General features: G+C 44.0%; 1 protein-coding gene across 1 annotated transcript; it reads right to left on the reverse strand.

Moving 5' to 3' along the window:
* Positions 1-12104: 12104 nt before the first annotated feature.
* On the reverse strand, positions 12105-110627 carry NUB1 (negative regulator of ubiquitin like proteins 1). Its single transcript, XM_040352751.1, has 15 exons — positions 110502-110627; positions 105981-106097; positions 97668-97835; positions 83900-83958; positions 79822-79892; positions 70281-70475; positions 66821-66909; positions 61366-61472; positions 50536-50722; positions 43837-43944; positions 43256-43408; positions 38105-38251; positions 24116-24205; positions 17436-17619; positions 12105-13689 (listed from the first exon to the last, which is right to left on the reverse strand). The coding sequence occupies exons 2-15, from the start codon at positions 106095-106097 to the stop codon at positions 13526-13528; spliced, it is 1839 nt and encodes a 612-aa protein (XP_040208685.1). The 5' UTR covers positions 110502-110627; the 3' UTR covers positions 12105-13525.
* Between the last annotated feature and the right edge of the window lie 9176 nt (positions 110628-119803).

Raw genomic sequence — 119803 nt, forward strand, 5'->3', positions numbered from 1 at the left:
CCGTTTTTCCCGATGGAAAAAATGTCAGCCTGGAACACGGTCCCATACCCCCCCCCCGCAGTTTGACGGGAAAACTGCGATGGAGCATACACACAACCGGTTTTCCCGGCCAAAAGCTGTCATGGCAGTTTTCCCCGTCGTGTGTACGAGGCATCACTTAGAAGACAGCTATAGGGTATTGACAAAAGTATGTAGGTAGGTAGTATAGGTGTGGTGCAGTCTCAACTTTGGTTTCCGCATTTAGGACATTCCTAAAAAGCCTTTTTGTTATGTTTTGGGAACGGTTAGAATCAGTTGGTTTTTTTTTTGCTCTGTTCCATCGGAAGGTTTTATTCTATTTCCCATTCTAGAGACACCATAGGAATGAGACATTCTCTGTATAGTGATTAGAAATCCATTTCCTAAATAGCTATCAAAAGGTGTCTCCATTTTGGAGATTTCTCCCAACCTCCCATTCTTTTCACAAGCATTGCGTTTTCAATTTTCTATCCCGTCTGACCCAAAGACAATGGTCACCAGGACAAAATAGGGACAAATCTCCCCAGCAGGGACACAAACTGTAACACGTGCCTCACCCCCATCCTACTCTATCAAAAAATAGTTCGGTCTCTTAGCATACTTTTCAATTTTTCCTAACTGTTCAATAGGTTATTCTTCTAAACTAAAAACATGAAGCAGATGATACTCAGTTATAGGGATGAGCTTCGTATTCAAGTTGAACTCATGTTCGACTCGAACATCGTATGTTCGATCGTTCGTCGAAATACGAACAAAACGGGTCGTTCGTGCCAAATTCGAGTTACGTTTCACAGACCATAATTCACTGCAGCATCGCTGGCTGATGATTGGCCAAGCATGCACTATGACCCGCATGCTTGGCCAATCACAGCTTGCAAAAAATGGAGAGCCATAATTGGCCAAAGCCAGGTTTAGTACACGCCCCACACTATAAAAGGCCGTCTGCAGGTCGGCCTTGTGTAGTGTGTTGCGGTGGTTAAGAGAGGACAGAGTGTAATTTTTTTGCAGGTAGATAGAGCAGGCAGGCTAGTCAGTTAATGTTACAGTATGTAGAGGATATATATACATCCCAGGTGTTGTAAACCTTCTGTGTGCAGCAACTCCCCCCTCAGCCCCCCAATACTTATTTGAGCCCCATCTTGATCCAGCACAAGAGCCTCAGCTGTCCAGAACTCTCCCTTCCGATTGGCTAAGTTGCAGAAGTGGGCACCATTGGCCCATGCTGCCGTCAGTGAGCCAATGAGAAGCTTCTTGTTGTGGGGGCACTCATCAGGAGGGAGGAGCCTGAAGCACCGGCACAAAAAAACACTGCACAAAGTAGGTAACATTTGACATCAGCTCAGCGTGAAGGGTGGTAACCCTGTGCAGTCTCTGCTCTTGCAGTGTAATCACTGCATGAGCAGAGATGGGATTTGACCAGCCTGCTGCCAGCTCACATCCTGTACAACAGGTCACACCTGGCAGGAAGCTGTGGCAGTTTTCTACATGGAAAAATGCTGTATTGCCTCTGTTAATCTGGTGCATAGGTATATCTGCTCTGTTAATATGGTCCCATGACAGTTCTGAGGCCTCGTACACACGGTCGAGGAACTCGACGTGCCAAACACATCGAGTTCCTCGGCCAGTTCAGCCCTGAAGCCGCCGAGGAGCTCGGCGGGCCGAGAGCTCCCATAGAACAACAAGGAAATAGAGAACATGTTCTCTATTTCCTCGCCGAGGTCCTCGTCGGCTTCCTCGGCCGAAAGTGTACACACGGCCGGGTTTCTCGGCAGAATTCAGCCAGAAACTCGGTCGGAAGCTGAATTCTGCGGAGGAAACTGGTCGTGTGTACGGGGCCTCACAGTTTTCTCCACCATTAGAATGGTGCAGAAAACTTAGTCCCTCCCTTATGTGTAATCAAATGAGTTACATAAAATGTGTTGGACCAGTAAATCTAAAGTAAAAAAAAAAAAAATTGCAATTGTGCATTTTGCAACCTTTGGTATTAATGCTGCAGACTCTTATGCCCTCTTGGGTGTAAAGCAATTATTAGAATACTGAGACTAGTCTGAAATGCTACACAACACACAGTCATGTTTATGCTCCTGCTGAACCTCTGTCCAGTGCTGGAATGTCTCCTCACCAAGACCAGTCTCCTTCACCGAGACTCACGACTCCATCCCCTTCATCTGGGCTTGGAAACATAAAACAGTTAGTGTATGTAGTCACATCCAGAGCTTTTTTTCTCAGAAAATAGGTGCAGGAACTCAACCACGACCCGTTCAGATGTCACAAACAGTAGAAGGGTCTTAAAGGAGCATTAAATACCAGAATTGCATTACATACAGAGTGCAGAGTTCAGGGGGTTACACACAGAGTGCAGAGCTGTCACTTGTAAACACAGAAACCAGACTTCTGTGTTTACAAGTGATTGTGGTGAGCAGACACCAAAGGGTCTGAGCCAGAGGTGGTGGAACTGAGTTCCCCCAAGTTCCCCCTGAAAAAAAGCCCTGGTCACATCAATTAGCATTGGGATGTTATTGTAAAGAATATGCTCAGCATCTGACAGCAGCTGGATCAATAAGTCCACATACATTGGGGGTTATTTACTAAAGGCAAATCCTCTTTGCACTACAAGTGCAAAGTTCACTTGGAAGTGCAGTCGCTGTAGATCCGAGGGAAACCATGCAAGGAAAATAAAAAACAGCATTTTAGCTTGCACAAGATTGGATAAAATCAGCAGAGCTTCCCCTCATTTCAGATCTACGCCTCAGATGTAAAGCGACTGCACGTCCAAGTGTACTTTCAGTGCAATTTCAAGTGCACTTTGCACTTGTAGTGCAAAGTGGGTTTGCCTTTCGTAAATAACCCCCATTGTATCTCTGTTTCACCTACTGTGTTTCCCCAAAAATAAGCCCGGGTCTTATATTAATTTTGGTCACAAAAAAAACACACTAGGGCTTATTTTCAGTGTAGGGCTTTACTTATTTACGGTCCGTCTGGTTGTTGCTTTTAAAAAAAAAAAATCCTGTTTCTTTAAAGCATGTCAGACAACACAGAGTTTGTGCGGTGTCATCTATCCCTCTCAATTTTCCTCTGAAAATCTAAAAATTCTGTGGCCTTTGTCTTCCCCTCACCCCCTGCACCCCCCCCCCCCCCCCAGAACATTGTCAGGTCAGGAGTCTGTTTTTTACATCATTCTGAATTGATTGTAAAGTAATCAGTTCTATTACAGTTCAGTCAGTCCCGTTTTATACTGTATAAAAGTATCTTTACCGTGCACTACGGTAAAGAGGGAGAGGGCACAGACCTCACCGGGAGGAGAGGAGGAAAAAGAAGAGCCACGATTGCGGCTGATGTCTGTGCACTGAAGACAGATGGGCCGCCGCTAGGTGGGAGGAGTGGAGGAAAGAGAACAGCTGAGATATCGGCTGACGTCAGCCCGCTCCATGCACAGAGGAGGAAGGGGCACATACATCATATGGGAGGAGAGAAGAGGACCTCCGGCGGGTCAGCGGTGGGTGTAAACATGTTTTTTTTTTAAATACAGCTGCAAACGGAGACACTGGCCAATATTTACAAAAGCATTACAGGGTTTTTAATGAGATTTACTAGGGCTTATATTGCAGCCAACCCTGATAATCCAGATAGGTCTTATTTTCGGGGTAGGGCTTACTTTCGGGGAAACACGGTACTTAAGTCCGATTCACACTGGTGGGACATACGCTTTGACTTTTGGGGCATGAGGTGTACAAATCAGTGGTTCCCTATGAGAGCCATTTAACTGTTCCGACACAAGTCAGTCTAACTTTTGAAAAGGTTCCTGCACTACTTTCCTCCGACTTTGTACTGTTTTCAGCCCATTCATTATCACTGAAGTCGGATCCTCGTTCTAACCATCCAATATGGTGATTACAGCAGCAGTAAAAGGAATTTATGTCACACTGGGATTGTTTTGATTGGTCAAACGACAAGTTGGACTATCACAAAATCGTATCCTGTTCATTCAAGTCAGACTTGTCCTTTGAATCGATGTAGCAGGGCAAAGTAGGATGACAGTCACGTCATACCAGTGTCAACCCGGCCTTAAGCCCTGACGGTGTGGAGTTGTGGCCACAAAGTTGGCTTTGTAAACAATCAACCATGGAAATATATAGTTGTTTTGACTTGAATATTATGGTGTGGTGCTACAGTTCTAAATTCACATGTTTGTTTCATGACGCATTTCTTTCTACAAAGAAAAGAAACTGCTCATCTTACAATAAAGTTCAAAATCTGCTTTCTAAAAGTATCTGTGCAATGACTTAGCATCTCAATAAACATTAAAATGTTAATTAAGAAATAAACATGACAAGACAATGGAATATAATTGTTTATTCAGCAATTTGATGTTAACATCAGCCTTCATAAAATACAGTCTTTTCATGCATTGTTAATGGAGGACAACAGACAAAAGTATCTACCAATGCAACTACCTTTCACTGAAAACTTGCCGGTTTCTGATTTCCAAGTAAAATATTTACCTCTTAAAGTGATAGTAAAGTCCTTTTTCTTACGTTGTACCTACAGTCAAGCCTATAATAAGGTTTACCTGTAGGTACAGCGAAAACCTCCTGAACTTGCAGTGTTTAGGAGATTGTCACACTGAATGCAGCCAATGATGTCACTGCCGCATGCGCTCTAAAGAGTCGGCATACAGTGCACCCGCGCGAGTGACGTCATTGCGGCTCCAGCCATGCATACAGCTGCAGCCCGCGAACCCGGATGGAAGACCAGGGGTAGATGGAATCAGTGACAGTACGCCACTGGAGGGTAGTATGCGAGGCAAACTAGAACTATGCCATTGCCTTGTAGGGGATTTTTTTGTAATGCTGTGGTTTACTACCACTTTAATACCTTGGTAAGTATAAAACACAAATCTAAATTCAAGAATGTTTTTGAGAAAAGATATGGAACAGACAGACTTGTGTAATTATTTCAATTTGTAAAGTGTTAAAAGATGTTTTAGATTTAAAAAAAAAAAAAATAATTAAATTATTTGTAACAGCAATTCATCACAACACTTGTGCAGGTATTTGTCTAAAACGAGAAAAAAGTACATTAGCAAAACTTTTTTCATGCATAAGGCACTTAAAAGTGTACCTTTCACCCCAAACACTGTTCAGGCAACCAGTTCACCACAAACGAATAACATCCTAGTGTGATGAATCTGATAAAACCCTGAAGTCACAGTAATGTTTCTAATTCCTAGTCAATGGATAGGCAGTCACAAATTAAAATGGCTGACTGCATTGTGTATGGATAACAAGTACATTTTAAGGGCTTATTCACATAAGCACTCAGTCCTAGGGAGCATCCAGAGTCCTTTTGTTTTACGTTCCCTTCCACCATCGAGCTGCATGGGGGTAGCCTATAGAAAGAGAATGAGTACACATTGGCTGTACAGACTCCCCACACAGCCTAGTTCGACAGGTACGTCTCCAAATGGGTCCGTACACCTATCAAATTGGCTGTGCAAGGGAGTCCATAAAGCGGATGTCTACCCATTCAATTTTTATAGACTCCCTGCTTGCAGCTCATTGGTGAAAAAAAAAAACAATACATACAGCTCTGGTTGATGCAAAGGGCTGTGTGCTGATGTAAACGTGCCCACATCTGTTATATCAGGCCAAAACAAATATTTTAGGTGGACACCAAAGGTTGGACTTTCCCTCTTTCTTCTGGAACGTAAAGAAATGACAAGATAGAGGAAGCAGTAGGCCGAATTAATAAACCTATGTTTACCTAAAGCTGAAACATCAGAGACGGTAGGTTGAAGGTCATACTAGGAGTCCTGGAACTGTGTGGAAAAGAAGGAGCACGTTTCTTGGTGTTCTTGATGGGCTCGTTGTATGCAGCTGTCATTTGAACACAGCAGAATGCTCTAGCTAATGTATAGGAGGTACACATCTGTACATTTTTGGATCACCAATACAAAGTGAGAATCTGTGTCTAACAGATACAGCTGCCCACCCACCCGAACAGTATCGTACCTTTAATATGCGTGGTTCATCGTATTCCAAGGTTTCACTGAATGCAGTTGTGCTCTATAAAAGGCCCATACACATGATCAGACTTTAACAGTCAGACGGACGTGTTTTTTAGGACAATCCGACCGTCTGTATGCTCCATCGGACAATTGTTGGTTTTCAAAACGGACAAATGTTCGCTGTGCATGCTCTGAAACTTTGACAACAAATGTCCGATGGAGGATAATCCGATTGTGTGTACACAAGTCCATTGGACTACAGTGCAACGTAGAAACACGCATGCTCCGAACCAATGCTAAACATCAGACAACAATAGCAGAAGTTGCCCAAAGCAGGCGGGAAAAGAGTTGAAAACCACGGGATTTGGTGAACGTTAGCTGAAAAAGTTCTGCCGTGTGTATGCATACCAAGTTCACGGCCAAACGCCCCTCTGGACAAAAATCCACGGAAAAGTCACCTTGTACCATGGTAGTACACAGGCAGCATTTAGTATTTGTCCTTGTTATTGTCCTTAAAAGGAATATTTGCACCACTTCTAAAGCAGACTTTTTTTTGGAATGGCTAGAGGCCATATAGTTTCACAGCCTTTATATAAACTGTTTATAGCTAGAGAATATCGGTGATTACAACTGAACAGGAGAGCAAGACTTTCTTGTACACAAGACAACATCCGTGCTCAAGACAATTAATTGCAAAAGATGATCCAGCTGCACACGGACACCTTCCTCTGTCATGTTCTGCTCATACAGGGCTAAGACTTATGCTGGCCATACACTCCACGAAAAATCGGCCGAACAAACTTTCAAAAAACGAACGATAGTGCCATCATGCAATGACCGATAAATTGTTCAGTGGACATAAATAAATAAAAAATTGGTTCGTTTTTTTACATATACCTAGTGCAGAAAGTTCGGACGGGAAACACATTAACCTTCCAATTTATCGTTCGTTCGGCAGAAAATTTCCAAACCTGTCCTTCCTTTTTTCGGTTCAAAAACGTCCCAACGATCATCGATTTTGTGCCCATTAACTGTACGAAAAATGAACGAACTGTCTGAACGACCGATTTTCGCCCGATTTTTCGTATAGTGTATGGCCAGCATAAGTAACAATGCTCCTTAGGGGATGTAATGCTTTAAAAGGAGAAGCCAGTTTGGAGTTGGATCATCTAATGTAATAAAAAGTCATGATTAAGAATTCCGGGTGTGGTCCGAAATGTTTTCTTTTGTTTTAAATGTGTTTTCATTAAGTAAATACATGGATACAAACATGGGTCCATTGACTTTATGAAAGAAGTATAGGATCAACCAACAAGATCGACAAATAATAATATCACATAGAAATCATTGTTTGTTTTTTGTCTGCGAGCCGCCCCGCTGCCCACCGCACCCCGTATGGGGTCAAGCTGTGCCATGGGCAGCCAGGCCTTTCAGCCTTAACCACTGAACTGCTTAAAAGGAAAAACAAGTGAAACTCAAGGAAAACTTTAATAACCTGCTAGGTCAACTTTTCCTAGGTCGTGGTTGACCAAAGTAGTGCGGCCTGTCAATAGAAGATTGACCCAGTGGAAACTCAGAACCAATACAGCAAAATTTGCTCTTTTATTACCAAGACTGGTTGGCTGGTTTGTTGAAAGCCATGCGTTGTACAACCATGGTGAAAGTCTACTGACTGAGCAGAATTGGGCACAAGAAAATTGTTTGGACAAGTTAAATCTGAACATTGATATGCTGTATTCAAAAAATGGGCAGTTGAGGCAATATTCTCTATGAATAAAGAATGCAATAAAAATAGACTTAAATATAGAATTCATACAGATCATGTGAATATTGTAAAATGCATGTATGAGCAGAACACTCAAACTAGTTAAAAATATAATAATAAAAAAAAAAAAAACACAACTTGATTGAATAAAAAGGGTCAGTCTACCCAAAACATGTTTCTAAAAATGACAAGGGATCCAATGTTTTATTTTGGGGTAGGGACTTGGGAAGAAAGGGTCTCTGCAATAAAGCTTCCAGCACTGACCACTTGCAATGTCAGTTATGGAGGGACCTCATGCTCGCTCCTGGATTTTCATTTATATGACATCACACAGAATAAAATAGGAAAAACATGAGCCTTTGAAGTGGGTAAGAGCCGAGGTGGAAAGTGGGAAAACTACTGGAATACTTGAATGACAAACAGGTTGATAATCCATTTCTCCAAAATCCACCCATAACAAAATAATTCCCTTGACTGACCCCATATAGTAAATGCCCTTTCATATTTCTGAAAAATAGATACAATGTAACTTTTACGGCATTTCCTGTTCATGAGCCAAAATCAATATTTCTGACATTACCCACCTCTCTGCCATTTTATCTGGATGCAAAGTCCACTCACAGTGTGCAGGCATACAAGCTGGCTTCCACCCAGAAAAGTGCATAAGAAAAAAAATCAGCCAATAAAAGTACTGTACAGTTATGGGAAGCAGGTCCAGAAAAAGTCATCACCTTACTCCGAGACTTCTGAAGACCTGGCATCCAAGTCACGGCACTCAGGGTCTCATGTGAAGTCTACTTTACCATACTCCCCGGTATGCAACACTAAAACCATTTTGGGATGCGAGGAGGAAGAAAAAGGATCCTCTCTCTCAGGATATCTCACCTCCTGCTTCTAAATAGACTGCAAGAGACAGGTTCCCTTTAATAGTTATTATAAATGGTATTATAAACCAAAACAAGCGTTTGCTGGATTTTTGAGTAGATAAGTAACAGACTAGCAAGCCAAAAAAAATATATAATAAACCAACACACACTGCAACCCCACTGAACAAAAAATTTGCTTTGATTTTTCCTAGATCGGAGGATGTGCTTTTCAAATGATATGATCAGATTAAATTGAGAACACGCGTCCACCTATGTTCTGAAAGTTTAAAGTGGTATTAAACCCAAAACCAAAAATGTAATATATTGCAGCTTACCAATCTTTAGATGCAGTGGCTGCATTAGTTTTTTTTTTTTTTAAGCGTTGCCTCCCGTTTTCACCTGGTGATCTGGCCAGCAACACACCCCCTGTATTAGAGTGCCTACACTTTGTTTAAAATGTTTGGAGACCACTGACCCAAAGGGCCAGTTTACTGTCCTGGTGTCATTGGGAATAAACAGTGCCCCATCATCGGTATTAGGAGGGAGTAATGGTGCCCAATTGTTGGCATCAGCAGGAGATATATTGTTCCACCATTGGAGTCAGTAGGAGGAATAATGCCCAATCATTGGTGTCAGTGGGAGGAATAGTGTCCCACTGCTGCTGATGGTGGGGGGGAATAATACCCCAAGGGCCGGATAAAAGCAAAAAAGGGGCCTTGGGTCACAGCTTTGAGACCGTTGCTTTGGATGAAAGAGCACAGGAGGTACCTTTGGACAGCAACATTGTCAGTCTGGGGGGAGGAGAGTGTTAGATGTACTAGCAGATTGAGGGTACATTCACATCACTTGCGGTGGGACTAGGTTGGGCAGCTATTTTTTTCGTAGTCAAACTGCATGACAAGGCAAAATGCCTTGTCTCCTTTCTGGCTCCATTTACACCACTGCATTGCGATGGTGTGTGCTAAAAAATAAAGTACCGGTACTGTGCAATACAATTTTCAGCACAGCGCAAGGCAATTCACGGCCTTGCACTGCACGACGGCCAACTGAACTTTATGATTTGTCTGCGTGAAATTTCAATAAAGTTTGTTTAAAGAAAAAAGTGAACAGTTTGATGCGCTGATCTGGCTGGGCCGCACCACGTACACCAGGCAGTGTGTGGTAATGCAGCAGCTGGTGTGAATATATATATATATATACACACATTATATATATATATATATACATACATACACACACACACACACACACACACACACACACACACACATATACACATACATACATACATACACACACGATTTAAGCCAAACTCAAGCTTACACTTTTTAAACAGTTACAACAAACCGTTTTGTTTTCTTTTGGGATAGTTTTTACATATATAAATAAAAGCTAATCATTGCAAGCCCCCGTTAGTGGTAAATAGTTTGTCTCAACCCTCTAAATCAGGGGTGGCAAACACAAGGCCCACGGGTCGAATCCGGCCCGCCAGACCTTGCCATGTGGCCCGCGCAACGGGCCGTCCGTTGCCACTAGTCGTGCAACGGATCGTGACCTATCCGTGATCCGCGGAGCACACCGCTGCCTCGGCCTTAGGAAAGGCTTCGGCCTAGCTCCGGAGCGGTCGGCCATTTTGGTACACCCGGCTCCTATGATGGAGGTTCCGGAGATCCAATCCTGGGACGTGCAACGTCCATCATAGGCGCCGCAGACTCCAGAAGGCGGAAATTACAAGCCTCCACTGTAAAGAAAGATCCCGGTGCGTTAGGGAGAAGAATATGACAACACACCGGCTCGTGCGAGCTTGAGGAAAGAAAGGCTAGGACAGCCGCACTCCAAAAAAAATCCTGGTTTATTAAAAATTGGTCACAAAACAACATGCCACGGCCAAAAAACAGAAAAAGCTGACGTTTCGCACTATAACTCAGTGCTTATTCATAGCTCAGGTAGGTGAAGTCATTGTGTATGTCAGGTAGGTGAAGTCATTGTGTATGTCAGGTAGGTGAAGTCATTGTGTATGTCAGGTAGGTCCATGTATGTCAGGTAGCCCATCCCATCCCACCCCACCATACCCCATTCCATCCTACCCCACCCCCATCCCATCCCATCCCATACCAACCCATCCCGTCCCCATCCCATCCTACGGCACCCCCCCCCCACCCCACCCCATCCCATTCCAGGGTGGATGGGAGAATGGAAGGAGAGTGGAGGTTGCAGAGGTCAGATATTGCACACTGTCCATAGCATACTCCTGTATCCTGCATTTCGTACGCAGCAAACTCCTGAACCCTGCGCTCCATAAAACCAGTAATAAACAAATGCAGTGACAATTATTTATGATAATAAATAGTGGACACGTAGTCTTACAGATACAACCGGCCCTTTGAGGGCAACCATACTGCTAATGCGCCCCCCGATGAATTTGAGTTTGCCAACCCTGCTCTAAATGCTACCTCTGGTCTGTTAAAAAATAACAGACTTCGCAGCTAGATCACCAAGCGAAAATAAAGGAAGGAAAACCCTAAAAAAGAAAAAAAAAAAAAAACACAGCCATCACATCTAAGAATTGGTAAGCTGAAATACTGTATAATAAATGTCATCCATGTGTCAGTGCCGATACTTTGAGACAGAAGACCCTGAGCAGGCCAGGCAGCAGAAAGTAGAAAAAGAGTCCTTATTAAACTTTGGATAAGACATTAAAAAGGATCTATTGTAAATGTTGCTAATACTACAGTCAAAGCTAAGAAGTCATTGGTCGTTAAGGTGCTGAATAGCCACAATGGCTAGGGTCAGGTCAGAGTACAAAGTCCCAATGGGAAGGCACCAGAGGGTGTGCACTCCCCTCGATGCAAAATCCTATTTTTTAAGCTCATTCTCGAAACAGGTGTGCTGTTTTCTGACAAATGCACTCATGCTACAGCAATAAAACATTGTCCTTCTCTTGGCTTTAACTAGTGCAGAATACGTCACTGGAAGAAGAAGCTGTACCATCCAAAATGAATTCAAACATTTTCCAGACATCTGACATTTTAATTGCTGGTGTAAAATTTTAAAAATATGCATCCTGAGCATATGAACATACAGCGAATTAATACATTTTTTTTGCATTATTAATAAATAATAACAAAACTTACAAAAAATATATATTATCCCACAAGTAGCATTGCTGTTTCACAAAGTTGCTCTTAACATTTGTTTTTCTCTATATAATGTTGTGCTGTAAAAAAACAAAAATGCTCAGCATTACCTGTACCAGTATTTAAATCAAAGTAACTGGGAAATTAGGTGTGGACTTGATAGGCACCCCAAAAATTCAAAACAAAAAGCAGAGCTCCACCCAAAAGAGAAAGTTCCACTTTAAGCGCTTCTCCTCTGCCACCTTTGTGATTTTTTTTGTGGGGGGGGGGGGGGGGGGGGGGGGGGGGTTACCAAGTTTTGACAGATACCCGCTCCCACTTCGCCTAGGCAATGTCCTCCTCCTTCCCTGCAGTCTTCTGGGACATGTCACAGGGTCCCAGAAGACTGTCAGGCCATTCAGTAGGCACAGCGCTGCTGGCACATGCGCAGTACACACCCGGCTATGAAGCCGCAAGCTGTCACTGCCAGGTGCCCACAGTGGAAATGCCAGCGCCAGGGAGGAGAGGGAGACCAATGACGGTTTGGGTGACCACATCGCTGGATCCTGGGACAGGTGAGTGTGTTTATTAAAGCTCAGCGGCTACACTTTTTGCAGCTGCTGACTTTTAATAAACACAAGCACAACTCAAGCTTCACTTTAGGTAAAAATACCAAAGACATAGATATTAAAAACAGCCAATGTTCTGTCTTTAAAGACTAAATGGGGAAAGGAATTCCCTGTGTACATCACAAACCAATGCTCTTTGTAACGCATGCCAATGATGATAAATAGGTAGGGTGTTACACCATCCTTGTCCTCTACATGTTTCATGGCTTCCCGCTTCTTCAGGAGGAAATGAAAAGAACACTTTGGATCTAGATATAAATACAAAGAATAAAAAAAACACATCAAAACATCGAGTCCATAGTTACATAATGAATGTGGAACTTACTAAAACTCTAACAATCACAGGGATGGTGTCACGGGTGTATCGCTATTCCCAGGGCGAGCGTTGGAGCACATAGAGGGAGGATATTCCTACAATTAACCAAATAGACAAACGCTACTGGTAAGTTACTAGTGTCATGTGATTGTTACATATGGTTTAATAAGTTCCACATACAATGTGCAATTATGGACTCGATGTTATGATTATGTGTTTTGTAATTCCATGTATTTATATAAAGATCTGATGTGTTCTTGCCTTCATTTCCTCCTGAAGAAGGGGGGAAGCCGCAAAACATGTAGAGACCAAGGATGGTGGAACGCCCCAGTTTTATCATTGCCATTCGTTACAAAGAACATTTGTTCGATGTACACAGGTAGTTCCTCACTCCATTTAGTCTTTGAAGACAGAACATTGGATGTTTTTAATATTTATACTCAATAAGGTTATTGTATTTTAAGTTGGTTGTGATCCTTACGGTGCCTATAAAATCCACACTTAATTCTCCTATTACGGGATGTGGTGTCCCACATGTTGTTCACTTGGGCCTCTAGGTCACCACCTGGTAGACTGGTAGAGACCCATATGTTTAAAAAATAATAATAATCTTTTGAGTATTTAAATCAAACTCATTTGTATAAAGTGCTAAAAAGACAATAAAGACCATCTATGAAAGCAGAAGTGTCAATACTGTCCACTATAACCAATCAGGTTCCATCTGTCATGTTTCTAGCACAAGTCAGAGACCAAAAGGAACATCTGAATTGATTGCTATTAATGTACTGCAGTTGAGTAAAGTCTCAAACTACAGCTTTTCTAAGTAGGAAAGATACTCAACAAGAATGAGCTCTTCTTCCTCTAATGTTAAGTCCAGATAGTCCTCTTCATGTTCAGGGATATCATCCAGAATCTCCTTCACAGGGTCGATGTCCGGCTCAACAGTGTTGGTGTTACTTGATGAGCTTGTTCCTAAAACGAGATCACAGAAAAAGGAGACATTATTTCCTGATGTAGCGTTTGATGGCTGGCTAACAAACTCTGTTGAAGCCCTCCCAAAAAGTAATTTCCCCCCCAATAGGAATGCAATATTAACTGTCAAGAGCCCCCACACCCCGGGCGGATGAGCCACCACACCCCGGGCGGATGAGCCCCCACACCCCGGGCGGATGAGCCCCCACACCCCGGGCGGATGAGCCCCCACACCCCGGGCGGATGAGCCTACCTGTCCTCAGTCCAGTGGCCTTGAAAAATCTAAAACGCATACAAGAAAGCCAACAAATCCAGAGACCATCTAAAATGAATAGCTTTCCAATTCTTTGTACACAGATAGTTTTTTTTGGTCCTTCTGGGCCCCCCGAAAGCAGGTCCTGCTAGCCTACTGTCAGGAATTGCATTGTGCTAGAAACAAGTCCCCTCAGACAATAACTAAAATCTTTTTTTTTTGTAGAAAATTTAGCAGGATGAATGGATGTCCAACACACACTCTGCCAGTAAATGACATCCATTACTGCCACAATCTGTATCATTGCATGTTTCCCCATGCTAAAGGTATGTCAATCTGCATCATCCTTTATATATATATAAATATATAAATAACATACACAAAAAAAAAAAAAAAGAAAAAAAAAAAAAAAAACACAGCAGGGTTTATATCAAAGCTGTAAAAACAGTACCAAATTACATTTTCATGGGACCTTAAAAGGGGAACTAAACGTCTGAGCACCACAACTTGTAATCCCTTTATTTTGTAAAAAGTCAAGTAAAATACAAATATTATCCAGATACATGTACTGTAATTAAAGCAGAGTTCCGCCGAAACAAAAAATTATTAAAAGTCAGCAGCTACAAATACTGCAGCTGCTGACTTTAAATATATGGACACCTACCTGTCCTAGGCGCCCATGATGTCGGCACCCAAAGCCGATCTGTCCCTCCGCTCTCGGGTAGAGGTGCCGCCATCTTCAGTAAGTGAAGCCTTGAGGCTTCACTTCCTAGTTTCCTAATGCGCGTGTCGCGCTGCGCGAGCCCACTGATCCCTGCTGTCTTCTGGAACCTGTGTGTCTCCAATAAGTCAGCAGGGGGGGGATTGGGGGACAGAGGAGGCATGGCATAGGTCCCCTTTTAAAGGACACTTCCGCGGCGACCTATGCCCGGAAGTGGGAGCAAATACATGGATTACACAGGTATCTGCTCCCTTCTCCCACCTGAAAGGTGCCAAATGTGACACCAGAGGGGGGAGGATTCCAAAAAGCGGAAGTTCAATTTTTGGGTGGAACTCCACTTTAAGGCGCCAATACAAATGAAATTCTAGTATAAAAATGGCCAACAATGACCGCTGCTGAAAATTTTATTTAATTCATTTTCTTGTCAAATTTGTTTATTAAAGGAGTTCTCTAAGCTAAAACTTTTAACCCCCGCTGTGCCCGGGCTGTAAAACTATACAAAATAAACTTTCACTTACCTGCCTACGATCCCCCGTTGTTCCGATATCGCCGTCCCGTTCTCCGGTCCCGGTCTGTTCCACTTCCTGCGGGTCGGTGACTCATAGTGCGCTCAGCCTATCAGCGGCCGCAGCAATGTCCCGTCGCGGCCGCTGATAGGCTGAGCGCACTGTGAGTCACCGACCCGCAGGAAGTGGAAGAGACCGGGACCGGAGAACGGGACGGCGATATCGGAACAACGGGGGATCGTAGGCAGGTAAGTGAAAGTTTATTTTGTATAGTTTTACAGCCCGGGCACAGTGGGGGTTAAAAGTTTTAGCTTAGAGAACTCCTTTAAAAAGTTTAACAATTCCCAAAGATAGGTTCAAAAGCAGTGCTAGAAAGTAACATTCCAAGGTATAACAAACAACTATTGCTCCACAACTTAACTGAAAGTAGCATATTTTGCATAGTCTGTTTTAGGATTAGTGGTGTAGATAATATTTTATAGTTTTGGCCAATAGAGGCTGGAATCTAAAATGAATAAAATATATAATAAAGAATCTATCTGCTCTTAGCTCAGGCATGCAGGTAGGAGGGTGCGCTTAGCTCAGAAAGCCCCTCCTCCCTATGAAATAAATAAAATGCACAGGAAGACTCCTGGGATGTATGACATTTTGGTCTAGGGTAGAAACCAGGAAGCAACTGTTCAAAAAAGTTTAACACAATTAAATATACCGTATATACTAGAGTATAAGCCGACTTTTTCAGCACATTTTTTTATGCTGAAAAAGCCCACCTCGTCTTATACTCGAGTGAGGGTCTCCCGCTGTCAGTCTTATCTGTTCCGCGCCATCCTCCTCCTCATCCGTGATAGACAGAACACTGATAACAATGCTGGGAAACTGAATCAGTGTTACAACTATCATGGACGGGGAGGAGGCGGGGCTTTGTTACAGTGGATGGCGTGGTACAGTTAAGACTGGCACAGCGGATCAAAAGGTACATGAGGCTGCAGATGGGCACAGTGAGGCTGCAGATGGACATTGTTGACCCTCTTTTCCACTTATAGAATCTGTTGCATGTCCCATCTTAGGCTTATACTCGAGTCAATACGTTTTCCCAGTATTTTGTGGTAAAATTAGGTGCCTCGGCTTATATTCGGGTCGGCTTATACTCGAGTATAGGTAATATACTTTCCAATCTATGTGCCAAGACTGGCAGCATAAGGATTACAAATAGTTGAGAGAGTTTAGTTCCGCTTTTAAAAAAAAAAAAAATGGCAAAAAATTTGAATCCTATTAGGCATCAAATTAGACGTAGAATTACAGCAAGGTTAAAGTGGAAAGTATAAACTAAGGGGCAGATCCACAAAGAGTACGCCGGCGTATCTAGTGATACGCCGGCGTACTTTCAAATTTCCCGCGTCGTATCTTTGTTTTGAATCCTCAAAACAAGATACAACGGCATCTGGGTTAGATCCGACAGGCGTACGTCTTCGGATCTTAGATGCAATTCTTCGGCGTCCGCTGGGTGGCGTTCCCGTTGTTTTCCGCGTCGAGTATGCAAATTAGCTATTTCCGACGATCCACGAACGTACGAGCGGCCGTCGCATTTCCTTACGTCGTTTTTTTTCGGCGTATAGTTAAAGCTGCTATTTGGTGGCGTACTCAATGTCAAGTATGGCCGACGTTCCCGCGTATCATTTTAAATATTCTACGTCGTTTGCGTAAGTCGTCGTGAATGGGGCTGGACGCAATTTACGTGCACGTTGAATACACTGACGTCCATGCGACGTCATTTAGCGCAATGCACGGCGGGAAATTTAGGGACGGCGCATGCGCAGTTCGTTCGGCGCGGGGACGCGCTTCATTTAAATGAAACACGCCCCCTACTCGCCACATTTGAATTAGGCGCCCTTACGCCGCGAGAGATAGACTACGGCGCCGTAACTTTGGGCGCAAATTCGTTGTGGATTCGAACCAAATGTAAAAAGTTACGGCGGCGTAGCGCATCTCAGATACGCTGCGCCGGGGCAGATCTTTGTGGATCTGCCCCTATATATACAAAAATATAAAATGTGAGGGGAGTAATTTTTTGTTAGCGCAGACGAGACATACCAGGTCTATTCTGCATTAAAGGATTCTTACACTTCCTTGCAAACTGTGTACACTGTACACACTGGGATGCGTATGCACAGGAGTTCTGTCATACCGGCCTGGCCAATTAACATGGCTGAAGATCCAGAACCCAGAAAAAAGGGGTTAAATCTAACTAAGGAACAGAATGCGATACCTGCAGTCTCCGAGGACGAGGAGCTAGGCTCGGGTGCGGATGAAGAGTTTTCCAGCTCTTGCAGGAGGTGAGGAGGGAGAACTCCTTGGTGGTCAGCCAACATCTGAGCGGCCAGTTCAATGTTACCTTGGAATAGCTGGAGAGCTGCCTTAGCTGCCTCAGGAGTGAAACCAATATACACCAGCTAGACAGAAAAAGACAAGCAAACACATGAGGACATAAAACACTCATTGTACGTCTTCCAACAGTCAGCCGAATTCAGAGAGCCGTGTAATACAATGCATGAGTCCGCAGACAAAACTATTACACGTAATAATGGCTCCTTTGTCATTTATTAAATAACATTTGATTTCAATAAGACTCAAACTTCTTAAATAACAAACATAAAACATGGCCCACCAGATGTGCGTTCACTGAAACGCTGGTTACCTTCGCCCACAAAAATTTGATTGAAGAAAGTTTAATAACTAAATGTCAGTAAGGGATTTATTTTATCTGATGCACATAAAACTGGAAAGACTTTGCATAACAGTCAGTATTTCTCAAATGCTCAATTCCTGTCATTAATCTAAACTACGTCAGTGAAAAGTGAAAGTGAAATAAATAACTAAACCAAATTTAACCACTTGACCTCCGGAAGGTTTTACCCCCTGACTCATGACCAAAGCATTTTTTTGCTATTCAACACTGCTACTTTAACTGGCAATTGCTTGGTCATGCAACACTACCTAAATGAAATGTATATTATTTCTTTCAAGTCATACTTACCTGCTCTGTGCTGTGCAAAAACACTGAGCAGCCTCGATCCTCCTCTTCTCGGGTCCCCCACCAGCGCTTCTGGTCCCTTCCTCCTGCCAAGTGCCCCCAGAGTAAGCAGCTTGCTGTGGGATCGCCTGAGCTGCAGCTCTTCGTGTCCATTCAGACACAGAGCTGCAGCTCTGGGGGAGTCCCTGGAGAGCCGAGGCTCTCGTGTACTGCACATGTGCAGAAAGTTTTTTTTAACCCTTATGCATTCTATGAATGAGCCTTTGGAAACACTTTAATCACCACTGTTTTTTTTTTTTTTTATATAGCAAAAAAGTTCTTATGCCGCGTTCATTTTTCGGCATGAAAAAAATAAAATAAAAAAAATACGTTTTTCGGCATGTAGAAAAAACAAAGTTTTTCCAACTTCATCATTAAAACGACGTTGCCCACACACCATTGTTTTAAAAAAATGCTCTAGCAAAGCGTGGTGACAGACAACACGTACGACGGCACTATAAAGGGGAAGTTCCATGCGGATGACGCCACCCTTTCGGCTGCTTTAGCTGATCCCATGTTAGTAAAAGATGATTCGCGCTTTTCTGTCTGTTACAGCGTGATGAATGTGCTTACGGTAGTTTTACCAGAACGAGCGCTCCCGTCTCATAACTTGCTTCTGAGCATGCGCAGGTTTTTAACGTTGTTTTAGCCCACACACGATCATTTTTTACAACCCGAAAAACGACATTGTTTAAAACGTTGTTAAAAAATGCAGCATGTTCAAAAAAAAAAAAAAAAATTGTCGTTTTTCAGAACCCGAAAAATTATGTGAAGCCCACACACGATCATTTTAAATGACATTTTTTAAAAACAATGTTTTTTTCATGCCGAAAAATGATCGTGTGTACGCGGCATTAGTTTCTGTTGTATAATTATGCAAACAAATGATCTTTCTTCATAAATTTAGGTAAAAATGTAGTCCGCTACATTTCTTTGGTAAAAATACTGTATTATTTAATGTATATTATTTAGTCTGTGTGAAAGTTATTGTGTCTACAAACTATGAGAGATATATATAGATCAATCCTGATGTACTTACTGCCCATCTAATTTCTAAAATATCTAAAATCCCAGGACAGTACAAATATCCCCCAAAGGACTAATTTTTTAAAAAAATTGACAGTCCAAGATATTAAGTAAGAGGCATAGGAAGTTTTTTGAAGTTGTAATTTTTTGTCAAAATTTTTCGGAAAATTAAGAAATTCTATTTTTTTTTTCCTTCATACATGGTTACCAGTGCTGTACAGCATCATCATATGACTGGTGTGATCAGGGATACTGACTGGTGACCGTGCATAAAAAATAAAACCTTTTTTTCCAACATTCCTAAACTTTACGTTTTGAAAACTGTATTCAGAGCAGTTCAGTGGTGTTATTATAGCGATACTGTATTACTCTTGGGAGGGGGGACGGGGATGCTTAGGGAATTCCTTTTTTTTTTACACTGCGATTGCTTTAGTGATGATCACTAACATCAATTGTTTGAACTGTCAGGAATGGATTTCAATCTTGACCCATTATTATTGTGATGCTATGATTGGCCCACAGCTATCACATGGTACAGGTGTGCTGTGAATGGCCCAGATACCATGTTATTACAGAGTGAGCACATAGTATTTGGGCTGCTCATTGCGGCCCGATACCAAGCGCCGCAATCCTAAGGGGGCGCACCAGTTCTCGTGAGAACCGCAATATAGTGGTACATTGTGGTGTGTGGGGAAGCCACTGGCCAGCAGTGAGATTGGGCAGGCACCCCTAAGTGAATTATATGTTGTCATGAATCTGCGGGGCCAGTGTTTACTGAAAAGCTTTAGAATAGGACGGCATGCAGCCATTCGGGCTCTGGGACTTTTCCAGACTAATGAATTTTAGTGCCCCAATAAATTCCTCTGAAGTTATTGGGGTTTCTAGGTCAGAGGCAATTTCTAAAGGGGGGGGGGGGGTATCGGCATCCTGGATGCTTTAATACATTGTTGAACCACTAAATGTTTGGTACCTGGAAAGGAGGGAGCTTGTTTGCCTAAATTATAAAAGGCCAAGTAATACACCTTAAACGCCCAGGCAATTGCAGGTGAAGTTCTAGCCAAAACATCACTCTTTTAAATCGGTGCAATGTAGTTCCTCGATCATCTGAGAGCGTTCGTCAGCATTCTACCTGGCCTGCTGCCAAACTCTTAAAGGCTTTTTCACAGTGGGCAAGTTTTGCTTTATCAATAGGGAGGGAATTCAGCTTCCTACCTACGTTTTGTGGGGGGCTTCCACTTGTAGGGTCAAGGATTTCTTTTTCCAGAGCCACGGATTTCAGAAAGGAGAGAGTATCTGAGAAGTAATGTGTTTCTTTCTGTGTGACCCCGATTACGCATTTATGCAGTTGTCACCGATGAAAAGGGGAGAGGTCTTCCATATCAAATAAGAATGCTGTATTGTAGAAGAACGCCAGAATAACCTTGTTGGTCAGGTCACGCAGAGGTGTTTCATTTAATTTCCAGTGCCACTTGTGGGGGTGAGGAGTCACCAAGTCCAAAAGTAGGCTGGAAGTGTGGTCAGATCAAAGTAAAAGATCTGATCATTGCCAAAGAAAGCAAGTAAAGGGTACTCTGCAAAATTAAGATATAAATGATTCTAGTGTACGTCCTGTGATTAGCAGAATAGAAAGTATAATCTTTGTTGTGGGTATTGAGAGTTCTCCAGCTGTCAACTAAATGGCGGTCATGGGAAAAAGTTTTTGGCTTTCTGCAGTTTCGAATATGGTAAGAGGTGCCCTTTGACATTTCCAACTAGGGGTCCAGAGCCAAAATGAGTCTCTCCCATCAGAGAGAAACCCTCTTTGTATTGGTTTATCAAGGACAGCCATGCTTCCAGCAAGGAGTCCTTATCTTAATTTGGCAAGTATCTACTTACTAGGGTGACCTTTTCTCAAATGGGAGTATCACAAAGAGGAGACGACCTTCCCTGTTCCCAATAACCCGCAACTCTTTTCACTGTACATGTTTTGCGAGGAGAATCGAGACTTCCTTAGACTTGGCATCTGCAGATTCAGCATCATTTACTGTAGGAAATCCGAAGTCCGAGTTTTGGGACCTTGTTCACTCTAAAGTGTGTCTCTTGAAGGACCATCCCTGCCTGGATTCAGTGAATCTCTATCCTAAAGCTACCTATATACAAGGTCTAGATTTCCTCTGCTTCAGCTTGTGGCAGAGAAAATGTGTAGATTCCCCATTCAAACCATGTGGATAGATAAACTTCCACTGCCATCTATTTTTTTTTTAGGTGCTGGTTGATGCCGGAATGCCCGAATAGTGATTGCACCCAACAGGATATAGTTCCTGTTTGAGTCGTCTATAGCCAGCATTAACCTATCCACAGCACTACATGATCGTCACTGACTCTGAAGAGAGTATCAGTTCCCAGTGATTGTAAAGTGCAACCAACAGGGCGCAGTGCATAAAAACAATAGCATGTAAAGAACGTATTCATGGATATGAGCACACAAAACAAAAAGATTTACATCAGTGCAGAAACTGGAAGGAAAATATTAACCTGATCTATTGATAATAAATTCTAGCTTCATCCTCTCTCACTTTCTCCTCATTCCACGAGCCACAGCCAAGCAAATCTTTATTGCCTCCTTATGTGTATTGACCATGTCATATTTATCAGCAATCTCCAAACCAGTGACAGCCTGCAAACTCAGCATATCCGAAGGCTACACCACCTCCCCGATGTGCAAAAGGATGCCTGGCTGGGGAAGATTAATATCCCAACTTGGAAGATCCAGGTGGTTGCTCAGTAACCTTAAAAGTGTCTCAAGTGATAGCTTGGATTGGGACTGTTCATTTACTGCCAAAAAATATTAAAGATTATCTTCTTCAGCAAATAGTAAAAAGAAGGCTTTAAACAACCCTGTGTGAAGAGAAATATGCTGCGGGACTGAAAGTGAATACCGTATTTATCGGCGGAGAACACGCACAGGGGTATAAAACGCACCCCAACATTAAGAGGGAAGTTTCAGGAAAAAAAACTTTCCACAGCCCCCTGAGTATAACACGCAGGCACAGTTTACCCTCTATTTTCAGGGTAAAAAAGTGAGTGTTATACGCCAATAAATACAGTAATTACCATGTATGCATTTATTATTTACTTGCTCCACTCCCCCCCACCAATGCTAAATTTCTAAACACAATCCAATCCTACATTTCTAAAAAAAAAAATATATATCCTCCCTTGCCATTGGGCCGGTGCCACAGTGCAAAGTTTAACCACTCATGGACTGCCGGCCGTCGTTTTACGTCGGCTGTTTGAAGAGGAAAACCGTTGTTATGGTAGAAGCTAGCTACCATAACCCTGGTATCCTCTTCTCCAGCGGGCGGTCCTCTACAAGATAAAAGTGGTCTCTCGGGTAAATATGCTGCAAAATCACTTTTATCAGCGGCAGGAGAGAGGCCCCCCCCCCCCTCCTCCCGCAGCTCTCCGGTCCTCTGTTGCTGTGTATGGAGACGAGTGGAGCGAAGATGGCCCCCACCCGTCTCCATATAACTGCAGGGCGGAAGTGACGTCAAAATGTCACTTCCGTCTTAAAAGAGATTTTTTTTTTTTTTTTTAGAATGACATTTTTTTTTTTTATTGCATTTTAGTTAAAATAGGAGATCTGAGGTCTTTTTGACCCCAGATCTCATATTTAAGAGGACCTGTCATGCTTTTTTTTTTTATTACAAGGGATTTTTACATTCCTTGTAATGGGAATAAAAGTGACCCCCCGAAAAAAAAAAAATCTAAATAAGTAAAATGAAGTAAAATAAAGAATTAAAAAAAAAAAAAAAAAATTAAAGCGCCCCATCCCGAAAAGATAGCGCACACATGAGCAGCGCCCGCATATGAAAATGGTGTCCAAACCACACGTGAGGTATCGCTGCGATCGTTGGAGCGAGAGCAAAAATTCTAGCCCTAGACCTCCTCTGTAACTCAAAACATGCAACATGTAGAATTTTTTAAACGTCGCCTATGGAGATTAAGGGTAAAAGTTTGTCGCCATTCCACGAGCGGACGCAACTTTAAAAAAATGTGACATGTTGGGTATCAATTTACTCGGCGTAACATTATCTTTTCACAATATAAAAAACAATTGGGGCTAACTTTACTGTTGTCTTATTATAAAAAAAAGTGATTATTCCCCGCCCCCCCAAAAAAGTATGCTTTTAAGACCGCTGCGCAAATACGGTGTGACAAAAAGTATTGCAAAGACTACCATTTTATTCTTTAGGGTATTAGAAAAAAAATATGTTTTGGGGGTTCCAAGTAGTTTTCTAGCAAAAAGTTTTCAACTTTTAAACACCAAATCTCAGAAAGAGGCCCGGGGCTTACACTCTTTAAAGGCCCAGGGCACTGGAAAAGCAGCTTTACTTACCAGATTCCCCACTACCCTGGCAAACGGCACACCCCTATCTCTATGCTCTGGCAGTGGACACTCATGTTTAGTGCAGGGCTACAGGTTTGCACCAATCCTGATGAGGTCAGGGGCATCAGAGTGCTAGAGAGGCTGCAGTGTCAAGGAGCGGAGAAGCAGGCAAGAGAAATTTATTTTCCATGTCCACTAGATGTAAAAAAGCATTTAGTCCTCGCAGTGCTGAGCAGCCCCACAGCAAGGGAGTATGTTAGTTTCCCCACAGTTCATGCTGACCCTTTGCAAACCTGGTGCAAGATGTTTAGAAAGAGTCATTAACAGTTAGTAAGATTTGGTAACTTTTACCACCCGGCAAATGTCTTTCAGAATAATTTTAAAAGCTTCCTGCGACTTTATAATGCATAGACACAGAGGTAAAACATGTGTAAAAAAAATGCAAATAATCCATTTTATTTACAAAGCCAATACTTCTTACCTGATCGATAATCTGCTGAGGAACATTATACGAGTCGCTGCCAGCTGGATTGCCTTGTGGTATTAAACGCTCTGGATTATCTAGGAGTATCTATTGGGATAAAATTGGTAAACTTCATATGTACAGTTTAGCTTCAATCAGCCCACAAACCTTATGAAGTAAGGTCTTCTAATCATAAATAATGCCTGCTAACTATATGTACAACTTCACATTAACTTTGCTTCTATATTTATTTTACATTTTTTTTTTTTCTAAGGTCACTCATTTGTGCATGCAATAATCACCTCTTCGCTGTTATTATTTTCCACCACTAGATGTTGCTCCCACTTTCTGAGAATTAGAAAGCATTATGTAAAGAGGAAAGGATTGCCGTTACTCCCGACCAACCCAGCTGAATAAATAAGGAGTGGCCTCAGTCTCCATGTGTGTGGTATGGTGGAGAAACGTAGGCTGAGGCTGCACCTTCTCTTTTATTCAACTGGGCTAGTTGAGTAGCAGCAATCTTTCCTCTTTACATTTACTAGCCCCCTTTATTGATATCAGGACAAGTCTGCACCCTATGTTCTGGGACACGGGTAAATGTTTTCACCTCTACTTTGAGTGGTGTAAGAAGCAATATAACAATATAATACAAGTGATCTCCTGATGAAGTCACGTGACTTGTGATGGAAGATGGTGATGACATCATTCTGAAACACCTGAAGTGAGTGGGCTGCTATCTTTCTATTTTTTTTTGAGCCTCGGGTAAAAAAATAAAAATAATCTTAAGGGGATGAGGATGGAAATAGATCGAGATCCCTGGAGGTGCTGAATGAGAGACCATTCAAGACAATACCAACCCTGGTTAAAGGGGAAAGCGCATTTTGACCTTGGGTCATATACAGAAGGTGTGAGTATCCAAGTCGGTGGTGGGGATTTCACAGTATATGGTGTCTTATGGGCATGATTGTATGTGTATATGAAGAGATATATATAGATATATAGATATATATATATATATAATATGCGCTAAAAATTAAGTTAAGTAGTGAAACCGTGTACAGCAAGGAGTGCAATACTAGTCCAGATTGTGCTTCACATATATGTGTAATGTCCTATCTGGACTGGTATTACACTCCTTGCTGTACACGGTTTCACTACTTAAGTTAAATTTTAGCGCATATTATTCATATATATTCTTCACTTTTTAGGTTTGATTCACCTTTATTATATGCAGCAAATTGTTAGTTATTTTTGTGGGGTCCTATATTTTAACTATTTAGTAGCGCTTTAGTACTATTTTTTCCTTTTATATGAAGATATAGCCTTTTATTAAAGTCATTAGAAAACAAGTAAACAACAAAGAGACACAAGTATTTTTGCACTCATTATATTTAGCAAAGGGCTCATGCTATCCGATTTATTATTAAGGGATTTTTTGTTCTTATAGCAGAAAGTTTCGGTTTTGAATAGAACATGAGTGGCCAATAGAGTGGGTGCTGTTTGGCACTGTTAACGTATTACTATAACAGGTCACATTTGAAGGCACCGGGTCACTAAAATAAGCAAAATGTTCTGAATCACTGAAGACTGCCCAGCACCAGAAAAGAGGTGATGAAAGGAGAGACCCTGCACTGCAATACTATGCAGAAAACATCAGAAATGAAGGCAAGCATATTAAAAATAAATAAAAAAATAAAATACACACTGGAGGGAGGAGATCTAAAATTGGGCTTGACATTTAAAATACTTCTCAAAAGGCAAATACACGCCATAGGCCATCATCTGAGTGTTAATACAGTATATGACACACATATAGTGTAGGTAGGTCAGATTAGACTACCTATTATGCTTTGGCCAGTTTTATGTACCCCTTACCTGCCTGACGATTTTTGAACCATCACTATGCTGAGTAACAGAGGACTAAAGGCAGTGCAGTCTTTATTTTTAATATACATGTATAAGAAATTAAATTGATGTAAATAATGCTTACGCATGTAAAAATGCATTAAAAAACCTTGCTTCTATGTATGGTCGGTATATTCTTACTGTACGTACTTGGAGGCATCCATATTTGCCAATTACCCCCTTTACACCTTCAATCTGTATTATTAAAGTTCCTCAGCACAGTACCCTGTGGTAAGTATATAAGGCTAAAATAGTTTGGTGAATAGTCCGATATCTCAAAGGCAACAAGGACCAGTTATGTGCGCATGAAAATGGTTATCCAGAGACGTGGCTGTGGGCAGTCGAACGTAGTTAGTGTGAGAGGTAAGGTCACAGTGCAAGGGAGCAACAAGTGAAAATCAAGTTTTGGTATAAATTGGGGAAAACGGCGACATTTTGTGCCGCACAAGCTGACAAAACGAACAGAAAGCAAAAACTGAGCCGTTTACGGACAGTTTCCAGAAGCTTTATGAACGTTTCCCAAAGTGTGTTGTGAGGGATGGCAATTATTTTGAAGGCCAATAAAAGGCAACTTCCTTTTTCTTGTGTTTTGTTTTCTGACACCATTCAGCAACATTTTTAGACACACCTCATATGTTACATTAGGATACTAGCAATCTGCTGCAGATCAAAATGTTTTAAACTTTTTTTTTTTTTATTATAAGCTTTTAATTGTAAACTGCAGCACAGTCACTTAGTGGTTAGCACTTCTGCCTTGCAGCACTGGGGCCCCTCGATCAAAGTCTTGGTTAGGACACTACAGTATCTGCATTGGGTCTGCCTGCTCTCCCTGTGCTTGTGTGGATTTCCTCCACATACTAGGATTTCCTCCCACACTCCAAAGACATGCTAGAAGGGTAATATGTCATACTAGGGTCAATTTTAGAAAATAGCAAATTACCCTACTAGCATGTCTACTCATGTCATACTAGGGTAAAAGAGCAAGAGTAGACATGCTAGTAGGGTAATTTGCACTTTTCTAAAATTGACCCTAGTATGACATGAGTAGTGCACCCAGGACGGGCCATCAGCAGAAAAATGGTGCCTTGAGTCCCCAGGAAGAAAAGTGCTGTAGAAATAAAAAAAATATATACCAAATGACAGCTTTAGAATTCCAATAAAAACAACAAAAACAAAACAAACAAAAAAACGGTATTGTAAAATGATTTAGGCAAGCGAAATAATTATACCAATGCTTGGCATCTAGACCTCTGGTCATAGAAGCTTTAATCAAAACAATCAGAGCAGATGGAACAATGATCTAAGCTAGAAAAAAAAAATAATCATTTAGCCACTAGTTCCAAGTCCACCTTTTGTTAAAAAAAAATAATAAAAAAAAAGTAATAAATGCACCCATATTTGCAGAAAAAAAATCTGCATTAATTTCTGTGGGCAAATAAAGTCTACAAAGCAAATCAGCAGATCACAGGTTCAATATGCACAGGCTCCTGCAGACTCTTCCTTTGGCTCCTTGTCTTTGCACTTATGCCACGTACAGATGATCGGACATTCCGACAACAAAACCCTGGGTTTTTTCCGATGGATGTTGGCTCAAACTTGTCTTGCATACACACAGTCACACAAATGTTGTCGGAAATTCCGTACGCCAAGAACGCGGTGACGTACAAGACGTATGACGACACTATTAACCACTTCCAGACCTGCGCACGACGATGTACGTCCTATTTTTAAAGACCGATATCTCGGTAACGGCAGCAGCTGCTGCCACAATCGAGGTATCAATCTTTAGTGTGCGCGGTCTGGAATCCGATAATGGCGGTCTCCGCGGCGGATTCACCGCGAGATCGCCGTTATCGGTGGCGGGAGAGGGTCCCCCCCCCTCCCGCCGCTCTCCGCCGCTTACCGGAGCCGTCGGTAGCGGCGGAGGCGATCGGGTGCTGTCGGCTGGTGAGCGGGGACGAGACTGAAGGAAAAATCTCCTTCGCCCGTCCCCATAGCTCGGCTGGGCGGAAGTGACGTCAAAACGTCAGTCCCGCCCAGCCTCTTAAAGAGACAAAATTTTTTTTTGGTCATTTGAAAAAATTTAAGCCCAAATATGAGATCTGAGGTCTTTTTGACCCCAGATCTCATATTTAAGAGGACCTGTCATGCTTTTTTCTATTACAAGGGATGTTTACATTCCTTGTAATAGGAATAAAAGTGATCAAATTATTATTATTACTTTCAGTGTAAAAAATAATAAAATAAAGAAAAATAAAGAAAACAAAAAGAGTAGCGCCCGCATATGAAAACGGTGTTCAAATCACACAAGTGAGGTATCGCCGCGATCGTTAGAGCGAGAGCAATAATTATAGCCCTAGAGCTACTCTGTAGCTCAAAAAATGCAATCTCTAGAATTTTTTAAACATCGCCTATCGAGATTTTTAAGGGTAAAAGTTTGACGCCATGCCACGAGCGGGCGCAATTTTTAAGCGTGACATGTTGGGCATAATTTTACTCGGCGTAACATTATCTTTCACAATATATAAAAAAATTGGGCCAAATTTATTGTTGTCTTATTTTTTAATTAAAAAAAGTGATTTTTTTTCCAAAAAAAGTGCGCTTGTAAGACCGCTGCGCAAATACGGTGTGACAAAAAGTATTGGAATGACCACTATTTTATTCTCTAGGGTGTTAGAAAAAAAAATATATAATGTTTTGGGGTTTTAAGTAATTTTCTAGCAGAAAAAACTGTTTTAGTCTTGCAAACACCGAATCTGAAAAACACCTAAGGTCTGGAAGTGGTTAAAGGGAAGTTTAATACCAGTCATGTCAGTAGAAGTTTGGTGAGAGACGATTCGCGCTTTTCAGCCTTGTGCTTTTCAGTCCATTACAGCGTGATGAATGTGCCATCTCCATTACGAACGCTAGTTTCACCAGACCGAGCGCTTCCGTCTCATACATGATTCAGAGCATGCGTGGAATTTTGTGCGTAGGAATTGTCCACACACGATCGGAATTTACGAGAACGGATTTTGTTGTCTGAAAATTTGAGAACCAGCTCACAAATTATTGTTGTCGGAAATTCCGACAGAAAATGTCCGATGGAGCCTACACACGGAATTTGCGACAACATACTCCCATCGAACATTTGTTGTCGGAAATTCCGAGCATGCGAATGCGGCATTAGAGAGTTAGAGGAAGTGTCAATGGACTACGAGTGCAGTGATCACCACTGTTGGGTTGCATTGACAACAAGTCAGACTGCCGCAGTGGGGGATGGGACTTGTTCTTCATTCATTCATAGATCCCCCCTCCGCAGGTGAGCAAAATGAAAAAATGGCAGCGGCCACCAGAAAGACAAACCCATGCAGGTGGGAGGGGTCCACTGGCAACCATGCTATACTCTAATTATGGATGTAACATGGTCTAAAAAAGGTGGTGTTAGCCTTTAACCCAGAAGGTTTCACCCCCCTTAATGACCAGGCCATTTTTTCCGATACGGCACTGCGTTACTTAAACTGACAATTACGCTGTTGTGCAGCACTGTACCCAAATAAAATTGATGTCAATTTCTTCCCCAATCTTGGTGGGATTTAATCACCTTTGCGGTCTGACAATTTTGTGAATTAAAAAAAAAAAAAAACGAAAACGCATCCATTAAAAAAATTGGAAAAAAAAAAAAAAAAAAAAAAAGCAAAATTTCTTCATCAATTTAGGCCAATATGTAAAAAATCCCAAGAAGCGTATTTTGATTGGTTTGAGCAAAAGCTAGCGACTACAAACTATGGGATATTTTTATGGCATTTTTATAAAAAAAAATAAAAATAAAAATGTTTTACTAGTAATGGTGGCGATCAGCAATTTTTAGCGGGACTGCGACACTGCGGCAGGCAAAACGCACACCTGACATTTTTGGAAACCAGTGACATTACAGCGATCAGTGATAAAAAATATGCACGGTTAAAGATCTATGACACTGGCAGTAAAGGGTTAACATCAGGGGCGAGCAAAGGGTTAAGCGTGTCCCTAGGGGGTGCTTGCTAACTGTGTGGGGGATTGTCTGACTGGGTAAAGACAAATATCTGTGTTCCTGCTTTGCTGAAACGCAAGATCTCCATCTTTTTCTTTGTCATTATGGATATCTTCCTTGTTTACAAAGGCAGACCGGTGTTCAGACACTCAGGGGAACAATCGCGGGCGGGCGGCCAGCAGACAACGGGTCCGCCGGACCCGCCGATTGGCTCCCCCTCTGTCAAATCGGCATGGGCACGTGCCTCCAGTGTCTATTGCACGAAATGATGTACAAGTATGTCGTTTTGCGCAATAGAGCCGACCGGCCTGTGGTAGGCCATTGGCAAGTAGTAAATGAGGTACTATATGGGAAATCTATAAATATCACTCTCTCTCTCTCTATATCTATATAAACAACATTAAGAATGTAAAATATAAAATGGTCATTGAAACCACTGTCAGATGACTGTCAACAGAAAACAGAGTTTTTCTTTAAAGCGGAGCTCCACCCTAAAGTGGAACTCCCGCTGATAGGAACCCTCCCCCCTCCGGTGTCACATTTGACACCTTTCAGGGGGGTGCAGATACCTGTCTAAAGACAGGTATTTGCACCCACTTCCGGCCACACAGTCTCGGGCAGACTGCAGGCATGACGTCACCTCCCGTCCCCCGTTGTGTTCTGGGAACACTCTGGCTCCCGCTGTGTACTGGGAGCCAATCGGAAGGCGTAGCGTGACTCACGCATGTGCCGTAGGGAACCGGGCAGTGAAGCCGAAGCGCTCCACTTCCTGGTTCCCTCACTGAGGATGGCGGGGAGGGGGCAGCAGAGTGACGAGCGAACACTCGTCCTCTGCTGCGGACGGCGCTGGACTCCAGGACAGGTAAGTGTCCTAATATTAAAAGTCAGCAGCTGCAGTATTTGTAGCTGCTGACTTTTAATATTTTTTTTCAGCGCACATCCGCTTTAAGATGAGATAAGTCCACTTTGCACAGGTTTAATCTGTGTCAACATTCCTACAGTATAACCATATGAAACCCCCGCACCTTATCTTCACATCACACACAAGTCAGTTGGCTCTATGGAAACATATACTGTATGTACACATTCCACGTAGGATTGACGGATATCAAGTCCTATGATTTCTAGAACAGATTGCAATCCGCTGGCTGCAGAGGTTACAAGTCACTTCCAGCAAGCATCAAATTCTTCCATAATTCCCTTCCTACCTTTGTCAGGAAACATCAGTGTTTACCCAAGATCATATCATAGAACTAAATCATGGTTAGCATAAGCAATACACTTCACATTTCCTATACATTATTATTTTTCCACTTGATATATAGAACCTGTGTGTAAACGGTAAGTATTTCATGTTAAGATAGCTATACAAATCAGTAATGTATATACTGCCTGGATATGGCTGCGGAGGACCAAGAGAAATCATTTTCCTCCCAGGCCTCTGAAGGGGGCTTTACAAATGGGAAGGGAACACTAGAAAGAGAAGGGGAAACGGGCAGAACAGTGGTTAGCAATTCTGCCTTGTGGCACTGGGGTACTTGGTTTGAATCCCAGACAGGACACAATTTGCATGGAGTTTGCAGGTTTCCCCCTTTGTTTGCATGGGTTTCCTCTGGGTACTCCAGTTTCTTTCAACACTCTTAAAAACAAGCAGATAGTTCCTTGGCCGTAGCATATGTCTGCATGTAATTAGATTGTAAGTTCCGTGGGGACAGGGACTAATGAAATTGTACAGTATGGAAAACACTACATACTAAAGCCTCGTACACATGGTGAGATTATCGGACGACTGATCGTCTGGATGTTATTGCATATTAGTCTGCATTTTGAAAATGGATCGCTTACTCCAGGTTCCGAAAATTCTCACATGAAGAATTGATGTGGAAATGGAAGTGATGTATTGTATTTTTGGACTAAAACTGTACTGATTAAAACGAAAATCATATGAATCGGGCATTGTATGAAAAAAATAAAAATAAAATAAAATTGTGCTTGTCCCATCGGATAATTTTGCACAACCTGTCCTGATCAGCTCCTGAAAGCTGTGTACCAACGATCACATTATCGTACAATCGTGTCAAAAGCGTTTTTTAAATGTGTGTATTCGGCTTAAAAGGGGTTGTAAACCTTGCACGGTCCGGCACCCCCCCCCCCCCCCCGTTTTACTTAACTGAGCCCTGAATTTCTGTGGGTACGATCCCGCCGTCCTTCCCTCCAGAGTCCCGGCTTTGATTGGATATATTGAAATTAGCGCAGCCATTGGCTCCCGCCGCTGTCAATCAAATCCAATGACGCGGGCACTGGGGCCGAGTCATACACTCAGCATCAATGGACGCCGAGTGTGACTTGGGAGCACGCCCGCAAGGTAACCCCCTTGGGAGAGAGCTTCTCAGAGGGGGTTATCTAATGTGGGGAGAAGCCGCGTGAGTCGCCATGGGACCCCAGAACAGCTGGGTCGGGGCCACTCTGTGCAAAACGAGATGCACAGTGGAGGCAAGTATGACATGTTTGTTACTTTAAAAAAAAAAAAATAAACACAAACCTTTAGTGTCGCTTTAAACTGGAGCTCCACCCAAAATTGGAAGTTGTGCTTTAAAGGACTCCTCACCCCTAGTTTTGAGAGGTACCCAGCCTCCCACTTGCACTCAGGCCACCTAGGGGACTCAAGCATAAGTTCCCCTCTCCCCTCACTGCAATCTTCTGGAACATGTCACAGGTCCCAGAAGATTGCCATTGAGGAGGCACAGCATGACTCAGCTGTGGAGCCACAAGCTGTCACATCCGGGTGCCCAGAATTGTGATGCCAGCGCAGAGAGAGGAGGGAGAACTGAGGGCTCAGGCAGCCGCATCGCTGATCATGGGACAGGCGAGTAAGTGCTTATTAAAAGTCAGCAACTTCACTTTTTGTAGTTGCTGACTTTTAATGAAACCCAAACACAATTGGAACTCCGGTTTAAGTTGTTGGTACCAAATAAATGCATGTAAAAAAATTATAAAAAGTTATGCTTTTAATTGTTAGATCTGTGCAAAAAATAATAGCTGGTGTCGGTCCGTTTGCTATGGATAACAGACACTTTTTTTTTTTTTAATATAAAGAAAACTTTTCTTGAAATTGTCCTTCCAATGTCCCCTCCATCCAAAATACCCAAATACTTACCCTAGGCCCCACTGCCAAGCTCTTTACTACATTATCTCTGCCCAGCGCCACACAGCCATTGCAGCACACATTCCTGGCCAAATCCAGATCCTACGGCACATGCAAATTGCTCGTCCTATTTATTCCTATGAGTGGAGTAGTATTCCTTTGGATAGTTGGGAGTTGCTATGAATAGGGACCATCCATGGGAATCAATATGCACAGCAGCCGATAAATATAGCTTATTGGTAGGTCAATATATTATATTGATCACCATGTTGGAACATTTTTTATAATGTTTATACATCATTGGTTATAGGATTATATATTGATGTTGCACAGCACTTTAAGTTATTTGTACAAAGGGAAGTTTACAATCCAGCCCAGCTGTCAGCACTCGGTACTACCCACCAGGAAAAACAAACTGGCTTGTAACACTGCGGTGGACTACCAAGAAATAGAGGCCATTCTATTGATTTATCATATTGGAAACAGATGGAAGCCTCACTAAATACAGCCTGGGAGAGGAGAGGCAGAAGAGTTATGACAGATAACTGCTCATACATTAAAGGATTAAAAGGAAAGGTCATCACTCTGAGACAGAAACAGAAGGGAGAATAGGGTGTGTATGCCGAATCAGACCTCTCACCAGGGTCAGGGATTCTTCTTCAATTCTAAATATTTTCTTACACAAATATACTGAGCAGAAAAGTAATATTTATTAATCATGTTACTAAAAGCGTATCTAAACCCAAGTAAAAAAATTTGGTAGTACTTGCAGGGTGACAGCCGTACTGAGCAATATTGCCACCCTAGGTAAGGGACTGTTCGGGCTACATAACACCTTCCTCCCTTCTCCATACCAACAGGGAGAGGCGTTTTGTAGTTCACAGAGATAGCAAGGAACAACAGTCCAGAGGAAGAGAGTACAAAAATGTATAAGCCCACAAGAAACTCAGGAGAGGGAGAGAGAGAGAAACACACACACAAATTATCTCTCTCTCTCTCTCTCTCTCTCTATCTACACACATACATACACACACACACACACACATACATATATACACACACACACACACACATACATACAGCCCTCAAAATTTACACTCGCCTGCTCGCATTTTGCGAGTAAATTTTGAGGGCTGGCAAGTGTGGGCTGCTTGGGAGCAGGGGGGGCGAGCAAGGAGGAGAGCCGCGTCGCCACTGATGTTGCCGCCACCGTCTGGTTGTTCAAGGCGCGGGGAACATTACAGCTTTAAATTCAATAGCTGTGTTCCCCGCCGCGGGCGTTATCAACAGCCCCTCCCCCTTGTCCAGGCACTTAGATAGACAGATCGCCCATCCCAGGATTGGACGGGTGATCGGTCTATCAAAGTTTCCCGAACAAAGGGGAGGGGCTGTATATTACGCTTGCGGCGGGGAACACAGCTATTGAATTGAAAGCTGTTCCCCCGTGCTTTGAAGAACCAGGCGGCGGCGGCTCCAGCTCCTCTCTCTTACCCAGCATAGGCTGTAATATAGGGACATCTGGCTGCAATGTGGGGACATTTTGCTGCACTGGGGACACGTGGCTGCATTGGTAGACATGGGCAGGATGCATTTTTGGGCACGGATAAAGTTGTTGTTAATATTTATTTTTATAACTAAATTCTGCATAAAATATTTAAGTGTCATTTCATGAGATAATTTATGAGGGCGTGTCTAGGGGGAGGGGTAGGGGGCGGGACATGTTTATGAATGACACTTATTGTTTATGAATTATTTACTTTTTATATCTATACATTTTTAATTTTCTATATTAAATATGGTGTAATTTGTGACACCTAGGAGAAAAAGCAGATATCTGCACCTCCGGTGTCTCATTCTGCCTAGCATAAATTACGTGCCGTCTGACATCTCCGTTCCCAGTCCATGCTTGTTACAGGGAAATGCGTCAGTTTGGAGAGGATCTCGTGACGTCACCATGTACCAGCTGGCAGCCTGATAGCGAGTAAGCTGTGTACCGCTTTGTATTTCTTTGTTGTGCCGAGGAAGATTTGTAGAAATAAAATACCATAATTTACCGCACTATCAAGTCCTTTTTTGTTTTTTAAAAGGCTGAACATCACTGGATGGATAGCGAGCCGAATTTTTTTGGGGAAAAATTAAAAAGTTGATCAAAAGGTTATATCATTGAACCGTCCTGGTGGTCACAAATGGAGAAAAACCTCAGATTCCTTTGGAAGTGGACCTGGGTGATTATCACAGCCGGTTGTGGATATCAGACAAGTTTGATCCCTATAACCCGGGGTCCATCGTGCCGGGTAAGGGGCCATCTGGTCTTTTTGCTTATTTTTTTAGTTTTGGACATCTTTGTCGGGACTCTATATCATATATTTCATATCGTGTGGATATTGTTTATTGTATTGAGGTGTTTATTTGGGATCACATGTGGGAATGAAATAGATATGCCTCCCATAGTGTAAATCGTTTAAAGTATCAATGGCTTATTAAATGTCAAATGAATGCTTACATCAATGAAAGATAAAAAGCACAGTAAAATAAAAACTATGGCATTTGATCGCTTCTCATGTCTGCTATTCGGGCCACGCCCTGTGCGTTACGTCACGTGACTTACATTACACATATAACTTTTTCTGTCTTAACCTTTGATCCAAGGCATGAGGAAATGATTTGTGTCTGTATTCAAAACATTCATGTTTGCAACAGAGAAATTGTTATAAATGGTAAAAAGAATGAAGCAGTAATCTGTATTCCTGGCTTATCAGATCTCTCTGCTCATTTCGTTCTACTAAAGTAACATTTTGGAAACTGCTTAATGTACTTGGCACTCTGGTGCTGATAAAAAAAAAAATATATATTTTTGTTCTATTAGAAATGTGGAAAGCCAATATTGTATGGAAGGACAACTCACAAAAATGTTGATGCTAGATGGGCGTCCTTTGCATTTGATTTAAAGTGACTGTCACATGTAAAATAAAAGAGCGGGTACCTGTCAAAACTGGGTACCTGCTTCCCCCTGAAAAAAAATGACCTGCCAAATTGCAGAGGAGGGACGACAAAGTGAAACTTCCGCTTTTTGGGTGAAGCTCCACTTTAACAATACAAATACAATGTAAGCACCTTGAGGTAACTCTGTTAGGTGTCAAAATATTTTTTGTGAAATTGATGAACCACTAGTATAGGTAATAAAACATTTTTTTTTAAATGTCAGCCTTTGGAATTACCTGGATTTCTGCATACAAGTCTTGTAAATGAAGTCTGATCCTATACTAATTAAGGCAGTCTGAGCCAACCATAAACTAGCAGAATTCACCATGAGAACATGCAGAAAACCATTGCATTCCATTTTAGCACACAGAACTGCTGCGGTTTCTCATAAAATTGTTCCACAAACTAAAGTGGAGAATGCATGGTTAATGGTTTGATTTAATAACAATGTCTGAACAATTAGTGAACATTTCTAACATCATAAAATTGTTAGGTTCATCCCAATGGTGGCTCTAAACAGAAAGTACCATAATTAAAATCAACATGTGAGTCTATGAATGGAGGAGTCGAACTGTGCATACAACTGTATATTTTGTACATTTAACCCAGCATCATAAGCATTTCACAGGTAAGCTACCTAGAAAAGGGAGTGTTCACATGGATCTTTAACCGCTTCAATACTGGGCACTGGGCACTTCTGCCCCCATCCTTCCCAGGACAATTTTCAGCTTTCAGCGCTGTCGCACTTTTGAAGACAATTGCGCGGTCATGCTACGCTGTACCCAAATTAAATTGTTATCATTTTGTTCAACAGAGCTTTCTTTTGGTGGTATTTATTCACGACTCCGTTTTTTATTTTTTGTGATACAAGCGTAAAAATATAGAAAATTTTGAAACAAAACAATATTTTCTACTTTATATTTTAAAAGAAATCCAATAAAATCTAATTTTGGCAGAAATGTAAGCCAAAATGTATTCTGCTACATGCCTTTGGTAAAAAATAAAAAAAAATCCCGTTAAGTGTATAATAATTGGTTCGTGTGATCACGGACATATGTGTAGATGATCATTGGGACATATGTGGAGGACAGGTGTTTTTACTGTGTGGGGACACTGGGCTGGTGATCAGTATGTAAAGAAAGAAAGAAAGAAAAAAAAAAAAAAAAAAAACACAACAACAGCTCATACTCACTGATCACTGGCCGGCTGCAGCGATCCGCTCTCCTCACCGACAACTTCTGTGCGAGGAGAGCCGATCGCCAGGCAACCGGCTCCCTATTTACATGACAGCTGCGATTGGACACAGCAGTCATGTGATTAGGAGGGCCAATCACAGAGCCCTCCTGCTGATCGGAGATGCAATGTGTCCGGGTGACACAAGCGTACCGGGATCACGGCGCTGCGCGGGAAACGCGCATGATCCCCCTCTTTCTGAGGGACATTCCTGAACGTCCATTCAGAAGGAGGAAGCTCCTACTCGGTCGTATATGTGCAGTGGCCGGGTGGGAGGTGGTTAAGGACCATGGCGTACATGCTGGAAAAAAAAAAAAAAACAACACCTCTCCCAAAAAATTATTGATACTTAAAAACAAAAAACACACACACACACACACACACACACACACACACACTATATTACCCAAAGGCCTCATTTACACTTACTGTCAGGGGACAGTAAACATGGCGCATTACAATCTATACCCTCTGTCAAATTCAGAGAGTAGTAATGCCAGCGATCAAGACCCATTCAAGGAAATGGCTAGGCTCACGGTTGTATATCCATAAAAGAAAGAAAATCTTAAAAAAAAAAAAAAAAAAAAGAAGGAGGCATTTAGTACATGACAATATCACTTTCTGTATTCCCTGTCAGCCATTCCTGTACCACGCTCTGAAAAACAATCTACCGTGTATTGTTTTCGAATACCATCTTGTTTATTTGATCACAGGGAGAACGAAAATGTACCTGGACTGCCCGGTCAATGTTCCCACTGGCCTGACTTAAGGCCTCTGCAGCAGCAGACTCTGAATACCCCATCCCACGCAGAGTATTGATCTTGTCCAGTCTTTTTCTTCTCTTCTCTTTCTCTTCTTTTCTAATCTTTGCCTTTTCCTGAAAATTTTATAAAACATTTTGTTTATATTATCAGCCCAACAAGAAAGAAAGTAGGGAGATTCCAACCAAAATCTTAATCACAAGATAGCTTTCTGCTTTTGCACAACATTTGTACACAGAGGACTTCACTTCTATTGAAAAATAATGTTCACATTCATACAGACCTAAGATTTTTAGATTTCAGTATTTGATAAGAATCTCATTCAATTAATTGAGAGACTGTCAATCTGCCATACTGCAAAACATGAAACGTAATTGCAGAGCTGAAGACGTTCTACTATAACTCTAGTCCCCTCTAAAACAGTGCTATCTATTGCTACATCTAAGAGCCAGTTAGTGGGGAAAATATTAATTTGATCTCCTGCAGATTTTGTAAGTTTGCCAACTTAAAAAGAAATTAATAGTCTACAGTTGTAATCATAGGCATATTTTAAATGACAGAGATAGAATATTAACCAAAAATCCAGAGAGAAAAAAAAACACACGATACAAATGTTATAAATGGAGTGTCAGATCAGTGAGTAATACAAGTATTTCATCCCCTACCAACCAACAATAATTCTGTCTCCCACAGACTGGCTACGGTACAGCATGTACGTGTTTATGTGGTACACAGATTAGTCCTGTCAATTTAAGAAGGTGCTCCTAACAACAACTCTTTATGCGTATAAAAGACACCCATCTACAGAATCTTTCTTCCACTCAAACCTCACGATCATGGGCAAGACCAAAAAGCGGTCAAAGGCCTTTAGGGACAAGATTGTGGACCTGCGACAAGGCTGGAATGGGTAACAAGACCATCAGCAAGAGGCTTGGTGAGAAGAAGACAACTGTTGGAGCGATTATTCGCAAATGCACACTTAGGGCTCTTTCACATGGACTGTTCAGGTCCGCCTGCCAGTTTTTTAGGCGGACCTGAACGGGCGCTCCATGCTTCTCTATGGCGCCACGGATGTCAGCAGTGACATGCCAGCTGACATCCGACCCGCCAAAGTTTGACCGGAGGAAAACCCTATTTTCCATCCGTTAGGCGGATCGGACGACAACGGACTCTACCAGGGGTTGACAATATCCGGGTGCCAGGTTGCATTGGCGACAAGAAATTGTGACCTGGCGCTCGCCAGTTATTGAGGCCGCGGCCTCAATTACCGGCCGCGGCAGGGGGCGCACCGAGGCAAAGGATACTGTGTCTCCGTGCGCCCCCGCCACACGATCATGGCGGGTCCGCGATGGCCGGTAATTGAGGCTGCGGCTTTGCGGCCTTGTGAAGTCCCAAGCTCTTCGAAAGCTTCTGTGAGCTGGCGCCATCTGGTGGTGGCCGTTGGCATTACATTACATTGGCATTGCAGCAATTATAATGCGTGTCATTTTTCACTGCCATCTCCTTCCCTCTAATTTGAACCCCCAAACATTATATATATTTTTTATTCTAACACCCTAGAGAATAAAATGGCGATCGTTGCAATACTTTGTCACACCGTATTTGCGCAGCAGTCTTACAAGCGCACTTTTTTGGGAAAAAAAATACACTTTTTTTAATAAAAAAATAAGACAATAGTAAAGTTATCCCAATTTTTTTTATAGTGTGATAGATAATGTTACGCCGAGTAAATTGATACCCAACATGTCACGCTTCAAAATTGCGTCCGCTCGTGGAATGCCGACAAACTTTCACCCTGTAAAATCTCCATAGGCGACGTTTAAAAAAATCTACAGGTTGCATGTTTTGAGTTACAGAGGAGGTCTAGGGCTCGAATTATCGCTCTCGCTCTAACGATCACGGCGATAACTCACGTGTGGTTTGAGTACTGTTTACATATGCGGGCGCTGCTCATGTATGTGTTCGTTTCTGTGCGCAAGCTCGTCAGGGCGGGGCGCATTTTCTGGCTCCTAACTCTTTTAGCTGGCTCCTAGATTCCAAGCAAATTTGTCAAACCCTGGACTCTACGGTCCGTCGTCATCCGATCCCCATAGGGGAGAGCGGCGCTCTGACAGGTCGGTCCCTGCAGTGTGCAGAGACAGACCTGTCATCTGCCAGCTCAGCGGGGGATTGACGGAGCGATCCCCGCTGAGCAAAGCCCGGACACGGACCGTGTGAAAGAGGCCTTATTGAGATCCTGTAAACATCGGTGGAGTGACAACTCTGTCCAGGCTCTAAACAGGATATGTTCATAAGACCTTTTTATTCTACAAGTCAATAAGATAAGGTGAGAGTGTACGCAATAAGAGGTGGTAGTGGTGTTTTGCCAAGTGGGAGCTTTTAAAAGACTTTCATGGGACACTTGTTTTTTGACATTTGTCAACACACATACTTTTCATGTCTTCATCTGTTTATGGCACATGTGGTATGGATAATCACAAGAAGGTGGTGAATATTTTAAATGCTACAAACATATGCTAGTGTTTTCAAAGAACAGGTTTCTAATTTGAACACTGAGGCAGTCAAATTTACCCCTTACATGTCCTGCTTAGTAGTGCAGCATAATGATTGTGTTTTACAGCGCTTATCATTTGTAAGAATACAGTCACAACTAGGAGCGCACCATTTCACTGAAAACTATATACACCAGGGGTAGACAACATTAGCACTCCAGCTGTAGTGAAGCTACAAATCCCCAAATGGCATTGCAAGACTGACAGCCACAGGCATGACACCTAGAGGAAGAGGCATGAAGAGATTTGTAGTCTCAGCACAGGTGCAGTGCCGAAGTTGCAGACACCTACCATATATAGTCTAACCTGTAATCAAATGTCTCACTGCACTGATTTAGCAAGGTTGTTAACTGCACAATTCAGAACACGAATACTAGGAGAGACTTTAAAGTGGTTGTAAAGACTCAAGGTATTTTTTACCTTCATGCATTGTATGAGCGAAGGTAAAAAACCTTCTCTGTGCAGCTCCCCCTCAGCCCCACTAATACTTCCCTGAGCCCCATCTCAATCCAGCGATGTGCACAAGACCAGTGTCTCTCCCAGGTCTCATCCTCATTGGTTGAGGCCATTGGCTCTTGATAATCACAGGCAGTAAGACATTGAGGAGAGATCGGAGGCAGGGCAAACCCAGGCTCCCCGTGTGAATGGACACACAGAGCAGTGGTTCGGGAGAGAGCCTGCTTGGGTTCCCCCATAGCAAGCAGCTTGCTATGGGGTCACTCGGCAGGAGGAAGGGGCCAGGAGTGCTGGTTGAGACCCAAAGAGAGAAGGATCAGGGTAATAATAATCTGTGCAAATCCACTGCAGAGAGCAGGTAAGTATATAACATGTTTGTTATTTAAAAAAAATATATATCTGCCTTGAATGTCACTCACTCTGTGCTTGAAATCAAAAATGCATGTCAAAGTTTTAAAACCCTGTCAAGTGTTGACCTTTATTGTACAACAGATTCCCTATAAGATGCCAAATAATGTTTCACCTCACAATTGTTCTATTATAATATATATATATTATATCTCCATCCAATGTAGGACAATAAAAAGGTCCAATATTTAATTTGTTTGGTTACTGGTAAGTTGAGTCACATGGAGATTTTGTATATCTCTCCAGTGGTGAAATATTCCAACACCGATACCAAGCATCCTCAGATGTCACACTCCATTGGGGGATACCACCATTTGGCTCAGAAAGGCCATAGACATAATAAGGCCAAATAATGGGGTCCCATTCACGAATAGGATTTAATAAATAAATAAATGGGAAGTTCAAGTGACAGTTTTGCTGGAGCCTTATAAGTGGAGAAGGGGGATGTAGACTACAATATAACAACTTCTGATAAATCGTCACTGGATACTCTGCCAAGATGCTAGGAAAGTGATTCAGACCATCGTCATCCTTCTAAAAACTGAAACATAATTTTTCAGTGATGTCCAGAGACCAGACACGAGGAAATACCTCTGATGAGTGAATCATACATTAATAAAATGGGTTACTTTCAGTGACCACTGATGGGATGAAGGAAACTAATCCACAGTTTCATCTTTCTCAGTCTTGAAATGCATTTCTAGGCAATTTTCTTTCAAGTTTTGGATGTTGTGGAAGGGTGAGGACCCCTAGCAAGTTTTTATTGCAGTATGGTTCCCATCAGGGAGATTCAACACTGTGCTTGTCCCAATACAGTTACTGAAATCGAATGTTAGGGGGGAATTCATCCCCCCCCATTTTCTCTAGAACAAAAGGTAAGAAGAAATGACACCTTTGCTGGGGACAACTAATGGGGGGATTTCCCCTCACTTTGGGAGATCTAATCTAACTTCTGTTCCATTCCTGAAGCTAAGAGAAATGTTCCCAATGGTACACCAACAGCAAAAATAATAATCTTTCCAATCAGAAGGTTATGAATGCACTTATGTCCAAGTTGTATTGAAGTGTATCTGTAATTGTGCACTTCGTTTTTTTTCCCTGGAGCTTTATACGTATTTTAGGATTAGAGAGGTTGTAAAAGGTACATTTTTTTTTCCTAAATAGCTTCCTTTACCTTAGTGCAGTCCTCCCTCACTTACCTCATCCTTCCATTTTGCTTTTAAATGTCCTTATTTCTTCAGAGAAATCCTCACTTCCTGTTCTTCTGTCTGTAACTACACACAGTAATGCAAGGCTTTCTCCTTGGTGTGGACTGTTGTGCTCGCCCCCTCCCTTGCACTACAGGAGAGTCAGGACGCTCTCTATGTTGCAGATAGAGAAAGGAGCTGTGTGTTAGTGGGTGTCCTGACTCTCCTGTAGTCCAAGGGAGGGGGCGAGCACGACACTCCACACCAGGGAGAAAGCCTTGCATTACTGTGTGGAGTTACAGACAGAAGAACAGGAAGTGAGGATTTCTCAGAAGAAATAAGGACATTTAAAAGCAAAATGGAAGGATGAGGTAAGTGAAGGAGGACTGCACTAAGGTAAAGGAAGCCATTTAGGAAAAATAAATTGTACCTTTACAACCCCTTTAACTATATATCCAGTGTATTCACCTTCTGCCAGCCTCTATTTAGCAATAACTAAACATGATCTTTGTTATACCTCTCGTTTAGATGAAATATGGTTGGCAGCATGTTCCACATTCCCGTAACATGCTCGCAGTGCCAAGCGTGCCTCCTGAGCTGAGCATCCCAATTGCATTAAGGTATCTACTTTTGCTGGGTCGATGGAGAGCTCATTATACAATCGGCTAGCCTAAAAAAAAAATAAAAAAAAAAAAAAAAAGATTAATTTTTCACACAGGGAAAGAACTTTGTCAATGACCATCATAAGCTTGCAATTGAAGGAGCACTACATTACATGGCTTACTTTAATAAATAACGTGTAATGTACAGCTTCCAAATAAACAACTAATCAGCAATCAAAATCAAATAGCTTGACTTCTGTAAGTTATTAAAAACCCGATGTTTGTCCAGGTCTGGTTTAGGGATTTTGACCTTTCTCAATATAAATATAAAAAATCCAAACATTTAAAAGCAGAATGGGATTGGGCACATAGGCATTTGTTTGCAAACACAAATCAGTGTGAATGCAAAAGCAGCCTAAATGCAGAAGAAACTCGGAAGCGTCTCAAATGCAATACTGACCCCCATTGTAAAAGAAATACACTTTCATTATCGTACCTCTGAAAATTTTTGTGATGCTTCATTGGCTCTTCCATTGTGGTAATTTACTATTCCTTGCAGAAGATTAAGTCTTAGAAATAAAACTCTTTCTCTCCCGTAACTGCCCTGTAACAAAGAACACACTTGGTAACAACAAACGATAACACAAACAATGAGCGTGCAAAAAATAATGAAAAAATGTTTAGTCAAAAGGTTATTTTAAAAGAGAAGTATGAGCTTTTTTTGTCATACTTCTCGTCTGTGACCCAGAGTCAGCCAGCACCGCGCTAAAGTCTGCTGTTGGCTGACATCAAAGTGACAGTCCCAACAAGAACATTGGGATCCTCCCAGATACCTGATCGGAAGCTGGCTCTTCCTCTCAGCACACTGTTGAGAGCCTGAGCCATTTTTTAAATCACATGCATCTCCTTTAAAAAGGACTTTTAAAAGTAAAGCTTTTCTATTCTATTCGATTTTATAGGGAACATCTGGATGTCAATTGTGCCAAAAAAATAAATAAAAATCTTCCGTCTTGAGTGTAAAAAAGCAATGCGCATCCTTTTACCTTGAGCATCATAGAATGAATATCAGGGTAAAATTGTCCATACAGCTTTATTGGTTCACAAAAAACACCCACTTCCAGGTTTTGAGGTCAAACAACCTCCCCCTTCAACAAGACTTGAGATGGAGTAAGGAATAACTGAACCCAAGGAGAAACCTTTTGGATTACTTTGTAGAAGTAAACTCTTCTCCATGGGTGCCTTTGTTCTTGCCAGTGATTAACGTGTCAGCATTACTGGCAATAAATAAGCTTCACAAATTTTATGAGAGATTTGGTAATGCCACCAATGTGCTGCTCAGCATTGTCCTTGCTGGAGGGGAAGCTGTACCTGAGGACACGCAGTGCCAGGATCTCCCTGCTTCATTCTGTGGATCTGTACTTTTCCCCACCACCCCGCTACTTCTTCATAATTACCCCACCAGTCATCAGATGAGCAGCTCTACTATAAAGAAGCAAAGCCCTGCCTTTAGCAAGACACAGTGTGGAACAAAGCATGGCAAGTCAGGAATGGGAAAAGATTAGTGCAGGGAGACCACAGGCAATTCAGATTACTGGTCCTTTGCCCTCGGCTTGATGTTAAGCACTCCTTCCGCAGTACTGGTCCACACAAGTACGCCTTGCACAAAAAAATTCTACAAGTTGAATACAATTTCATAACTTCTTTTCCATCCATTGATCCTACATGTTTTAGGAAGCTAGTCAGTTGAGCAGACGAGCTAAGGTTCAACTTGCTGCAGCAAATGTTTTAATCGCACCTCAAATTTAATAAAAAAGCTTTTAATGTTCCTAAACTGAATCAAATTATCTAAAACTGTTATAGAGGCCTCAATAACCGCCCACTACCTGTGACATAGAAACTGACAAAACGTGTGGCTGAAAGGAATCCAAAACCGAAGGGAAAAAGGTGCTACTACCCCCAAAATCCCCATATGAATATGGTGGAGATTCCAGACACCAGTGCCGACTCCTGTTCTATTGCCTTCCTTTGGGTGAAATCTCTGGTGTTCCTGCCAGGCGCTCTGCGTTCTATTAAACACTGACCACACTAAGCATAGAAAACACCTGTGGTTAGTTCTCTAGCTGGGAACTCTGTGTACTCTCCACTAAAGGGATCAGACTTGTCCTGACACGCCCCCGCCTCTGCACAGCTATTCACTGAAAGTTCAGAGTGCTGGCTGCTTCTCCCAACCCCCCTCGTTGTTGATCCCAATAGGATCCAGTGGACTGAATTTAAATCTCAAACAATTCTATCAGCTTTCCCAGCTATCTTATGTAAACTACAAAAGTAACTACTCCCCATGTAATAAGACTTCCTGTCCCACTTGGCGGCCCCTCCCTCTAGGCGATCTCCTGGGACATGTCCCAGGAGATCGCCTGTCCATTCCGGGAGCGCAGCAGGACTCGCACATGTGTAGTGCGTGCCCAGCCGTGAAGCCGAAAGCAGTCACGGCCAGGTGCCCAGAATGTGAATGGAGGCGCAACGCTTCGTGTGGTCGCATCGCTGGACCATGGAACAGGTAAGTGTCCGTTTTATTAAAAGTCAGCAGCTATACTTTTTGTATCTGCTGACTTTTAATAATCATTAAAAGGCTGGAACTCCGCTTTAACACTACACATAAATGAGCCATAACATTAAGATCACTGACAGGTAAAGTAAACACCGATTGTTACAATGGCAACTGAAAGTCAGTGGGATCTATTAGGCAGCAAGTAAACATGTTCCGATGTTGAGGTGCTGAAAGCAGAAAAAATAAATAAAAAAATGGCACTGAAGTTTGTTGTGTAAGGGACTGCAGAGACCAGTCAGGGGTGCCCATGCTGACCCGTGTCCACAGCCAAAAGCACTTACAATGGACTACAGAGCATTGGAAGAAGGTGGCCTGATCTGATGAATTACGTTTTCTTTTACATCATGTGGAATGGCCCGGGATATGTGTGTTTGCTTACCGAGTAAGAGATGGCACCAGGATGCAGATTGGGAAGAAGGCAAGCCGGGGGAGGCATTGTGATTGCTTTGGGCAATGTTCTGCTGGGAAATCTTAGGTAATGCAATTCCTGTGCACGTTACTGGACACCCCTTCATGGAAACGGTATTCCCTGATGGCAGTGGCCTCTTTCAGTTAGGATAATCATCTTGTCCAACACTGCTAAAATGGTTCAAGAATCGTTTGAGAAACACAAGAAGTTCAAGGTGTTCTCCAGCTATCAATCCATCGAGCATCTATGGGGTGTGATGGAAAAACAATTCCAATCCATGGAGCCTTGCAAATCACAGGACTTAAAAGGATCCGCTACTGGTGGTCTGGTGCCAGAAACCACAGCATACCTTCAGACTCAGGTCAGGGCTGTGTTGGTGGCAAAAGGGGCAGTTTGGGCAGCAAAGGGGGACCTACTCAATATTAGGTGGATTATCAGAATTTTATGCCTTGTTTCCACTGAACGGAACGGTTCGGGGTCAGTAAGTTTGGAACAGTTTAGAATGGACCGTCTATTCTCGTGAGTGTTTCCACTGCAAATCATAACGTCGGGGACCATACAGGATTTAGGAAAAATGCCTAGCGCGTCCACCAATCAGTGAGATGTATTGTAGGTCCGCCCTAATGGAAACCGTTCCATTTCTATGGCCCCACATCAGAAGCAGGGACTAGAATGGTCCGGTATCGGTTCGCTTTTATGGCACGCTTTCAGAAATGGAAACACCCAAAATAGCGAACCGAGATCCGCTCAGTGGAAACGAGGCATTAGAGTTGATTGGTGTATATATTTGGCAGTCTTTAGTTAGCAGGATGTTTTTTGATCAGAACATTGCAAACTATATGAACAAACTGTCAACAATAAGGAAATATGATGTCTCACATCATGCTCGTAAAGCAAGACGTACAAAATGTGTTTGGGCCAAACTTATTTTCTCTGCATTAAGCTGGCTCTCCCCAATTTATTTTTAGTGAACATGTATTAATAAATAAGTTTGGCCATGTCTGAGTGAGAGAATTTAATATATATATATATATATGTCACATCAGTATTACAGCACATAGGGAAATACCCCCTTAATGGTTCCTTTCTTACCCAAACTCGGTTTTAAAATTCTTATCGTTCTCAGTTTTAAAAAAACATGTCCAAGGAGAACATTTCCCGGAAGAGTCTGCCCCTTACATATTCAAATGATTTCCAAATGTGGAAGAAAAAGTTTGAATATTAAAGCTGAACATTTAAAGGGACAAACCCAACCAAAAACGTAACTAATAAGTAGAACCTAAACCAACGTTCAGTGTGTAATAAATATAAAATATAACATAATATATCACACACACACTCAACTGGATCAATCACTGTATTTGGTATAAATAATATTTCTACATTGCAAATAATTTACTAGGAGGTGTAGTAGAGCAATAGAAAAACCTACAGATCCAACAGTCATATGTGTAAACTAAAATCAGACAGCCCTCCCAAATACTCAGCGCTTGTGAAAACAGATAGTGCTTATAATAATAAAACTAGAAGATGAAATAATATAGCCAAACAGAGCGAGAAAAAAAACGTGCAGATCTACAATGCACCTCCCTGGATTTACCCCCAGCGGTGATTTGTGTCATTATACAACGCTCATTATCCAGCGTTGTCTGGTGAGAGTTTCACCTGACTATTGCACGAGTGGTGGTTATAAGGATATTACTGGATCTGCTCCGCAGGATCTTACATGCATGCTGCTGATTCAGAGTGATTGAATCATTAATTGAAAGGAGTGTATTCAAAATATTAGCAGTGTGGAGGTTCAATTAATGAGTCGTTCAGTCTGTGAAAAAACAGGTGGCCCTTATTTAAAGTGGTTGAAAACCCAACCACACAACTTTCACCTACAGGTAAGCCTAGATTAAGGCTTACCTGTAGGTGTCAAGAAATATCTCCCTAAATTTAACGGTTTAGGAAAATTAACAATAATGACAGGCACCGATGTCGTATGCGCGATCGCAGGCGCACTGAAAGTGACTGTAAGAATGGCATAACTTGGGTTAATGCTGTATTCCTGCACATGCGCGGGGGGGGGGGGGGGGGGGATCTGCCGGTCCCGCGGACATGCGCGGGAGTGACGTCATCAGCCAATCACAGCGAAAACAGGAAGAATGTGCAAGGGGACATGGCGGCAGCGGCGAACGAGGAGAACTATGGGGGCTTTGATTTCAGGTAAGTGGCACATAATGAGTTAGTATGCTATACATACTAGCTCATTATGCCTTTCTCTTGCAGGATTAGGTTTATCCCCCTTTTTTTGGGGGGGGGGGTTACTTCCTCTTTGAGGAGGGAGGCAGAAAATGTTGTACATGCTGGGTATAGTGCATGTCTCTCTGAAAATCTGTAAAATGGGTAGTTCCAGATGTTGTTCAGAGGAACAGCGTACTTTGATAAAATATATATATATATATATATATATATATATATATATATATATATATATATATATATATATATATATATATATATATATATATATATATATATATATATATATATATTTGATTGGAGAGGGGAAAACACAAAGAAGTGCACAAACTGATAGACTGCTCAGCTAAGATAATCTCAAATGTTTTAAAAATGGCAACCAAAACCAGAAAGAAGTGGAAGAAAATGAAAAAACTACCATTCGAATAGATCGAAGAATAGCCAAAATGGCAAAGACTCATCCAATGATCAGCTCCAGGGTGATCAAAGAAGGTCTAAAGTTTTTTTCTTAATACAGCACCAGCATACAGGTATGTATGATGATGTGTATCCCATTACCTGCAGGCAGTTTCTTGTAAAAATCTTATCTTCTGCACCTTATTCACAGCCAGCAAATACTGCTCTAAATGGCTGTCTTCCGATGTGGTGAAAGGTAACCGCTACTGAGTAAAGTTGCACAGCCCACTCACCCATACCCTTCTGCCCTTTCCCCCCCATTCATATTGCATTGCGTTCCGAGAATGAGCGGAGGGGATCCTGCCATTCAACTGCTCCTCCTTCATTCACTGAATGCAATGTATTGTGGGAGTGTTGTGAGTTTTTTGAATGGTGGAGAAAGGGGTGGGCAAGTGGTGCAACTTTTCTCAGTAGCAGCTGCTGCTGTTAACCTTTCCAGCACTGGAAAACAGCCATTCAGTTCAGTATCCAGCAGCTGTATAAATCATGTTTAGCAGAGGTAGCCACCTGCAGGATGAACATCATTACTCATACCTAATGTGTTTGATGCTGTGTCCTCCACAACCCGCAACAAAAAAATACTAAACTTCAGCTTTTAAGCTCAAATTAAGTTTAAACAAAAAAGTAGAAACATTAAACAGTAGCATTGAAATAAATTAAAGGATCACGAAAGGAAAACATTTTTTTTGCTGAAATGACTGTTTACAGGGTATGGAGACATAATAGTTAACTGATTCCTTTTAAAAACAATTAAAAATAGATAAAAATCAATCATATAATGTGCCTCTTAGATGCAAAAACGAAACTGAAACTAGTTTAGTCTTTGCATGTTATTTTATGCCTCTGTGCTGGACAGTGCCATAGAGAGTCATGGCTAGGAAAACTAAACTCTCCCATGACTTTTTTCATACGGAGCCAGACAACCAGGAAGTGTCCAGAACAGAGTAGTATTACAGCAACATCAGAGCAAAAACGAGCAATGAGGACATGAAACCAGGACTGCAGTAAGGTAAAGGGAGCTAATTATCTAAAAAAAAAAAAAAAAAAATTCCTTTAGTGACCCTTTAAGAGTTTTACTGTCTATAGGCTTTTAATTGCTCCCTAGCAAAAGCAACAGTCCCAGGAATAGGCCTAAGACTTCGGAGAAGGCTCTTCACTCTGTGAGAGCAGCAGACTCCACACACCCCCTTTCAATCTGCAAAGTTCACGCTATTAGCTGTCTGCAGAGCTCTTGCTTTTGCTGGAAGGACCTGGGATCATATACATCAATTCAGTAAGAGTGATTAGAGACATGCATGTTGGTGGAGTGGCTATAAAAAGGGTCATGCACCCAAGTGACGTAGTGTTGAGCGGGGTTGTCTGCTGATGTAAACCTTTGGATTAGAACTACAACTGAAAGCATAACACAGAGATGTAATAATGAAGAATGAAACTAAGAATACAAGAGCCTCACTAAATTCTAAGAGAAAACATACTTTTATGTTGACAAGCCGTTCATGATTCTCTCCATAGCATTTATTGAAGCACCTCTGGGACATATTTAGTTTTGAGTCTGCGTCATCCAAGCAGTCTAACTGACCCAGGCGAAAGTAACACCACACAATGTCAAGCTGCAGCACAGCATAATTATCCACGGAGTCCAACAGATCTGTCCCACATTCACTGAAATAAAATAAAAAAATACAGTAAGTACAGGAAAAAAACTTCATGTACAGTGGATAGAAAAAGTATACACACCCCTGTTAAAATGTCAGGTTTCTGTCATGTAAAAAATTAAAAAAATATTAGACAAAGATAAATCATTTCAGAACTTTTTCCACCTTTAATGTGACCTATAAACTGTACAACTCAATTAAAAAACAAACTGAAATATTTTAGGGTGGGGGATAAAAAAACTAAAAATAATGCGGTTGCATAAGTGTGCACACACTCTTATAACAAAATACATTTCAAGGCATTAAATATACCATGGAACACAGTGAACACAGTCATCACCAAGTGAAGAAAATATGGTACAACAGGAACATTACCAAGAACTGAACGTCCCTCAAAAATTTAGGAAAATACGAGAAGAAAACTTGTCAGGGAGGCTGCCAAGAGGCCTACAGCAACATTAAAGGAGCTGCAGGAATATCTCACAAGTCCTGGCTGTGTGGTACATGTGACAACAATCTCCCGTATTCTCCATATGGGCTATAGTGTAGAGTGGAAGCCTTGTCTTATGAAGAAAAACATCCAAGTTTGGCAACATTTTGCAAAAACACATCTGAAGTCTCCCAAAAGCACATGAGAAAATGTGTTATGGTCTGATGAAACCAAGTATGAACTTTTTGGCCATAATTTCAAAAGATTTGTTTGGCGCAAAAACGACACTGCACATCACCAAAAGAACACCATACCCACCATGAAGCATGGTGGTGGCAGCATCATGCTTTGGGGCTGTTTCTCTTCAGCTGTAACAGGGGCCTTAGGCCCCTTTCACATTGAGGAGTTTTTCAGGCGGTAAAGCGCTAAAAATAGCGCTGCTATACCGCCTGAAAAACTCCTGCACTGCAGACTCAATGTGAAAGCCCGAGGGCTTTCACACTGAGGCGATGCGCTGGCGGGAGACAAAAAAATCTCCTGTCAGCAGCATCTTTGGAGCGGTGAGAGGAGCGGCGTGTATACCGCTCCTTCCCATTGAAAACAATGGGAACCGCGGCAATACCGCCCGCAATGCGCCTCTATAGAGGCGCATTGCGGGCGATATTAACTCTTTATCGGCCGCTAGCGGGGGTTAATACCGCACCGCTAGCGGCTGATACCCGCGGCAATTCCGGCGGTATAGCGCCGCTATTTTTAGCGGCGTTATACCGCCACCGCAGCTCCCGCCCCAGTCTGAAAGGGGCCTTAGTCAAGGTAGAGGGAATGATGAACAGTTCCAAACACTAGTCAATATTGGCACAAAACCTTCAGGCTTCATCTTCAATTTTTCAGCAGGACAACGACCCACAACATAGATCCAAATCAACAAAGGAATGGCTTCACCAGAAGAAGATTAAAGTTTTAAAATGGCTCAGCCAGAGCCCAGACCTGAATCGGATTGAAAATCTGTGTGGTGATCTGAAGAGGGCTGTGCACAGGAGATGCCCTCGCAATCTGACAGATTTGGAGTGTTTTTGCAAAGAGTTGGCAAATGTTGCCAAGTCAAGATGTGCCATGCTGATAGACTCATACCCAAAAAGAATGAGGGCTGCAATAAAATCAAAAGGTGCTTCAACAAAGTATTAGTTTAAGGGTGTGCACACTCATGCAACCATATTAATTTTTTTTTTTTACTTTCCTCCACCTAAAAGATTTCAGTTTGTTGTTCAAATGAGTTGTACCGTTTATAGGTCACATTAAAAAAGATGGGAACATTTCTGAAATGATTTATCTTTGTCTCATTTTTTTACATCACAGAAACCTGATATTTAAACAGGGGTGTGTAGACTTTTTACATCCACTGTATATCAATCTATTGTAATACTGTTACTTTTGCCGATTTATGTTTAATGGTGCAATCCACAGGGCTGTCTTTTCCTGGCCTCACTCCCCCCTGGCTCAGAAACAAGCAGAGTCAGGAGAAGGGCGGAGGAAGCTTCAGTAAATTAGTAGAAGGAAGGTGCGGTTTCCACTTACAAAAGTTGTAATATCTTGGGTGAATATTCTTGAACTGACCAGTTTTGTCTATTTATACAATAATCAAGATATTAACAATTAACAATATTAAGTTAATAAATATGAACTAATATTATTCTGTTGCCACCTCTGAACTTTTGAACACCACTAGGTGGGTCCAGGAACGAGTGTAAAAAAGGGATTTTTAATACAGCTTACCTGTAAAATCCTTTTCTTGGAGTACATCACGGGACACAGAGCGGCATATTCATTACTATGTGGGTTATATGGAGTACCTTCAGGTGATGGACACTGGCAATCTCAAACAGGAAGTGCCCCTCCCTATATAACCCCCTCCCATAGGAGGAGTACCTCAGTTTTGTAGCAAGCGTATGCCTCCCAAAAATGGTCCCCAAAAGAGGGGTGGGAGCTCTGTGTCCCGTGATGTACTCCAAGAAAAGGATTTTACAGGTAAGCTGTATTAAAAATCCCTTTTTCTTTCTCGTACATCACGGGACACAGAGCGGCATATTCATTACTATGTGGGATGTCCCAAAGCAATGCTTACAATGAGGGGAGGGAGAACATCTTCCCAAGACAAAAGGATTTAATTTAGAGATATACTCAAATCATAATAAATCCAACTTAGTTGAGAAAAAATATTTTTTAAATTTAACTCAAAAGGGAGCCCCCCGGAATCCGAGGGTCTCAAACTGCAGCCTGCAGCACTGCCTGCCCAAAGGCTGTATCAGTATTCCTTCTTACGTCCAACTGGTAGAATTTGTAAACGTGTGGACAGAAGACCAGGTTGCCGCCTTGCAAACTTGAGCCATAGAGATCTGGTGGTGTGCTGCCAGGAGGCGCCCATGGCCCTAGTAGAATGAGCCTTTAATGATAACGGAGGAGGCAAACCCTTTCAAGCCGTAGGCCTGAGTGATTAACTGTTTAATCCATCTCGAGATGGTGGATTTTGCAGCTGCCTGCCCCTTCTTGGGCCCATCCGGTAAAATGAACAACACATCTGTTTTCCGGATCTTCTCTGTAGCTTTAAGATAGGCCTTCATGGCCCTGACAATATCCAAGGTATGCAGCAACCCCATCCTTTCTGGAAGTAGGTTTAGGGAAGAAGGATGGTAATACCAAATCCTGGTTTAGATGAAAACTGGATATAACCTTTGGTAGGAAGGAAGGATGAGGGCGGAGAACGACCCTGTCCTTATGTAAAATAAGGATATGGTTCCTTACAGGATAAGGCTGCCAGTTCCGATACTCTTCTGGCGGAAACCATGGCGACCAAAAATACTAACTTCCTTGTCAGTAAAACCAAAGGAATTTCAGCCAACGGCTCAAAAGGTTGTTTCTGTAAACTTGACAGAACAAGAATTAATCCCACGGACAAAGCGGGGATTTAACTGGAGTATTAATACGTAAGACCCCCCTGCATGAAGGTCTTAACCAGCGAGTGGGTGGCCAGCGGCCGCTGAAACCATACTGACAAAGCTGAAATCTGTCCTTTGATTGTGCTTAATGCCAGTCCTCTATCCACTCCTAGCTGGAGAAAACTTAATACTCTATCGATGGTAAACTTCCGAGAAAGCCATCGCTTGGACTCACACCAGCCTACATAGGCCTTCCAGACCCTGTAATAAATCACCCTAGAGACCGGTTTCCTGGCTCTGATTAGGGTAGAGATTACTCTCTGAGACAGACCTCTACCCCTGAGAATCAGGGATTCAGCTTCCAGGCCGTCAATTTAGATGCCGTAAGGCAGGGTGGGAGATCGGACCTTGCGATAGCAGGTCTGGCCGTAGAGGAAGAGTCCAAGGTCTCCCACTACCATCTTTAGGATTAGTGAATACCATGCCCTTCTGGGCCATGCTGGAGCTACCAGGATAACTGGTATGTGCTCCACCCTGATCCTGCGCAGCAGGCGGGGTAGTAACTGGAGCGGGGGAAATGCATAAAGAAGTTTGAAACTGATGCCAAGGGCAAACTAACGCATCGGTTCCGCAGGCCCTGGGATCCCTTGTGCGGACATGAACCTGTCTAGCTTCTTGTACAGTCTCGATGCCATGATATCCACGTCCGGCACTCCCCATTTCTGGCAGAGTGTCTGAAAGACCTGTGGATGCAGAGACCACTCCCCCGGCAACAGAGTCTGGCGACTTAAGAAGTCCGCCTGTAGGTTGTCCCACTCCGGGAATGAATATAGCCGATATGCAGGGCACATGGGCTTCTGCCCACAAGAAAATCAAGCTCACTTCTCTCTGAGCGGCTTGACTCTTGGTTTCCCTCCTTGGTGATTTATGTATGCCACCGCCGTGGCATTGTCCGATGTATTCTCACCGGAACCCCTGCAGTTTGGACGTCCAAGCCCTGAGGGCTAGTCGAGCAGCTCTGAGCTCCAAGATATTGATGGGCAAACTGCTTCTGCTGCCGCTGCCCAAGTGCCCTGGCGAGTGCAAACCCTCCAATATTGCTCCCCAGCCAATCAGGCTGGCGTCTGTGGTTACTATTTTCCAGTTCACAGGACTGAAAGTCTTTCCCTTCAGGAGATTCTGAGGGGTTTAACCACCAAGATAGACTTTGCCGCACTCTTGGCGAGAGTGGCAAAGGAATTTCTAAGGCCTGAGGCCTCTTGCTCCATGCTGACAGGATGGCTGCCTGCAGGATGCGAGTGTGGCTCTGAGCGTACGGAGACCGCCTCGAATGTGGCCACCATCTTGCCTAGTAGTCGCATACATAGACGAACAGTTGGCCTTTTCTTTCTTAGAACTATTTGTATTAGCTCTTTGATGGCCTTGACCTTTAATAGGGGTGGAACACCTTTTGTGTCTGTATCCAATCTCATGCCGAGATATTTCCAGCTGCCTTGTGGGCAGGAATGCTGACTTTTCTCGATTTAGGACCCAGCCGAACCTTTCGAGGTACTGAACTGTGAGGGGCCACTGCTCGCTCCAGGCCAGGAGACGAGTTGGTCTACAACCAAGAGTCGTCCAGGGTAAGCCAAGACCGTGACCCCTTGGGTCCCTTAGATTGGCTAGGATTGGGGGCTAGGACCTTCGTGAATACCCCGGGGGGGCCGTAACCAACCCGAAAGGGGAGCGCCATAAATTGGATAATGACGTTGAGCCACCGAGAAGCGTAGAAATACTTGATGTGGCTGAAAAATTGGCACATGAAGGCAAGCATCCTTTATGTCTATGGACGCCATAAAGTCGTCCTTCTGGAGCACGGCGACAGCTGACCGAATAGTTTCCACCGGAATGGGTGGACCTTTAGGTACGCATTACTCCCTTTAAGTCCAAAATTGGCCTGAACATCGCCGTTGGGCTTTGGGATGATAAACAAGGTTGGAGTAGAACCCCAATCCCTGTTCCCGGACTGGTACTTCTACTATCACCTTTTTGGCATAGCAGATGATTCAATGCCGCTATCAATGCGGCTTTTTTCACAGGGTCGCCTGGTACTCTTGACTCCTGGTAATGAGGAGAGGGATTTTTAGAAACTCTAATCTGTAACCTGCGGCCACAGTAGACCGGACCCATTCGTCGGGGATGTTGGCTTCCAAACCTCTGCAAAGAGGTGAAGCCTTCCCCCCACCCTCATGGGTGGGGGCGCCTCTTCATAAGGCAGACTTAGGGGCTGGCTTAGCTGGTTTGCGATACCAAGGTTTCTTGCCGCCAGAGGCCTGTCCCTGCGCTTTGCTGTTAAAGTTTGATCGTACAGGAGGCCGTCGGTACTGCCCTGGAATTTGAGGGCCCCGAAGCCGGAGAAAGCTGCCTTTTACGTGTAGGCCCCCGAAAACTTCTTTTTGACTGGTAAAAGCGTACTCTTACCACTCGAAATAGTCTGAATGTATTTATCCAGATCTTCTCCGAAGAGTCGCCCTCCATGGAAGGGAAAACCTGCCAGAAGCTTTTTGCACGGGGGCTCGGCCGCCCAGTTTTTTAACCATAAGAGTCTTCTCATATGCACTAAAAATAGTGATAAACGAGACGCCTGCTGAATAGAGTCCTTTATAGCATCCACCGCAAAGCATAGAGCTCTGGGTATATCAGATAGCTCCTCTGCCTGCTGGGCAGGGATGTCCTTAAGCATCTGTTTAGTCTGGTCCTTTAAAGCTTGACAGATTCCGATAGGAGCAACTGCTGGCTGTACCACTGCCCCTGCTGTAGCAAAGGAAGCTTTTAAAAGAGTCTCCAAACGTTTATCAACCGCGTCTTTAAACATTTGAATGTTTTCTACCGGGCAAGTTAGTGATTTATTCACACACGAGATGGCAGCATCCACAGCTGGGAGCGCCCATCTTTTGGCAAACTTCTCTTCCAACGGGTAGATAACAGAAAAATTTTTTAGGCGGCAGAAACATTCTGTCTGGTCGTACCCAATCCTGGAAAATTAATTCCTCCAAAAGAGGAATGGACCGGAAAAACTGCGTTGTTCAAGGGCGCCCTTAAGAGCCCAAAGAGGAAACTACCGGACCCCGGCGCTCCGGTAAAGGCAACTTAAATGCTTGAGTGAACCATGTCTGTCAAAGACTGGACCCACAGACTCTCCGCTTGGGAGGCTGAGAATGGTTCTTCAACAGTAGATTCCTCAATTTCTGAACCCTCTGGATTCTCGACCAGTAGGTCCTCCTGAAACTCTAATTCCTCCGGCGAGAGAATTTCAGCATCTGAGGATACAAATTTAGGCGAAGGGGATCTAGTCCGTTTCTTGCCTGGTAAAGACTTAGCGAACATAGCCGCCAATCTTTCCTCTAGCCACCCAAAGAGGCAGCTAGCATTTCCTCTGTGACAAACACAGGGTTGGGTGGATCTGGGCCAGCCGCCGCACCAGACCCCCTATTGGCTCAACCAAGGCGGCCACAACTTGGCTACTAGGTGGGGAGAGTACCGGCATAGCCTGACTCATGTCCTCAGAATCCGAGGGGGAGCCCTTTTGTTTTTTGGCATTTTTTGCCCCTTTTGATCCTGAGCCTTTGGGAGCCATAGTACAATACCGAGGTACCCCTGCATGCAACAACTGACTGTTTGCAGCTAGGAATAGTTAAGAGGTTTAGGAACAGCAGGATTACTAGTGTCCAAAACCCTGGTGAGGCCGAGTATGTTTATTCAAAAAACAAAGGAAAAAAAATCTCTTTTTTTTTTTTTTACTATGATATTATGTTCCTTTAAATAGAATGTATATATTCTTTTTTCTTTTTTCTTTTTTTTTTTTAAAACACACGGCCCCACCAGATATCCTTTGCGGCCTCCAACCTGCTGCAAAGGGGAATTTTTGGCTGTAGAAAGAAACTAGGCCAAGGCCTAGGATGTACTACCCCTTTCCTGCCACCGGGGGTCACCGGAGTGCCGCTCTGCGTCCCCTCTCCTCCAGCATCCAGCTCAGACTGAGCCATGAAATGCAGCCTGTCTGTTCTTAACAGACGCAAAGGCACGCCTCTTCCTGCGCTCTCTCCGCCCCCTCCTCCCCGAACGGCGCGAAACCGTCTATTTTGGCGTGCCCGCGCACGCGCGCGCGCCTGTCAGAAGGAGAGAGACACATGGAGACGCGCGCAGGCGCTACAGAGGCAGGTAGGGAGGATCGAGCAACGCTGCAGGGCGGCAAATTTGAACCCCCGGACAGGTAGGCACCTAACAGAGACTCCTAAGGACTCAGTTTTTTGCCCAGAAAGAATTCAAAGATGACCCTATCTGACCAGCAGGGCAGCAGGTAGCCAGCAAAGACTTGGACAGGGGAACCAGAGATGGGGGGGGGGGAAATCAGACCATCCTGTCTACACACAGACATAGTGACCAAGGTGCCTATGCAGAGCATACTTAGGCTACCCCCCCTTTTGATCACCCCTGGGGAGCCCGCTGTCGAACCAAGTTCCACAGGCTCCCCACTTACCTGCTCCATGCCGCAGGACGTTTGCAAGCAAACATAGTCCAATCTTCTCCCATCTCCGTGGGTAGTGTAGTAGACCATCAGGCACTGGGGTCCTAGAAGGAACCGCTGTCCTGGACCTATATAGCACCCGGCAAGCAGGAATACTTTTGGCTTTGGAAAAAAGCTCCAAGTCCTGGGCCCGGGGTCCAGCCCTCCAGAGAGGGCATTATAGGCCAAAACCCCATGGATTTTGGGGCCCGGGTACTGTCCACTTCGGCACTGAGGCACTCTGGACAGATCCGGTTAGCCTGCCAAAATCCTAAGGATATGGAGGCAAGCTATTCCGTGACCAACACCTAAGACACTGGCGAAAAAACTGAGGTACTCCTCCTATGGGAGGGGGTTATATAGGGAGGGGCACTTCCTGTTTGAGATTGCCAGTGTCCATCACCTGAAGGTACTCCATATAACCCACATAGTAATGAATATGCCGCTCTGTGTCCCGTGATGTACGAGAAAGAAATTGCACGCATTCCCTGAGACGCAGGCAAGTGCACTGCTCTTTTGCAGACATGCAGGAAAAATGTGGTTTGTTTTTGGGTGCATAAAGCCATAGCACCACATGACAGTGGGGTAGATTCAGGAAGCAATTACGCCTGCGTATCCATAGATACGCAGCGTAATTGCTAAGTGGCGCCGGCGTATCGACTTTCTGTATTCAGAAAGCTCGATACGCCGACTGTAGCCTAAGATATGACTGGCATAAGGCTCTTATGCCGTCGTATCTTAGGCTGCATTCTGGCGCTGGCCGCTAGGTGGCGTTCCCGTAGTGGTCAGCGTAGAGTATGCAAATTGCAAACGTATGTACGCGTGCCCGGCGTTCGAGTTTTACGTCGTTTGCGTACGGCACTTCCGTCGTAAGGCTGCTCCTGCTATTAGGAGGCGCAGCCAATGGTAAGTATACACGTCGTTCCCGCGTCGCGATTTTCGAAATTTACGTCGTTGCGTAAGTGAAACGTGAATGGCGCTGGACGCCATTTACGCTCACCGTCGAAGCAAATGACGTCCTTGGCGACGTCATTTACCCGCAATGCACGTCGGGAAATTTTCCCGACGGAGCATGCGCAGTACGTTCGGCGCGGAAAGCGCCTAATTTAAATGATCCACGCCCCCTACGGGATCATTTAAATTACGCACGCTTAAGCCGGCCCCTTTTTTTCGAAACGCTGCGGGCCGCAAATTACGGAGCAAATGCTTCGTGAATGAAGCGTAGCTCCAGTAATTTACGAGGCGTAGCGTAAAAACGGTACGCTGCAAAACCGCCGTAGCAGTGCGCGCACCTAGCTGAATCTACCCCAGTGTTTTTTAAAAAAGGGTCACAGACTTTTCACTGCATATCCCGCAGGTATAGCAGCCCAATCATATGAATGGGCTGCTGCACCCGTGCAAACATGGCACGCAGAACCCGCTAAAGTGTGAACCTAGCTTTATACATTTTCTGAAGATTGTATTAGTCTTTGCACAGTCACCATTATTGGTTTGTTGACATGTTTAAGTTTTGGCTGCACAGATTGATTTACATATTATTTTAATTGGCCTTACATGTCTAACTTTTAGATGGAAGATGTCAGCTATGAACGATGATCGCCGATCTGTAATTTTATTTCAGGTACTTATATAGCGCCTTCAATTTACGCAGCGCTTTTACATTGTACATTCACATCAGTCCTTGAGAGTTCGGGAACAGGGCCCCCAGAGTTAATAGGAGTACTGAGAGTCTTTAAGGAATTGGAGTCCTACTTTATGAAATCATTCAGTTCCTAGGATCTCTTTCACCACCTCCCACCACTGCACATATACGGCCGGGTGGGTGCTTCCTGCTTCTGAGTGGACGTTCAGGAATGTCCCTCAGACAGAGGGGGATCGCGCCCACGCAGCGCTTGTGGCCCCGGGACACGGCGGATATCCAATTGGCAGGAGGGCTCTGCCATTGGCCCTAATGATCACATGACAGTTGTCATGTGATGTAAATAGAGAGCCGGTTGCAGCCGGCCAGTGATCAGCGAGTATGAGCACTGACAATGTTAAAGGTGCCCTATCTTTGTGACGGAAAAAATCTTCGTGGATCGCCGTAACTCCTAATTTGAATACCCAACGCTGTATTACGACGCGAACTCCCCCCAGCGGCGGCCGTGGTATTGCATCCCACAGTGTAAAACAATTACACCTGTCGGATCTTCTGGCTATCTATGCGTAACTGATTCTATGAATCAGTCGCATAGATAGAACAACAGATACGACGGCGTATCAGGAGATACGCCGTCGTATCTGCTCTGTGAATCTGGCCCTCTTTTCTCAGCACATTTGTGACTATATATTTTTGGTTTTATTCATATTCTTTTTATTAACACAAATAGGTGTGCACTAGGGGATTTTTTTTGTTTAAATATTCATGAACTATATTACTACTCTGTTATGCAAGGTAGACTAATGCTTGCATTTTCCCTGACCCTTAAATGGTTAAAATTCCATCCAGATAAAACTGAATTATACCCAACTGAGTGCAATCTATATAACATAATGCAAATATCAAAGAAATGGTTATAAAAATTAACAGTTCCCTAAAGAGCTCATTAGACGGTGACCTTTACAGTCCACTGGTGAGAGCTGTCATATGTTTCAATGTTTTTCAGGCTTCTTTCAACTCAGAGGGGATTTAGCCTCTATGTGGGGGGGAAAAAAAGAGGCCCTGTAACCTTGTAAACAGATAAGGATGAATCAGCCCTTACCAGAAGTGCTTGTCTGCATCCAGCAGGAACGGCAGAGCTAAAGCATACTCTGTTCTCTTCAGGAATGCTCTTCCCCTTTCGTGATAGCCCATCGCCAGCATGAGAGCCTGCAGACAAATCCAAGCAAGGGAACGGTCAGAAACCTTCCTAATTACACCAGGGATTCTGTGGCAAGAAAACTGGAGCAAGGATTGCAAAGACGAGTCTCTAGAGAGACATTTTCAACCATCACCCAAATTGCAGCGATAGGAACTTGCCAGCTTTGAGCTCTGACATAATGTGAGTCATTAAATGTCCATGCTTTCCAAAATGAGGTTATGGATGTCAGGCAGACCTTTCATAATATGAAATGACACTAAGCAGAGTCCATTAATGAAAAAAAAAAATGTATGGCAATCCAAACGCCAGATGTTTGCAATGTGGCAAATAAAGGTTACTTCCGGACATGTTCAACAAGCTGAAACATGGGATAGTCTGACCTCGGAGGCCACTCCGTTCTGGAGCATGAGGAACTTCCAATCAGTGTGCTTGACACAAGCTGACCGTGACTTGCAAATGAGTAACAATGGCTCGCTCTGTTTGGCCTCGTCTTTTACTTGCATGAGACCATTGTGTACATTTGCAAAACTCCAAGCAGCTTTGTTGAACCCTTATAAAGTAAACTTTTATTCCAAAACGGGAATGTTTAACACAGATCTTAACCACTTCAGCCCCGGACCATATTGCTGGTCAATAACCGGGCCACTTTTTGCGATTCGGCACTGCGTCGCTTTAACTGACAATTGCGCGGTCCTGCGATATGGCTCCCAAACAAAATTGGCGTCCTTTTTCCCCCCACAAAGAGCGCTTTCTTTTGGTGGTATTTGATCACCTCTGCGGTTTTTATTTTTTGCGCTATAAACAAATATAGAGCGACAATTTTGAAAAAAATGAATATTTTTTACTTTTTGCTGTAATAAATATCCCCAAAAATATATATATATAAAAAAAAAAAAAAAATTCCTCCGTTTAGGCCGATACGTATTCTTCTACATATTTTTTTTTTTTTTACGAAAATCGCAATAAGCGTTTGATTGGTTTGCTCAAAAGTTATAGTGTCTACAAAATAGGGCATAGTTTTATGGAATTTTTATAAATATTTTTTTTTACTAGTAATGTCGGTGATCAGCGATTTTTATTGGTACTACGACCTTATGGCGGACACTTTTGACACATTTTTGGAACCATTGGCATTTTTATAGCGATCAGTGCTATAAAAATTCATTGATTACTATAAAAATGCAACTGGCAGGGAAGGGGTTAACACTAGGGGGCGAGGAAGGGGTTAAGTATGTTCCCTAGGTGTGTTCTAACTGAAGGGGGGTGGGACTGACTTGGGAAAATGACAGATCGCTGTTCATACATTGTATGAACAGAGAACAGTCATTTCTCCCCCTGACAGGACCGGGAACTGTGTGTTTACACACACACCTCCCGGTTCTTGCAGTCGAGCCGTCCTGTCGCTGTATAACTGCGGCGGCTGGTCGGCAAGTAGTTAATGGAAGGGAGACTTCGGTAGGTTTTCAACAAGATCCACACATTGCTGAAGCTTACTGAAAAAGATTAGTAAATTAGCAGATTATTTAAAGTGACAGTCAGCATTCCCACTAGGACCTATATGTAACATGATTCGTGAATGTTTACAGCTGTGTTCCATAATGGATGACAGAGAAATACAGGTTTTTCTTACTTTTTTTTTTTATGTTTTCTCTCTCTATGCTGGGCAAATGATGACACTAGCTGAACCAATTAAAGTGATATTAAAAAGGCAAGAAAAAAATATAAATTAGACAAGCATGTTATACTTACCTGCTCTGTGCAGCAGTTTTGCACAGAGCAGTCCACATCCTCCTCTTCTTGTTCGGGTCTTCAGCCAGCAGATGTGCCAGCTGGTGGCTCAGGTCTCCTAGTGGGACGGAAGAGCCCAAGTGATTGGCAGAACATGTCCCCTCCGGCTGCTTGTAATAGCAGTTGAGTGGTTGTTGAGCCGCATTGGTTGTTAGTACAAGTAAGGATGACCTCAGGCGTGCTCGCAATGCCATGTGCCCACCAGGAAGCGGACACTCCACAGCGCTAATCACATGCAATGAGACGTGCGGCTGCACGGATCGGGAAATGTCTTACTACCTGTGATCAGCGCTGTGGAGTGTAAGCTTCCTGACGGGCGCAGGCACGTGGCATTGCAATTGGTTGTGAGTGTCACCGGCGCAAAAGAAAATAAATAAATAAATAAATGTGAACTGTGATCTGCTGCAGTACTGTGTGCCCTTAGTGGGGGTCAATAGTGCTCTAAGAAGAAAAATGTTACTGCGCTGATCTAATTATCCAGAGGTATTTAATCTCTGGGAATATGGACATAAGTGAAATATCAGGGCCACAATGTACCCAATCTTAAGTGTGAATAACCTGAATACAAACAATAAAAAATATAAGAAATATATGAGACATACAAATGTGACACAGTGATTCCAAACTTAAATCATATATCTAGATCAGTGTGTCAGCATACAATCCATATGCCACAGTGCTTCTATGAGAAAAATGGCTGTTGCTGCTACTGACCAACCAAATAGTGAAAACAATACGAAAGATATTACAAAAAAATATATTATATATATATGTGTGTGTAAAAACCCAATATGCGGTACGCCAACTGCACCGTGAGTTGTCCAATAACCAATATTGGAACAAAATAAAATAAATATCAATAAAAGTGAAATAATTATCAAACAACCATACAAATGTGCAATGTGCTGGCTGCACTTAAAAATAGTCCAAATGACAGGCAATCTTGCTCTTATACAATAGGTTCCAGCAAACACAAGGTTCAATGTTGGTAATGCTGTATACAGGAAAGTGCCGCTATCTCTTCCACCCGACAAAGATGTGCCACCATCACCAATGGTTAAAATCAACACTCACCAGACCCCAGATATTATTAGGCTCCAAAGTGGTGTCTTTTCTTTGTCGGTCAGTGGGTGTTGCCTCCTTTTCCCTTTTACAAGGTGTCATCAATTCCTCAAAAACAAGGGGCTCATCATGGTGTAGTATATTAAAATATGTATTTATTTAAAAAAGGTAAAAAAATATAACACTTACAATATAAAGTGCCTCTGACCGGCACTGAGTGTCTTTGGCAGTGTCAACCGTTAAAAGCCGCTGACCAGCATTTAAGTGGCGTCCTAAGAGGTGTGCTTGCCCCGCTGTGCTCCGCATGTATTGCTACAAGGGGTCCGTGCGCGCTGGTGTGCTGCACCCTCAATGTGTGTGTCCAAACAGCCTCTACGCGTTTCGCTAGTTGCGTCGTCAGGAGAGCTGTGGACACTACTGTTTAGGCTGTATTTATACCCCTGTGGATTCCCTGAAATGCTGCAAGGTAGTCACAGGAAACAGGAAGTCTTCCGGCCACCATCTTAGCTGGTGGTGCAGGAAGTTCCTGTTCCACCATTTTGGTTCCTGGATACCTGGCTTTTTGCCAGTCCTGGCCATTCACAGGAAACAGGAAGTCTTCCGGCCGCCATCTTAGCTGATGGTGCCGGAAGTTCCTGTTCCACCATTTTGGTTACTGGATACCTGGCTATTTGCCAGTCCTGGCTGTTGTTACTGGGTGTCAGCAATAAAAATATAAATATAAATATGCCCAGCAGCCAGCTAAGATGGCGGCCGGAAGACTTCCTGTTTCCTGTGAATGGCCAGGACTGGCAAAAAGCCAGGTATCCAGGAACCAAAATGGTGGAACAGGAACTTCCTGCACCACCAGCTAAGATGGTGGCCGGAAGACTTCCTGTTTCCTGTGACTACCTTGCAGCATTTCAGGGAATCCACAGGGGTATAAATACAGCCTAAACAGTAGTGTCCACAGCTCTCCTGACGACGCAACTAGCGAAACGCGTAGAGGCTGTTTGGACACACACATTGAGGGTGCAGCACACCAGCGCGCACGGACCCCTTGTAGCAATACATGCGGAGCACAGCGGGGCAAGCACACCTCTTAGGACGCCACTTAAATGCTGGTCAGCGGCTTTTAACGGTTGACACTGCCAAAGACACTCAGTGCCGGTCAGAGGCACTTTATATTGTAAGTGTTATATTTTTTTACCTTTTTTAAATAAATACATATTTTAATATACTACACCATGATGAGCCCCTTGTTTTTGAGGAATTGATGACACCTTGTAAAAGGGAAAAGGAGGCAACACCCACTGACCGACAAAGAAAAGACACCACTTTGGAGCCTAATAATATCTGGGGTCTGGTGAGTGTTGATTTTAACCATTGGTGATGGTGGCACATCTTTGTCGGGTGGAAGAGATAGCGGCACTTTCCTGTATACAGCATTACCAACATTGAACCTTGTGTTTGCTGGAACCTATTGTATAAGAGCAAGATTGCCTGTCATTTGGACTATTTTTAAGTGCAGCCAGCACATTTGTATGGTTGTTTGATAATTCTTTCACTTTTATTGATATTTATTTTATTTTGTTCCAATATTGGTTATTGGACAACTCACGGTGCAGTTGGCGTACCGCATATTGGGTTTTTACACACACATATACATACATATATATATATATATATATATATATATATATATATATATATATATATATATATATATATATATATATATATATATATATATATATATATATATATATATAATATATTTTTTTGTAATATCTTTCGTATTGTTTTCACTATTTGGTTGGTCAGTAGCAGCAACAGCCATTTTTCTCATAGAAGCACTGTGGCATATGGATTGTATGCTGACACACTGATCTAGATATATGATTTAAGTTTGGAATCACTGTGTCACATTTGTATGTCTCATATATTTCTTATATGTTTTATTGTTTGTATTCAGGTTATTCACACTTAAGATTGGGTACATTGTGGCCCTGATATTTCACTTATGTCCATATTCCCAGAGATTAAATACCTCTGGATAATTAGATCAGCGCAGTAACATTTTTCTTCTTAGACCACGTGGCATTGCAAACACACCTGAGCTCATCCTTAATTACATGCTAGACGACCGTTCCACTCTAGAGAACAGTAGCGCAGTGATCACCCCGGTACAACCCCTTGAAGCAATATCGGTAAGTTTTGTGACCGATCCTTAAAAAAAAAAAGTGAATTCCTTTTCTAATTATATAAAAAAAAAAAAAAAAAAAAAACAGTGGTGATCAAATACCAACAAAAGGAAGCTCTACTTGACAACACAATTACCTGTTAAAGTAACGCAGTGCAAATAGCAAAAAAAATGGTCTGGTCATGAAGGGGGTAAAATCTTCCCAGAGCGAAGCGTGGTTAAACACGTGCAACATCATATTTGTGTGTTCAGGTTTTGATCAACTTAAAGCATGGGCATAGGTGATCAACAAAACATAATCATTCACTACCAACAATAGTCTACCTTTTTCGCAGCTTTAGGCATATTGATGGAGCGTCCCGTTTGATTTGCAATTTCCAGGTATGGAGCGGTGTCTGGATCCAAGCTCTCGCCTGTAGGAAAACATCAATTGGAATTTAAGATTAGGGTAACTGGTTTCTATGTAAAAAACAGCAAGGCCAAAAACTATACATGTGAAATGAAAGAGCTGGTCACCTTGGCCTCTAGAGCTGGACCGTCTGCCACTAGGGACTCCTGCTATTGTCTGTTTAATACCTATGATAATGTGGATGGTGTCTGAGCTACCTAGGCTGGTTAAATGATTAGTTAATTAGCTCATGTTAATTTATATTTCTGGTTAGAGTTTGTATTTTTTTTTTAGGGCAATATGATCAGGAGGGGGGACCCTCCTCCTCAAGTGTACAAAAGGCTGTATTCTTGTTCGAATAAACATTTCATGTTGCAATGTGTAGCTGAGCTAGTCTCGCCTGGTTTTTAGTTACAATATGTGGCTGTAATACCAGATATCTGATGTTCAGACTGGAGGAGGCTGTGTACTGACGGAAGCATTCAAGTGGAGTGTGCGAGGGGGTTCCATGACAGAGGACCCAGGCTGCCATGTGCAAATCCACTTCACAGAGGGGGCAAGTATAACATGTTAGTAAAAAAAAAAAATTGGATTTTTGTACTCACCGTAAAATCCTTTTCTCTGAATAAGTTCATGGATGGACACAGCAGCATAATCTTGACATTAGGGTATTAGTCTTCTATCAGGAGAGGACTAGGCAGAAACCTGTTAAAGTGTTTAAAACAGCATCAAAACTTTACAGTACCGCCCAGGAGGCAGTCCCTCTGGGAGCAGCAACCAAACAACTTCACCCCCCAAAACAACCAGAGCTCCTCAACGGAGGAGTTGCAACCTTAAAAAGCAAAACCTTGCGGCCGAAGCAAGCATCTGAAGATGCACTTACATCAACCTTGTAAAACTTAGTGAAAGTGTGAACGGATGACCAGGTCGCTGCCTTACACACCTGGGAAACAGACGCATAATGTCGGAAAGCCCAAGAGGCACCCATTGCCTTGGTGGAATGTCCCGTGACAGGAAAGGGAGGCGCCCGCCCTTTTAGGCCATAAGCCTGAATCACGATCTGTGTAATCCACCTAGAGATGGTGGGCGACGAGACCGACATTCCCTTCTTAGGACCAACCACCAATACAAAACAGTGAGTCCGACCTCCGGAACGGAGCAGTAGCAGACAGGTACACCTGCAGAGCTCGGACAACATTCAAGGAATGTAGCGCAGCCTCTTTCGGATGCGATGGAAGTACAATGTCCTCATTAAGATGAAAAGCCGAAAACGACTCTAGGAAGAAACGAGGGTAGCGGGCACAGCATCGCCCTATCCTTGTGGAGGATCAGATAGGGCACCTTGCAAGACAAGGCCGCCAGCTCAGAAACCCATCTGACCGATGTAATCGCCACCAAAAAGGCAACCTTCTGAGAGAGCGTCAAAGGAATCTCTATAATGTTTTCAAAGGGCGGTTTCTGAAGTACTGAGAGGACCAGATTCAAGTCCCACGGAGGTAACGATGGCTGGACCGGAGGAGTCACATGTCGAACCCCCTGCACTAAACGTACTCACCAAAAAGACAGCCAAGGCTGAAATCTGCCCCTTAATGGTACTTAAGGCAAGCTTTTGGTCCACTCCACGCTGTAGCAACAGCAGGATCCTGGAAACCGAATATGCACACGGGCGCCACTTCATCTCCTCACACAGAGATGCAAGCCTTCCAAATACATTTTTCGAGAGGATGACTTCGGTAGAAATTACCGAATCCGACAGGCCTCGGTCCCTTAACTCCTTGCTTTTAATAGCCACGCCGTTAAAACCAGCAACTGTAAAGCAGGATCAAGTATGGGATCTTGCGGCAGAAGGTTCTCTCGCATTGGTAGTCGCCAAGGAACATCCGTTACCAGACGCACTAGATCGGCGTACCAGGGACGCCGAGGCCAATCTGGGGCAGTTAGAATCATCGGAATCCCCTCGGTCTGTACCCTGCGAAGTAGACGAGGGAGAAGCTTTAGCTGTGGAAAGGCATAAAGTAGCCGATACTGCACCCACGGAGCCACCAACGCATCTGTTGCCTACACCCACAGGTCTTTGGACCTGGCCACAAACATCAACTCTTACTGAGTTGAGAGGCCAGGAGAACGACGCCTGGCGTGCCCCATCTTTGGCAAAGGAGCTGAAACACCGGGTGTAGCGACCATTCTCCTTGGTCCAGCACCTGGCGACTTAGGTAGTCCGCTTGCCAGTTTTCTACGCCCGGAATGTATACGGCCGAGAGAGCCGGCACGCTCCGTTTCATCCCACCCCAGGATGTGAGCGACCTCTGATGCTGCAGCCGAGCTTCTTGTTCCTCAACGGTTGACATACGCCACCGCCGCGGCGTTGCCCGACTGGATCCCGACGATGTGGAGAGGTACTGCCTGATCGCCCGAAGCTCCAGCACATTGATCAGCAGGCGGAATTCCTCCTGCATCCAGCAACCTTGTGTTGCCTTAAACACCCCCCCCCAACAGGTCAGACTGGCATCTATTGTGATCACTGTCCAGTGAAAGGGAAGGAACAACTTCCCGGACTGAAGGGTCAGAGATCTCAGCCCCCAGACCAGAGAAGTGGAAAGGAAGGTTGGAAAACCCCCTAATCGACCTCCCCGGGAATGCCCAGTTGTTCCATCCTGCCGAAGCAGGGGGAACTGCTACTTACCCGTCCTGCTGGAAGCATTCCTGACAGATCCATGACCCGAGTGATACGGTGTGGCCGTCGGCCCTGATATGGAGACAGTAATAGCCCGGTCATATGTGTGCCCCGTAGCATGTAGCTCACCGGCCACCCCTAGAGAAATGGGACATGTTGTGGCCGAAACATCGCGTAGCTAGAGGTCTGCACACGCTCGATGGCCGAAACTGGGTAGACTACAAGGATCTAGGGTATCCAGCCTGTCACCCAGTCGGCAGTTGATAGTAGATTTCAGGATGAAAAAAACCTCCAGGACCAATAGGCCACAGGGAGCCATGTCATTCTCCTATGCTAGGCAGAAAAAAAAAAAATGAGCTGCTAAATGCAGGGAGAGGGGTTGTACCAAGAGGGACCGCCTCCTGGGCGATACTGTATAGTTTTGATGTGGTTTAAACACTTTAACATGTTTCTGCCTAGTCCTCTCCTGATAAAAGGCCAATACCCTAATGTCAAGATTATGCTGCTGTGTCTGTCCATGAACGAAAGAGAAAAATACTTTACAATCACTTTAAGCTGACACAGCAATGTAAATAAGAGACGTCTGATACAGCCACTAGAATTCCAGGTAACCTGGAACTTATTATACAGGGTCGACCTGTATATTTGTTTTTAGTTAAAAAAAAAAAAAACACGGACCTGCTAATAAAAATTTATCTCAGCTGATGCAAAACAGAACTTACCACGATCTGCAAGGATTTCCAGCCCTCGCTTTGTACGCATCATCTTCTTCTTCACGCTCTCCTGCTTCTGTGTCTCATCGTCTCGTTCCTTATCCTCATTGTGGACCCTCTTCTTTGCCTCTTCCTCTGTGTAGCTGAATTCCAGGACCAACACCTTGGAATTGTGACCCACTCCTTGTTCTTGCAAAGTTTTATCTAGTAGAAACAGATTTCCTCATGAACCATCTGGTTTATTCTATACCATCAACAAAAGCTACGTTACATTATAGTTGTTGTTTTTTGGGGGGGGGGGGATTGGTGTGGAGGAATATTTATGGTGCCAACATCCTCAAAAGGAAGAGAGCATGTCAACAGTCTGCATCATCATTTTTTAATCATACCATATGGTTGGGATACACCCAGGAGCATTGACTGGCAGCTGGCTCAGATTCTCCCAGAAAGATATGACCCCCCCATTCAACGAGCAATCATACTGCACATAGTTGTATTAAATACTCCTCATGATGTCATTTTTGACAGAACATGCAGGGCGGAGCCAGATGCTGTGACATCACCACTCATGTGGGATGAGCACATTTAAAGATTACCTTTTGTTTTTCACATTGTGACATAAAAGTTTGTGATCGTTTCACAGACTGCACATTGGAGTTTCGCATATTTTTGGCACAGTTTTTCACAAATTATCTTTGCACTTGAGTGTAAGTGTGTTTGTATTAGTGCAGTACTTGATTTTGCATTCAATGTTAATTTACAATATATAACCAATATATATATCCAATATTGTGCCAGCTGCTTTTCTTTGGTCTCCACTAGAACTACAAGCATGGTTTCATTTGTGTACTTTTTTTGTTCACGTACATGTTGGCCTAATTTAAGCCCAATGGAACATTTTCAATGCCGCTATCGCACTCAGAGAAACGCAACCAGATACTTCCCATTTAACAGGGAGAGAAAAAAAAAAAAAAGTCAGAACTTGCAAACTTGGTTAGATATCTCTCCCCCCATTGTTCTTGGGGGACCTCTAATATAAAGAATACCTGTATAATATAATAATAGCCTTGGCCAGGGTTAATCTCCTTGAAAAAGCATGTAAAAACCGTGCTCTAGGCGACTTGCTATTATTTTGCCCACAATCATCCTATTAAAATAAAACAAATGACTGCAGTGTCATTCAAAAAACTGCAAGAAGACATCCCACAGTGCGGCCACAGAGAGGAAGCCAGTGCACATCTGCAAGGCATTAATTTTCACCGCAAGGCACTTTTAGTGGCTTAGATATCAGTTACAGGGTTTCTAGCGAGAATCCTCCTGCCCCGGCTCTGACAGCACTAATGAATAATGTGTGTAGCAGCTTTATAATCAGTTGGTGCTCAGCTGGAACATATTGGGCTCGGTGACAAGCTTGTGACACTGAGAGCAATGTAGAACAAGCAGGTGAAGGGAAACGAATAGCGCGCGGGGGGGGGGGGGGGGGGGGGGGGTTGGAGATGTTATGCGGAGATGGAAATAGAATTTATTATTTCATTTTGTAACAGGTTCAGTACAAAAAACAAAATAAAAATTTGCAGCTGAAGTAAAAAAAAAAAAAAAAAAAGGACTAATGTTTTCATAGTAATACACAAATATTCACACTGGGCAAGTACCAAGGGGCTACTTCTAGTCCAAGATTTATTATTCACTATTAATTTCATCTGCTTACTACATAACCACTTCAGTACTAGAGCGATGGTTTCATTTTCTGCACACATATTGTGTAACCGTTTATCAAGCGCATGTATTCTGGGAAAAAAATATAAATGATTTTTAGACAACATAAACACAAAGTAATACCTAAAAATTGGGTAATATATAAAAAAAGATGGGTTGCATCGATTAAGTGTATACCAAACATGACAAGTCTTAAAATTAAAATTCACCTCCCCCCCATCCCATGCGATCGCAAAAAACAATAGACTGGTCTGAAAAATCTCTATAGGCGAATGCGACGCATTTAAAGCAATTTTAAATCAATAATTTTGTACAGGGAAGCCCCAAACCTCCACTTCTGGGGTTCCCTGCCAGTGCTCCTGGCTCCTCCTCCCCGCCTAGTGCCCCCATAGCAAGCTGCTCAATCCGGATCTGCTCTCTGTGGGCCAGATTCTCAAAAGAGATACGACGTTGTATCTCCGAGTCTGGCCTGTCGTATCTATGCACCTGATTCTTAGAATCAGTTACGCATAGATTTCCCTTAGATCCGACTGGCGTAAGTCTCTTGCAACGTCAGATCGTAACTGCATATTTACGCTGGCCGCTAGGGGCGTGTACGCTGATTTACGCATCAAAATATGTAAATCAGCTAGATACGCGAATTCACAAACGTACGCCTGTCCGACGCAGTAAAGATACGCCGTTTACGTTAGGGTTTTCCAGGAGTAAAGTTACCCCTGCTATATGGTGGCGTAAGTGCGGCGTACCAATGTTAAGTATGGCCCTCGTTCCCGCGTCAAATTTTGTATTTTTTACGTTGTTTGCGTAACTCGTCCGTGAATGGGGCTGGACGTAATTTACGTTCACGTCAAAACCAATACGTCCTTGCGGCGTATTAGGAGCAATGCACACTGGGAGATTTCAACGGACGGCGCATGCGCCGTTCGTGAAAAACATCAATCACGTCGGGTCAAGTTATTAACATAAAATACGCCCCCCTGTTCCAAATTTTAATTAGGCGGGCTTACGCTGGCCTTTTTACGCTACGCTGCAACTTACAGAGCAAGTGCTTTGAGAATACAGCACTTGCCCTTCTAAGTTGCAGAGGCGTAACGTAAATCGGATACGTTACGCCCGCGCTAAGATACGCGGATCTACGAGAATCTGGCCCTGTGTGTTCATTGACACACAGAGCGCAGCTCAGCCCCACTCACTGACTGAGATTGCCAATGGCTCTCGCTGCTGCCTCTCTGTCCAGGGAGAGAAGAAGAGGAAGAGGTCTTGTGCACATCACTGGATCAAGATCGGGGTGAGGCAAGTAGAAGAGGGGAGCTGCATGCAGAAGGTTTGTTTTACCTTAATGCAGAGACTACATAAAAAAAAAAAAAAAACACCTTCTGCCTTTAAAACCACTTTAATGAATAAGTTCAACTTGGGAACATGTTCCATGCTCCAGCCATTTTTAGGTTGGAACATGAAACATGTTCCCACTGCTGTAGCCTCTCCCTGGCCCACTGCCTCTGGTGACAGTGAGCTGGGGATATTCTACCCAAACTCGCTGTCACAATTTAGAAAAAATAAATAAAAATGCAGCTGTGCGGGGCTCAGAATTCAGTTCTCTGAATGGAAGAACTACAAGTACCGACAGCCTTTGCTGCTGTCGGCCTGTAGCCCTCAATGAACTACCAGGGTGCTGTTGAGTGCTCTAGGTAGTTCTTTGTTTCTTCCAGTCATTATGTAACTGCCTGCCCGTACAAGGTATGAGCAGGCAACTTACACTGACAGTCTGCAGGAGCGCTGCATTGTACCCGCAATGGGCAGAAGAGTCCAGAGCATGAACATAAATGTTGAACCGACAGTGGGCAAAGCCTGATGGGGTACTCAGAGAGACTAGTTCCCCATTAGGTCCATAATGGAGCCATAGCCTCTATTCAGGTCAATAGGGGCTTTTGAATCTTCCCACTGCTGTCCTTTGACAATCAAAGACAAGGCAGGTCTGATAAGGAACTAGTCTCAGGCTCCAACTTTACAGCCGCTGTGCCTGTTGGGTGAACATGCAGAATTTTGAGACCAGTTCTCCATCAGGCCCACCTTGCCTGTCATGTACAGTGGATGGCAGTAGGTGGATTTCAAGCCGCCATTAACTGAACAGCATCTATAGATCCACTTACTGCCATCCACTGTAGAGGATCCGACGGGGAACCAGTCGCTCAGTTCCTCATCAGAGTCTGCCCACCTGTAGTTTAAATCTCCTCGCCCATGTGCCTGTCAGTGTGGTGGCACAGAGGCTGGGGAGGGGGCACACTGGGGAAGGAGGGTCCAATGTGGACACGCCTCCATCAATGCCGGCATTAACAGATTCATATACTGCCTCTGACAGGTACATGAATTGGGCGCCACAACAGAATTCGGAGTGGTGTCCATGACACCCTTTATGAATTTCCCAGATGGTTGTCTATACCAATTCCATGACTCCTTCCCGCTTTGTTACCGTCACAGATGAGCTAGCACCTGCTACCTATATTTATAGCAAAACATTCCTGAGAAACTGGATAATAAGAGTCTCAAGCAAGAATCCCATTATTTTGAATCAATTTTAACTGGCTTAGCCTCTAATCAGTCATCTGACACCTCCAGTCCCAGGGAGGTAATTGATTCCATGAACCATGTGAAATTCTGTACACATATGATCCACTGGAAAATTGCAAACAGACAATACAAGGTCTTTCAACCCTGTGAAATATAAGGTTAGTCAAGAAGAAAAAAAAATTATATATATGAAAGCAGCAATGTCTGCTCAACAGACACAAGTAAAAAAGGCTGAGATCAACGTGAAATAATACAAAGTGAAAACTTGGGTAAAGTTCCTATTATACATGTTACAGCTCCATCTAGTGGACAAAGAAGACAAAGCAAGAAATGTTAAGCAGTCTGCATTGACCACCAAGTAAAGAATGTAATTGAATAGAAGGCACCATTTATAAAACTTGTACTCCTTTTTGCACCCACAGGCCCCCCAAAAATCATAACTTTTGACGCATCCCCACTTAAATGTGATTTCAGGGAGTGATATGCTGTGGGGATGAGGTAACAAAAAATTGAAGGATTAAGAACCTTATGATGCCTTCTATTCAATACTACCAGTACAGGTGTGCTTTAACCACTTAAGCCCCAGACCATTTTGCTGGCCAAAGACCAGGCCACTTTTTTGCGATTCGGCACTGCGTCGCTTTAACTGACAATTGCACGGTCGTGCGATGTGGCTCCAAAACAAAATTGGCGTCCTTTTTTTCCCCACAAATAGAGCTTTCCTTTAGTGGTATATGATCACCTCTGCAGTTTTTATTTTTTGCGCTATAAACAAAAATAGAGTGATGAAGTGACGAATCAAAAAAAAAAAAAAAGGGACATCAATTTTGCTTTGGAGTCACATGACTGCGCATTCCCTTAAGAGATTATATATATATATATTTATTTATATTAAAAAAAAAAAAAACACATGTTTTTTTCCCCCAGTTTAGGTCGATGCGTATTCTTCGAGAATATGGCATTTTTATTATTATAATTTTTTTTTACTAGCAATGGTGGCGATCTGTGATTTTTATCCTGACTGCGACATCATGGCGGACACATCCGACACTTTTGACACATTTTTGGGACCATTGTCAGGCTGTGTGTGACAGGACAGTGAACACTGCTTCTGGTTACAAGAAGCTCTGTACACTGTCCTGTCACTAGGAAGACTGGGGAAATGCTTGTTTACATAAGCATTTTCCCGTTCTTCCTCACAGTCACACGATCGCAGGTATGCCCGGACATCGAGTCCGTGGGATCCGCGGTCGGAGTCACAGAGCTTGCGGCGGGGACGCCGTAAACAATGGCGCCATCTATCTCATTATATATATATATATATATATATATATATATATATATATATATATATATATATATATATATATATATATATATATATATATATATATATATATACACATACATACATACATATATACACACACACACACACACACACACACACACACACACGTTCTTTTGCCTGCCAGTGCCATGCTGCAGATATATTTGCGTGCGGCAAGCGGTTAAAACAAACATGTTATACTTACCTGCTATGTATAATGGTTTTGCACAGAGCAGCATCCTTTTCTCGGGTCCCCGACGGCACTTCTGGCCCCTCCCTTCTGCCCCCATAGCAAGCAGCTTGCTATGGAGACACTTGTGTGGTCACTCCTGAGCTCGGCTCCCTCCTCACTGGCTGCGATTGACAGCAGCAAGAGCCAATGGCTCCGGCTGATGTGTCAGAGTCAATGAGGAGAGAGAGAGCGCGAGGACTCATCTCTTGTGCAAATTGCTGGATTGGGTCCATGTAGGGGGGGGGGGGGCAATTTTTTAATTCTGCCTTTACAACCCCTTTAAAAATAACCTGTCCTGTGAGAAATATACAGGCTGACACTCTGGACATGCACAATATTGCCAAAAGTATTGGGACACCTGCTTTTACACACACACATGAATTTAATGGCATCCCAGTCTTCTTCCGTAGGGTTCAACATTGAGTTGGCCTACCCTTTGCAGCTCCAACTCTTCTGGGAAGGTGGTTAGGCGTGTGTCTATGGGAATGTTTGACCATTCTTCCAGAAGTGCATTTGTCAGGCACTGATGTGGATGAGAAGGCCTGGCTCGCAGTCTCCAATTCATCCCAAAGGTGTTCTATCGAGTTGAGGTCAAGACCTCAAGTTCATGTGCGTGTGAAGCAGTGTTAATTTCGTCGACAAACATTTTAGTCGACTAAAATACGACTAAAACTATAATGCCATTTTAGTCAAGAGACTTAAGCCTCATACACACGGTCGGACTTCAAACAAACTTTTCCGTGGATTTTTGTGGGAAGGGCGATGGCCGTGAACTTGGCATGCATACACACTGGAGGATTTTTTCAGCAAACTTTCCCAAAATAATGTGTTTTTCTGCTCTTTACCACCACCCTTTGGTCAACTTCTGCTATTGTTGTTTGATTTTAACATTGGTTCTGAGCATGCGTGTTTGCACTTTGGACAAAAGTCTGATGGACTTCTGTACACACGGTCGGACTTTGCTCCGTAGGACTTTTGTTGCCGAAAAGTTTGTCCGTTTGCAGAGCAAACTTTTGTCCGATGAAAACGAAAAAAAGTTTAAGCGTACACACTGTCGGATTTTTTTTGAAAACCTTGGGATTTTGAAGTCTGATCAATAGCCAGATTCAGAGAGGTTTACGCCGGCGTATCAGTAGATATGCCGTCGTAACTCTGAATCTGCGCCGTCCTAAATTTAAGTGTATGCTCAAATTGAGATACACTTAAATCTAGCTAAGATATGACCGCGGGCGCCGTCGTATCTTAGCTGTCTATTTAGGCCGGCCACTAGGGGCGTGTACGCCGATTTACGCCTAGAATGCGTAAATCAGCGAGATACGCCTATTCACGAACGTACGCTTGCCCGTCGCAGTAAAGATACACCGTTTATGTAAGGCGTTTTCAGGCGTAAAGTTAGTCCAACAAAAAGCTGGCCCAGCCAATGTTAAGTATGGACCTCATTTCCGCATCGAATTTTGTAATTTTTACGTTGTTTGCTTAAGTCGTCCGTGAATAGGGCTGGGCGCCATTTACGTTCACGTCAAAACCAATAAGTCTTTGCGGCGTAATTTGGAGCATGCGCACTGGGATATGTCCACGGACGGCGCATGCGCCGTTCGTAAAAAAACGCCAATCACGTCGGGTCACGGTTCATTTGCATAAAACACGCCCACCTCTTCACAATTTGAATTAGGCGCGCTTACGCCGGCACATTTACGCTACGCCGCCGTAACTTAGGACGCAAGTGCTTTGTAAATACAGCACTTGCCTCTCTAACTTACGGCGGCGTAGCGTATATGCGATACGCTACGCCTGCCTAACGTTAGGCTCTCGTACCTGAATCTAGCTACATGTGTATGGGGCTTAAGACTAAAACTAAATTAAAATTTGGACTTCAAAATTAACACTGGTCTGTAGTAAATGTTCATACCTCAATACCATAAATAACAGATTACATTTTTCACTCCAGCAGTATATAATTCGTTTGGAAATTGTAGAGAAATGTTAACTAATGCATTACAATTTAATTACACCCATTAGATTTTAGACGACTAAAATGTACTGGAGATTTAGTCCACTAAATACGACTTAAACAATTGCAGAAGACTAAAATTGGACTAAAACTAAAATGCCATTTTAGTCCTAATATTAAAACTAAATCGAAATTTGCTGCCAAAATTAACACTGGTGTGAAGGCATGAATCCCATTACTTTTGACAATATAGTGTACCTTGTGAAAATGCTAGCTGCCTGGCAGCTTTGCTGTCCCAGTGGCTTCCTTAGTTACTGATCCCTGACAAATAGGGAAATTTGGAGTTCTTACTTCTAGCTAAAATTTTTGGGAGGTGTCTCAGGTGATACAAAGAGATGAAACATATCCTCCTACATAAGTTTATCAGCAGCCCTCTCTTCTCTACAGCCTTCTAAAACGCACAGATCAGAGGCTTTTTCTGTGCTCCAGCAGACAGGGGGCAGGGATCGAATGTCACACACTGCACAGCATAGAGCTGGGAGCACAGTGCAATCAGAGTCTTGAGTCACCTCCACCACCACTACACCGTCTCATAGGGACATGTGCACAGTTGAGGATGTCAAAGGCCTTCTGTGTACTGGAGAATGGGGGGGCGCATCTCCTGAGGTCCTGTGGTGTCAAGATAATCTGTCAGAAGTGACAAATGCAGATAGCAAAGGGAACAAAGGAGATGGAAATCACGCTAGGTGCTTTGGATTGAGGCAAGTACACACTATAGAGGGATCTGCTTTGTTCATTTTTCATTTCAGAGGTTTACAAAATCGCTTTAGGTCTCTTATCCACTTTCACCCTGCTGACTGGAGAGTAAAGGAGTATCAGCACACTGCTAAGATTATCCTTCTCCCCCTCCTGTAAGCAATGTAACATTCAATAGAGACCAATTGTCACCCAACTTTATCAGTCCTAGACAATGTGCACACATGGGTTATGGGGAAAATAATAATATAAAAATGCTAGTTGTTTTAGGTATTTATACCAGAATTTGTATAGTTTATTCAGATGATGGATTTTAAAGGCTTGATAAGGGAAATCTGTGAGTGAGGAAGCCATCAGCCTTGGGTGTGTGTGCAATCTCCCTAAATCTGAAAGTTTGGGAAACCCGACCCTCGGGTAGTCTGATAATCATACATGAGAGAACCAAGGCCCCTTTCACACTGGGGCGGAAGGTGCGCTGACGGTATAGCAGCTCTATTTTTAGCAGCACAATACCGTCGGAATTGCAACAGTATTCGCCCGCTAGAGGTGCAGTTTTAAACCCCACTAGCGGTCGAAGAAGGATTAATACCACCGTCAATGCGCCTCTGCAGAGGCGCATTATCGGCTGCATAGCCGCGGTGTCCCATGGTTTTCAATGGGAAGGAGCGGTAAACACACCGCTCCTTCACCGCGCCAAAGATGCGGCTAGCAGGACTTTTGGGGTGGTCCTGCTAGCGCACCGCCTCAGTGTGAAAGCACTCGGGCTTTCACACTGAGACTGCAGGGCAGGACTTTTTCAAGGGCTATTTTTAGCGCTAAACCGTCTGAAAAAATCCTAAGTGTGAAAGGGGCCTTAAGGTTACACATGGCTTGTTTAATCTGTAGGGTAAAGTATGTTACATAAGTATTTTTTATTTTTAAGAACAGTTAGAAGATCTGTAAATGGAAAATAAATCAATCACGGATGCAAGTTCAGTATATGAAAAGTTACACTTACCAGTTTCAAGCTGTTTCTTGTTGGAAATAATTTTTATGCAACTTTCTTGTAATCCATATGTTTGTGCTATTCTGTGACAGGCGAAAAAAAAAAAAAAAAAAAAAAAAGACTAAGATCAGATGCTCACCAGTGATTAATAAAGACTACGGTACTTTCTCAAAGCGGTATTAAAACCAAAAAATTAACATTATGCAGCTTACCAATCATTAGATGTGGTGGCTGCATTTGTTTTTTTTTTTTTTAGGCTTGATTCACATTAGTGCAATGCAACTTTGATCGGATTTCAGATGTGATTATGTAGAGCGACTTATTTGCAATTTTAACACGATTTTTAAGCCTGTGTATTTTTAATGTGACTTTATGGTTGTGTGTTTTACTACTATTACTTTTGAGGGACCAAGGACTGGCCGAGGAACAGAGTTCAGGGTATTAAAAAAAAAAAAAAAAAAACACACAAACACACACCAAAAACAAACATGTTGCTTTTATAAGATACATGCAATTTCTGTGCGTTTCCATTGACGTCTATGAGGCCAAAAATCAAGGTGGAATCATACAAGTAGGGAAATGTACAAAATCATGCCGTGTTGAGTTTTACATAAACCTACCCCATGGAAAAATATGGATCTATTTTAATCTGCTAGAATCGGTCCACTGGATTTTTTTTTAACCAACATAGTGAGTGGGATCACACAGAGAACTGTAGTTTTGTCTGTGTAAAAGAAATCTGTGAGTAGAAATGATATCCTAAGCTGTGATTAGCTCCCCTTCAGCCTGCTACCCACTAGAGCAGGGATATGCAATTAGTGGACCTTCAGCTGTTGCAGAACTACAAATCCCATGAGGCATAGCAAGACTCTGACAGCCACAAGCAGGACACCCAGAGGCATGATGGGACTTGTAGTTTTGCAACAGCTGGAGGTCCGCTAATTGCATATCCCTGCACTAGAGTAGCACACAGCTACACGGCTCTTTATCTGCTCTATACAGAAAAAAAAAAAGAAGGGAGCATAGATGTCCGTATCCGCTTGGCAGGCTCAGCTGTAGCCTATGGGGCAGATCCACATAGAAATAGATGGGCGCAGCGTATGCGAGATACGCTACGCCGCTGTAACTTACTTTTGGCCAGGTCGAATCCCCAAAGAATTCGCGCCGTAAGTTACGGCGGCGTAGTGCATCTCTGGCGGCGGAATTCAAATCGGCAATTAGGGGGCGTGTTTCATTTAAATGAAGCGCGTCCCCGCGCCGAATGAACTGCACATGCTCCGTTTCTAAATTTCCCGCCGTGCATTGTGCTAAATGACATCGCAACAATGTCATTTTCTTTAACTTAGACGTGAATTACGTCCATCCCGATTCACGGACGACTTACGCCCAAAAAAATAAAATAATTCAAATTAAAAACACGGGAACGACGGCCATACTTAACATGGCAGATCTAACTATACGCAAAGAAATACCAGCTTTAACTATACGCCGGAAAAAGCCGACTAGAGACGCCGTAAAAAATGTGCCGGCCGCTCGTACGTTCGTGGATCGTCGGAAATAGCTAATTTGCATACCCGACGCGGAAAACGACGTGAACGCCACCCAGCGGACGCCGAAGTATTGCATCTAAGATCCGAAGGCGTACGAGGACGTACACCTGTCGGATCTAACCCAGATGCCATTGTATCTTGGTTTGAGGATTCAAACCAAAGATAAGACGCGGGAAATTTAAAAGTACGCCGGCGTATCAGTAGACACGCCGGCGTACTCGCTCTGTGGATCTGCCCCTGTGTGTCCTACACCATGCAAGCAAAAACAGTTCACACGAGGCAGTGCAAATATTATATTATTTTAACAGTGAGAAACAGAACAAAAATATCCAGAAAAAACGCATTTCAAAAAAGTTATACCCATATGATTTGCATTTTAATGGAGGTGAAAAAAGTATTTGACCCCCTTTGCAAAACATGACTTGGTGGCAAAACCCTTGTTGGCAATCAGAGGTCAGACGTTTCTTGTAGTTGGCCACACATCTCCGGAGGGATTTTATTCCACTCCTCTTTGCAGATCTTCTCCAAGTCATTAAGGTTTCGAGGCTGATGTTTGGCAACTCGAACCTTCAGTTCCAGCCATATATATTTTCTATGGGATTAAGGTCTGGAGACTGGCTAGGCCACTCAAGGACCTTAATGTGCTTCTTCTTGAGCCACTCCTTTGTTGCCTTGGCTGTGCGTTTTGGGTCATTGTCATGCCGGAATACCCATCCACTACCCATTTTCAATGCCCTGGCTGAGGGAAGGAAATTCTTACACAAGATTTGACAGTACATGGCCCCGTCCATTGTTCCTTTGATGCGGTGAAGTTGTCCTGTCCCTTTAGTAGAAAAAACGCACCCAAGGCATAATGTTTCCACCTCCATGTTTGACGGTGGAGATGGTGCTCTTCGGGTCACAGGCAGAATTCCTCCTCCTCCAAACACGGCAAATTGAGTTAATGCCAAAGAGCTTGATTTTGAGCTCATCTCACCACAGCACTTTCACCCAGTTCTCCTCTGAATCATTCAGATGTTCATTAGAAAGCCTCAGACGAGGTCTGTACATGAGCTTTCTTGAGCAGGGGGACCTTGTAGGTGCTGCAGGATTTCAGTCCTTCAAGGCATAGTGTGTTACCAATTCTTTTCTTGGTGACTATGGTCCCAGCTGCCTTGAGATTGACAAGATTCTCCCGTATAGTTCTGGGCTGATTCTTCATCATTCTCAAGATCATTAAAACTCCACAAGGTGAGATCTTGCATGGAGCCCCACACCGAGGGAGACTGACAGTTATTTTGTGTTTCTTCCATGTGTAAATCATCGCACCAACTGTTGTCATCCTCTCACCAAGCTGCTGGGCGATGGTCTTGTAGCCCATTCCAGCCTTGTGCAAGTCAACAATCTTGTCTCCGACATCCTTGGACAGGTCTTTGGTCTCGGCCATGGTGGAGAGAATGGAATCTGATTGATTGCTTCTGTGGACATGTCACTTTTATACAGGTAACAAGCTGAGGTTAGGAGCACTCCCTTTAAAGAGGGAGTAAAGCCTATAATAATAATAAAAAAAATACTCGCCTCAGATCGAAGCCCTCACAGCCGTCCTCGTACACCGCTCGGGCAGCCGTCATGTGTCATGCGATTGACTTCTGGGTATCGCGGCTCCGGTGCTGTGATTAGCTGGAGCCGCGATGACGTTACTCCAGCGTGCGGGAGCCGCCAGTCTCGGCCTCCATTAGGAACGGTGCCCGTGATAGAGAGATTATATATATATATATATAATCTCTCTCTCTATCTAATCTATCTATCCCCCCCCCCCCAATCACCTACAGGTAAGCCTTAATCTAGTCTTACCTGTAGGTAAAAGTGGTTGTAACGGGTGCTCCTAATCTCAGCTTGTTACCTGTATAGAAGACACGGGGAGCCAGAAATCTTGCTGATTGATTGGGTATTTGATCCCCTATTTCACTCATTAAAATGCAAATCAAATTTATAACTTTTTTTAAACGCTTTTTTCTGGTTATTTGTTGTTATTCTGTCCCTCGCTGTTAAAATAAACCTACCATTAAAATTATAGGACTGCAAATTTTTTGGTCAGTGGAAAACATACAACAATCAGGAGGGGGATTGGAAATCAAATACCCCCCCCTCACTGTATCTATACACTGTAGTCAGCTGGGTAAGGTACTGCACACATGCCAGTCGGTTACATGGACTTCAATGGGCTCCAAGTACATAGAAAGACCTATAAGTAAAGCAGTAAAGTCCATCCAGCTGACTATTCTTTGAGCCGTACAATAGCAGGACACCTATAAATGAGCAAAGAAAAAAAAAAAACTATATAGTTGTGCCACCTGGATCAATGTACCATCAATGTTCTGTACTTTTCTTTGCTAGTATGTGGGCAAGGGGGACCTTTAGCAGGAACAACATTTTTTTTTTTTTTTTTTTTACTTTAAACTATATAAGTAATATAAAATCTTTGTAGCTTGACATGAGATACAAATGACTATAAAATATTAGAACATGTAGATGTCCAAAGACCCTAAACCTATACTTACTGACACTTTAGCTCCTTCCCTGTTACAGTCAGGCAGGTTTCTATGTAGTTCTTGGATCCCTTAAAAAATTAAAAAAAAAAAAAAAAAAAAAAAAAAAATTACCCCAAGATTATGCCTTTACTCAATTTGTTACATTAAACAATTTATGCACATCAAGCAAACCTAGAAAGCAGGCACCCAGAAGTGTCTTCACATACCTGTATATAGCTTCCAGAGAGGCACACCTACTTCTACAGTTTCTCCATTTACAGACCCATGAAGTTTCAGCTCTTCAGTACTGTAGGTACTTCTTTCTGATTTAGTTTCACTTTCTTAATGCGGTATGAATTTCCCAGACTTTCTGGCTCAGCTTTACCATCCAACATTCCATTGTACTCCGTAGGACCGCTTTCGTGGTCAATAGGAGCGCTCTATTTCCAGCACCAGTTGGTGGAGCTTAGCCAGCAAAAGGGAACTAAATCAGCCAGAAAACACAAAAAGCATTTCTAGCTAAAAAAAAAAAAAAAAAAAAAAAAAAAAAAACGGAGTTAGGCTTACCGGTAACTCTGTTTCTAGGAGTCTTCCAGGACAGCCTCTTGAGACCTTGGGCTCCTCCCTCCGGGACAGGAAACACGTACACCCTTTTCTTTAAAGGGCGGTCCTCTAGATCTCCTCCTCAGTTTACCCGAGAAACACCAGAAGATCCTGAAAGACATAGTCAACTAACACATCGTTAGATCATTTTATATCTTCACCACAATTACAGTCCCTTAACAGACACCGGGTGGGAAAAACTCTGGCTGTCCTGGAAGACTCCTAGAAACAGAGTTACCGGTAAGCCTAACTCCGGTTTTTCTCTAGTCGTCTTCCAGGACAGCCTCTTGAGATGACAAGCAAGAACTTACTGGTTTTTAGGGTGGGACTACTGTCTGGAGGACCCTTCGTCCAAAGGCCTGATCCTTGTCTGACAGCAGGTCCAACCGGTAGTGTCTTGCAAAGGTTGAGTAAGATGTCCAGGCTGCCGCCTTACAGATCTCTTCCGGGGACGCTCCTGCTCTTTCTGCCCAGGAAACCGCCACTGCCCGAGTAGAATGTGCTTTAACTGTAGGTGGTTCCCTACCCCCTAACGTATATGCTTCTACAATCAACATCCTGAGCCATCTGGCAATAGAGGATTTTGATGTTCTGTGACCCTTGCGGGCACCTGAGAAGTTAACAAAAAGTGAGTCACATAATCTAAATTCTTTTGTGACTTCTAAGTAAAATAAAAGACTTCTTTTAACATCCAAAAAGGACAAAAATTCCCCTTCATCATCTTCTGAAGAGGAAAGCAGGGTTGGTAGGACAATGTCCTGTGTCCTATGAAAGGTAGAGGCTACCTTGGGTAGGAAGCTAGGATCCGTCCTAAGAACTATCCTATCGTCAAATACAGATAGGAAGGGCTCCCTAATAGAGAGGGCCTGAAGATCGCTGACTCTCCTGGCTGAGGCTATGGCCACTAGAAAAACTGTTTTAAGGGTAACATGTTTCAGAGAAGACTCTTCCAGCGGTTCAAAAGGTTTGTTAGTAAGAGCCTTTAGTACCAAGGACAGATCCCAAGAGGGACAGGCTCTAATCCTAGTTGGATTAGATCTTGTCAGACTTTTAAAAAAGTTTTTGACGAAGCGATCCTGTTGGAGAGGTACATCCAAAAAAATACTTAAGGCAGCCGCCTGTACTTTGAGAGTGCTGACTGATAAGCCTAAGTCCGCACCTGCCTGCAAAAATTCTAGCACTACTGTGATGTCAGAATGATCCATTCCTTGCTGTATTTTCCAGGAATTGAATTTTTTCCACACCTTAGAGTATATCGCTCTAGTTACAGGTTTGCGACACCCTGAGAGAGTCGTGACCACTTTGTCCGAAAAACCCCGTGCTTTCAATAGTTGCTCTTCAGAAACCATGCAGTTAGTTTCAGGTTCTTTATCTGAGGATGAAGAACTGGGCCTATAGATAGTAGATTTACTTTTTCTGGAAGTGTCCAAGGTGGATACAGGGCCAGCCTCCACAGGCTGGCGAACCATGGCCTCTTGGGCCAGAAAGGCGTGATCAGAATCAGATCCGCTGGTTCCCTGAGAAATTTTTGAATTACCCTGGGAATCAACCTCACTGGAGGGAATGCGTATGCCAGGCTGAAATGTCAAGGATGTGAGAAGGCATCTATCCCCTTCGCTTTGTCTTGTGGGTGAATGGAAAAATATGTTGTAACCTTCCTGTTCTCCTTTGCTGCGAACAGGTCCACCTCTGGTAGTCCCCAGAGTGAGACTATCTGGTAGAACGTCTCCTGGTCTAGAGACCACTCGTCCTGACATACTACCTGTCTGCTGAGGAAATCTGCCAGGGTATTCAGTGAGCCCTTTAAGTGGACAGCTGAAAGGTGTACCAGATTTTTCTCTGCCCAGATCAAGATCTGTGTAGCTGTTGCCTGGAGGGCTGGGCTCCTTGTGCCTCCTTGCTTGTTTATATAAGCTACTGTGGCAGCGTTGTCCGTCCTGATTTGTAGATGCTGACCCACTAGATAGCCGTTCTAAAAGCCATTCAGGGCTTCAAGTGCTATCAGTTCTTTTTGGTTTGATGACCGAAAAACCTCCGAGGACGACCACTGACCCTGGGTCCAAACTTCTCCCAGGTGGGCTCCCCAACCCCCCCTGCTGGCATCGGTGGTCATTACCAGAGCCACTGGCAGATCCCAGAGAAGACCCTTGTCCAGGTTTTCTCTGGCTCTCCACCACCATAGGTTTCTTTGAATGCTCTTTGGGATAGGTATTGTGAGGTCCAAATCCTCCTTCCTGCCACTCCAAAGTTTGAGCATATGTGCCTGGAGAGGACGCGAATGAAATCTGGCCCAGGGTACCGCCGGAAAACAGGCCGACATCAGACCCAGAACTCGCATAACTTGCCTTATGCTGATCTCCTGATTCGTCTGGAGAAAAGCAACCGCCTGATCCAGTTTGAGAATTTTTTCCTGGGGAAGGAAAATCTTCTTTTCTACTGAGGATATTCTGTATCCCAGGTACATCACCTCCTGTGATGGTATCATCTGCGATTTTTCTTCGTTGACCAGCCAACCCAGGGAACGCAGGAAAGACAGGGCTACCTTCAGGTCGCTCTCTAACTGATGACCAGACTGGGCTATGAACAACAGATCGTCTAGGTAAGGCACTATTGTTACTCCTTGGAGTCTCAGTGGTGCCAGGGCTTCTGCTAGGACTTTGGTAAAAATCCTTGGCGAGGAAGACAGGCCAAAGGGGAGGGCCCTGAATTGCAGATGTTTGGTAGCAGAACCCAGTCTTACCGCTAGACGCAGGAATTTTTGGCATTCCTGACGGATCGGAATGTGTAAATATGCGTCCCGTAAGTCCACGGTGGCCATATAACACTTTGGGAAGATCAGACTGGTGACTGAAAAAAGAGATTTTTAATACAGCTTACCTGTAAAATCTTTTTCTTGGAGTACATCACGGGACACAGAGCGGCATTCATTACTATATGGGTTATATGGAGTACCTTCAGGTGTAGACACTGGCAATCTCAAACAGGAAATGCCCCTCCCTATATAACCCCCTCCCATAGGAGGAGTACCTCAGTTTTGTAGCAAGCAGTATGCCTCCCAAAATGGTCCTCAAAAAAGAGGGGTGGGAGCTCTGTGTCCCGTGATGTACTCCAAGAAAAAGATTTTACAGGTAAGCTGTATTAAAAATCTCTTTTTCTTTATCGTACATCACGGGACACAGAGCGGCATTCATTACTATATGGGATGTCCCAAAGCAATGCTTACAATGAGGGGAGGGAGAACATCTCCAAGACAAAAGGATTTAATTTAGAGATATACTCAAATCATAATAAATCCAACTTAGTTGAGAAAAATAATTTTAAATTTTAAATTTAACTCAAAAAAGAGGAGCCCCCGGAATCCGAGGGTCTCAAACTGCAGCCTGCAGCACTGCCTGCCCGAAGGCAGTATCAGTATTCCTTCTTACGTCCAACTTGTAGAATTTTGTAAACGTGTGGACAGAAGACCAGGTTGCCGCCTTGCAAACTTGAGCCATAGAGATCTGGTGGTGTGCTGCCCAGGAGGCGCCCATGGCTCTAGTAGAATGAGCCTTTAATGATACTGGAGGAGGCAACCCTTTCAAGCCGTAGGCCTGAGTGATTAATTGCTTAATCCACCTAGAAATGGTGGACTTTGCAGCTGCCTGCCCCTTCTTGGGCCCATCCGGTAGAATGAACAGCACATCTGTTTTCCGGATCTTCTTTGTAGCTTTAAGATAGGCCTTCATGGCCCTGACAATATCCAAGGTATGCAGCAACCCTTCCTTTCTGGAAGTAGGTTTAGGGAAGAAGGATGGTAATACCAAATCCTGGTTCAAATGAAAACTGGATATGACCTTCGGTAGGAAGGAAGGATGAGGGCGGAGAACGACCCTGTCCTTATGAAAAACAAGATATGGTTCCTTACAGGATAAGGCCGCTAGCTCCGAAACTCTTCTTGCGGAAACTATGGCAACCAAAAATACTAACTTCCTTGTCAGTAGAACCAAAGGAATTTCAGCCAACGGCTCAAACGGTTGTTTCTGTAAACTTGACAGAACAAGATTTAAATCCCACGGACAAAGCGGGGATTTAACTGGAGGTCTAATACGTAAGACCCCTTGAAGGAAGGTCTTAACCAGCGAGTGGGTGGCCAGCGGCCGCTGAAACCACACTGACAGAGCAGAAATCTGTCCTTTGATTGTGCTTAATGCCAATCCTTTATCCACTCCTAGCTGGAGAAAACTTAATACTCTATCGATGGTAAATTTGCGAGAAAGCCATCGCTTGGACTCACACCAGCCTACATAGGCCTTCCAGACCCTGTAATAAATCACCCTAGAGACCGGTTTCCTGGCTCTGATTAGGGTAGAGACTACTTTCTGAGACAGACCTCTACCCCTGAGAATCAGGGATTCAGCTTCCAGGCCGTCAAATTTAGATGCCGTAAGGCAGGGTGGAGGATCGGACCTTGCGATAGCAGGTCTGGCCGTAGAGGAAGAGTCCAAGGGTCTCCCACTACCATCTTTAGGATGAGTGAGTACCATGCCCTTCTGGGCCATGCTGGAGCTACCAGGATGACTGGTATGTGTTCCACCCGGATCCTGCGCAGCAGGCGGGGTAGTAACTGGAGCGGGGGAAACGCATAAAGAAGTTTGAACTGATGCCAAGGGCAAACCAACGCATCGGTTCCGCAGGCCATCGGATCCCTTGAGCGGGATATGAACCTGTCTAGTTTCTTGTTGAGTCTCGATGCCATGATATCCACGTCCGGCACTCCCCCATCTTTGGCAGAGTGCTTGAAAGACTTGTGGATGCAGAGACCATTCCCCCGGCCATAGAGTCTGGCGGCTTAAGAAGTCCGCCTGAAAGTTGTCCACTCCTGGAATGAATATTGCCGATATGCAGGGCACATGCGCCTCTGCCCATAGGAGAATCAAGCTCACCTCTCTCTGAGCGGCTTGACTCCTGGTTCCCCCTTGGTGATTTATGTATGCCACGACCGTGGCATTGTCTGATTGAATTCTCACCGGGAACCCCTGCAATTTTGACGTCCAAGCCCTGAGGGCTAGTCGAGCAGCTCTGAGCTCCAAGATGTTGATGGGCAACTGCTTCTCTGGCTTTGCCCAAGTACCTTGGCGAGTGCAACCATCCAAAATTGCTCCCCAGCCCGTCAGGCTGGCGTCTGTGGTCACTATCTTCCAAGCCACTGGGCTGAAAGACTTCCCCTTCAGTAGATTCTGAGGGTCTAACCACCAACACAGACTTTGTCGGACTCTTGATAAGAGCGGCAACGGGATATCCAAGGCCTGTGGCCTTCTGCTCCATGCTGACAGGATGGCTGCCTGTAGGATGCGAGTGTGGCTCTGGGCGTATGGTACCGCCTCGAACGTGGCCACCATCTTGCCTAGTAACCTCATACATAGGCGAATAGTCGGTTCTTTCTTGCTTAGAACCAGTAGGATTAATTCCTTGATGGCTTTTACCTTCCTCAGAGGTAGGAACACTCCTTGTTGTTCTGTGTCTAATCTCATGCCGAGATATTCCAACTGCCTTGTGGGCTGGAAAGCTGACTTTTCTCGATTTAGGACCCAGCCGAACCTCTCGAGGTATTGGACCGTGAGGGCCACTGCTCGCTCCAAGCCGGGAGACGAGTGGTCTATGACTAGGAGGTCGTCCAGGTATGCTAGGATCGTGACCCCTTGGATCCTTAGCTTGGCTAGGATCGGAGCTAGGACCTTCGTGAACACCCGGGGGGCCGTAGCCAACCCGAAGGGAAGCGCCACGAATTGGAAGTGACGCGAAGCCACCATGAAGCGTAGATATCTTTGATGTGGCTGATAAATTGGAACATGAAGGTAGGCATCCTTTATGTCTATGGACGCCATGAAGTCGTCCTTCTGGAGTGTGGCAGCTGCTGACCGCACGGATTCCATCCGAAATGAGCGGATCTTTAGATATGCATTTACCATTTTTAGGTCCAAAATTGGCCTGACATCTCCATTGGATTTTGGGATGATGAATAGGTTGGAGTAGAAACCCAGCCCCTGTTCCAGGACTGGCCGGAATCCGAGGCGGATCGTTTGGAATCCTCGACTCCTGGAAATGAGGAGGAGGAAACCTTAGGAAATCTAATTTGTAGCCTGTGGCCACGGAAGACCGTACCCACTCGTCGGGAATGCTGGCTTCCCAAATCTCTGAAAAGAGTCGCAGCCTTCCCCCCACCTTCGTGGGTGGGGGCGCCCCTTCATAAGGTTGGCTTGGGGGCTGGTTTTGCTGGTTTGCGAAACCACTGCCTTTTGCCTCTAACAGCCTGTCCTTGTGATTTGCTGTTGAAGCCGAAGTTTGCTTTTGCAGGAGGCCGTCGATACTGCTTGGCATTAGAGGGCCCCTGCCCAGGGGAATACTGTCGTTTAAACGCAGGCCCCTGAACCTTCTTCTTAGTTGGCAAGAGAGTACTCTTGCCGTTTGAAATGGTCTGAATGTATTTATCTAGGTCTTCTCCGAAGAGTCGTCCTCCATGGAAGGGGAACCCTACCAGGAGCTTCTTGCATGGGGGCTCAGCCTCCCAGCCTTTTAACCATAAGAGTCTTCTCATATGGATAAGGGATAACGATAAACGTGACGCTTGCTGGATAGAATCCTTGATTGCGTCTACCGTAAAACATATGGCCTTAGGGACATCCGAAAATTCTTCTGCCTGCTGGGCAGGAATAAGTTTAAGCATCTGCTTAAATTGATCCGATAATGCTTGAGCGACCCCAATCGCAGCCACAGCTGGCTGTACTACTGCCCCTGCAGTAGTGAAGGAGTTCTTAAGTAGTGCTTCCAAGCGCTTATCAACTGGATCCTTGAACACCTGTATGTTTTCTACAGGGCATGTTAACGATTTGTTAACACATGAGATGGCTGCGTCCACTGCAGGAGTAGCCCATCTTTTGGAAAATTTTTCTTCCATAGGATATAGGACAGAGAACTTCTTAGGTGGTAAGAAGATCTTATCTGGCTTGTTCCAATCTTGGAACAAAACTCCCTCTAATAGAGGATGGATCGGAAACACAGCATTGCTTTGAGGCGCCCTCAGTGAGCCCAAAGCTGAAACCGTCGATACCTGGAGATCTGGTACTGGCAAGTTGAATGCCCTATGGACCAAGTCCGACAATCCTTGAATCCACCAGCTCTCCCTCAGGGAGACTGCCCCAGACTCCTCTGTATCCGGATCTTCGATCCCTGAACCTACTTGGTCCTTGTCCAAGAGGTCGTCCAATTCCCCTGAGGAAAGGACCTCCTCTTCTGAGGGTCCGCGCTCGGGCGACGGAGATCTATTCCGCTTACTGCCCCGCATAGCTGCGGCTATCATTTTACCCATGCTTTTCTGCATCTCTTTTAAAGAGGTGAGTAATACCTCCTCCGTGACCATCTTAGGGTTGGACTGACCCGCGTCAGCTCCAGCCCCAGATCCCGATGGCCCCAAGGCTCCCTGTGGGGAAAGCAGCGGCATAGCTTTGTCCGAGACCTCAGACTCTCTGGGGGAATCCCCACCTCTTGTACCCTTGTTTTTTGATGCCATGGTACAATACCGAGGTACACCTGCTACTTATTGGTACCTGGGACTTATAAATAGTTAAATGCCCAAACACCTGTTTGGGGGATAAAAAATGCTTCCTCTCCCCTAGATGACACTTTTTTTTTTTTTTTTCAAATCTAGGAAAGAAAAAACATTCTGTCCCCCTGAGTAGTATTGCAAGAAAAACTATGAGATGGAAAAGAAACAGCCTATTCCTAGGCTTGAAAACAGTCTTTCTGAAGACTGCAATATTCTTTCTGGCCACTGTGTGTCCTCGGCGCCCCGTGCTTGCCGTTCTGGTCTTTCCTCCTCAGTTCCAAAGTATTGAATGAGCTATATGGAACAAACAAGGAAGGGCCGCCCCTTCCTTAAGCCACTGACCCGCCCTTCCCCCCCAGCAATCTCAAACAGGAAATGCCCCTCCCGACAGGGGGGGGTGGGGTTGGGAGGAAGGGACCTCTCTGCTCCAGCAAACTGCAGCCTGCAGCCTGGAACCATGAGGAGGTCAGCGTTTTGCCTGCTTTGCAGGCCGTGAGGAGGAAGACTGAATGGAGCATCGCCTGGAGGCTTGCAGGTAAGCACAGCTCTCTGACACACACATATACTTTTATATCACACAGGCCCCACTCAATGCTTTTCCAACACTACAAGGGAGGTCACATCTTATGGGGAATAATACATATAGAGCCATCCTATCTTTATGATATGTGACTAGTTTGCCAGATGCAGCGCATAACTTTAGGCATGTCCCCTGTGACCCCCCAGAAAAAACCTGCTAAGAACCAAGTTCCGCAAGTTTTCCCCTCACTTACCTGCTCCATGCCGCAGGACTTTGCCAAGCAAGAGGCCCAATCTTCCCCCATCTCGGTGGGGATGTCTAGACCTTCAGGCCCTGGGTTCCTATGAAGGATCCACTGTCCTGGGCCCATATAGCACTCTGGCAACAGAAACATTAGGCACCCAAAGGTTTCTAAGTTCTGGGCCCAGGGTCCAGCTCTCTAAAAAGAAAAGCATTATGGGCTATACCCCAAGGGTTTGGGGTCCGGTTACTGACCACTTTAGCGCTGAGGCTTTTTTGGACAGAACCGGTTAGCTCACCTAATCCCAAGGATGTGGAGGCAAGCTAAACCATGACTAACACCTAAGACACTGGCGGAAAAACTGAGGTACTCCTCCTATGGGAGGGGGTTATATAGGGAGGGGCATTTCCTGTTTGAGATTGCCAGTGTCTACACCTGAAGGTACTCCATATAACCCATATAGTAATGAATGCCGCTCTGTGTCCCGTGATGTACGATAAAGAAATATCGATTCCATTCTGAACCGTTTGTACCGGACCCACTTGTTGAGGGGACGAAGGTTTAAAATCAGTCTGTACTTTCCTGAGGGCTTTTTCACCACGAAGACATGTGAATACACCCCCTGCCCTTCCTCCTCCTGGGGAACTTCCGACATAACCCTCTGATCCAACAGGTCCCCTAAAAGGAGACCCAGGGCCTCTGCTTTCTCCCGGTCTCTGGGAGGTTGAGTGACCAAAAATATTGGGGTGGGGGGAGCTGAAAATTCCAGCCTGTAGCCGTTTTCTATGAGGTCGTGTACAAACGGACTGACTGTGAATTCTGTCCATTGTGAGAGGAACTCCCCCAGTCTTCCTCCCACAGGGACCTGAGTGTCACTGGGTTTTGGGGGGAACCTGAGGAGGGTTAAACAAGATTCCTCCTCTTCCACGTCCCTTTTGGCCCGACCAGTGTTTTTTAGGATGTGAATCCCGGTCTTTCTGGTTTTGCCTAAACCCTCGAAAAAAGCGTTTATTTCCTTCTTTCTTTTTTCTTTCCGGGAAGGCTTTCTTTTTATCTTGTGTCCTTTCTAGTGCCTCCTGGAGACCCGGACCAAATAAGTGATCGCCAGAAAAGGGTAAGCCGCAGAGTTTTAGCTTTGATGCGGCGTCACCAGTCCATGTCTTTAACCAGACCGACCTTCTGGCTGCGTTGACTAACGCTGCGGATCTGGCTGCCAGTTTCACCGATTCTGAGGAAGCATCGGCTAGGAAGCCAGCCGCCTTCAAGAGCAACGGGAAAGACTTTAAGATCTGCTGCCTGGATGTACCAGCAGTGATATGCGCCTGGAGTTGATTTAGCCAACACTCCAGGTTCCTGGCTACGCAGGTAGCCGCCAACGCTGGTTTAAGTGCAATAGTGGAAGCATCCCATGCCCTTTTTAAAATGATGTCACCCCTTTTATCCATCGGATCTTTAAGTGATCCAAGGTCATCGAAGGCCAGGTCAGTTCTTTTTGATACCCTGGCCAGAGGTGCATCCAGCTTTGGAACTTTGTTCCATGGGAGCGTTGTATCTTCCTCAAAAGGAAATCTACGCTTTAGGTTCCCTGCAAAAAAAGGTCTTTTTTCTGGTTGCTCCCACTCCAATAAGATCGTTTCCACCAACGATTTATGAACAGGAAAACACCTGGTCTTTACAGCACTACCTTGATATAGTTGGTCGTGCTTAGATAGCTGGACCTGTTCCTCTCGGATCTCTAGGGTTTCATATATTGCTTTAAGCAAGTCTCCCACATCTTCTAGAGACAGTCTATATCTAGTCCCCCTGGAAGAGTCTTCTTCTTCAAGCTCAGAGCCAGAAGCTGAATCTACCTGGGAGGAAGCCTGGGACCGAGTGGACCCTCCTGCTTCCTCCTCCTCATGCTCATCCCTTTCAACCTGAGTTGCCAAGGACGGGGCACTAGGGGTCCTATGTACCGGGGATGGCATCTGCATCCTATCCATCATACCCCGGAAAGATTTGAAAGTGGATGCTAGTTCATCTTTTACAGATGATAAGACTTTTTGGCATTCAGCCATAGAGTCATCTTTGACCAGACCGGAGATGCACTCTACACATAGAGGCTTTTTCCAGCTGGAACCCAATTTTTCCCCACATACAGCGCACTTTCTTTTAGGGGCTTGTGCTGGCGTTTTGCGTCAGAAAGATAAGTGCTGGGGATCCCTCCACCACAGGCCCTGCCCAGGGAGGGAAAAAAGAAGGTCCTGAGATAAATTTAGACCATGTCCCCCAAGGTAAGTGCAGAGTCAGCCTAGCCCCCCTTACCTGGGAGACGCCGGAGCCGGTGGACCCGGAGTCTGTAGCCTGCCTCGCTTCCTCCATCGGTCCTGTGCCCTTGAACAGCCCGGCTGCGTTTGGAACACACCGCTCCGTGTGCCTTCCTTCCACTGCCGCGCCTAAGTCGAATGGGACCAGGTTTCGACGGCGCCCCTTGATGACGCCGTTCCGGTGACGCACTTCCGCCTAGTGGAACGCATCCGTCCCGCCCCTCAGCGCCGCTCCGGAAGGGGATCTGCAGTGCAGAGCGGCATGGCACAGCCAACGTCTCTCGCCGCCGCCATCGCTGATGTACCGCGCTGCAAGTCTCCACATCGCCCTGTGAAGAAGACTTTCAGTTAAGCAACGCAACAGGTACTGGGTACTGCGGGGGGGGGGATGCCGTCATTAAGGGTTCCCACTCTCTCTGAGCTTTAGACAGCAGTGGAAACGGTGACCTTTCTCTTCCTAGCAGGAGCAGAGGGGTACCAGGCAGAGAGGGAATCCAGCTTTTTTTAAAAGTCCCTAGAAAAAACGTGCTCCTTCCCTTCTGGCAGGAAACACAATAACTGAGGAGGAGATCTAGAGGACCGCCCTTTAAAGAAAAGGGTGTACGTGTTTCCTGTCCCGGAGGGAGGAGCCCAAGGTCTCAAGAGGCTGTCCTGGAAGACGACTAGAGAAAAAGGTAATAGCAAGCACATGGTGCCGTTTGCGTCAAGGTAGAACCTTTACTAATAAAAATATAAAAATGAAACAAAGGTCCACTTTAGGATCCTCGATAGGTATAAAATACTTTACTATATTATACTACAACCGTACCTATGCAAATTCTCTGGTGACTTCCAAACCTCAGTTACCGTATTTATCGGCGTATAACACGCACCCTAACTTTAAGAGGGAAGTTTCAGAAAAAAACTTTCCACAGCCCCCTGCGTATAACACGCAGGCACAGTTTACCCTCTATTTTCAGGGTAAAAAAAAAAAAAAAAGTGTGTTATACGCCAAAAAAATACAGTAAGACAATCCACCCAACACCATTCCCTTCTCACCCCTTAGGGATACCATATTATCATTGAGGATTCATTTTAACCGCTTAACGACCGGCTCACGCATATATACGTTGACACAATGCCTCTTGTGGGCAGGTCGACGTATATATACACACATCCCCTTTAAGGTGAGGCATTGTGGGCGCGCTTGCCGCAAGCTCCGCAAGTCCGACCGCGGGTCCCGCGGACTGGATGTCCGCAAGGATACCCGCAATCGTCTCATGGAGAGGAAGAATGGGGAAATGCTGATGTAAACAAGCATTTCGCCATTCTTCCTAGCGACAGGACACTAATCACAGCTCCCTGTAATCTGGAGCAGTGATCAGTGTCGTGTCACACATAGCCCATCCCCCCTACAGTTAGAAGCACTCCCTAGGGCACACTTATCCCCTTCACTGCCAGTGTCATTTTTACAGAAATCAGTGCATTTTTATAGCACTGATCGCTGCATCAATGACAATGGTCCCAAAATTGCGTCCTTCATAATGTCGCAGTCACCACTATTACTTGTAAAAAATAAAATAAAAAATGCCATAGAACTATCCCCTATTTTGTAGACGCTATAACTTTTGCGCAAAACAAGCTCCAATTGCGATTTTTTTACCAAAAATGTGTAGAACAATATGTATCGGCCTAAACTGAGGAGTATATATATATATATATATATATATATATATATATAATCATAAAAAAATATTTATTTTGTTGGGGGGGGGGTTATTATAGCAACAATTAAAAAATATAATTTTTTTTTCAAAATTGTCACTCTTTTGTTTATAGCGCAAAAAATAAAAACCGCAGAGGTGTTCAAATACCAGCAAAAGAAAGCTATGTTTGTGGTGGGGGGGTGGGGGGACTCAATTTTGTTTGGGAGCCACACGCTCTGGTCTTTGGCCAGCCAAATGGTCCAGGGCTTAAGTGGATAAACTAAGATTTAAATGCAAACAAAAAGTGCAAAAACATGCCACAAATTGCACAGTTATCTTACGACATGTTCTACCGAGGCCCCGAAAAGTCAATGGATTTCTCTCTTTTTTTTGCACTTTTTAATTATGCACTTTAAAAACAGAACCTCAATAATTTTTGAGATTCACCTGTGCAGTGTGCTGGCTTTCCACGTGAACGATCTCACACAGATCCTGCCTATCCAGATTTGATGATGGTGCCAATAAGGGTCAACAAAAGAGGATCTCCAGAAACTTCAATGACTGATCTAGACAGAACTACTAATTTTACACAGTTTACATTTGTAGTGTAGGATATACATAGAAAATATTTGAAGTCTATACTCATAAACCTTCTTTGCATTAGTATGCTATGGATTGGGCCCTGAGTGTCACCAATGAGCAGTGTGGACTTCTCCAAACCATGCCTGGGCACAATCTAGTCTTCACCTGGATTGCTCAGTAGCGGGGCGAGTTTCAAATACAATGCTTATCCTTATCGGAATATTGTAATGCATACATATTTATTAACAATGCCAGATCCACAGTTGCAGAGTTTCTTACTTTGTTAAGCTTGCGTGGCAAGAAGACCAGCAGTGTAGCCAATCCTTTAGTCTTAAAGGCTTGATTTCCACTGCCACGTTGTATTGCAGAGCAGCGGATTTCTTCCAATGCACTGGCTATGTCATCCACACTGTACTTCAGCTTTTCAGAATATTTCAGAGACAGCTCCTGGAAAGAAAAACATGATTTTTTTTAAATCAGACAGATTTTCAAATCTGAACAGTTTTTAAAGCGGAGCTCCACCCAAAGGGCAAGCTCTGCATGTTCACACCCTCCCCCTCTCCACTGCCACATTTAGCACTTTGATAGGTACCATCTCCCACTTCTGGGTAAGATCTCCGCAGTGATCTTTAAGTATTTCCGGTACCTCCTCCTTCTCCCAGCTGCCTTCTGGGAAAGTCCTAGAGAACTGCGGGACCATTCAGAAAGCGAAGATTCCAGAACATGCACCCGAAGACGGTTGATGAATCGGCTCAGGGTGCCAACATTGCTGGATCCCTGAACTGGGAAGTGTCCTTATATAATAAGCCAGCAGCTCCTGTATTGTAGCTGCTGGCTTAATTTTTTATTTTTTTTGCCCAGACTGAAGCTCTTCTTTAAAATCTCTTCAGTTACTGGTTTCCAGGCCTTGGTAAATGAGGTCATACATTCCAGGAGTCTTCAGGAGGGGGATTTCTCAGCTTAGAACACCCTCCTGCATGCATGCCTGAACTAGGGGCAGATGGTGTGATACATTTGCCTATATGTCTCAGTGTACTGCTCCCTGCTAGCCATGGGTAGAGGTAGAAAGGAATTTCATGTGTGATTCATTCCTCTGACAGGTTATTGACGTGCTAATGTCCCCTCACTATTCTAAACGTTAATTGATCTATTGTGTTGTGTAAAGAAGATCTGTGTTTACCCTTAAAAGATGTGTATTGTATCATCAGGCTAAATGATTAGAGAAGTAGTATGTTAATTATTCTGATTGCTTCAGTGTAGTAATTAACTCCAGTGATGTCTTTATCTAAAGAAACGTGTCTGCAGGGTCGGCTCCGACTTGTCTCCTATAATCTGTATGGGAAACCCCACTGTGTGAGGGGGGCGTTCCTAACAGGCTGTAACCACATATAAGCTGAGTTTTTGTGTCAATAAAGTGTCTTGGTTCCAGCATCCAGTCTTGACTCATGTGTGGGGAATCCTGTGATGTTCTTGTATGGAGAGGAGGGAATGCTTGACGGGGATATCATACCGATACCGTCACAAATTGGTTGGCAGCAGCGGGATCTTCCCTTCTACTCTCCTTCACACCCGGATTCCAAGCAGACACTGGAAGAACTACTGGAAGGATTGCTAGCAACAAAACCAAGCGGGTCATCATAGCGGAATCAATGGAGATAGACCAGGAGGACGGGATTGCAGCAACGCCAGCAGTACAAGAGATGGATACACCAGTGATTCAGGAGGAGGAATCGCCAGCCAACAAGCTAATGAGAGAGAAGCTAGCGTGGTTCGGCCCGAACCCAACGCCGGATGTGGTGCTGAAAGTGATGGACCTGTTAGCGGAGGAGGATAAACAAATAAGGGACGCAGAACTACAGAAGGCTAAACAAATAAGGGACGCAGAACTACAGTTAAAACTGGCAGCAGTCCAACAAGCAGCCGCACCTTCTCCGAACAGTGAGTACAGCACAGCAGACGCAAGGAAGATTCCGTTTAGCGCTTTTAAAGCTTTTGATGAAAAGGACTGTGAAATTGATAACTACCTGGCGGATTTTGAGCGACAATGTAACCTGCACCGAATAGCTAGAAGAGAGTGGGTTGCAATATTGTCAGGCAAACTGTCAGGCAAAGCTTCTGATGCTTTCCAGACCGTGCCAGATCAGGATATCCATAGCTACGCCCGGGTTAAAGAAGTGCTCCTGGCTCGTTATGCAGTAACCCCAGAGTCCCACCGACAGAAGTTCAGGGACTCACGCAAAACCACGAAAGACTCTTACGCAGAATGGGCATGCCAGCTGTCCAGGTCGGCCTCTAACTGGGTTAACAGCAGCCAGGCCACCACCGCAGAGGACATTTTGCAACTAATGCTCCTGGAGCAATTTTACAATCACATCCAGACGGATGTCAAAGATTGGGTGAGAGATCGCAGGCCCATGACTCTACCAGAGGCCGCGAAGTTGGCGGATGAATATGCGGATACTCGCAAGACAAACCAGGTCACACCACGGGTACAACCTCCACGACCAACGGCGCCCTCACACCCACCAGCCGCTAGATACCAACCTCCTAACAGACCGGTGACATCTAGCCCTCGCTATCCACGCCAGGAGGACAACGAACAACGCTGCTTCCGGTGCAAACAGTTGGGTCACTTCAAGCAGAATTGCCCCATGAATGACAACACCAGGTCAAATTGGTCTCAACCTGGGTACCGCCCACCAGCAGCAGCCCATTGTGTAGACTCGGCTTGGGATCCCCAGGAGCTGGGTCAGGAAGAACCATTGGGCACCCCTTACGAAGCCCTCATGGTACAATCTGCTATTACGGACAACAGGGAACACCATTGTCAGCTGGTCATGGGCTCCAGCCCTGAGCCGGAGGGGCCCTGGAGGGAGCTGGGCAGAAAGAGGCACCGCCGGCCACCCTTCAAGAAGAAGAGGTCCTGGAAGTCATATAACCAGCGGACCTGGGAGGAGAAGAAGCGACTGGAGGAGAGGGAGTCGCAGCGGGCGTCCCAGATGCGGGCCGAGATGTTCGCCAAGGGCCCACCGGTGGCCCCTTACACCACCACCCAGTTCCTGATGATGAAGGACCACGTGGAGAGCCTGCAGGACATGAGCAAGCAGGATCTGATCCGTGAGTACATAGAGCTGGAGGAGTGCATAAGCCACATGGAGGAGGAGAACAACCACCTGAGGTCACAGCAGGCTGACCCCCCCAGGCTCCATGAACTGGAGATGGAGCTGGAGAAGCTCCAAGAGGAGAACCGGCGGCTGCGGAGGGAGCAGGGGGTGGCTGACCTTATGGGGCTCTGAGTCCCCTCTCCCCCCCCCCCCCCGGACTCTGAGCACCAGTGCTACAACAAATATAACTTTTCCTTTTTATGAATCTCCTGTGATTGTCACTTCAGAGCCATAACCTGCCCCCTCCCATAGCGGGACACCTAGACGGCGGCGCACAGACCCATTCGCTGTCTTCACACTGACTTCTGGTGACTTTGCAGATCGCACAAAGACTTGGGGACTGACCGGCGTGTGATCCGACGACCCGGTGACATACCTGAGTCTAAAGCAGTTGCCAAGGGAGGTCAGTCATGCCAAACGGAGTTAACCTCGGACTAAAAGCTCTGAACCCGTCAACCCTACTGGACCAGGGAAGGTCCAACCGGATTTGCCGGAGCAGGGAGCAAAAGGGGGGCCATTGTGATACATTTGCCTATATGTCTCAGTGTACTGCTCCCTGCTAGCCATGGGTAGAGGTAGAAAGGAATTTCATGTGTGATTCATTCCTCTGACAGGTTATTGACGTGCTAATGTCCCCTCACTATTCTAAACGTTAATTGATCTATTGTGTTGTGTAAAGAAGATCTGTGTTTACCCTTAAAAGATGTGTATTGTATCATCAGGCTAAATGATTAGAGAAGTAGTATGTTAATTATTCTGATTGCTTCAGTGTAGTAATTAACTCCAGTGATGTCTTTATCTAAAGAAACGTGTCTGCAGGGTCGGCTCCGACTTGTCTCCTATAATCTGTATGGGAAACCCCACTGTGTGAGGGGGGCGTTCCTAACAGGCTGTAACCACATATAAGCTGAGTTTTTGTGTCAATAAAGTGTCTTGGTTCCAGCATCCAGTCTTGACTCATGTGATGTTCTTGTATGGAGAGGAGGGAATGCTTGACGGGGATATCATACCGATACCGTCACAGATGGATTCTAAGAAGTAAATGCTACATGAATCATCTGCCCTTACTCAAAAGATGGCCACAGCCAGAAATGATAGGGAGTGATTTCTCAGCAAATTAAAAGCATTGAGACATGAATGGATGGGGGAGTTTGCTTTGAATATTACACTTGCAAGACAATCAAACTTAAAAGCATGAATATCGCAAGGTTCAGCAGGTATGCCTGCATCTCACCGCTCATCATTGTACATGGATGGCATCTCTGACGAAGGAGTTACGAAACTGGTCAGGGCTGGACTACACAGCTGTTGAAGGTAGAGGCAAGGACTGTCTGAACCAGGGTCTCACCGCAATCCATGTACAAATGATGAGCGGTGAGATACAGGCATACCTGCTGAACCTTGCGATATTCATGCTTTTAAGTTTGATTTTCTTGAAAGTGTACATCTGGAAGGGGGGACTGTTTTAATCAATTGTTATACAGTATTATGCTATGTGCGCCTCTCTTTTTTTACTCTGAGTAAAAACAAAAGTATACCATAAGGGAGAGGATTCACTGGGTGCGGTGATGGGAGACAAGGAAAAGACAAACACTTAAGACCCGGACCAAAATGCAGCTAAAGGCCCAGGCTAGGTTTTGCGATTTGGCACTGCGTCGCTTTAACAGACAATTGCGTGGTCGTGCAATGTGGCTCCCAAACAAAATGGACGTCCATTTTTTCCCACAAATAGAGCTTTCGTTTGGTGGTATTTGATCACCTCTGTGGTTTTTATTTTTTGCGCTATAAACAAAAATAGAGTGACAATTTAGAAAAAAAATGCAATATTTTTTACTTTTTGCTGTAATAAATATCCCCCAAAAACAAACATTGTTTCCCCCTCAGTTTAGGCCGATACGTATTCTTCTACCTATTTTTTTTACCAAAAATATCGCAATAAGCGTTTATCGATTGGTTTGCGCAACATTTATAGCGTTTACAAAATAGGGGATAGTTTTATTGCATTTTTATTAATTATTATTTTTTTTTACTACTAATGGCGGCGATCAGCGATTTTTGTCATTTTCACAGCAAAAAATGCATTTAAATTGCATTGTTTATTGTGAAAATGACAGTTGCAGTTTGGGAGTTAACCACAGGGGGCGCTGAAGGAGTTATGTTTCACCTAATGTGCGTTTACAACTGTAGGGGGTGTGGCTGTAGGTTTGACGTCATCGATCGAGTCTCCCTATAAAAAGGGATCACACGATCGATGCAGGTCGTTAGGCGGTTAAATAAGGACACATTGGGTGCAGATTCACAGCCCATACATCGCTGCTAATGTTGCGATTTTAGAGTTACTTTAGAACATATTGGTTTTAAAATTGTATAATTACAGTAGCAGATTGATGTGTATTTAAAATATTTGGAAAAACATGTATATATATATAGGCACTGGGAGAGAGGATTATTCTTAACCGAGGTTGATTGATCCTCTTGCTTTTTTTTGTGCTGCACACAGAAAGATTTTTATCTTAATGCATCCAGCTGATGACTTTACAGCCACTTTAAAAATTATTCACACTATCTGAAACTGGAAACTAAGAAAAGTTTTTGCTGGAGCTTTATTTTTACATCATAAAAAAAATAATACTTTTAAACAGTAGAAGTAATGGTTCTATTTTACAAGGCTGACATTGTAACACTCCATAAAAAGAAAGCCCATAAAGAGTGAACTTTGATAGTCTGGACAGCTTTCATTTTCAGATTACAAAGACTAGCTTTAGAGCAGCACAGTGACTCAGTGATAAGCCCTTAGCTTTACAGCAATGAGGTCCACTGGTTCAAATCCTGACACTATCTGCATGGAGTTTGCTTGTTTTCTCTAGTAGGGAAAGACTTAAGGCTCCATGTACACGGGACGTTTTTACAACTGCTCCTAAATTATTAAACTTGACAGATAGTAACCCACGTTTAAAATGTCCGTTTTGCCGCGTTTGCGTTTAAAAAAAAAAACATTATATACAATAAAATAAAAATCGTTTTAACGCCTATAAACGAAACACTGCTAAACGCGGGTTACCATGTTTAGCTGCGTTTGGCGTCTGAAACCTGGAAATCTTCTGCGTCTGAACCCATTTTTTTGCTTTTAAAGAAATGCGGTTAAACGTAACTGCCTAAAAACGGCAATAAACAAGACAGTGTACATGGTCACATAGGATAACATTGAATGAGTTCAGGGGCAGTAGAAAAAAGCGTCCAACTGCCTCTGAACGTCCGTTTAGCAGCGTCCCGTGTACATGGGCCCTTAGGCAGGCCGCACATGGTCGAATTCCAAACACTTTCTTTTCAAAATCAGACATTTTGTGCGTTTTCTTGATTCGATGATGTCACCATTGATTTTCAAAATTCGACCAACCTGGCCTTCAATTTCACCTCATGTTGCTACAAAAAAGAATTTTCGTGGCCGGGAATCTTCTTTTCTTTCCGTGAATTTTCTTTTCTTACACGATTCTCCCATCATCGATTAGAAAATTGAATGAAAATTCTTAGATAAATCTTTCGAAAGAAAACTGTTTCGAGATTCGACCTGTGTATGGCCAGCCTTAAGCTGCTCACACACGAATAGATTTCTTTCCTTCAGCTTGTTGGCCAAATAAAAGAAATACAAACAGATTCCTCCATCCATGCTAACAGCACTGATGAAGAATGCCTATTCCCCAGTGAACCAATGAGGGGAGAGAGGCTTGGCTCGGCTCTGCTGCCCATATGGCAGGCTGTATGCTATGGGGGCACTCAACACGAGGGAGGGGACAGGAGAGTTGCGAAGGGACACCAAAAGTGGAGGATCCGGGCTGCTCTGTGCAAAACCAACTGCACAGAGCAGGTACGTATAACATGTTTGTTATTTTTAACGAAAAAAATAAAATATAGACTTTAGCATCACTTTAAGTCCAAGGAGCTTCATGACAAGAAGATGGCTCTCTCTGCATTTATGGAAGCCGTCACTAATGCTTCAGGTTAAAGCATCTTCAACATTACAGTAGGTGCAGCTGCTATGCCTGCTCCTCCTGTCCAATCACAGAAGCCTTTGTATTATGTTAGGGCAAGCAGTACAGTTACAATACAATTCTGCACAAACTGTTAGCACTATATAAATCCTGTATGATGATATTATTTTTAATAATAATGTGAACTTATTAAAAAAAAAAAAAAAAAAAGCAAAGGCTTCTCTGAATGGGAAGCAGAGGGGAGGAGCGGGCATAGCTGCCCTATGTGCCTCTCTCTCCTCTCTTCAGTGTATGCTCAGGTAGAACCATAAAGCTGCACTATTTTGGCTAAAATGAGAATCACGATTTTTTTGGCTTAGAATAAAGATCACGATTCTTGTGGTGTAACATCTTCTTTCACATCATACAAAAAAATTGGGCTAACTTTGCCGTTTAATTTTTTAATTCATTAAAGTGTATTTTTTCAAACAAAAACTGTGTTTGAAAAACCGCTGCGCAAATACGGTGTGACATAAAATATTGCAATCTCTATCTCATTTTTAGGTGTTCCAAGTAATTTTCTAGCAGAAAATAATGATTTTTACTTGTAAGCAACAAATGTCAGAAAAGGTTTGGTCTTTAAATGGTAAACTTCCTTCATCTACACACCGGAGTTCTTTCCTTTGTTAAAAGAATGAAAAGATACTTTGTTTCACTTATTCGCGTGTTATATTAAAACTTGTCAGGCTGCCTGGATTTTGTTTTTCCAGCAGTGAGAACTCTCTGCACTTCTGTCACGTACACACGGTCGTTTTTTGTGATGAAAAAAAAAAAAAAACTTAATTTTTTCTCATGAAAAAAAAACCGACGTTGCCTACACACCATCGTTTTTTCAAAATGATCTAGCAAATCGCGGTTACGTTCAGCACGTACGGCGGCACTCTGTTCCATTCAAGCTCGCTTCATAACTTGCTTCTGAGCATGCGCGGGTTTAAAAACGTCATTTTAGCTACACACGGTGATTTTTTATGACACAAAAAACGACGTTTTGAAAAACGGCATTAAAAATTGAAGCATGCTCGAATTTTTTTTTTGGTCGTTTTTCAGAAGACATAAAACTACGTTTTCCCCACACACGGTCATTTTAAATGACGTTTTTAAAAATGACGTTTTTTTTTCCATCACAAAAAAATGACCGTGTGTACGCGGCATGAGAGAGAACCTCGACATGCCGTTTTGAAAACCAGGAAGGAAAAAAAAAGTTTGGGATTTCGAATCTTCACGATTAATCGTGCAGCTCTAGCTGTCAGATATAAACAATAGAAATAAAAATCAGGAGAAGTCACGCACCTCCTTTACTCGGTGTGCCTGGAATTCAACTTTAAAAACAACATAAAAATAAGGGGCACCCTGCATTAGATGAACCTGCAGAAAGAAGAGAAACACAACTCTGAACATACTTTTATCTCTGCGCCAGCTTCTTGATTTTCATTGGTGTAAGGAGATTTCCAAAGCTGAATGTGATCTTCCCTTAAATGATTCGTCAGTTGGGACATCAAAAACTTCTTTACTGCCATCTTTTAATTAAAGAAAAAAAGGTCAGTCAGATAAAGATGAAAACATAAAACAAAAACAAAGAAGAAACATCTGAGAGGTGCTGGGAATTCAGTGCTTGTTCAGAACACACAGGAAATTCTCTAGTAACCTCACTGGGTTATTAAGCCGGATCTAAAGGTAAGCAGACGTCCCTCAATGGGTACCAGCAAGTGACTCAAAATGTAAAAACACAAAAATAGGCGCCACACTATAAAGGGCAATGAGTTCAGGAACATTTGAATTGTTCACAATCTAACCATATAAAAAACAGCCACTGGGTTTCGGGGGCAACAACACTTCATCAGGGCTACAAAATATCTTGGCATAAAAGGAATGAAGCTTTGAAAGGACCTGGGAACATCAGTATGAAATCCACAAGGAGGATCCCCTAGCCTCTTGACAACCACATAAGTTATACACACTATTAAGTGGATTCAGATAGACTTAGGCTGGCGTATCAGTAGATACGCCAGCCTAAGTCTGAATCTGCGCCAACGCAAATTTAAGCGTATTCTGGTAACCAGATACGCTTAAATTAGGCTCAGATACGAGCAACGTAAGTGTCTTACACCGTCGTATCCTAAAGTGTACTTTTTCGGCTGACCGCTAGGTGGCGCTTCCATTGCGGTCGGCCTAGAATATGTAAATGAGTAGATACGCCGATTCATGAACGTACGCTTGCCCGACGCAGTAAAGATACGCCGTTTACGTAATGCACTTTCAGGCCTAAAGTTATTCCATCAAATAGCTGGAATAGTAATGTTAAGTATGGCCGTCGTTCCCGCGTCGAAATTTGAAAATTTTACGTCGTTTGCTTAAGTCGTCCATGAATAGGGCTGGACGTAATTTACGTCCACGTTGAAACCAATAGGACCGTGCGGCATACTTTGCCGCAATGCACACTGGGATATGTACACGGACGACGTCAGGTCACCCCCCATTAGCATAAAACACGCCCCCTCAGCCGAATTTGAATTATGCGCGCTTACGCCCGCCCAATTTACGCTACGCCGCCGTAACTTAGCAGGCAAGTACTTTGTGAATCATGTACTTGCCTCGCTAACGTACGGCGGCGTAGTGTAAATGCCATACGCTACGCCGCCGCAACTATGCGCCCGCCTACCTGAATCCACCTATATACTATTTAAGTATTGGTACACCTGCCTTTACACACACATGAACGTTAATGGCATCCCAATCTTAGTCTGTAGGGTGCAATATTGAATTGGCCCACACTTTGCAGCTATAACAGCTTAAACTCTTCTGGGAAGGCCGTCCACAAGGTTTAGGAGAGTGTCTATGGGAATGCTTGACCATTCTTCCAGAAGAGCATTTGTGAGGTCAGGCACTGATGTTGGATGAGAAGGTCTGGCTCGCAGTCTCCACTCTAATTTATCCCAAAGGTGTTCTATCGGGTTGAGGTCAGGACTCTGTGCAGGCCAGTCAAGTTCCTCCACCCCAAACTCACTCATCCATGTCTTTATAGACTTTTTTATGCACTGGTGCGCAGTCATGTTTGAACAGGAAGGGGCCATCCCCATCACCCAAAGTTGGGAGCATGATATTGTCCGAAACGTCTTGGTAGGCCGACACCTTAAAGCGGACCTTGAGAATTTTTTTTTCATCTTTCTATTAAATCTTCTGCCCTTGTTGTTTTAACTTTGGATAGTAAAATATTGTTCCGCTAGTAAATACCTTACAGCCCACTTCCTGTTTCTTGTCTGGCAAAAAGCCTACTTATATGACATCATACACAGCGCTCTCTCCCCTAAGACTTTGCCAGGAGGGGGTGAGTTATAAGAGGGCCAATGAGAGCTGCAGGTGTGTGTCTGTATAAATCCAGGAAGTTAACATGCAGCAGGTTCAGCTGCCCACAGTAAAAATGGATGCAGTCAGACTCAGTGGAGGGAAATTTCTGCAGCATATTTGGCAAGTACAGAATGACAGAATATATAAAATATGCAAAGTGGTTGGAGGGAAGCTTCAGAATGGCAAAGATGTTTTTATTACAAATTATGTGAGCAGACTGCAGTTTCTCTTTAACAGCTCCCTTAACTGGAACGAAGACCAAGCCCAACCCCTGAAGAACCCCCCCACACCATAATCCCCCCTCCACCAAATAATCTGGACCAGCGCACAAAGCAAGGTCCATAAAGACATGGATGAGGGAATTCGGGGTGGAGGAACTTGACTGGCCTGCACAGAGTCCTGATCTTAACCCGATAGAACACCTTTGGGATGAATTAGAGCGAAGACTGCGAGCCAGGCCTTCCCGTCCAACATCAGTGCCTGACCTCACAAATGTGCTTCTGGAAGAATGGTAAAATATTCCCATAGACACCCTCCTAATCCTTGTGGACAGCCTTCCCAGAAGAGATGAAGCTGTTATAGCTGCAAAGGGGCCAATAAAATATTGAACCCTACAGACTAAGAGTAGGATATCATTAACCCCTTAACGCCCGCCGCACGACTATTTACGTCCGCAAAATGGCACGGACAGGCAGATGGGCGTATATATACGTCCTTACCTTCTAGCGGGTGGGGGGTCCGATCAGGACCCCCCCCCCGCTACATGCGGCGGGCGGATTCCCTCGGGGAGCGATCCGGGACGATGGTGCGGCTATTCGTTTATAGCCGCTCCGTCGCGATCGCTCCCCGGAGCTGAAGAACGGGGAGAGCCGTATGTAAACACGGCTTCCCCGTGCTTCACTGTGGCGGCGTATCGATCGTGTGATCCCTTATATAGGGGGACACAATCGATGACGTCAGTCCTACAGCCACACCCCCCTACAGTTGTAAACACACACTAGGTGAAACATAACTCCTACAGCGCCCCCTGTGGTTAACTCCCAAACTGCAACTGTCATTTTTACAATAAACAATGCAATTTAAATGCATTTTTTGCTGTGAAAATGACAATGGTCCCAAAAATGTGTGAAAATTGTCCGAAGTGTCCGCCATAATGTCGCAGTCACGAAAAAAAAAAAACGCTGATCGCCGCCAATAGTAGTAAAAAAAAAAAAAATTTATAAAAATGCAATAAAACTATCCCCTATTTTGTAAACGCTATAAATTTTGCGCAAACCAATCGATAAACGCTTATTGCAATTTTTTTTACCAAAAATAGGTAGAAGAATACGTATCGGCCTAAACTGAGGGAAAAAAATTTTTTAGATATGTTTTTGGGGGATATTTATTACAGCAAAAAGTAAAAAATATTGCATTTTTTTTCAAAATTGTCGCTCTATTTTTGTTTATAGCGCAAAAAATAAAAACTGCAGAGGTGATCAAATACCACCAAAAGAAAGCTCTATTTGTGGGGAAAAAAGGACGCCAATTTTGTTTGGGAGCCACGTCGCACGACCGCGCAATTGTCTGTTAAAGCGACGCAGTGCCGAATCTCAAAACCTGGCCTGGGCATTTAGCTGCAAAATGGTCCGGGGCTTAAGTGGTTAAAGTGGAGTTGCACCCAAAAGTGGAACTTCCGCTTATATGCTTCTTTCCACTTTCTGGGGCCACATTTGGCACCTTTCAGGGGAGGGGGGGGGGGGTGACTTGTTTTTGACCGGTCCCCCTCCCCACTTCCAAAGATGGGGCCGCGGCCTGGTCTCTCTGAAGAAGTTCAGCCCCCCTCCTCCTTTCCCTGACACCAGGCCAATTAGAAAGCGCAGTGCGCTTCGCTCAGCCGGGAAGGCGTCACCGACATGTTCCCTTACTAGGAATGGCGCGAGGCGATCCGAAGGCCGTCTGCAGTGCCGACATCGCAGGCTCCCTGGACAGGTAAGTGCCCTTATATTAAAAGTCAGCAGTCGCAGTATTTGTAGCTGCTGACTTAATTTTTCTGGACCTTCTCTTTAAAATTCATGTGCGTGTAAAGGCAGGTGTCCCAATACTTTTGGTAATATAGTGTATGTGGCAGCAAGAAAGGTGCGCTAGCCAATCACAGTGGTCGATGACTCAGAAGACCCGCCGCCTCCCAGGAATGAAAGGATAAATGTTTAACATAAATCGCACACACCCCCTGACAGTGGCAAATGGTTTGTCTCATCCCTGTAAACGGATACATTCTGCTGGAGAGCTTGTGCTTTTGAAAGACAGAGTTACTGACTGGATGGAAATAGAAGAAAGCGAATGCACTCATCACATTTAGAATGGTAAAGCTGCAATATAATGAACCTTGTCAGAGATGGGGGTGAGCAGGTAGGAAGAAGTGACTCAGTCACACAGTGTGGAGCTCAGACAGCGACATATTTCAGTAGCAGGAAATCATTGGATTATGCAGAGATGACAGAGGTCAGTCCCTGGCAGTGTGCGCACACAGGAGGAGGAGGCTGCTCTATGACTCTGCTAGTAACGGTGACATGGAGGGGGTCTCTATCACTCACCTCTCCGGCTCCTCTCTTACACTCTGATGTGTATACTGCGCTCACATTCTCATTGTGTACATCACACCTCCTATAACACGGCGATCCCTTCCCAGCCAATAGCTGAGCTGGATTGGTGTTCACGTGATGCGGCAGACCGATGACAGAAGAGCGCTGATTGGATAACGTCACTCCAGCTAGAACTGCGCAGTGGATTTCGCGTAGGTAAAGTCAGGTGGTTTCTAGCTTCTGGGGGCGGGGCCGTAGAATTCCCCGGCGGTCACGTGACGCAGCAGGTCCGGGCATGTCTTGTGGCTGTGTGATTGGAGAGGATCCAGGCTTTGATCTGAGTGACCTCATCTCCACTAGACGATCTGATTGGACCATCATTTTGGATTGGCTGCGTAATAAGAGGATACTCCTAAACAGCCATTTCAAATAGGATCCAACCAGGCAGATAGTTGTGCTAAATCATGGGTGCTTAACCTGAAGCCCTCCAGCTGTTGGGGAACTACAAGTCTCATCTAGGGTGACCACATTTCCAAACTACCATTCAGGGACACCCTCCCTTCCCAAAAATCAGCTTGTGCTGTAACGAATCACAGCACAGTGATTGGACACAAGAGGCGGGATTTATGATTTCTCCAATCACAAGCAGGGGGTGGGATTTATTAAATCAAAAAGTAAAAAAAAAAATATTTTTTTGTTGCTCTTCTCTTGTTATTAGAGCATAAAGTAAAAACAGCAGAGATGATCAAATACCACCAAAATAAAGCTATTTGTGGGGGAAAAAGGAGGTAAATTTTGTTTGGGAGACACATCGCACGACCGCGCAATTGTCATTCAAAGTGTGACAGCACTGAAAACTAAAAATTGGTCTGGGCAGGAAGGGGGTGAAAATGCCCGGTATTGAAGTGGTTAAAAAAAAAAACAGTTTTGGCCGATATGTATTCTTCTACATATTTTTGGTTAAAAAAAAAAAAATCGCAATAAGCGTATATCAATTGGTTTGCGTAAAAAAAGCGTCTGCAAAATAGGGGATACATTTATGGCATTTTTATTGTTGTTTTTTTTAATGGCAGCGATCTGCGATTTTTAGCGTGACTGCGATATTGTGGCGAATACTTCGGACACTATTTTGGGACCATTGTCATTTATACAGCGATCAGAGCTATAAAAATGCACTGATTACTGTGTAAATGTGACTGGCAGGGAAGGGGTAAACACTAGGGGGCGAGAAAGGGGTTAAATGTGTTCCCTAGGGAGTGAGTCTAACTGTAGGGGGAGGGGACTCACAAGGGGAGGAGACCGATCGGTGTTCCTCTGTACTGGGAACACACCATCGGTCTCCTCTCCTATGACAGGACGTGGATCTGCCATGTTAACGGGCAATCGCGGGTGCCCAGCGGACATCGCAGCCGCCGGGCACAAGCACGGGGTGCTGAGTGACGCGGCGCGTGCGCGCCCCCTAGAGGCTCGGGAAGCGGCCCGAGGGACAAAGGGTTCCTGGCGCCGTTATATCACGATGCGTGGTAGGGAAGTGGTTAAAGAATAATGGCACCCAAAAGCACGCCGTGTGTCTTGCCACAATTCTGGATCGTGCACAGAATTACAATTCTTGTGATTTTTGATCGTGCGCAGATGTGAAAGGGGCCTCAAAGCTATGCAAGGCTCCATTCACACCAGGGCATTTGCGATTGTGGGCAGAATCACCATGATTCTGCCCACCATACCAAAACGCTGTGCAAAAATGGGGAGGTGTGCATATGCTGTAGCAAAAATGACCCCCCCCCCCCTGCTGTGTTTGGCAGGTAGTACTGCTGCTGAATGCAACCTCTTCAGGTGATTGGGGCTGCGCAGGACAAAAGCCCTGCAACCACATGCAACCCACACAGTTGCAGCGCGGTGGAATTTACGGGGTTATTCACAGGCTAGTGACACGTGGTAACATATTGCATTTTCACCACCTGTCACTAGCCTGTGAAAAGCAATACGACCGATGATCACTTTTCAGAGGTGCAGCAGTGACCGTGCAAACATAGCATGATTGTTTCTGTGATTCATATGAAAAGTGTGTTATTTGGTAGGGATCACTAACCCCCATTCCAGGTTCCGCTTAAAGAGAAACTGCAGTCTGCTCACATATTAATACAAACATCTTTGCCATTCTGAGGCTTCCCTCCAATCACTTTGCATATTATTTTATATATTCTGTGATTCTTGCCAAATATTCTGCAGAAATTTCCCTCCACTGAGTCTGGCTGCATCCTTTTTAACTGTGGGAAGCTGAAGCTGCTGCCTGTTCACTTCCTGGATTTACACAGACACACAGCTCTCATTGGCCCTCTTATGACTCACCCCCTCCCTTCCTGGCAAACTCTTACAAGAGTGAGAGAGAGAGAGATCTGGGAATGATGTCATAAGCCTAGGCTGATGACCAGACAGGAAACAGAAAGTGGGCTGTATAAGGTATTTACTAGAAGAAAAAAAAATGTTTTACTATCCAAAGATAAAACAACAAGGGCAGAAAATTTAATAGATAGAAAGATGGAAAAATGACTGAAGTTCCATTTAATTAAAGCACAAAACAGGAAGTCAATTGTTACCAGGTTTATTTATTGTTTGTTTTACATCAATTGAAGTCAACTACTAAACACAATACAGGAAAACCGTTTCAATCTAGGCGTCTTGCCCACAAAGCATCTAGCCCCTGTGCGTCCAATCTCGGTTTCAGTGCGCCAAGGAGGCAAGGGTGCAGCGTCCAGCCCTGTTGTCCGCAGCCTGCGAAAGTCTATGGCAGGCTGAAATATACTGCAAGCTGGACAGGCCTGAAAGCTGTATGGAGTGGTACTCATGTTTAGGGCCCTGTACCCCGATACCTGCATTCCAGGCGTACATCCCTGTACATCCCTGAACATGAGTAACGCTCTGTAGAGCGCTCAGCCCGGTCCAGCCCCAAATTTAGGCCTATTTTTCTCCTTATTTTTATTTTACTTTAGAAACATTAGGAATGTAACACGACATACTTGTTTTCATTGAGAAAATGCTGATTCAGGTTCCCTTTAGTGTTGTCCACATGACTAACTGCCTAGGCCAGGGGTAGGCAACCTTTGGCGCTCCAGCTGTTGTGGAACTACATTTCCCATGAGGCATTGCAAGGTTGGCAGTTACAATTACTCCCAGAGGCATGATGGAGTTGGCAGTTTGGCAGTTACAATTGTAGTTCTGCAACAGCTGGAGTGTCACAGGTTGCCTACCCCTGGCCTAGGCACTTGATTTTTTATGTGATTTCTACTAAAAACAATGGGCCAGATTCACAGAAAAAGTACGCCGGAGTATCTGCTGATACTCCGGCGTACTTTCAAATTTGCCGCGTCGTATCTTTATTTGGAATTCACAAACAAAGATACAACGGCATTTGGCTAAGATCCGACAGGCGTACGGCTTCGTACGCCTTCGGATCTTAGGATGTAATACTTCGGCGGCCGCTGGGTGGAGTTTGCGTCGTTTTCCGCGTCGGGTATGCTAATTAGCTGTTTACGGCGATCCACGAAGGTACGCGCGTTCGTCGCATTCTCTTACGTCGTCACTAGTCGGCTTTTCCCGTCGTAAAGTTGCGATTGCTATTTAGGTGGTGTAAAATTAGACAGCCCATGTTAAAGTATGGCCGTTGTTCCCGCGTCGAATTTCACATTTTTATTTTTTTGCGTAAGTCGTCCGGGAATACGAAAGTACGTAACGCACGTCGCTGTTCAAAACATTATGTCAGGTGACGTCATTTCGCGTAAAGCACGGCGGGAAATTTCAAAACGGAGCATGCGCAGTACGTTCGGCGCGGGAACGCGCCTAATTTAAATGGTACACGCCCCATTTGAATTAGGTGGGCTTGCGCCGGACGGCTTTACGCTACGCCGCCGCAAGTTTACAGGTAAGTGCTTTGTGAATCAAGCACTTACGCTGAAAACTTGTGGCGGAGTAACGTAAACGGGATACGTTACGCTGCTGTAATTCTACATGAATCTGGCCCATAGCTCCCAACTGTCCCTGATTTCGAGGGACTGTCCCTCTGTCCCTCTTTCCTTCTCATTTGTCCCTCATTTTGGTCTGATCTATAAAGCATACCTCCCAACATTTTGAGATGGGAATGAGGGACACCTACTAGTAAGTGTAAGTGGGCATAGGACACCCCCCCTGCCACACCCCCTTAAAGGAGAATTAACCCCAAAAAAGTAAACATTTTTTTTACCAGTACTATTCCTTTATATTGGCTTTTAACATTTACAAATGCAGCAATTTAGAATTTGGATGAAAGGTTTAGCACTGGGAAAGACTTTTTGAAAGATAAAAAGTGCATTTTATATACAACTGTATAGATCAGACCAAAATGAGGGACAAATGAGCGGGAAATAGAGACAGAGGGACATTGCTCAGAACCAGGGACAGTCCCTCAAAATCAGGGACAGTTGGCAGCTTTGTATATAGATGTATATAAAATGCACTTTTTATCTATCAAAAAGTATTTCCCAGCACTAAACTTTCATCTGATTTCTAAATTGCTGCATTTGTAAATTCCAAAAAGCCAATATAAAGGAATAGTAGTGGTAAAAAAGCAGTTGTGGGTTTAACTAATCTTGTTTTTTTTGTACAATTCTCCTTTAAGAGGGCGTGGCAAGGGGTGTGTCCTATGCCTGCATACTTTTGCTGATAGGTGTCCCTCATTCCCATCTCAGAAAGTTGGGAGGTATGCTAAACATTTTTAGCAGAGATCTTGTTACTACAGGCCTAATCTATTATAGAAAGTCTGTCGGCATAGCTTTATATTAATATTGATCATAAGTTCACTTGTCAGTCAGTCCATACTTTTTCTGGCATTGAACAAAGTAAGGAGGGGTTAGGACCTCTGCTGGATTTTATTGTTGCCTGTGTCCCAATTGTGGAGAATCACTCTGTGGTTTTACTACCCACACATTTCACCTAGGTGAGGACATTTTAGTCGTCCTGGAAAAGGGGACCTTTCAGATTTGGGGAACCTGCACCAGCGACAGCTGTCAAAAGTGCGATTTGTCCTTCACTTGAAACGCAATTGCCTGTAATATCTAGTTCAGCCTCAAGGATAGGAAGTGTGGTGAAAACACCACAATAGTAGCACAGACAGCAATTAAAACCTGACAGAGGTTCTAAACTTTCCCCACTTTATATAATTATAGAATAAAGGTTCCAAGTCATTTTGGTTCTCTGTAGAATAAATGTTTTCTTTAAAGTGCATGTCCAACCAAAGACTTTACTTTTCTACTGACCTCTAAACTGTTTTTGTTTACTACAAATGCATGCACTGTGTGTTACTCCTGACCCCTGCACTCTGCATTACCTACTACAAATGCATGCAATGTGTGTTACTCCTGACCCCTGCACTCTGCATTACCTACTACAAATGCATGCACTGTGTGTTACTCCTGACCCCTGCACTCTGCATTACCTACTACAAATGCATGCACTGTATGTTACTCCTGACCCCTGCACTCTGCATTGCCTACTACAAATGCATGCACTGTGTGTTACTCCTGACTCCTGCACTGTGCATTGCCTACTACAAATGCATGCACTGTGTGTTACTCCTGACCCCTGCACTATGCATTGCCTACTACAAATGCATGCACTGTATGTTACTCCTGACCCCTGCACTTTGCATTGCCTACTACAAATGCATGCACTGTGTGTTACTCCTGACTCCTGCACTCTGCATTGCCTACTACAAATGCATGCACTGTGTGTTACTCCTGACTCCTGCACTCTGCATTGCCTACTACAAATGCATGCACTGTGTGTTACTCTTGACCCCTGAACTCTGCATTGCCTACTACAAATGCATTCACTGTGTGTTACACCTGACCCTTGCACTTTGCATTGCCTACTACAAATGCTTGCACTGTGTTTTACTCCTGACCCCTGCACTCTGCAATGCCTTCTACAAATGCATGCACTGTGTGTTACTCCTGACTCCGGCACTCTGCATTGCCTACTACAAATGCATGCACTGTGTGTTACTCCCAGGGCTGTGGAGTCGGAGGAAATTTTGGGTACCTGGAGTCGGAGTCGGAGGAAATTTTGGGTACCTGGAGTCAGAGTCAGCAAACAATGCACCGACTCCAACTCCGACTACTAAATTTAGATTGTCGGAACATTTAGGAGTCAAAACATTTATCTACCGACTCCACAGCCCTGGTTACTCCTGATCCCTGCACTCTGCATTGCCTACTACAAATGCATGCACTGTGTGTTACTCCTGACCCCTGCACCATGTGTCACATACCACTGACATCTACATTCTGCGTAAACTTACTTCTGACCCTCTAAACTCTGCTTTATATACTACTGACCTCTGAACTGTAAGGTCGTGTACACACGATCAGTCCATCCGATGACAACGGTCCGAAGGACCGTTTTCATCGGTTAACCGATGAAGCTGACTGATTGTCTGATGTGCCTACACACCATCGGTTAAAAAAACGATCGTGTCAGAACGCGGTCACGTAAAATACACGACGTGCTGAAAAAAACGAAGTTCAATGCTTCCAAGCATACGTCGACTTGATTCTGAGCATACTAACGATCGTTTTTGACCCATCGGTCAGGCGTCCATCGGTTCAATTTTAAAGCAAGTTTTCTTTTTTTTTTGACCGAATGATAACTGACCGATGGGGCCCACACACGATCGGTTTGAACCGATAAAACGGACCTTCAGTCTGTTTTCATCGGCCTAATCTATTATAGAAAGTCTGTCGGCATAGCTTTATATTAATATTGATCATAAGTTCACTTGTCAGTCAGTCCATACTTTTTCTGGCATTGAACAAAGTAAGGAGGGGTTAGGACCTCTGCTGGATTTTATTGTTGCCTGTGTCCCAATTGTGGAGAATCACTCTGTGGTTTTACTACCCACACATTTCACCTAGGTGAGGACATTTTAGTCGTCCTGGAAAAGGGGACCTTTCAGATTTGGGGAACCTGCACCAGCGACAGCTGTCAAAAGTGCGATTTGTCCTTCACTTGAAACGCAATTGCCTGTAATATCTAGTTCAGCCTCAAGGATAGGAAGTGTGGTGAAAACACCACAATAGTAGCACAGACAGCAATTAAAACCTGACAGAGGTTCTAAACTTTCCCCACTTTATATAATTATAGAATAAAGGTTCCAAGTCATTTTGGTTCTCTGTAGAATAAATGTTTTCTTTAAAGTGCATGTCCAACCAAAGACTTTACTTTTCTACTGACCTCTAAACTGTTTTGTTTACTTCTGACATCTGAACTCCATGTTACTTACTTCCGACCCCTGCACTCTGAATTACCTACTACAAATGCATGCACTGTGTGTTACTCCTGACCCCTGCACTATGCATTGCCTACTACAAATGCATTCACTGTGTGTTACTCCTGACCCCTGCACTCTGCATTACCTACTACAAATGCATGCACTGTGTGTTACTCCTGACCCCTGCACTCTGCATTACATACTACAAATGCATGCACTGTGTGTTACTCCTGACCCCTGCACTCTGCATTACCTACTACAAATGCATGCAATGTGTGTTACTCCTGACCCCTGCACTCTGCATTACCTACTACAAATGCATGCACTGTGTGTTACTCCTGACCCCTGCACTCTGCATTACCTACTACAAATGCATGCACTGTATGTTACTCCTGACCCCTGCACTCTGCATTGCCTACTACAAATGCATGCACTGTGTGTTACTCCTGACTCCTGCACTGTGCATTGCCTACTACAAATGCATGCACTGTGTGTTACTCCTGACCCCTGCACTATGCATTGCCTACTACAAATGCATGCACTGTATGTTACTCCTGACCCCTGCACTTTGCATTGCCTACTACAAATGCATGCACTGTGTGTTACTCCTGACTCCTGCACTCTGCATTGCCTACTACAAATGCATGCACTGTGTGTTACTCCTGACTCCTGCACTCTGCATTGCCTACTACAAATGCATGCACTGTGTGTTACTCTTGACCCCTGAACTCTGCATTGCCTACTACAAATGCATTCACTGTGTGTTACACCTGACCCTTGCACTTTGCATTGCCTACTACAAATGCTTGCACTGTGTTTTACTCCTGACCCCTGCACTCTGCAATGCCTTCTACAAATGCATGCACTGTGTGTTACTCCTGACTCCGGCACTCTGCATTGCCTACTACAAATGCATGCACTGTGTGTTACTCCCAGGGCTGTGGAGTCGGAGGAAATTTTGGGTACCTGGAGTCGGAGTCGGAGGAAATTTTGGGTACCTGGAGTCAGAGTCAGCAAACAATGCACCGACTCCAACTCCGACTACTAAATTTAGATTGTCGGAACATTTAGGAGTCAAAACATTTATCTACCGACTCCACAGCCCTGGTTACTCCTGATCCCTGCACTCTGCATTGCCTACTACAAATGCATGCACTGTGTGTTACTCCTGACCCCTGCACCATGTGTCACATACCACTGACATCTACATTCTGCGTAAACTTACTTCTGACCCTCTAAACTCTGCTTTATATACTACTGACCTCTGAACTGTAAGGTCGTGTACACACGATCAGTCCATCCGATGACAACGGTCCGAAGGACCGTTTTCATCGGTTAACCGATGAAGCTGACTGATTGTCTGATGTGCCTACACACCATCGGTTAAAAAAACGATCGTGTCAGAACGCGGTCACGTAAAATACACGACGTGCTGAAAAAAACGAAGTTCAATGCTTCCAAGCATACGTCGACTTGATTCTGAGCATACTAACGATCGTTTTTGACCCATCGGTCAGGCGTCCATCGGTTCAATTTTAAAGCAAGTTTTCTTTTTTTTTTGACCGAATGATAACTGACCGATGGGGCCCACACACGATCGGTTTGAACCGATAAAACGGACCTTCAGTCTGTTTTCATCGTTTTTGACCTATTGTGTGTACGCGGCCTAGGGTGTTTACGCCAGACCCCTGTACTCAATGTTACTACTTACCTATGAATTCTGTGCTACTTACTACTGACCCCTGCATTCTCCATTACTTACTACTGACCTCTAACACTCTTACTTCTAAACTCTGCTTTACTGATTACCGAACCCTGCACTCCAAATGACTTACTGCTGACCTCTGAACTCTGCTCTACTTTCCACTTACTTCTGTATTGTGTTGCTTTCTACCAACCTCTGCACTCTGCATTACTTACTCCTGACTTTCACACTTTGCGTTACATACTATTGACCTCTAAATTCTGCGTTACATTTTCCTGACCAATGCACTCTGTGTTACCCACTACTGAC

The sequence above is a fragment of the Rana temporaria genome, chromosome 5 (assembly GCF_905171775.1).
Source record: "Rana temporaria chromosome 5, aRanTem1.1, whole genome shotgun sequence".
NCBI classification, from domain to species: domain Eukaryota; kingdom Metazoa; phylum Chordata; class Amphibia; order Anura; family Ranidae; genus Rana; species Rana temporaria.

What these genes read in the sequence shown, in the direction of transcription:
- NUB1 (XM_040352751.1), bottom strand. Translation starts at nt 106,097, where the DNA reads ATGGCAGTAAAGAAGTTTTTGATGTCCCAACTGACGAATCATTTAAGG. An exon ending in CAAGAAACAGCTTGAAACTG is followed by an intron (nt 70,476 to 79,821) that starts GTAAGTGTAACT and finishes TGTTTCTACTAG; the next exon opens with ATAAAACTTTGCAAGAACAA. An exon ending in CATCACAAAAATTTTCAGAG is followed by an intron (nt 43,409 to 43,836) that starts GTACGATAATGA and finishes TTTTTTTTTTAG; the next exon opens with GCTAGCCGATTGTATAATGA.